General features: G+C 43.2%; 2 protein-coding genes across 6 annotated transcripts; one reads left to right on the forward strand and one right to left on the reverse strand.

The window, feature by feature from the left end:
- Positions 1-1,007: 1,007 nt before the first annotated feature.
- On the reverse strand, positions 1,008-85,350 carry NSD3 (nuclear receptor binding SET domain protein 3). Of its 4 annotated transcripts, none has more exons than XM_079954920.1 (24): positions 84,980-85,350; positions 72,612-73,333; positions 63,723-63,794; positions 62,601-62,760; positions 59,325-59,476; positions 57,869-58,381; positions 55,183-55,309; positions 48,501-48,601; positions 46,068-46,113; positions 43,854-43,984; positions 43,107-43,235; positions 38,799-38,925; positions 38,125-38,322; positions 35,538-35,711; positions 25,953-25,976; positions 22,704-22,860; positions 20,327-20,529; positions 19,629-19,741; positions 14,500-14,769; positions 13,035-13,151; positions 10,650-10,791; positions 8,752-8,858; positions 8,183-8,387; positions 1,008-7,544 (listed from the first exon to the last, which is right to left on the reverse strand). In XM_079954920.1, exons 2-24 carry the CDS (start codon positions 73,287-73,289, stop codon positions 7,303-7,305), a joined length of 4,188 nt encoding a protein of 1,395 aa, XP_079811046.1. In that variant the 5' UTR covers positions 73,290-73,333; positions 84,980-85,350; the 3' UTR covers positions 1,008-7,302. The 4 variants fall into 4 exon arrangements, with proteins under 4 accessions (XP_079811046.1, XP_079811045.1, XP_079811048.1 ...); XM_079954919.1 differs by having other exon boundaries at positions 25,953-26,102; XM_079954922.1 differs by lacking the exon at positions 35,538-35,711 and having other exon boundaries at positions 25,953-26,102.
- Positions 85,351-96,454: 11,104 nt separating this feature from the next.
- LETM2 (leucine zipper and EF-hand containing transmembrane protein 2) lies at positions 96,455-114,867 on the forward strand. 2 transcript variants are annotated; one of them, XM_079955117.1, is made up of 11 exons: positions 96,455-96,514; positions 98,273-98,352; positions 99,126-99,573; positions 101,786-101,929; positions 103,205-103,342; positions 104,006-104,209; positions 108,084-108,203; positions 109,666-109,773; positions 110,672-110,758; positions 110,994-111,068; positions 114,513-114,867. In XM_079955117.1, exons 2-11 carry the CDS (start codon positions 98,306-98,308, stop codon positions 114,561-114,563), a joined length of 1,422 nt encoding a protein of 473 aa, XP_079811243.1. In that variant the 5' UTR covers positions 96,455-96,514; positions 98,273-98,305; the 3' UTR covers positions 114,564-114,867. The 2 variants fall into 2 exon arrangements, with proteins under 2 accessions (XP_079811243.1, XP_079811244.1); XM_079955118.1 differs by lacking the exon at positions 96,455-96,514 and adding an exon at positions 96,767-96,830.
- Positions 114,868-144,179: the final 29,312 nt, after the last annotated feature.

Raw genomic sequence — 144,179 nt, forward strand, 5'->3', positions numbered from 1 at the left:
TACGGGCCAGTCGTGTCCGACTCTGGGGTTGCGCGCCAATCTCGCTTAAGAGGCCGGGGGCCAGCGCTGTCCGCAGACACTTCTGGGTCACGTGGCCAGCGTGACAAGCTGCATCTGGCGAGCCAGCGCAGCACACGGAAACGCCGTTTACCTTCCCGCTAGTAAGCGGTCCCTATTTATCTACTTGCACCCGGGGGTGCTTTCGAACTGCTAGGTTGGCAGGCGCTGGGACCGAGCAACGGGAGCGCACCCCGCCGCGGGGATTCGAACCGCCGACCTAACGATTGGCAAGTCCTAGGCGCTGAGGTTTTACCCACAGCGCCACCCGCATCCCAATTACTCACATACTTAGCAACAAATCACCATTCTCCATTTTTCTCCCTAAGAGACAGACTACCTCAATACAATCCTTTCTGTGCTTCAGCCCTCCATTATTCTCCTCTGAACATTCCTTTGGGAAACCCCATTCCTATTTTTATTTTGACACTTTCTCCTTGATACTCTCCCTCAGTTCCTCCACAAACCCCAAAACAGCCAGTTCCATTTATGACTCCCCCAAGGCTTCTACTCCTTCCTCCCTACAGGAGCTCCACTTCTCTCTTTTCCCCTGCAACCACTTCCCAAAGTCAATTCCAAGGGGGAAGAGGGGGAAAACTTCAACAGGGCATCGCCATCTTTTCCTTTCACATGTTGGAAATTGTTCTCTTCTCAACCCCCCTGGAACTCGTCCCTGTTTAACATCTCCTCCCACAAAACAAAGCAGACTAGGCAGCTAATCTAAACCTTCAATTCTTTCAGAAAATTATACACATTTTTGACCATTATTGTATGTGGCACTCTTAACAGTTTGCTTGGTATTTTATCCCCAGGCATTTCTCCATTTGTTACCTGCAATATACTTAACAGAAGAGTAACAGATATTTAGTTCTAGTCAATTCAAAAATGCTACTCTCAAAATAACCCTTTATGCTTGAAGAGGCAGTGAGAAAAATAATATAGTCAAATACTTAATTGGAACATTCAGAACAATTTATTGAAGTCAACCTCAAGCAAAGATTTAATCAGTGGAATGTCATTTTAAAAACCTTTCCAAATTAATTTTCACAGAAGCAAAACCACATCTGAATTCCAAAGTATTTGTAAAATAAAAAAGGCAACATCTCCGTTAATATAATGTACAAAAATTATATGTTCCTACCATCACTCACATTCAGTAAGAAGCTAAAATATTACAGGCAATCCTAGATACACTATGACTAATAAACAATGAGCTATCTATATACAGGTTAACCAAGCTCCATAGATTTCACACTATGCAAGAGAACATAGGCCAAACAACAAAACCCTCCAAAATGTTGTTTAAGTTTCAAAATCTACGCAGCAACATCAAGTCATAATACAGTAATGTCCCCATGGAACATCCCCAGGGAAAAAATAACACGACTTTTAAAGTGTTGAGAGCTTCTATTTGGGTTTGAGAAACTCCTCTAATATATTGACTTTAAAGTGAATAACAATGATTTTGCTATTAAAGACTCTGGTGATTTTTGTTAAAATAACATTTCACAGAATCTACAAAGGTTGGTACGTAGTAACAAGGTCTACAGAAATAACAATTCTACAAATTCATTGTTACAGATAGAGTACACAGGAATGGAGACAAATTGTTGGTACTGGAGCCCATTGTGCAATATCACATGTGTGGGTACAAATGGATTTTTGTCTTTTCATATAGCAATGTCAGAATAAGCACATACCCTTATAAACAATAAAAAGACACAGTCTTGTTACTAGCCAGTCATAATAGCTATTTTACCATCATGGTTTTCAACGGCAACACAAATTATTTGTTGTTGTTTTTAAAATGGGGAGGGGTGATGACACAGGCTAGACACAGATCAATATGAATGAATAAACAAATATAATATTTTCTCCAGTTCTTATTGAAAAATAATTCCTTCGGATGTCCACTTGGGGGGAGAGGACAGGTGTTTGGGAGAGGATTCAACACACTGATTTTATTAATTTCCAAAAGCAGACTTCCAAAACCACCACTACACTGGTTCCTCTGCACAACTGCCAAGAGCATCGCTAACGGGAAGCTGTGAATGGAGGAACAGCTTTGGCAAAGTGGCAGTGTTTTTCTTTTAACTGAAATGAAGTTAAGATGTGGGGGGAAAGGATGTAACCCACCAAGCTCTGCTCCTGGGCATTCTGCACTCGTCTCCATGAAGCTTGTATGGTTTCTGCACCAATCCCACTGGCAGATATGGCAAGCCCACAGCAACAGAGCTTGCCACCCCTGGACTTCTGCATGAAAACACAGTTGCAAAGAGCATTCACTTCATTTCTTTCTCACCAAAGTCCAGGGAGGGGACCCCTCACCCAATTGCATCTGCACCGCAGCTTGTCACACAACAAAATGCTGATTTGCCCAATTCGACCCGCTAAAGCAATCTAAAGCACACCCAGGAGTGTTTTGATAAGTGCAAATATCTTTCCTGAAATGCATGAAGGGGGCAAGAGAAAGGAGACAACTGATTGTGGAAAAGTAAACATTTTTTAAAGTCATAATGCTGATGTCTTGTACAACTGTCCTTTTTTCTTAAGAGCACAGGAAAAGGAGACACTTTTCAAGTCCTTTCTGTTTGCCTCGTGACCAAGGAACTGAAGCAGAAGTCAGTTTCAGTTTCAGTGTTAAGGTGGGAAAAAGAGAGACTTTCACAATACCATATAAAATACATAAATATAACACAAGCTGTAAAGTAAGAATGGGAACAGCTTCAAGTACATTAAACCCTGAATTCAATGAGGCAGAAGTTCCAATGTTAAAGTGACTAAATTCGTACCAGCGGCAGACCCCCCCCCCCAAAAAACACCCAACCCATAACGTCTCAGTATATACAGTCAACTATGGTTAGAAGGTCATTGTCAATGATACTCTAGTAATTACATCTTCCCAACACCACCTGTATATGTTGGAGGCAAAGAGTCCAAGCAAAAAAGACCAATGAAATACCCAATTCCCTTTTTACTTCATGTTAATACAAGTTCTAAAGGGCTGTTTCTCACATAGCAATCTATGTAACACAGATGCACACCTGAGGGCTGCTAAAACACAATGTGAGAAGTGCATACTTGTATGTAAAAACAAACCAAAAGCACCCCTCTATAGTACGTACAAACACTTGTCCGTGAACAGCAGCAGACATGTATGTCTGTATGTCTGCATAATGCAGCTGCAAATCACACCCACCTGAGAGATAAATGGAAAAGTATTGCAAAGATGATAGGGCAGGTGGACGTTCCCAAGAGAAGACGCTTTGCCTTTCCTTAAAATGTAACCCAAATTATTCGTGTAGTTTTGAAGTGCTACCTCGCATGGTGTTCCCTATCTGTCCATTGCTTGCATGTGCCGTGAGCACAGTGACATCTGATGCAGGGAAAATGCAGGGGGCATCCCAGTCGACTGCATTTCCCTAGTAGGTGTCCACAGACAGGACTCCACTTTGGACAGGAGAATCTGCATCATGCCACATCTGGCTGACCTCTGGGGAACAGCATCAAAACGGCGGCCTTTATTGTGTACTGGTCTTTTTGGAGATGGAATCACATATTGCTATAGCTTTTGATGTGCCTGCAGACAAAAAAAAGTGTTTCTTGTGGCAGTGCACCTGTGTTATTAAGACTGTGATGTGAAAAGCAACCCTGAATCTCTGGTGAATGCCATGGTGACAATTCAACCAGAATACTTCCTTACTCTACAGGCAGCGTTCCTGAGCTGAATGTGTCCATTCTTTCATTCCAATGGGCAAGGTAAAAAGAACAGAAACCTACAGTATTCTAGTGGAGCAAGCCAGCAAATACTCCAATCTATGGAGTAAAGCAAACCCTAACATGTTCTACACACAGCCAGATCAACATTTGTGCAAACAGAGTCTAAAGCAATTACACACAAAATTGAATTCCACTGAATTCACAGAACAAGCCTAAGCAAGTTTACTCAGAAGTAGGTCCCACTGTGCTCAATAGGGGTTTACTCTCAGATAAGTGCGTATAAGATTGCAACCGAAATGAGGCAGGACCACCGTGGCCTGCTCCATTGGCCAGGCATTGTTCTAGCCCTTTCCACTAACTGCCTGAGGAAAATCTTCAAGCCTTCATTTTAAGTCGTTAGGCAGAAGCGGGGAAAAGCAGGGCAAGAGATAAAGGAGGAGTGCTTAGTCCACCTCTCTGCTTAAGGCAAGCATGCACAGGGGAGACGATTGCCTGTTTACCACGTGGACAATCCAAATAAAGGCTGTCAACTGGTGCAACCCCACCTTCCAATAAATGGCACTGCTTAAACTGCTCATTTTACAGTGACAAGGTGACAAAATATTTAGAAAGCAAGAAAAATAAAGTCCACAAGGATATTAAGACTGACTTGCTTATATGGAAACACTTATTAGTCCATGATTAGTATTTGTTATAAAACTTGTTTAAAATGTCACATTATTGTAGCTCTGCATTTTTAAAAGAAGGCTCCTTGCTGTTTTTCAGTATTATTTTTTAAAAAACAAGTGCTAAAAAGTTAAATAATGATGTATAATAAAAAATTAAAAGACCACTCATAGTCTCCCCTGCTTAGATGTGAAACATTTTAACCTTATGAAGAACCTGTGGGATTAAAAAGCCACTTTTCCAGCACACCAAAAGGTTCCATCCAAATACAATGCCTTTTCCTCTTCTATACGCATTTCAGTGCATACAATAATTTAAGCTGCTAAGTGACCTGGCAATGGAATTCCTATTTATTCCACAGAGAGGGTTGGTTCAATGAGATACTTTCCTTGGGTGCTGACCTTGTAGGGCAGGGTGGCTAAAAGCCAACACTGTCCACGGTTAACTTAGTAGCTATGTACATTTCAAAACCCATCACTACCTGAACGGCATCTGTTGCCAGGAATAGTTAAGCCTTTGGGGACTGGCTATTTGCTCTATCCAAACTCTGCCACAGGAGAACTGAGCACCATCTAGCGCCTCCCACTCCACCAAGTGACAAAGGAGTGTAGGGAAGAGAAGATACAGCAGTCTGAGCGGAGAGTGCTTGCACCATTCTGTGCCCACCAGCTTTGTGCAGTGGGCAGGCAGAGCAGCTCTACCATCTTGTGGGAAGGCAAGCTCTGAGCCTGCAATTTTAGATGGGGACAAAATTCTCCCCCAAAGGATTTCTTCCCACTCCTCCTTCAAAATACCAACATGTTGCCAAACAACATATTCAGAAAACTAAAATCTAGTACACAAAAACAAAGTGTAGTGTTTTAAATTTTGCCTTTAACATTGCCCCTTAGTTTGGTGAAGTGTGTGACAACTTCCTTTAGAGCTCTATACCACTCAGCTGGCCCACAAGCAGAGCAGAAAGAGGCAATGGAACCTGTTCTGCAATGGGAGTTGCAGAAAGACTCTGCAAAATACTGAAGCTAAAGTACAATTCATACGCTTTGCAGAAATGTAGTGTGTTTGCCTGTACAAAAGGAGGAAAGTAAGCTGCATTTTCTCTTAAATTAGAAGCATTTTAAAAGCAGCGGGGGGTGGCCGGTGGGAGGAAGCCTATTGAAAAAGCTGAGCCAGGAAACCTTGATATTACCAGAAACAGCCTATTGTCTTCTTTTCTGGTACTGACCAGTCTATATCTGAAGTTGAACTTTTCCACATAAATCAATGCACGGTTATAATTACAGTAAGTGTCTCTGGACACATTTAGAAAGCACTCATTGGGAGAAAGTTGGTAAAACTGGCTCCTTCAGTGCTGTACTGTTGCTTTGCAAAGAGCTATTAACAAACATGATCCCTTCTGGGATACAAACATTGCTTTTGTTAGGCTGATGGTATCACCACGGGCCATTTTATACCCTGTACAGTTAAAGAACGTACTTTTAAAGACATTCAGGTTTTTATTTAATAAAGAGATTTCGTACGACCAAGCCACACACCAAAATCAGCTATAGAGCCCCAGAACAAATAACCAAAACTCACAGTATCCTATGTCCTCAGAAAGTAGGAGGAGCCTGGACCAAGGAAATGAACCTATCAGATATTGGCAAGCATGCCACAGAGCAAGCATGGATTGGACATTAAAGATGCACACTGAAGGCCAAATTCTGCCTCTCAAATTTGACAGGGAAAGCATAATCAGGGGCTAAACCAGCAGAGACCTTGGAGGGCCAGGTGGCAAATCCTGCACAACACATGGCCCATAAAACAAGAGTTTAGTGGAGCCCAGTTAGGGCAGAACCTGGGAGTGCAAACTCTGAAGGCAGTAGATTTTTACTTTGCACCCTGCACCATGGGCAAGACTTACAACAAGCAAGGAAAGCACTGTTTAATCGTTCTTTTCACGGTAGAAAAGTGACTTATGCTTAATTAAACTGAATGGTGGACAAGACACCAGATGCCCCCAGGTACCTCCAGCTATTTCCCATTATCTAAAGTGAATTATTGTGGACGCAATCTTTCAGAAGCACCTGCTCCCCAAGCACTTTCAAAATGAAGTGGGGTTTCAAACACGGCATGTAAGAAGTCTACAGTTTCACCATTTTCTGAAAATGTAGTTTCAAACTGAATGCACTTCAAGAGTAAGCAGATCACAACTAGTTTGCTGCGGGGGAACCTCTAGTATGATCACTCTTCACTCAGTTAAAGTGACATAAACCAACCCTCATCTCAAAACTTTTTGTCATGGTGAACGTACTGGAATGAGGCCATGTCACTTGCCAGCTGCCACGATAGGCTCTTGCTCCAGCCCCTAATAAGATTTATCTAAAAGGCTATTGGTGTGCAGAGGCTTTTTCTCATGTTTCTAAAACTAGACAGGGAAATAACCCTACAGATACATACATAGATACCAGGCTGGTGTTGCTACTCCTTTTAGACACACTGACCGTAGTAGGACGCAAAATCCTCAAAGTCCATTAAAATTTAAATAAATAAATATTTTGCTATGTTTGGTTTCCACACTCAGAGAAGATACTTTAAACATGATGCCTCTCCCCCCACAAAAATGTCGGAAAGGCTTCCTCTTCTAACAACAAAAGGTTGCCAAGACACTTCTTCCCGTTTCTCAAGGGCAAATGGATCGGAGCGCAGATGCTGCAGGCTGCCAAGGGCCACACAGACTCAGGTGGCCCCTGTCAGAGTTCCAGGGAAGCCACTCCAAAGACAAAAAGAGAGGATGCCATGGCACTTTATCCAAATTCACAATAATGTGCCACTCAGTGGGGCGGGGGGCAAGGTGGGTTGTTGTTTTAAGGAAAGGAAAGTTTATTCCTTCGAATCTTCCTCAGGATTCTGCTGTTCCAATCGGCGTTTGATCTTGCTCCAATACTCTGGTGCCACAGGAGCCTTGGGGTTGTGTTCAGAGCAGCACGGACGCCCATCCAAACCAGAGGCCACAAGGGCCCCTTTTTCATGATCCTTGCAATAAGAGTGGGGGCAGAACTCACAGAACGAAGAGGCAGGGCTGCTGCAGATGTCACACTGGTGCCACGGACATTCCCATTTTCCTGAAAACAGAGCAGGGTGTGGGGAGATATTAGTGCAGGCACTAGGAAGCAAATATCCTGTTACCAGATTGCCAAGGCCCACATAGTTCCAGCTCACACATAATGCCAAGCCACATTTTATCTCAGGTACTTCTGCTCTCCTCTTGTACACTCCAGGTTTTTAATTACTTTCTCTGCAGCATACACCACAGTTTGATGTCCTATCCAGCAAACACTGGTTTGAAGCTGTCTAAGAATCCTGGGTGAGATTTAAAGCATAAACCAATGTTTGAAATGGCAAACTATTGCGTGCTCTAAACAAGGGGATTCTGCAATCCGAATCTGACGACCCAGAAAAACTGTCTGCAGACAAACGCCAGCTTCCTGGCTTGGAAGCGGAGATGAGCCCCTCACCCCATGGTTGATTTTGACTGGACTTAACCGTCCAGGGGTCCTTTAGCTTCACCTTTACTTGGTCCCATTATTATTAACCATCACATATGCCAGGGATGGAGAACTTGTACCCCCTGTTGGAATATCAAACTGTTTCCTAGGTGTCACAAAGTTAAACAGGTGAACTCTGCCTGCTCTTAATAATTCCACACAGAGGTTCATGGCTACCAAGAAAAACCTGCAAAGTCAAGTCAGGAAGCACCTACCAAAGGGTGGCTGTGTCAAGTTAAGGCAGAGGAGGTGGTATGCTTTGGGACAGTCTTTTTTGTCACACATGACCAATTCACCCCCATCTCCACACTGGAAACAGTTGTCCTCATGCATCTGCTTCTGCTCTGTTTTTATCTTCCGCTTCTTCTGCTTTAATTTTGCATTCTTTGCTTTCTCTTCATTTGCTGTTGCACACGCCGTCTAGCAGTTGGAGGAAAGAGTCACCGAGTCACTGGATTAGACAACTTTAACTGTCAGAGGTCCTTTACCTTTTACCATTAAAAAGAAGAGCCAACCCCCCCCCCCTTCCTTCTGTTTCTCAGGCTCTGGCACTGACACCTGAAGACACCAGCAGCCAGTAACAAAAAGTAGTACATCACCCAAATAGATCCAAGCAGGCACCAGATGTTTTGTACATGCTGTGTTTGTTTATAACAAGAAAGAACAGGGACGGATGGTCCCGTTTTTCTCCCACAATGAGCTTTACTACCGTGTGACATTAAGCATGAAGGTTTCTATTTGCCGATTCTGTCCGAGAGGGCTTTACTCCGCTTGCACAACTAACCTTTGGCCGCACTCCTAGGAATCCACTGCAGTTATCTGCTCCACAGTGGCATTCTGTCCTGCCATTCCCCAGGCAATCCAAATTATAGTTAAATGTTAATTCCATCCCTAGAAGTTCAAAAGAAGCATTTTACACACTAGCTGTTTGTGAAACAATGTCAGCATGAAGTGTATTTCAGAAAATTATGATGCGCCAGCACATGTCAAATCTTAAAAGAGGTTGGACAAGCAAGCAACATATTTTTAAAAATGTGACTGCCCCTCTTGCCCATCAAGGTCAGAGCATTTCAGCCAAGAAATTTCTTCTAAACTGACCTGGTGTTATGGCTTTCAGGATCCAGATCCCTTGCCTGCCCTATTTCTATATGGTATGCACATGTGAATTCCACACTTATTCTTCTACACTTACCCTTAAAACATTAAAAACAGTTCAGAATGAATTACCATGACAACTAAAGTGGATCCGTATCACACATGTATGTCAAGGGTAAAGAGGTGCATCTGCAGCATTTGGCAAAAACTGTGCAATGAATTTCCCAGAGAGGGAATCCACAATAGCAGCCACCCAAATGTCAATGGGAAGCCCACAAGTATGACATGAACAGAAGAGCACTCTCCCCCCGCAACTGAGACGAAGGAGCACCACAACCAATATTGGAGTACAAAGCCATCATGACGAGAAGAGCTGGGCAATATATTGGGAAATTGTCTGAAACCAGTATGGCGTTCAGATCGTGATACCAGTTTCAGACATTTTGAGCTGGCAATACATCACACCAGCTCAAATTGCCTGCAGACAGCCAAGGCGCAGGCAGATGGAGCCTGAGAGGGTTCTGGGAGAGCACCTTCTTGGGCTCTGCCTGCCTGTGCCTTTGAGGAATCCGCCTGCCTCTCCGGCTCACGCGAGTCAGAGCAATATGGAGGCTCACTCAGCTAAGGGGTAGGAGACTTCCCATTCCCAGTGGAGCAGTTTAAGGAAGTTCTTGCAGCCTTCCAGCTCACATGAGCTGGAGAGGCATCAGGGCTTGCTCAGCAGAGCTGGGCATGTCTCTCGGCTGCGTCTTCCTCCCCTAAGGTGGAAAAGGAAGAAGCAACCAAGACAACATTCAAGACATTGTAATATATTGGTATATTGTGATATTTAGATCTTGAAAACCAGATGTTGCCCAGCCCGAACGACTAGCAGCTATTGAAAGTGCTATCCTCCATGGATTTGTCAAATTCCCATTTAAAGCCATCCAAGTTTGTGGTCATTACTCTATTTCATAGCAGCAAATTCTATAGTTTAAACATGCATTGTGCAAAAAAGTACTTTTTTGTCTGTCCTGAGTCTTCCAACATTCAGCTATATTGGAGAACTCAGGTTCTAGTATTATGGGAGAGTAAGGAAAACTTCTCTTACTCCACACCACACATAGTTTATACACCTCTTTCATGCTGCACCTTACTCACCTTGTTTACTCAGAGTAGACCAGCTAAAATCAATGATCCTTATTTAGTCTTGTTTATTACATTCAGTGGGTCTATTCCAAATAGGATGCTGTATCCTCCCTTTTTGTCTAAAGCAAAAGGCCTTGAATCATGGCAGTGACAGGCCTTCTGTGCCAATTCAGTGCTCATGTGATAAAAAGTGTGAGAATGGTCTCAACCACTGCAGACCCTTCCTGATGTGCACAGCTGCCTTAGAAGGCCTGATTCCACTGCAGAACGTGGCTGTTGTGCTGCCACTTCTCTATCCCCTACCTGAGGATCAGGACCATCACCCAATTATATTAGCAACAGAGCAACAATTTACAGTATTACAGATCCTCAAGAAAAAAGGCAAGAAAAGCCTGCAAGGCAGGCGAGGAAGACAGAGTAACATTAAAAGGAAATGGAGCAACGCCAAAGCACTCTTACCTGCAGGAATATCACAGAGAGCGAAGAGCCCAACTCGGACATCTCCACTCACTGTCCATTTCTGAGTTTCACAGTTGGGGTTGCAGCTGTGGTTCATAAAGCGAGAGTAATTTCCCTTGGGGCCAGCATCTATTATACGGTCCTTCAAAAAGACCAAAGAACAGAGACACAATCATATACAAAATGTCTAAGACTTAAGTTTGAATCCATCCCGTTGTAGCAAAAAGCAACACACTTTCTTGCGCCAGATATTAAGTTACCTCAAGACTCTTCAAAGTTTCAACAAAACTATCTGCAAATAACATTCACTGAGACAGGAAAGAATTTAGGCACAAACCAATGTGGAACTGTGTTTGTAGAGAAGTAACTGGCCCAGAAATACGAAATGCTTCTACCACATGAAAGCCCTGAATGGCAAATGCTAAGCACTGCCAGAGGGGAGATCGTGACTGCACAGGTCCAACTTGCAGGTTTCCCATTTGCAACCCACCTAAGAACAGAATGCTGCACAAGGTGGGTCTTCCACCTGATACTGCAGGGTCTGTCTCCCAGCACCAACTTTACCTCAGTTCGTACTAGATGTGTGAACTCCATATATTCAGAAGGTTTGTGGCTCATGGCTCATATCAAGATGAACCAGCGGGGGGGGGGAGGGCTAGGGCAATGGGTTGGTCCTTACTATTGGGATGAACAAGCGAAAAACGAAGAAAAACCCCTGTCGCCTCTCCCTGCAAAGCAGTTGGGACCAACAGATCATGCACACACCAACATGCTGCCTTGAGCACACTATACGTAGCAGAGTAAGCAGCACAACAGAAGAGGCTTGAGGCTGGGGATACATACTAAACCTACGGATTTATTATACATAAATCAGAACAAAGAAACATGTCATCTCTCCTTGCCGTCTTCTCAGAGAGAGGCTCAAAACCAAAAGCAATACACAGAGCAGAAGTTCCACTCACGAGACCCAGCAGTCTGTGCTGGACTGCAAACAGACATGTGACACGCAGCAATCTCATGTCTGCAACAAAAGGTGGAATGGAATCTCCCAACACATGCTGCTACCAAATGCTGACCGCAGCACAGAAGCACAAGGCCTCCCTCCGCTGAGTGTGAGGCTGAAGGGCAACAAGCAGATTAGCATGAGACCTCAACCAAGTGGGGAGTGCGTGCTTGCAGGGGTGACTTCTTAGGGTGAGGTGGCCTTGGGGGGTACATTCTCTGAGGCCAATTATGCCTAGTATTAGAGGCAGAGCGTGATGGCAGCTTCATACAGAGGATGAAGCTGATGCCTCTCCCAAGTCCCTTTGCTGCCAGTGCTGCTTCCAACATTGGGCTGCTGGTAGCAGAGGGACTCGAGAGCAGTGGTGGCTTCATCCAAGGTATACTTCCAGGTGAAGCCGCCACCGCGCTCTGCCCCTCATACCACAGAGGGAGGAGCAAACTGTATCACCAGAGCGATTCAGCTTGTTTCTCCCTCAGCTTCTTTCAAGTGCTCCACAAAGGCTTGGGCAGCAATGTGCTCCTGAGCAGAGCAGTTTGAAGAAGCCCCCACCCCGTCTCCAGCTCACATGAGCCAGAGGCAAGGAGGCAGCTCCATTACACAGCTGAGTGAGCCCCAATGCCTTGCACACAAGCCAGGGAGACATCAGGGTTCCCTCAGCTGGGGAGCAGGAGCCTTTGCACCCCCCAGCTGAGCAGTGCAAGGAAGCCCCAGTGAGGAGCCGAGGTTGAGGCAGCCTGCTCCCTCTGCACGCTGAGGATGGATTCCCTCCACCCCCAGTGCCTGGCGCTGGGAACAAGCTGCGTTGTCCCTGGCCCTGCGAAGTGCTGCGGGAAGAGTGGTGGCAGTCACCCCAGGCCTCGCAGGGCTGGGGCCAACACAGCTTGTTGTTTCAACATTGCGGTGTACCCCCAGATTGTGATCTTAGGCTGGTGACAAATTGTGATTTTGAAAAGCTGACATCACCCAGCCCTAAGGACAATTCCTAGCTATAACTTTTTTTTTTTTTACACAGTTTGCCACTCGCTGAATTTCAGACTCAACAGGCAAGTAGTTGCCCTTGTAATTCCACCTGAATGAGTGGCCTCATGGTTTATGAAGGCTTCATGGATATCTCAACCCAGTTTTTAATTGCCTGATTCCCACATACCCTTGCAGTAGCATCACCACACTCCCTGCAAGGATATGGTGGAGCAGCCAGCCAGCCAGCCAGCCAGGCTAAATAGGCTCATTTCAAGCCTTTTGCAATGTCACTCATTGTGGTAATCCATGCAGTGGATGTCACTTACTGGGATTTCAGTGGCATTTAAAGTGTAACCCATTTGAAACTGAGATGGCATTACATGAACCAGTCCCACATAGAGAGAATGTCTTCTTTTTACCTTTGTAACAGTTAACATATAAAAATTGGTCACACTGTTCTCATGTGCTCGTTTGATTCGCAATCTGCATTCTTCCTCATCAATTAGCTCACCAACATACTCGTTGACAAATTCACCCTGAAAAGATTAAAAAGAAATGCATGCTGGCAATTTGTGATGCTACTGCAAGGAATAAACTCCCTTGTTAGGAGACAAGCAGTGTGGTACAGCAGAAAAAGAGACTGAAACTTGAATCATGCACCACTAAAATAAGCTGCGTGGCCTTTGGTAAGACAATCTAAATACAGTCATTTGCAAAAAGGTTACAGTGCCCTCACAGAATAACGATGAAGAGGTTCATTCAATAAAAATCATTAAGCATTTTGGATTCACACATCTGTGAATTAGCAAGCAATGGGACCACGGAAACCTTTGCAGCGGCTTAAGGCACATATACTCCGTTCCGCGAGTCTCTTCGTCTAGCGGTTTCTTCGTCTTGCGAAGCAAGCCCATTGACGGCTTAGCGGATTAGCGCTATTAGCGGCTTTTAGCGGCTTATCGGATAAGCGGCTTAGGAAAAGGGGGGGGGGGAACCCGCAGGTTTTTCGTCTTGCTTAGCAAGCCCATAGGAAATTCGTTTTGCGAAGCACCTCCAAAACGGAAAACTCTTTTGTCTAGCGAGTTTTCCGTCTTGCGAGGCATTCGTCTTGCGGGGCACCACTGTATTAAAGACAGAAGTAGAACTACATTTCCTTCTAACATAATTTTTATGATCCCTCCCAATTCTGTCTGGCTTCAGGCCTTCTAAAACCCAAAGAAATATGCTTCTACTAAATATGCTTAATCAATTTAAAACATTTCTCCCTTTATCAAAAGATTAACAGGAAGTGTACAAAGTGTGAAGAAAAATGAATTCATAGACAAGATATAAATGCAATTTAAAACCAGTAAATAAACAAAATTAAGCAGAATGAGGCAAAAAACTGTTACAATCTAAACCACTAAAGAGCAAATGAGAACAAAAATCCAACCACAACCTAAAAATTCCTGGGCAAATAGGAAAGCCTTCAAGAAGCTGGCAGTGTCAGCTCCAAGAACAACTGCTTGAGAAAGAAATCCCAAACTTGGGGTGTGACAGCAGAAAGGGCCCTCTTCCAACGATCGAAGCTCCCGTTGTTCCAGGCGCATTTTGCAACAAGGAATTTCATTAACGCGAGCAGTTTCTGAGCTCTGGTGCAGTACAGCGCCTAAGATTTCAGATTAAAACTGCATAGTGGAAGGCGAGGAGGACCTTTTTCTCCCTCCCCACTTCCAGCTACTCTCTGAGTTGTACATTTAAAACCAATCTGACCAACAAGAATTATTTTCACCTACTCTGTCTCAAAGTTTATTTGTATGGGCTACAATGCAAGGGAAGACACCCCCCAAAGCAGCCATCTATTTAAACATTCTACAATAGTTCAAAAGCATTCATCCTATATGTTACCTTCTTAATGCTGCGTTTTGTCCTCAGACCCCAGCCGCGCCGGTCCGTTTTTATAATTTCTGCTTCTGGGTAGAGTCTTTTGGTGAAGCACTGGTTCTGGCAGCGCTCTCCTGCAGGGCAAACCTGGGGGTGGCATTCATACTGCAGCATTCGATTCAGACACTCTGACTCCAAGCCACAAGGGTTTTCGTCAGTTGGCTTACAGTTACATCGAGGGATTTCTGACAAGTCTGCAACTTGGATCTGAACTTTCCCTACTAATTTGTTGGACTGTGAAACAGAAAAAGAAGAAAAGATAAAATGTGTAATTCTAACACTTGCATGCAAGCACACACAAAGATTTGGTTCATATATGCATGTACATCATTTGCACTCTCAGAATTTCGTAAACCATGAACCCCCCCCCCCCGAAATGTACCAAGTTTAAAATTGCATTTGTGGTTTTTGTATGGCTACTTTTGGGGACAGACTACAGCACAGTGTCAGAGTGCATGCTTTGTATTGAGAAGGTTAAATTCTTGACATTTCCTGTTAAAAATTCAGATAGCTGGTGATGGAAAACCTTTGCCTGTCAAGGGACTTCTGGTTTGCCATGACTCATATCAGGGCGCATGTTCGTTCTCTCCAGGGGCAAACCTGGGGGGCAACGCGGCCCCCAAAGGCTCAGGTGGGTGTCCTGAGACCCTAGAAGCCTCTGTGGTGCCAAAAAGAAAGATTCCCGGTCCACGCGTGAGAAGCAAGGCGAGGGGACTAATGTTTTATAAACTAATGTTGGTAGACAAGGAAAAAGCATTTGATAACATCTTCTGGTGCTTCATGAAAAGATTAATTAACCAAATGGGTTTTGAAGAAACTTTCTGCAAAGGAATTGGGGCGATATACTTGGAGCAGCAGGGGCGTGGGTGGCACTGTGGGTTCAACCACATCGAGCTAAACTTATCATAAATAGCAGTATTACATATAGTTGCAATACAAGGAAATGGACATGGCAGGGGTGCCCTCTGTCCCCGCTAATATTTATTTTGATTTTGGAAATATTGAATAGGAAAATAAGAAGTGATGAAAATACAAGAGGAATTGTAGTAGGGGGGAAATCATTTAAATTGAAAGCCTTCACTGACAATTTGATAATTATGACTGAAAATCCAAAAGAATGCTTACCAAAAGTGCTGGAAATGATTAAAGAATTTGGACAGGTGGTGGGTTTTAAACTCAATAGTAAAAAACCAAAACTGCTGATTAAAAATATGGAAACCCAAGAAAAAGAGGAACTAGAAAGGATTTCCAGATTGACAATTAGTAAGAAAGTAAAATATCTAGGAATATAGCTAAGGCAAAAAAACCCCAAAAAACTTATTTTAAGATATTAAGACCTGGAAAGAGATTTTTTAAAAACATGGAGGCCTGGAATAGACTTAACTTATCATTATGGGGGGAAATATCCACTATAAAGATGAATGTGCTTCCAAGGATGCTTTTATTCTTTCAATCAATTCCTGTGATCGGGGGAATGGGCTATTTCAAGGAATGGCAGAAGGATTTCTCTAGATTTATATGGCGGGGACAATGACCCAGGATTAAACACAAATTGCTAATAGATATAGGGGGGGGGGGTTCCCTGCCAGACTTGAAATTATATCACGAAACTGCCAGTCTCTCCTGGATCCAGGAATGGATGATGTTACAAAATACCGATCTGCTCGACTTGGAAGGATTTTATAATCGATACGGATGGCACACCTACTTAGGGTATGATAAAGTCCATAAAGGTTTCTTGGACCATGCCATAAGAAAATCTTTATATTTGGTGTGGTCTAAATATAAAGATCTGCTAGAGCCTAAAAAGCCATGGTGGTTATCACCGGTAGAAGCATTCTCTGTTAAAAAAAATAATATAAAAGGAAACTGGGCAACTTACGAAGTATTACTGGAGGAGGTAGGAAACCGACTCAAATTAAAAATTTGTTTTGAAGAAATCCAAACACATTTATCTGACTGGTTACAATATCATCAGCTTAATGAGACATTTAAAATAGATAAAAGGAAAGGTTTTTCTACAGAACCATGTAGACTCGAGAAAGAACTACAGTGGTACCTCGGGTTAAGAACTGAATTCGTTCTGGAGGTCCGTTCTTAACCTGAAACACCACTTTAGCTAATGGGGCCTCCTGCCGCCGCCGCTGCGCTGCTGCTGCGCGATTTCTGTTCTCATCCTGAAGCAAAGTTCTTAACCCGAACTACTATTTCTGGGTTACTGGAGCCTGTAACCTGAAGCGTCTGTAACCCAAGGTACCACTGTAATTCAAAACAAAGACAAATCACTCTCTAAAATGTATAGACTCCTCCTAGACTGTGAAGTCAAAGAGGAGGAAGTTAAATCGGTAATGATCCAATGGGCCAGAGATTTTGGTTATAACATTCTAATGGAAGCCTGGGAAAGATTATGGAGGGAAGACTTGAAGTTTACTGCATGTTATACCCTGAAAGAGAACTTTATGAAAATGCTATACTGGTGGTATTTAACACCATCAAAATTTAACACCATCAAAATTGGTTAAAATGTATAGAACCAGGTCAAGCATTTGTTGCAGATGTAGAGGGGCAGAGGGTATGATGATTCACATGTGGTGGAATATAACGAGCTCAAAAATATGTTTAAAATCTCCTTTGAATAAAACCCCGAATGTACATATAGACGTTCCAAAAAAATTGAGGAAAATCTTCCTGAATGCAACAGTGGCAGCAAGAATCTTAATAGCCAAAAAATGGAAAGGAGATTCCATTCCGACCAAAATGGACTGTCAGATGAAATTATTGGAATACACAGAATTAGCAAGGATGACAGGAAGAATTAGAGATAATACAGAACAATCATTTACTAGAGAGTGGGATATTTACAGAGAATATCTTAGAATCATAGAATCATAGAGTTGGAAGAGACCACAAGGGCTATCGAGTCCAACCCCCTGTCAAGCAGGAAACACCATCAGAGCACTCCTGACATATGGTCGTCAAGCCTCTGCTTAACGACCTCCAAAGAAGGAGACTCCACCACACTCCTTGGCAGCAAATTCCACTGTCGAACAGCTCTTACTGTCAGGAAGTTCTTCCTAATGTTTAGGTGGAATCTTCTTTCTTGTAGTTTGGAGCCATTGCTACGTGTCCGGTTCTCTGGAGCAGCAGAAAACAACCTTTCTCTCTCCTCTATGTGACATCCTTTTATATATTTGAACATGGCTTTCATATCACCCCTTAACCTCCTCTTCTCCAGGCTAAACATGCCCAGCTCCCTTAGCCGATCCTCATAAGGCATCGTTTCCAGGCCTTTGACCATTTTGGTTGCCCTCCTCTGGACACGTGTACTCTCCATGCACAAGAAATTAGTTATAAGTCTTCCCTACTTTATTGCCAAGCAGAAAGTGAGAAGGATGGGGCTGAGCATGCATTAGAATCATAGAATCATAGAGTTGGAAGAGACCACAAGGGCCATTGAGTCCAACCCCCTGCCAAGCAGGAAACACCATCAGAGCACTCCTGACATATGGTTGTCAAGCCTCTGCTTAACGACCTCCAAAGAAGGAGACTCCACCACACTCCTTGGCAGCAAATTCCACTGTCGAACAGCTCTTACTGTCTTCCTAATGTTTAGGTGGAATCTTCTTTCTTGTAGTTTGGAACCATTGCTCCGTGTCCGCTTCTCTGGAGCAGCAGAAAACAACCTTTCTCTCTCCTCTATGTGACATCCTTTTATATATTTGAACATGGCTATCATATCACCCCTTAACCTCCTCTTCTCCAGGCTAAACATGCCCAGCTCCCTTAGCCGTTCCTCATAAGGCATCGTTTCCAGGCCTTTGACCATTTTGGTTGCCCTCCTCTGGACACGTTCCAGTTTGTCAGTGTCCTTCTTGAACTGTGGTGCCCAGAACTGGACACAGTACTCCAGGTGAGGTCTGACCAGAGCAGAATACAGTGGCACTATTACTTCCCTTGATCTAGATGCTATACTCCTATTGATGCAGCCCAGAATTGCATTGGCTTTTTTAGCTGCCGCGTCACACTGTTGGCTCATGTCAAGTTTGTGGTCAAGCAAGACTCCTAGATCCTTTACACATGTACTGCTCTCAAGCCAGGTGTCACCCATCTTGTATTTGTGCCTCTCATTTTTTTTGCCCAAGTGCAATACTTTACATTTCTCCCTATTAAAATTCATCTTGTTTGTTTTGGCCCAGTTCTCTAATCTGTCAAGGTCGTTTTGAAGTGTGATCCTGTCCTCTGGGGTGTTAGCCACCCCTCCCAGTTTGGTGTCATCTGCAAATTTGATCAGGATGCCCTTGAGTCCATCATCCAAGTCGTTGATAAAGATGTTGAATAAGACCGGGCCCAAGACAGAACCCTGTGGCACCCCACTAGTCACTCTTCTCCAGGATGAAGAGGAACCATTGATGAGCACCCTTTGGGTTCGGTCAGTCAGCCAGTTACAAATCTTAAAAGAGCATTGTAAAAATATGAATTCTCTGGCTAGCCTAGAATGATCCCAGTATGAACATAGAAAACTTATTAAAACAAAAATTTGGGAGAAGTTTGGAATGATAATGAAAAGTACGCTACTTAAAAGAAACCTGGGACTCTTGATGGGGTGACTGGAAGTCATAAAAATAAGTTGTATTGTAAGAAGTTAATTTAATTTTTTTTAATTTGTATCATCCTTTGGTTCTTTTCTTTGTTGCCTTTTTTCTTTTTTTACAATCAATAAAGCAATTAATAATAATAAAAAAATGAAAACCTCTGCTTGTCAGCTGCTGCCTGTCTGAATAGACAATCCTGGGCTAGATGGACAAATAGTCTGATTTGATATAATGTCACTTTCTATGTCCTTATGGCACCTCTTTTGCAAGCCTCTTTAAATCTGTACAGGGAACATGTGCTCAGAGAGGCTGGTTACCTGATGTCATCGTAACATTGGGTGATTGACAGTGGGTAGCCCTGCTCACATGTCAAGTCTGGCCCATGAGGAGTAGGGCAGATGCAGACCTGGCTGGCCGGGAGAAAAAGGTTTCTCACTGTGGATGTAAAGTGCTCATGTGCTCAACACATCCAACACAAAAAGAGCAAGAAAAGGGGCTCACCTTAATATGTTTGTATGGAGGTGGTTTTCTTGAGTTCCTTTCAATTTCAAGTGCTTCTTTGCTTTCCCTTTGTGCTTTCAGTTCCTGGAAGCGTTTTGCTGCTTCTTCAAGTGCTGTGTGAAGGAGCCCAAAATGGAGGAAGGAGTTAGTATTTGCCAGAACAAAACGGTTTTAAGCCATCAGAGAATATTTAGACCTGTTACTCCAACTTACAAATTTTAAAATCTATTATTTCATTTAATTGATTAACTGCATAAAGGGGTGTGGGGAAGCATACTCTTGTTGCTTATGCCCCATTCACAAGATGGCACAAAGAACCAGCCCCCACCATGTATTTAAGGGAAAGAAACTGCTGCCCAATAATCAGGAACATTTTTTTCATCAAAGATTTTTTAACCAGATTTTAAAAAATCAATTAACAGACTAATAAACTAAATGTTGCAGCACTAATATTAATGTTTTATCATTTTACCAAATATGCACAGGGATTGCTACCTTCTAGATGGAAAACAATTCCAGAACTGTTGTCGCATATAGTTACAAACATTTAAACCAGTTCTCAGTAGAGTTCAGCTGGAGTTTCACACAGGACACAAAACACAACAACCACAATTTCCATGTGATTAAGTAGTGATGGAGACACAAAAAATGTGGAACATTTTGTCATTAAACCACTAAAAACTGTCTTTTGATTTTACCTTTCTTGAAGGTCTTGTTAATATTAGTTTGCCCCTCAGCAAAGCTTTTGTCTCCTTCAACATAAGGGAATACTCTGCCCTGATGTACCCAATAGTAGTCATGTGAACCAAAGAAAAATACTGGAAAGTCCCCGATATCATGTTTGAGGCCCTGAATGTTGAGAGGAACAGACCTGGGATTGCAGATCTCAGCTGGCCACCACCTAGAAATAATGGAGTGAGAAAAAAGGAGGGGGTTTTAAGAAAGAAATTCATTAAATAAAAGGCATACTGTCTGTCTTACAGCTCTCAAACCATCTCTCTGCTAGTAAATTATGTTCTGCAGGATTATTCCTAGTGTAGGTAACAATCTTAGAAAATTCCTTATACAAGTGAACTCCTCATCACTTAAGAGCTAACCACCCAGCAGTCCAGCTGCACAAGGTCCATTCATTTCAATGAGTTTTTGCAAAAGTGGTATATCCTGGAAGAGAATATGAGCTCTGTAAGCAGAAAACAGACAACAATAATTCAATTTTAAAAATGTCAATCATCAGTACTAGTCCATAAGACATTTTACTAATCAATTCACATAACTAGGTCAGAAAAATATGACAACTAGTCAAAAGACAGAGAGAGAGCACTACTGAATACTGTTAAAAGTTGCAAAAAGTTTTATTAATCCACAAACATATTCAATATCTCAGCACATTTTAAGCCATGCAATTACTTAGAAGAATATTATTTTTAAATGATTGTCTGGAGAACTGGAACTTGGCGACATCAAGTTATGAATGATACATCTTTCTTGCTCTATTCCCATCTCAGGTTTAGGAAGACTCTGGAGATCCTGAACTGTAGCCCAAGATCAATAATGGTAAGGCAGTGCACAACATAAGGTACCATAAAACAACACAAACCTTTCTTCAATACATCTTTCCTCCTGGATTGTGGCCAAGAGTGCCACTGCACAGCTGAGGCCAAGGCAACAATGACACTCTTTCCAGGAGTCACAACTGGTTTATTTATATCCAACTGAATAATTATAACGGACTCTAAGTGAAGCTGCTCCAAAGACTGTTCAGAAGCTTCAGGTGGTACAAAGAGCAGCAGCAGAGCTGCTGACTAGAACCAGCTACATGGAGTATGTGAGGTCTCTAAATCACCTTCACTGGCTACTGGTTCATTTTGTAGCACAATTCAAAGTCCTAAATGGTTCGGAACCAGGCGGAATCAAGGGTTATTTCCTCTCATACAATTCTGCCTCTTCTTTAAGGATAGCTGGAGACAAAGTTGTCCATCCTGCCACTGTCTGGAGGGTGGCTGGCAGAACCTTAAGAAAGGAACTTGACCCGAATTCAGACTGCCAGACATCATGAAGCTCCTTGAATTCTCTTGGGCCAGGTCTCATTCTCTGAACATAACCTATCTTTCACTCTTACTGTGAAAATAAAAAGAGGGAATGCCGCCTTCCCCCAGCTGCACTAAGCTCCGGAGAAGAGGGGAGCTTAGTATTTTGTACAGGTATTTTGTACAAAGTATTTTGTACAGGTAACTCACATCTTTTGCTAATTTCACTTATGGGATTGCAGCTTTGCACGCTTGGCCGGAAAATAATGAATTAAATACAAAGTGCTTGGAGTAGGCAGAGAGAAGGGCCAGTGGGTGGCCCAAGCAGAACAGCAAGCCCCCTACACCCCCCTTCCTTTCTGCAAGGCTGGCTCGGAAACAGTGACTCACACAAATCCTGTCCCTCGGGCTGGGCTCCTCTGCATGGGGTAACCAGAGCCCAGCAGCCCCAGGAAGGAGCCCAGCAGCAGCATGGAGAACGGGGTGTGGAGAAAGCTGCTAAGAGACCCGCTACTGTAAGCTAGCTGGAGGGCTTAACAGCTTTCTCCATGCTGGGCTTCCCAGATACAAAGAGAACAGGAAAAACCAGAAAGCAGAGCCAGGGTGGGGTAAAGATGTTCTTTTTTACAAGAAAGTTTGCGGGTTTGCAGGGATAGAACAGAAAGAGCAGCAGCAGTCAAGGAAGGAGAGGCGGCGGCAGCAGCAGCAGCTAGAAGATGACTGAGGAACGCTGCTGAGGGAAGGAGAAGCGAAGCTGCAAGGAGGCTGCATGAGTACAAGTGGTGTTTCCTGAGACCCCAGTAAGAAAGCTGGAGGGCTTAACAGCCAGATCTCAGGAGGTGGGAGCAGTTCTAGGGGTTGTTGAGGCTTTGAGCAATTTAGAAACATAAACCCTGCATAAGATGTGAGTTACCTGTATAGTTTTAAAAAAGAAATCATGATAGAGTAGTAGTAGTAGTAGTAATAATAATAATAATAATAATAATAATAATAATAGTAATGGGATAACCACAAAGTAACAAAGTATTTTGAGTTGGGCTTCACTTGCCTGTAGTTTCCCAGCTTGACCCAAACAATCTGCTTGTACCGTAGCTTCTTGCCCACTTTGCAGTCATTGCAGTTCCAGGAGCCCTCTGGCATCTCGATGTTGAGACATTCCGGGTGGAAGGACGCTGGACATGATTCACAGCACATCAGTTTCCCACCTTTAAACAAACAACATTGCTCAGTTTATAGTTAAAGGCGTCAGGCGGGATTCACCGTCTCTCAAGTGCAATATGCCCAGGATTACCAACCCATACAATACAAATGGCAAAACAAAAGGATCAAGTCAAATTTGCAATGCTGGATTTAAAAACACATATTCTGTATGTACAAGACTAATAAAAAAAACCTCTCAAGCCATGTGATTTGCTAAAGCACATCAACTTTTTATGTTACACAGCCAAATCAGACCTACTTTTGAATATAAAAAAACTATGTGGAAGTTTCCTTTTCTCAGGCAGTCTTAATATTAAGAGATGCCAATATTTCAGATAAATGACTGGTTGTAATATGTTTTAAACCAGCATTGCCATGACTGAATCCCTTAGCAATCAGTTAGTGCATAAAAGTTAGCCTATAGGTTGATCAATTTTTTTCTGCTTCAAAAACGATACAAAAGAAAAATAAATTCTATTATCTCTAAATTGCAAATCTTTGCTGACTCTCCAAAACAAAGGTTTCCTGCACTACATGGCTTGTGCAGATGTAACAATTCCCTTCTCTAAAGTGCACAGCAGGCTAAACTCACTTGCGCATCCCTCCCTCCCTCCCTCCAAACACTTTCCCTACTTTTCTGCTTTTGGAGCAAACCACACAGTAGCCTGACATCTGCACCAAGGTTGGCTCTTACTATGGGAAGCTTCAAACCAGTGTGATCAGGGACATCACATCTGCACGAGCTACCTGTATTTTGAAGTAGTTAAATATTTATACTAACGGATGGGGATATTTGCAAGTGGGGACTTGATTTTTGTTCAAATATGTTGTTGATAGCAAACAAGCACTCTTGCAAAGCGGGGGGGGGGGGGCTCAAAATTTAGGACACAGCATTAAGCTGCTTTTGTGGGACTTTTTAGTATCTAGAGAAATTTGGATTCATGTTTTCCAAAAGGCTGTCAGAAAATCTTGTCCACCTATAGACTTTCAAAGCTGTGATTGCACTGGTTGTTACAGAGCTCAAAAAAGAGTTTGTTAAAACAACAACAAAATAATTACTATATTTCCTCTGCTGTGGATGCAATAAAGCCTAAAATGCTTGATTTCCCTTTCATTTCAAAATCCCACAATTAATTCTAAAAGCGTAAACACCATTTCAGAGGAAATACAGCTCCAATCATTGAAAAAAATGCCCAAACAAGGTAAAATGTCAAAAAGATGTGAAAACCAAAGCAAACAACCAACAAAACACACACACACACACACAAAATTTTCCAATGCTAAGCAGGAAATTGGCTCTTACAATGCATTAGTAAGATTTGCTGAAGCTAAGCATAAAGAGGGCTCAAAATAATTCTCAAGTCTCAAGTGTCTCAAGTCTCTCAGTGATGGAGACTAGCTTAAGAACAGCAACAAGGTGAGTGAGCTATTAGCAAGGGGAACCAGGTCAACACTCTTTTGGAGAGTTCAAGCACTCAGAAACAATAGAAGCTGTTTTCCAAACTTCACAGACAAAAGCCCTAGTTTGGACAAGGCTTCAACTGTGTACAGCTCACATGCAGTTGAGGAGGCAGGCCCAACCAAAGTCTTCATAGTGAACATTATGGGTTCTTATCCAACTAGCATCTACTTGGAATAGACCCACTGAAATTAACAGACCTCAATTAGCCGTGTTTATTAATTTCAGTGGATCTACTTTGAGTTTGTCTTATGTTGGATGCAATCTCATGTTTTCCTAAGAGCTGTATGTGCCAAGTGGAAGTGAAGGCAGGGAACCTCTCCAAATTCCTTCAAAACTGGTGTCCTACTCTTGTTCTCATTTGAACTGAAGGACTGTTGCAGAGTTGTCACCTGGCTGGTCTTCTGTCTTGTCTGAGTCTCAAAATTAAACAGCAATTTTGAATCTTCAGAAATTTAAAGAACGATTACAACTGTGCAAGAGTCATTTCTACATGTGAAGCCCTTAAGAGAATTATTCAGTAGCATCAGGTGACCACATTTTTAAAGCCATCCTTCCTATTCCCAACTGTCTCTTGATGGAAGTACTAAATTTGCTCTCTTCAAATGTAGTTTCTTAGGAACCCCATGAGAAGTATGGTTCCAGGGAGAGGTAGAGAAACAAATCAGCTGTGTGTAATATGTGCATTCTGTTATACCACATTAATGAAAATGGATGAGGGGATAAGAACATAAGAACAGCTTTGCTGGATCAGGTCAAAGGTGTGGGTATTATTTATCTCCAGCAGTCCAGCATTCTGTTCTCATGCGGCTAGTGAGATATCTATGAGAATCCCACAAGCAGGACACGAGCACAACAACCCTCTCCTACTCAGGTGTTCAGAGGGCACACTGCCTGTGATGCTGGAGGCAATAAATAGTCATTGACAGCCTTATCCTCCTTAAGTGGCAACAACTGGTCAGAAGGAATCTTCTGGGAATTAAAACAGCAAAAGCTATCCAGCTGCCTAAGGAAATAATCAACAAGCAATTAAAAGGCTGCCTTCTTCCTCATGGAGACTGAATAAGTCGAGCAAAGGCTTCTCAACAGAAAAATGGCAGTTGAGAAATGTGAAAGCCATCCAGGCAGGAATGGCAAGGATTGGTTCAAATACATGGCAGCCCCATACGATCGATGGCTTGAAAAGGGGTCTTGGTGATCTTACAAATCACAGCACCAAAAATCTTCTCCTGGAATCACTGGCTAACATACTTGCAACCTCTAGGCAATCCCATTCTGGCTGTGAAACAGGTCTGAACGAGGCTCAAATGGGCATTTATCTCATTTAGTGTGGTTAACATGCAACACAAAGACACAACAGATTCTGTCTCACGGCTTTCAGGAAAGTCTATTAGATTTGGTTGGTAAAGTGCAGCTCAGTAACAGAGCAGAATTTAGCAATTATTTTAAGCCCCTTTGTAATATTTTTGCCAACATGAATGCACACTCACAATAAGCAATGAGTGAAGTTTATCAAGCGCAACAAGAAGGTGCTGGATGAGCATAGAGAGCTTGATTTGTTTTTAAAAGCAAACAAAAAGAAAGGAAAAGCAGGAAAGTGAAAGAAAATTAAAAAGAGAAAGAAGCTATTTTGGTTACCTTTCTCACATTTCTTTTTGGAAGCTGACGAAGAAGGAGGAATCATAGGTAATTTCATCAACTCAGCACGATTTGATTCATTCAGTAGGTAGTGGGACTTATTGGCATATGAACTGAACAGGGGGTCTGAATGATCCTGCACTATCAGCCCTATACGAAACAAACAGAAAGAAATGAGTTGCAATGAAGCTACCCATGATTCCATAAGGAGAAAAATAAAATAAAACCAAATTAAACACCTAATATGCATATTTTACTTATGTTTTAAGTATGGAAAGAAAAGTGATGTGATGAGGAAAAAGAAAAAGTGAGAGAGAAAAAGGTTCTATGTCTACAGAGAGGTTGTTATGTTGAATAAGATAGCATCTATGTGCCTAAGTATATAGTATTAAAGATAAGATATAGGTCCAAAATTGTTTTTCACCTGTGCTCTATTTAACCTGCACACTTGAGAAAACACATCTGTGACTTTCCCTATAACCGATCTACCCTCAAAAAGGAAAGGCAGCTAATTGGGAAACATGTTGCTAATCCCATCAACAGGGGCTAAGAACTTAAGACCACACGTAAGCCACAGCCATGTTAAGAATTACCTAGAGAGGATTCAGAGCTTGGCTGCAACTTCTGCTGCACAATGCAGTCCTGAATCAATGCCCTTCTTAGATGTTGCTTCACGGGAGCAATTTCAGCCTGGTGAAATTGTTAGACTCAACAACATCTGATTGATGTGCCATGTTTATTTGAGTATTCCTTTCCCCAAATCATCATTGGGAAGAATGAGTAGGGGGGTTGGATGGTTGTGGTGTAAGGGAGGCATCATGATCAAATAAATGCAGTAAAATGGGGATCAGACATTTCACCTGTCATGGTAAACCATCGTGAGCGGTTTGCCATGGAACATGCAGGTGGCTCCTGCTTCACGTCTGCCCTGGCAGGAACGGGAACAGCATTATGTCCAAACCAGGGCTCTAGCAAACCACCCCTGCAGAGACATGAACAAACCTCAGCCTCAGATCATAGCTTGTCTGGAGTGAAATAAAGGACGTTCCCAGGTTGAAGGGATTGTGATTTGTTGTAGCCACTAGTGAAGCAGCAAAGCACAAGTCATCTGCACATACATAGCAAACCATTCATGTGAAAATGCAGCCACTACTCCCCCCCCCTCACAGTACCCCCACACGGATATATTTTAGAGAGTCTCACCAGATTGAGTGAGTTAACACTGGAGCATAGTTTCTTTTAATTTTTACCAGTCTCCAGTGACTAAGGAAAGACCCCAATATACAAAAGGGATGGAAAATAATAAAATGACTTTTCCAGAAACAACTGCAGGACACAAATCATGATTTAACCAAAAGCCTCCTCAACCAAAGCATCCTAGGTTTGGCAACTCTCATGGCAAAGGGGACAATTTCTCCTGACTTCCAGCTTCAACAGAACTTTTTCTTTCTTTACTTCTTCCTCCTTACACAAATTAAAAGTGTAAAACATACATACTTATCAGTGCACATCTATGTTGCATGGAATCTACATGCTAGAGAGCACAATCTTTCAAGGAAAAGGGGCCATATATAACTAATTCACTTAGAGCATACCCACTGAAATTAATGGACCTAAGTTACTGAGTAAGAAAAACACTGGATACAGCCCCAAGATTCTTGTGCAAATGCTTCATAGGAAGAACCTGAAGTCTATTCCTCTGATGACTACGGCAAGGGAGGCAAGCCACGCTAAGTTAATCATTCCACGCATGCCAGTCCCATTTAAAAAGCTTATGTTATGAAGTGCATACTGCAGTCTCAACATTAAATGTTGGTTTCCTACACAAAAATGCACGTATGTTGAGGAGAAACGCACAAAGAGTTATCATGAGATGTCTGAATTGTATTTGTTCTCAGGGACCCCAGTATTTACTAGAACTGTTATCAGCCAAGCTAGGAGGCAAATCCAGAGAAAGATCAGGAAAAAAACATTATAAACTTGATTATAAACCATGCAACAAAATCAACACTGTAGGCTACTAAAATTCTGGTTAGCTTTACTCCTCCTTTTTGCTAGCAGCAAAGCACCCCAGAATTTTGGGGTTAGCATTACATGGAAATGTGGCCAGCATAAACTTTTGTCTTCAAACTACAGAAGGCACACATGATAATCAACAGAACACTTTGGGAATCTTAAAATTTTATTACAAAAGCTAAGAATTCATCCATTTTACTCAGATTTGGGACAAGTCTCCATTTTATACCCTCGCATGGCAAGACTACACCATACTCTCTCAAAGCCTTGCTACACTTCCAAAGTTGTTGTCTCTGAAACACGTGTTCCTAACAGTGATCAATACTTCTCAAAAGTAAATGCAGGATATAGCTGCAATGTACTGAAAGCTATTCTTCAATGCATTTTTTAAAAAAAAAATCCTAAACATGCCTACTTAGAAGTAAGCCCTCTTGACTTCAAGGTAACTGTGTCTTGGATTACAGCCTTCATTACAGAACCCTCAAGAAATACATCTCTGTGAAAACCAGATCAACAAGTCAACGTACAATAAAGTCCTTGTTCTTATTATTCAATGTATTACTATTCCACCTTTCTCTCATGTTGGGATTCAAGGCGGCTTCCAACATTAAAAAATAGCATCACAAAATATACAGTAATAAAAATTAACTAGTAAACCCAATAGTTTAAATATATCAAAACACATTTAGAAGTAGCAATTGAAATCCGATGTGCCCTTACATCAGCCCAGTGACCAGCATCGTCTGCAAGGATAGCAAAGAGGGAGCCAGTCTAGCCTCTCCTGAGAGGGAATTCCACAATATGGGACCAGCCACAGATGAAGCTCTATCTCTGGTGCACCCCCCACGTGCTTGTGAGGTTGATGGGACTGACAGAATGTCATTAGTCAGGGAGCAGGCAGGGTATTAATGTGCCATCCTGTGTGCCTTTGGATCACACAAGAGCCCATTTAGCCCGCTGTGCTAGTTGGAGCTGATGGGAGTCCCATTATTATGTTCACTAAAACACAATACAAAAGGAACATTGGACACTTACCATGAAGGTTCCTTCTGGTTTGGAGTGAAGAAAAACCCAATCAGGTGGGCTGACTCTTACCACCCAGAAAATTAGAGAACTTGTGAGCAAACCTTTGCAGTTCAGCCTGGTCATGTAGACTCCTTCTCTGTTCTGCCCTATGGCCAAGCCTGAGGAAGAGTTTGCTGAGAAGTGTAAAGAACTGGAGCTGTAGGGGACCTGATGCCATCCAGAGGCCTCAGCAGATGTAACTGTTCAGGAGTGTCTAATAAGTGCTAGAGGTTGGCTGTGGTAGAGTGAGCCTTGGATGCCTTGTTCACCCCAAAAGAAGATAAATGCCCCAAGTTCCTTTCTCAGTTTAGAGTAAAGGAGCATCCGATAGTGTGATGCGTGCAAAAGCTGCCCTGATCACCAGGGAGGGAAACAGAAAATGAACAGTGGCTGAAGTTCAAGCAGAGGGAGAACACGCTAGAGCACTCTCTCCCCCAAAGCCAACTCAGTGGAGGTAAAAATGTTTGGTGAACATGAAGGATTTCCATATGGCTCCCCTGCAAATCTCTATGAGAGGAGCACTGCTAGAAAAAAGCAGTGGTCTGATGTTTGCAAGAAAGTTCTGGTTTCTCTCCTGCGAAAAGCACATTAAATTCTTTTTTCTGGGTCTAGAACTGCTCCCATGTGCCATAACTTTCTGGGTGGGTAGAGATGGCTTTTGTGCTTGTTTATAATGAAGCCAAAGTTTTCTGTAAGTCGTGTCATGCTCTGTTCCTGGATAAAGACCCAAAGAGCAGGAAGTGAAAGGATGCTACCGATATCAGTGTCTACCTGTCTGCTGGTATACAAAGCTCAGGAGTTGCCCAAACAGAGAGGATACGGGGATATGAAGGCATGGCCCTGTTAAATCTATGGAGTCCACTTTGTGAATTGCCTCCCTGGTGGTCCTGAGGGACTCCATCCTGAACTTGCAATAAATCCTGACACTGTTTACATATTCCAAGTCCAATATGGACATCCAGTTCCCTCTTTCCTTTGAGTCAACAAAGATGACTGACTAAAGCAGAGAATTATTCCTCTGAGGGAACTGGCTCAATGACCCCTATATCTAACAGATTCTGGATGATGTTATCACCTGTTTCACCTCCAACCAGAAGGCTGGCCATGGTCAAAAACAGTCTTTTGGTCTGGACTAAAATTCTGTGACTGGGTTTAACACCCATTTGACCAATTAGGGTTCCTAGGTGAGGAGAAACAACTTCAATCTTCTTCCCACTGGAGGAAGGCTGGCAGCTCAGCAGGTCTGCCCTAGAACCTGGAATCATAGAACTGGAATTCTATGATTCCAGTTCTGGGCACCACAGTTCAAGAAGGACACTGACAAACTGGAACGTGTCCAGAGGAGGGCAACCAAAATAGTCAAAGGCCTGGAAACGATGCCTTATGAGGAACGGCTAAGGGAGCTGGGCATGTTTAGCCTGCAGAAGAGGAGGTTAATGGGTGATATGATAGCCATGTTCAAATATATAAAAGGATGTCACATAGAGGAGGGAGAAAGGTTGTTTTCTGCTGCTCCAGAGAAGTGGACACGGAGCAATGGCTCCAAACTACAAGAAAAAAGATTCCACCTAAACATTAGGAAGAACTTCCTGACAGTAAGAGCTGTTCGACAGTGGAATTTGCTGCCAAGGAGTGTGGTGGAGTCTCCTTCTTTGGAGGTCTTTAAGCAGAGGCTTGACAACCATATGTCAGGAGTGCTCTGATGGTGTTTCCTGCTTGGCAGGGAGTTGGACTCGATGGCCCTTGTGGTCTCTTCCAACTCTATGATTCTATGATTCTAGAATATGTGTCACCATGTGGGCTTCAGTTTCTATAATCCCTGTGGTGAAATGAGCTTTTACTGAGGTGAAATGAGTAATAAGTATATCTAGGCTGTCCCTCCCCTGTTGGGATGCATTTGTCCTTTGTTTCTACAAGGGGTTGCTTGAGTATACATCACCAAAGAGACAAATCCTGTTAAAGGGCACTGATTAAAATGGGAGGTGGGTGGTGAACTCCTACCAGAGTAGCAGTGATCGCCTGGTGAAAAATGGCAAAGCATTCAGGGTGGGATCTACAATGAATGCCAAGGCCTTGGCCAGCCTTCTCAATGCTCTATGGAGGATTCTATCATCCAAATCCTTGTTTTGAAGGTTTGCAAGTCAGAGAAATAAAATGATAATTAAAGAATGAAAGTAGAAGTGGCTCTTAAAGCCAGGGCTTAGTCCGAATGATATTTCTTGACTGCCAAATTGGATTTCTTTTCAATAGGCTCTTAATGCAACATTCATTATCCATAGGTAAGAGAGCACATGACAACAAGACTGTCCCCCAGGGAATCTACTACTGGGATTTCTAGTTTTTCCATTGGTTGGGAAGAAAGACTGTAGAACCTGTGAGCTAGTTTAGCAGCCTTTTTGCTCTGTAAGGAGCTAGCCCATTCCAAGTCTACCATCTGAAGAGGAGGAGGAGGAAGAGCACTTCCTTGGAGGCTGACCAGAACTCAGAAAACACCAGTACACCTCTGGAACTCATTTGAGATGGCTGAGGAGCCAAGGTTGTAAACCAAGTGACAATAAGGCTTTTGCTAATAAAGGCAAAATATCATAATTATGAGTAAGTCTGGTAGTGGATTACCCATCAGTTCTGCTGCCAAGTGACCCTTCTCTAGCTCCCTTCTCAAACTACTCTGTTGTTGGAAGTCCCCTTGATTAAGAGGGGAGAATGAGGTGCCTGTATGGGAAGCCCTGAGAGGCAACGTTCTGCAGGAGGATAGAAAGCCAGCAGATGTGAGTTCAGGCGAATACTGATTAGGTTCCTCTGATAAACAGTGAACAAGCAGCATGAACATGTTTAGCTGGGGGCTTTTGTCTGGCTTCTAGCTATCCCTCCTGTCTGGGGACTGGGGGAGACAGAAAACTCTGAATGTGCTGATGCCATTCTAAAGTGTTTTTGAAATCTATCTTCTATCTATCTTCTTTGTTTTGTTTTAACATTTAATTGGTGAAATCATCAATAACAGCCCATAAATTCTATGAATAAATTGTTCCTCAGTTAAAAAAAAAAGGCTGGAGGTGAAGGACTTAGTAGCCATGGAGGAGGGAGACCCCAAAGAAGACATGGGGTGTTGCATTTGAGCAGTTGTGGTGCATTTTTGAAAAGGCACTGCATTCTGCTAAAGTCAGCTGCAGGCAGCTATGTGAGTTAGCTGCTTGATGCCCTGCCATCCTCTGAAAAGGGACTGCCATATAAATCTTTTTTCCCCATCTGCAGATGACACCTGGTACAAAGATGCAGAGGCTGAGATAATGGTGCTGAGAGCACCCTCCTCCTGCTTTGCTATCCCTTTGCATCAGCTGAGCTGGAGGGCAGGTCAGTACTCCTCAGACTCCTCTGTTGTTGTTGTTGGCTGGCCTTGAAACTTTGTAGTGACAGCCTCAGGCATGACAGGACCCCAGCAGTTGGCTGCACAAAAGCAGGAAGCAAGCAGAGGAGGAATCTACAAGGCTAGGATGAAAAGTTTGATCACATGTCCTCTGCCTTCCTGGGTGGTAGAAGGAATCAACCCACTCTGCATGCTTCCTTTCCCCCAAACTAAAAATGTCAACTGTAACAATTTTTTGGGCAAAAACCACACTTTCCCCTTTTTTCATTTGCCTTACACTTCAACGATTAATAGCACACCTAATGTTTTTACCTATAGACTAGACTGTCCTAGCAGACAGAGCAATTTGAAACACAACAGACATCACTGTGCTTTTGAAGAATACTGCTCAACATCAAAACCAGTAAATTTGGGAAGGGAAACAACTTTTACGAAAGAGAGAACAAAATGTACCAGCATCCCCATTCACCCCATGAAAGTTTCCAAGGACAACTGAAACCATGAACCTGAGAAGGCAACGGCCTAGAAAGAACAGTAATCAGAGGTAGGCAACTAGGTACAAAGCAAAGTGTTTGAAGGTCAGAACCCATTCATGGCTGTTGTGCATATCTAATAAATACACTGTTGTTTGCATCAGCACTCTATTACTGTAGCAACCACAACTCACCCTGCAAACCTTGTCAATAGCCTTCTATCCAACAAAGCTTTTCAGAAATAGTGTGTATATATCTTAAAACGTGCAAAGAATTTTCAATTAGGAATTAGAAATCTACAAGCTATTCCTTCACTGCACAAGTACTGCAACAGAGCAAATTTCACCATTCTGAAGGCCAACTGTAATTTCTCAGAGAAAATGTTTATGTCACCATCTCCAAGACAGAAACTGCTCAAAAAGTGTTGGCATGGTGCCTTGCCTTGGGCACTGGCTCAACCGCGTAGACAGTCTCCACATCAGGAGGTTGGCAAATGGTTCTCCAGTGAACTGGGGCAACCCATGAAGATTATGAGCCCCCATGTGAAAGCTTCTCGATGCAACAGCATGTGCAGCATCTTCCCATATGAAGAGGGAAACCTGAGCACTGCAGCGGCTGAGGCACCAAGTCCTATTCTAATGTGGCTGTCTATGCCTTTTAGCTGCTTGAATTCATATGTTTTGTTTTCTTTATTTATAGATTTATTTACATACCACCCCCTTGCAAAATATCAGGGCATAAAATCTTTTGAAAGCAATACAGAACAGTAATTAAAATGACTAGCTACTTAAGAGCATTTAAATTACCAGCTAATTCTCCTTTTGATATAAGAACAAAAGAGCTGCTCCCTCTGTCTGTCCTAAAGTAGAAGTTCAGGAGAATTTACCCAACCCAGACCAGAGAGGTAGGCAGAAATCATAGTGTGATGTAATTAACTTAGGACTGGAGTGTAGGAAGACCAAAGTGGCCACCTGCCTTTCTGAACACTAAAAGAGCTGGAATCTAAAAACTACAAGTTTTGGAAAAGCTAGCAACAGCCAACCCATTTAAGAAGTTTTGATCTTGTATATTAGATATTTCTAGCTATTTTAAATTTGATCGCCTATCAGATGTATTTTTTTTAAAATCATGCTTGTAAATATGAAAGTGAAGTCAATCTTAAAGTTGGAGGGAAAGGTAGCTAAGAAGTAACCCCCAACCCCAACAGGTAAAAGGAAACTGAAGCAAACAACGCTAGAGGTATGTAAATAGTTTGTGCCCACAACTGTGACTCCATTGGCATGAAGACTGCTTAGGACAGTCACAACATGCTGAAAAGGAGTTAGAGCCATTCACTCCAGATGTTGGAAATTATTTGGTTTTCTTACTGCTCCAAGGACCCCTGCTCAAGCTCAACACTCTAAAACTTACTGTTTCCCTCTGAGCCTTCAGGCGCCATTCCTCTGGAAAAAATTAAATTTATTTAAAGGGACATGAACTTTGTCTCCTGTTTACCTCCATGCCCTGTGTCAGCATCATTGCCTCTCCTGTATGTAATATATCCCAAGGAGGAAATGAAATAGTTATTTCCACCACATCTGTTTATGTTCTCTGTCTCTGTATGTCTCTCTCTCTCCCCTTCACCTGCCTTTACAAACAACATTCAGAAAAATAATTTTAATTGACATCTATTGATGAAACTTTGGGGAATCAAGCAGAAAGGGGTGCATTCTACCAGGCAATGCAGGTATATTCTTCTCATTTCAACAGGGCAAAGGTAGTTGCTGTCAGTACCTGTTAGATTCTAGTCCAGGCTTCCTCAACCTCGGCCCTCCAGATGTTTTTGGCCTACAACGTCCATTATCCCTAGCTAGCAGGACCAGTGGTCAGGGATGATGGGAATTGTAGCCTCAAAACATCTGGAGGGCCGAGGCTGAGGAAGCCTGTTCTAGTCTAAATCACTGCCTGTATCCACTGAATACAATTTAAGAGTCACAGCTCAGTTATTCCCTCTTCCTAGAACTGACTTCCATAACAGCTCATGTGAAATTTACTACCACATTGCTGGTATACTACAATGCACTATACGTAAGCTCATTTTACATCTATACAGATAATCTTGCTAGGGTTATCATTGACTAAAACAAGTAAATGACAAAGAATTTACTGTGCAATCCTAGCCATGTTTACTCCCAGCAAAGTGTATGCAATTCTAGTCTCCATGCTTTGTAAAATTTGTAAAGGAGGATTCAGAACTACTAGAATTAGAGAACAGAAGTCTCTTCCTACTTATATTTAGCTTAAAAAGTGGTGTTTCCTCTAACTCATATTTAAAAGTATTTCATGGTTGAAAATGGACCTTTTTCTAATCTATGAATAACCCACCCACCTGCAGGATCAGCTTTGATTTACATGATGAACTGAACACATTCCTGGCTGCCAAAAGTGACTGAAAAAGGCTCCCCCACCCCACCTGGAAGCAGAAGGCACCACCTTGGTATCCTTCCTAACGTGTCTAAGAATGGGCACTAGCAGCTAAAAGCCTGTAGAAAATTAATATGCTACATCCAAAAATAATTCCCCCAGAGCAGAAGGGGTGGGAGTGGGGGTTCACAGTTCAGTTTTTAACAAAATCAAGGACTGAATACCAAAGATATAAACAGAGGAAGACAAAAAAACAGAGCTCACCTCTTGCACAAACGAAACAAAAGCCTACATTTACAGCTGATGAAGAGTGATTGCTCCTTTTGGAATGGTTACTACAGATGAGAATGTGGGATGACACAAACAAACTTCCTGCAGCAATACAGCCATCTCCCGAGTGATAGGCAATGGGGCATCTCAAACATCTCACCATGCGACCTGTTTAATATAAAATGGACCATAGGACAGTATGTTTAGAACATGGCTACAGACTTCAAAGTCTGCAACGAAGTTTTGATTTTCATTTGATATACCTAATAATGATGTAACAGTTTTCAAAAAGCAATGACATTTTGCATCCCTGGGGTGCAACTCCACCCACACCCTGGGGAGAACCTGTTTTGGATAATCCTAACATGAGCCGTAAATGGGCACAGCCAAATTCATATTGGGATTATTCCATAGGAGAGCAGAAAAGATCTAGCACATCATATCATGCTCAGAGGTCAGGTTCCCAAGAACCTCAGCTTCCATAAATAAATAAATAAATAAATAAATAAATAAATAAAGACATTTTTAGTGCTCATGTCTATGAAGACAGCTTGAAACACCTGCTGCAAACTCAGAATCAGAGTAGATTTACTTACACACTTACACACACACACACACACACACACACACCCCTGCAAAGTGAGGCTTTCGTGCCCTGAATCTGGCCTTCCCCTCTCCCACATCTAGAAAAACTAGATGGCTGGGTTGTCAACACAGGGAGCAGTGAATACCACCAGTATTTCCCAAAGAATCTCTCTTTCACCTGCACATCAAAAGCACGATAAAGACCCTTTCTGTCCACATGGCTCCACCGCTGCAAGAGTGAGGGCCATTAGCAGAAGAGTCAACCTTTTCTTTGCTTTGACTAATCTTGATGAGGCTGAGATCCCCCCCCCCCTTTCAACCTAAAAGAGCCTCAGTACACCAAAGTCTTGAGAGTTCCTATCTGACGTGCCTTTTTGTGGCTGAGAATTCATATGCTCTACAACAAGGGTGAGGAACAGAACCTGGCTGATGGGCTGGATCCTTATCTCTATGCCCCCCTCCCCAATGTAAAGTATGACAGGTGGGCACACAGACAATCAGCTGACTGCTGGGACTTACACAGCCGTGTGGCACTTACCAAATCCTGGCAATCAGGTGATCATCTCTTGCAAAGGGCTGTGCAGTTGCTGCTGATTAACAGTGCGTGCAAACCCCCTTTGGTGCAGCTGTGCCTTCTCCTGTCCCACACCTGATGACATGTGTAGGATTGGGGTCATGGCTTGGCCAAGATGGCCTGGTGGGCCTCATTAGGCCCATGAGCTGCAGGTTCCCCAGCCCTGCTCTATAGCTTATCTCAAATGTATTCTAGCTAACTCAGGCCTAATTCAATAAAGGCTGCTAAGAACGCTAATGGATGTTTGTTAGGCAGGTGTGTTTCTGTACCTCAACCCAATTGAGCAATCCTCCAGCTATCCCTTCTTCTTTAAGTGACAGCTCCACTTTTCTGCACACACAGGATACACAGATTGTTTTACACAAAAGATATCAATAACCAAGCAAAATATAACGTCACTTCTTTTCACATCCTACTGTACAGGTTTTATATCTGCTGTACCAAAAGGTCTCTGCGAATTCTGTTAAGTAACTGAAAATAAAATGAAACAAGCTCTGCTATACTTGTTGATGGCCGGCCTAATATTTGGTTTCTCTTGTTCACTGCCAACAGCAATGAAAAACAGCCAGAGGCCATCAAGACAGGTTAATACAGTAACTACTTCTCACTCCTTGGATAGAACCAGAACAGAAATATGGCCACCCGTATTAAGTGCCTGGCTGAGTTTCTTGCTGATATGATAACAATCTGAGACTAGCTTAGCATACCAGCATGTCTGGTGCACGAGCAGGAAAACATACAGATATTTTAAGTTGCATCAAACATTCTCCATCCACTAGTGTAAGGAGTCTTACACTGGTGGACGGGTGTTTGAATGTTGCACAAGAATCCAACACAACAGCTGGGATAGTGAAAACTTGTTACACAACAAGAAAACATTTCACCAGTGAAACAAATATGCTGCTAAGTGGCTTTGTGTGGTACTCAACTAAGTTTTACTCAAAACAGACCCACTGAAGTTAATGAGTATGACTAATATGTGCTGATCCACTTTCAGATCTTGGCAATGGGTTCCTCCATCACAAGCCAACTACAGGAATTGGTAGCCTCAATTCAAGGCCACCAACACCATTTTTTAATTATATAAAAGATTTCTGACCTGCCCTTCATCACAGCATGAACGTCAAGGTATGATACACCAGGCTGCCCTTGTGCCATGGGAGAATAAAACAGCACATTCTCCAAGGGAATTCAATGACCACAGGGAAGCCTTGTATCAGGATACCTGGGCCAGCGTTATCAGGTTGCCTTAATGGCAGCTATGAAGAGTATCCCTGATGCTGCTCTTCCTATTTCCAGGGTCAAGCTAAACAGGCTGAGTGGTAACTGCAGCAGTCTAAGCGCCTTGGGGTTGTTGCTGCAACACATCAGAGAGTCTGCAGTTTCCTGCTCTTCTCCAAAGACAACAAGTAAGAATCTTACCTTTGCTCGCTTTATGAATATCCTTCTCCATGGAGCAGGCAGTACAGCAGTGTTGGGGGCAACGGAATCCTCGGGACTCAAAAACAGCCGTAGCAAACTTGCGGATGCAGACCTCGTGATAAAATTTGCCACAGGCATTGACAGAGCAGCGTTTCACGTCTTTGCCAGGCAGCTTGCAGGAAAAGCACGTATGCTGTCCTTTAGAAAAGAGAAATAAAGAGGACCAGCCTAGGGTAAAACATTCTGAGAATATAAAACAAAGCAGCCATGACAGGTAGTAGCTGCCCTAGGTCTCTGTAGACTTCTTCAGACAGAGTGGACGGGAAAGAAAGACAACTGTATATTCCTGCCAGCTTTCTGAGGCTGAGAAAGCTGACCATCAAGGCGATTTCCCCCAGTTACTCAGTACAAATAGAAAGTGAGTGGCAAGGGGGGAAGCTGAGTTAATGGACGGTGGCTAGAAAAGAAGGAGCAAATTAGCCAAGATAGTGCCACAGAGCAAGATCCAGGCTGGGAAACCTGAATAGTTTAATGTGCTTTGACACACACACACACACAGCCAATATATTTGCTAGTGAACCCTCCAGGACAGGAACACAACAGCCAAGCTGAACAAGAGCCTCCAGAACTCCTACCAGGAGAATTCACAAGGTGGAAATCATTCCCTCATTTACCATTTTTGCACTCCAGGCAGATGAACTTCCCATCAGGCTGTGAGCTCAATCCTAGGCATTCTGTATGGAAGACCCTGCAGCATTCTCCTTCACAGGACACCAGAGATTCACCAGAACTTTCACAAATCTTAAGAGAAAATAATGAATATGTGATCATAATGACCAGAGGTTTTAAATATTCAATGTAAGCAATCAGAGCTAAAGCTAAAAGAGGGGGACACCACACAACCCTGCAAGGTTCCATCACTGTCTAGCACAGGACTCTTCTACAGGTCGTATTTTTTTGGCATGTCAAGAAGCACTGGTTGAAAAGTACTGGGCTGGTGTGACCAAGTGGCTGGGCTAGCCAGATGGGGGGAGGCTTGAAGACCAACTCTGTTGGGGCCACCAGAAACAGGGAGCAGAGTAAGCCCATTTCAAGGCCCTGCATTTGAAAAAAACTAGTCCTGCATTGCTGGAATAAGGCAGCCCCACGCTCAGGAGCTTGCAAGACATGAGGAGCACAGCAAGGCAGAGGGCAACCCTCACAGATCCTTGCGACACCGTTGGTGACCCTGGGTACTTTGCCCAAGGACAAATGGCAGACTCCAGAGCAGTAATGATGTCAAGAACCTGGTAACACTACTCTGCTTCAGCTCTACTCCTATCATTGGGTGAATGTGATCAAACCAATATTTTCTTCACTCTTTTAACAAACATTTATAAGGTGAAGTATGGTTTCTACTTGAGTACAGAGTCAGTGGCTGGGAATTCTTCCAGACTGACCCAATGCAGAGTCCAACACTGAGGGCTGTAGCCAACACTAGCTTTACTCAGAGTAAACTCACTGGAATTAGGACAGGACTTTAGGTTCAGTGGGTCTACTGTGAGTAGAACTTAGTTGGTTAAACCCCTGTGATGCTGCTACATATGCAGTGCAGATGTCATTACCTCAGTTAAGTTTGAATCTTTTTTCCAATCCTTACATTCCCTCCTATTTCTAGAGGCCACACTTTCCACTTTATAAAATTTGCACAACTTCAAATGCCTCCTCTCAGATGGAATGTCAGCATATGACCTGTTTTGCAGCCCATCAACCTCTGATGGGCTGCCACAATACTAACTAAAATAATGCTAACCAGCCTTATAGGACTATTGTAAGGATTACTAAACTAAAGTAATTTGATCCCTTGAAGTTCACCATTAAAATGGTCTTTAAATACTGATTACTAGGGTAGCCGTCAATGTCAATGTAATGTGAGGATTCTGGTCTTCAACCCAGTTCTGTTTGATTCAAGCCTGCTGCTTTGCAGATTATGCACAGGGCCCTTCAGGTAAGGTTGCAATATCATGTTTTCTAAATGTCCAGTCTTCTAAAAAGTAGTGCCTGGCTAAGACCATTACCAATCTGAGATATATTAGGTTTATAGGCGAATCCCTTGACACCCTGCCATAACCTGCTTAGTCCTGGAGTCTTGCCTAATATTTCTACCCCTTCTACTGCCATTCACTCCCCATATTTTCCTTTCAGTGCACTGAATCCACCACAGTCTTCTTCATTTCTTCTTCATCTCTTCTCACTGCCCCCACTTCTCAGCACCTGATTGTATTCTAAATGAGGGGTGGATGGGACAGTCTATTTCCAGACCATGTCTATCCTGCATGTGTTCATTTGTAAGTCCTGTTTAGAATCCACAGGAAAATGCATATTTATATTTATTTTAAAATATACATCATTCTAAACATTTTATTCTAAGATACATATTTTTAACACATTTTAACACCTTTTTTGAGCAAAGAACATATCACAAAATTCAAAGAAGTGCTAAATTTGAAGGCTAATTATATTCCAATCCACCTATTAGTGTAGGAAATGTGTATCAGTTTGCATCCAAATTCACAAAAACTAAATTCCTCAAACATCCCTACTCTAGATATGACCTATCAGAGGTTATTCTCCCAATTCATGACTTTGAGGCTGCAAGCCTATACTCACTTACCTGGGAGTAAGCATCATTGAACTCAGTAGGACACTTAGTTCTGAGAGGGCACATGTAGGCATGTGCTTGAAAACTATCACAAATCTGTATTATACGTTGTAATAGGTGCAACCCCTAGTGACCTTTGGACAGAGCATTTAAAGGATAGTTTTGTCTCTGTCTAAGATACAACTATAGTGGTGCCCCGCAAGACGAAAATAATCCGTTCCACGAGTCTCTTCGTCTAGCGGTTTTTTCGTCTTGCGAAGCATCCCTATTAGTGGCTTAGCGGCTATTAGCGGCTTAGAAAAAGGGGGGGGGAGGGGAAAACTCGCAAGACGTTTTCATCTTGCGAAGCAAGCCCATAGGGAAATTCGTCTTGCGAAGCTCCTCGAAAAACGGAAAACCCTTTCGTCTAGCGGGTTTTCCATCTTGCGAGGCATTCGTCTTGCGGGGCACCACTGTACCAGGATCAAGGAAACTTAAGAATCTTAGACTGTGTTCACATTATATTGTATCCTGCGGTTGCTGTTCCCAAAGATGCCTATTGTGCTTGCCTCTTGGAATTTGCCAGCCTCCCTCAAGACAACCAGTGTTGGACTTGGGAGACCTGGAAGATTCAAATTTGAATCACCACTCAACCCTAGAGCTCACTGGGTGACCCTGGCCAGTTGCTGCTTCTCAGGCTCACAGAGAATAAAGAGAGAAAGAGGAGAACCACATGTGTCACCTTGAGCTCCTTGCAGGAAAGGTGGGGTATTTTATAGTCTCTCATTGATTCAGAGGACAATCTGATGACATGCGAGTGGGAATTGCTTTAGATTGTTAAGGTGTTTTTATCACTGTTATAACAACAGCTACTTTTTTATCATTAGCAGAGTACCTGGATTTTTCAATGAGGTGAGCATTTTGACCTGTTTCCATTCTGTTAAAAATTGTTATGGTTGCTTAATTTTTTTTTCAGCATATGGTTATAACAACTAAATGTTCCCCCCCTAAAAAGGATGTGGATGATGATTACGATAATAATAGCAATAATGTGGAATTTCAGAGTCAGTGCCCTCAAGCTTTCTGGATCTATAGAGATCTAAAATAAATGGGAATTCATTATGCACTGAACAGCTGTAATTCAGTTGCATTTTGGCCAGCACTAATGCAAAGTAGCCACTTTCTGCTTAATTTGCAAGCGAAAAAAGCAGGAAAGAACTTATCCTGGGCACTCAGAGTTACATAGTATCAGAAGCAAGGCTAATCCTTAATTTTGCCAGAGGTACAAATGCAGAGAAAATTAGCTAGAGGTATATTATGGGAAATGCAGTCAAAGGTATGTAACAAGGTTGAGAAGCACAGTGGTACCTCGGGTTACATACGCTTCAGGTTACATACGCTTCAGGTTGCAGACTCCGCTAAACCAGAAATAGTGCCTCGGGTTAAGAACTTTGCTTCAGGATGAGAACAAAAATCGTGCTCCGGTGGCACGGAGGCAGCGGGAGGCCCCATTAGCTGAAGTGGTGCTTCAGGTTAAGAACAGTTTCAGGTTAAGAACGGACCTCCGGAACGAATTAAGTACTTAACCCGAGGTACCACTGTATTTCTTAACGAAGGCTTGAATCAGCTAAATAGCTTTCAAGTCCATGCTGGGATTTAAACATCATGTAGGCGTTTCCGTGCGCTGCTCTGGTTCGCCAGAAGCGGCTTAGTCCTGCTGGCCACATGACCCGGAAGCTGTACGCCGGCTCCCTCAGCCAATAAAGCAAGATGAGCGCCGCAACCCCAGAGTCGGTCACGACTGGACCTAATGGTCAGGGGTCCCTTTACCTTTACCTAGCATGGTGCTGACCTTGTGTTGTCCAAAAGGTTTTAGCTGAAAGCAGTGCAGCTCAATCCTGTGCATTTTACTCTGAAGTAAGTCTCTTGCTAAGGGACGCAGGTGGCGCTGTGGGTTAAAGCTTCAGCGCCTAGGGCTTGCCGATCGAAAGGTTGGCGGTTCGAATCCCTGCGGCGGGGTGCGCTCCCGCTGCTTGGTCCCAGCGCCTGCCAACCTAGCAGTTCGAAAGCACCTCCGGGTGCAAGTAGATAAATAGGGACCGCTTACCAGCGGGAAGGTAAACGGCGTTTCCGTGTGCGGCTCTGGCTCGCCAGAGCAGCGATGTCACGCTGGCCACGTGACCCGGAAGTGTCTCTGGACAGCGCTGGCCCCTGGCCTCTTAAGTGAGATGGGCGCACAACCCCAGAGTCTGTCAAGACTGGCCCGTACGGGCAGGGGTACCTTTACCTTTACCTAAGTCTCTTGCTCCTATGAGTGCATGTATAGGATTGCAGCCTTGACCCTGCCACACTTTTTATTTACCTGACATATTGTGTCTCTCTTACTTGTCCCAGAACCTCTTCTTGATAAACTTGAGTCCACGGATTGTACATCAGAAGCATCAGCATCTGCTGCAGCTGAAGGGCTGTCTGACTGTTTTCCAAAGCTACCCTAAAAGAAAAAGCCCACAGCCATTTATATTGCCAACTTTTTAAAAGGAATGCTACAAAAGATAAATGCCACTGATTGAAAGAGAAAACCATAATAATATGATAGACATTGAAATTTTCTGAAATCTTCTCTCTTATTTTAGATCAACTCTATAGTATGTTCTGCCATTTCCAAATTCGTATCAATACAATGTGTAAATGAGGAAAACCTCACAGCCTTGGTGGGGGGGGGGGGGGGACTGCACCAAAATCTGAAATAAGAAAAGCTGAATTGTGTGGTATGGAACTTAGCATCTTATTTTCAATAATTTAGTCTGCCAGTTGGAGGAAGCAAAAGGAGCAAAACTGAGTATTTTCACAACCATAGGACCTTGCTAAATGAATTAAGAGAGAGGGAGGAAAGGAGCAGTAGCTGAGATTCTGAGTAAGTTAATTGTTGTAGCTAGGATGTATTCTGAATCTTTGAAATATGCAACTCTGTCCATAACACCAATCTACTTCCTACATTTCCCATTTTCAATGTAAAATGCTCTGACTAATCAAGGAGAAATTATGCACAGTTCACTATCACCAGTTATTTGCCCATTTCAAAGCACATCAAGAAATACAAAACATGTACCTGTGGATCATTAAGACCTCTCGAATCAGAGTCAGATGTATCTCTGTATGCTGAGCTAGTCAGTTCTACATCTGTTGAGGCACGACTCCTTTTCTTTAGAGGCTTACAAGAATCTGAAATCTCACTGGCACCTTGAATACAACATACTGGAATTAATCTTAAAAGATCTCTTAAATGTATTAAACACTGAAGGAGAAACTAAGGGGCTGGGTAGACACATGCGGAGATGGAACTGACAAGACACTTAGTTTAAAAGCTTTTAAAATTGCAACTAGTCCACTAAGATAACTCCAATTCTTTGAAAGATTGTCACTCCAACCCATAGATCAGAGGTAGCCCCCAGGGTGCTCTGCAGGACTACATCTCCCCTCATTCCTGACCACTGGTCATGCTGGTTGGACTGGATGAGAGTAGGGAATCCACAACATCTGGGAGGCACCACGGAGAAGAAGGGAGTAGCAGGGGGTGAGGGTGCTTTGTATAGTGTTTATTTCATTCATCCATAACCTGTCTTTAAATATGAATTATTTTCAAGGCTGCTTACAGTATAAGCACTAAAACAGTAATAAAAACAACTGAAGTTGAATGCTATACAGTACGTAAAGGTCAGGGAAGAGGCAATGATGCTCAACCCTACAAAGCTAAACCCCACAAAACTAAAATTCAAAGCATGCTTAAAAAGGCAGCAAGAAAGGGGGGTTGAATAGTGTTATTTATAGAATTTTTTACCCTATTCTTCAGTAGGCTTTGGGGCAGTTTACACATATCAAAGGCATATTGCTGTTATTATAATGATTATTTGTCACCTAGTACAAAATGTCTCAATGACTTGCATGATTTTTTTAAAGTGCATCAAATTTAAGAATAAAATAATACCATCCTCCCCTCCAAATAATATTTGCACAGAAACAGCAGTAAGAGTGGTAATCACATTCCCTCAAATGCTTGGAGAAGACAGGCATCTTAACCTGGCACTGAAAGGATGTTCATGTTGGCATCAGAGGCCCTTGCCAGGAGAGAGCATTCCTTAAATGGTGGGGAGGGAGACAACAGAAAGAAGTATTCTGCCTTCTCACCACCCTCCGAACCTCTCTCAGAGGGGCCAGGGAAATGTTGGAACAGACCTGTAGCTGTCACAGTGAGCCACCCTGGCAAGGATACTTTTTACACTTTCTGCAAATTGTCTGCTCTTATACACAAAAGGCTGCACCAGAAGCAATTATCACCACACACATTTTCCAGCTTATATTGAATTGACATCCTTTTGTTCATACGTAGTGTGATAGAGAAGACCAAGGTCATAACTATTTCAATGACAGTTATTGGGGACAGAGGAGCTGGAAATAATAAGTCTCGTCCCTGCCTTGCCACCAGTGACAAAGGCTAAAATCCATCACACTACTTAAGAAAGCCTAAAGAATTTTTAAAAACTCTCTCACCCACCCCATTCCTCTGAAACAAGACCTCCGCACCAAATCAGCTTTCCATGTGACATGCAAGATGAGTGTTTGAGAAACACAAGCCCAAAGGCTTCTGAGGCTCATGGAACCAACGACAAAGCTCTTTTGATTTGATTTAGTTCTTTTGATCCCTACCTGCCTGCCAAACTTTTCCTAGCTCTTGTAGGTCAGTGCAACAGAGGTAGGATGTCTCTGAATATCAGTTGCTGTGGGAATTTTAGATGGGCTTCTGGTCTTATCCAGGTGGGATCTTATGTTCACTGCATTAACTGTTAATGCAAGAGATTAAGAAGGAGTGTCCCTGCTTTTTGCAAGCTTTTAAAAAGAACTTTAAAAGCATGCTGTTGTCCCTATGCTCAGGGACCTGGTTCATTCCCTTTTTATTTGATCTGGCTACCACTGGGCAGTAGGTGAATGAGCCAGTTGGCAAGCAAACTCTTATTCTGGCAAGCAATGACTTCAGACCAGGGCAAAGTCTGTGAATCCCAGTCCTATTTTCCTAGTAAGCGCTCCAATAATCTATAAAGTAGCATGGAAAAGGGGGACAAGAAGGACTTGAGGCAATGAAGTACAGTCCTACACTCCATTCAGATGTGCACATTGAAATATGCAAGAGGTGGTTAGGTAGGTGGTTGTTAGATGTGGGACTACAATGCCTACAGGGATTACTTACATACACAACATGGAAGGCATAGATGAGTAAAAATGAAATAGGCTGTATACCAAGTTTTGGGTTATAAGCAGCACTACTCACCTTTCTGTAATCCAGTCTTCAGTGTTGTCTGCGGGACTGTTTCCACCTGTTTGGACAGGAAAACAAGCAATTAATAGAGGAATTTCCTGTTCCCTAGTATAACAGAGGAAATGAAACTTCAATGCAAGCAATTAGCAAAAGGGAAACTCATGTTGCCATCTCCACCCCCACCCCATCCCAGCAAGTCGTTTCTGATCCACCTCTTATGGAGATAAGTGACGCTGCCTTCTCTGAACTGGGTGATGAGGTGCCTCCCCTGAACTGTGTTTACTTCAAATCATTCACTTTGTGTACTTAGTGATGGAATGGCTTTATCTTTGGTCCAGGAATCAGGAGAGGGGGTTTAGCAGCCACTCCTTGGGCTACAGAAACCCCTACAATGGCTAAGAAAAATAAAGAGAAACAGGACCCTCTAGTTCCATGTGACGCTTAACTTACTGCCCCATTTTTTTAAAAAAAGGCACTTCCACTCAGCAAGCACTTGAGCTTCTGAGGCCATGGGCTGCTCCTCTGTATAGAGTGCTGCAAAGGCAGAGCGGAGCAGGAGGCATTGCAGGCCTCTATACAGCAACAGCAGCACAGTGCTTGGGCAGGCAAGTTGGCGACCTTGTGAGAGCACTTCATGGCCTCAAGGATCAGTGTCTTGGATCCTACATTGGAAGGCAAGCTTTCTTCCAGAGTACACCCAAGTTGTGAATTTGGTAGTTGCAAGCAGCTGCTTTTGCTAAGATCTTGCTTTTAGGCTAAAAATTGCCACTTGAAATAAATAAATAAATAAATAAATAAATAAATAAATAAATAAATAAATAAATCTACACAGGTTGGTTATATGTGCATGTAAGAAACACGTCTCATAGATATTTATTAAGGATTATTCTATAATTTTTTAAAAATATTTTATTTCGTTGTACAATGGATAAAAACATACAATAGAAGGATTTGTATAGGATACAATTGATAATACAAATATAAAATCTAAACAATCACTTGTATTTCACTACCACTCACTGCAACAGAATTAACATTGCATCTCTCATTTGTAATTAAAATTCCAGTTATAATTTTAAAACCGAAAGGATGCAGAAAAAATTTGGAAATTCACTGCAACAAAGCTCGACCCTGGGAAACAAATATGGTTGCAGAATCCTAAGGTATCAGGACGCCTTTCTCAACATATATCACATCCAAGCTTATGCATTACAGTGCATCTCTGACCATTAAGTTTTGCTGGCCATATGCTCTTCCTGAAAAACATGAGTACAATATACTATGTTGTCTTAATTAGCTACATAGTATAAAGCAAGCAAGACTACTTGGGGAACAATGGCATGTGGTTCTTGTACCATGGTTAATTAAAAATATATAAATTACTACAGCTTCATATTTAAAAAGGGAAACTGCAACAATTGATGCCAAGAGTTATATATGCTATTTCCCAATATTTAATATTCACTTTAGGAAAAAAGTTGCACTGAAGTCATAGTCCTTTAACTTCCACCATTTTGGAAATCCAACAAGAGAAATGTTGAACAGGGCAGCAACAGAGTGGATATTTAAATAGAACGGTGATGATGTATTTTCAAGACTTTCAGCTAACCAAGAAATCATGTGCAACACGCTTAAAGTTTATTAGAATTGTAATTGCAAGAAATGTTCCCCCCCAACATTACTTGGCCCTTGCAATAATCGTGTTAGAGAATCTTTATTACATAGTGTATATGGTTCAAGGTGGGTTGCCCTTAAATTTAAAATGAGAGCATACTGAAACAGTTGAAACAGTGACAATAACCTTCTTGAAACCTGCAAAATCCATATATCGCATGGGTGGTATGCAACTTGCCTATTCCTCTTCACTTACAACTGGCTAGTTTCAAAAGCAGTATCCTTAAAAAGGAATGCCCTGTACATGTTGGTTCTACTTAAAGGACAAAACGAAATCAACCCATCATGATGCTCTTCCCCTTCTGCTAACATAAAAGGCTATAGCCTTTAAATAATGATTATGCTAATAGTAAATTTTCAAGAGTAACCAAACAAATCCATCTAGCTTTTCTTTGAAAACAAACTAAAACCTCAGTACAAACCAGCAGCTAAACCAAGGGTAAGACAAGAAAGAAGCTGGTAGCATTTCCAGAGAAAACACTGAAACATAAAATCACTATGCTTGTAACAGAAACAGCCAAAGTAAACGTATCAGCTCATGAAGATGTCACTGTGTTCCCATTTATCCAAAGTGTGATTGATGCTGAAAAGGGATATCAGTTAACAGCAATATTTACTGAGGGAGGGGATCTCAGGAGGGGAAGTCCAAAAGCAAACCCAATGGGGGATATAGAGGGGCAGGTGGGTAGGTAGAAATAAAAAGGCATCAATATTAAGCCACAGAAAGTATGTATACAGTATATTTTAACTCTCTACATGGAGGAAGCCAACCTGCTCCTTTTTGATCTTCTTCTTTGGCACAACTTCAGTGGATTTCTCAGACTCTGAGCGAGTTCGTATTGATCTTCTCTGTTGCTTCTTTTCTACAGAACCTGAGGGAACAGAATGGTTTCCATTACAGGAGTCTCTCTCTCTCTCTCTGCTCTCTTTCCTCAATGAGGGATGACGTTCAATAGCAAAGTCCTGATTTCTCTACATTCTTCTTTGAGTGCATAGACTTTAATCTGCCAGCTGGCGTTCTGGCTGCAGGCAATACATCTCAGTGCTTCAGGGAGAGTCCTGAGTTCGGGAAAAGACCAGCTTTAATATGAAGATAAAGGGGAAGTCTAGAATTCAAAGTATTAAGAAGGGGTGACTTTTCATGTTCAGAACCTTTAAAATCAACCAGGAACTTGCTTAAATGTCATAGGTTACCAACCACACCAAGGACACAAATATGTTCTGAATTTTATTTTCAAAGTATTTGCCTATGTAGGCAATATTTTGCATGTCTTTAAATGAACATCTTATTCCTCTCTCTGCCTGAATCTAAGAAGGGGATGGAACCCTAAAGCCTCCATATGTTGCTGGACAACAACTTCCCTCTTCCCTGAATGTTGGCCATCAGAAGTGGCTGGTGAGATGCGATGTTCAGCAAAACATGGAACCCACAACTTCCCCAATTCCTGTCCTGCCAGGTTTAGTCATTGTACAACATATAATATTCTAGTGCAATATTTTGGGCACTTCAGAGTAAGTCAAAGATGAGAAACAAAGAACTTTTATGCATTCTCCAAGCATGGGGCTGTTCATTCAAGACATGGAACCCAAGCTCAGTATCAATAAGGGCAATTAGGGTACTCAAAGCCATCAAAGAACCTGTGCTGCTCAGCAAATGAAAACCCCAATTCACTCAAAAGGGCTTAAAAATCATTGAGAGCAAAAGTTACATTTAAGAATCCTGGGGAAAACTTTAACAGGCAACAACTTTTGATACCCATCAAGGGGCTGAAATAGACAGACTCAAAAGAGATTTATTGTCAGTGCCCAATTTCTAGAAGGAGCTATGCTAGAAGACCAATTGCCTGAAAGTCATGTGGCCCCCAATCAATGATACACAAGAATGGCATCCTGAACCTGCTCAGATGCATCAATTACTTCACATACTCTGGAAAGTTCTGTGTCTTCATAAGCCAGTTTGTTTTAAAACATGGGTTAGTAGTGAACATGGCTGCCATGGCATGCCCTGCATGGCTTGCTTCTGTGGGTGCTGCGAGAAACAAAAACAAGGCATGGCATAACTTCTTGTGTCATGTGAGTGCAACTCTGATTTGTTTGTTTCAAGCATGCCATGAATGTTAAGCCAGAAACAAGTGAAAAACAAAATTTTAGCTTATTTCTGGCTTAACACTTGTGTTTCTTTTTAAAAAAACTACCGTATTTTTCGCTCTATAACACGCATCTGACCATAACACGCACGTAGTTTTTAGAGGAGGAAAACAAGAAAAAAATATTCTGAATGAAACAGTGGGTGCATGATTTTTATGGTTCATGCTGTGGCCACAAACATGTGATCTGATGGTGAGTTTGGGGTAGCCCAATGCAAAAATCCTGAGGATCCATGTGGATCCGTGCTTTGTAACCACGTTTTAAGTGGGGAGGGAAGGAAAAGCACTCAAGGGACAAGGAGCACGCGTGGAGAAGGAGCTTTTCGGCGAGCTGAGCGGGGAGGAGGGAGGGAAAGAGCACTGTTGCTTTAAAGGTATACTTAAGGTACTTGCCCTGTGCCTGGGTTTTTTTTTCCATTTAACAGTTTGCAGCCTTTTCCTTCCGCTCCTTGTTTTGAGGCAGAATAGATTTGAGCAAGTGAGGAGGACTTGGATTGCAGGGGATTCACCATTAGCTGTGTAAAAGCGCTCCTCCTTGTAGCCTGAGTGATAAGCATCCACCAGCAGCAATAGAATGGAGCACAAAAAAGTGGTAGGGGCACTAGGACCCAGACAATGCTCGAATCTATCCTGCCTGAAAACAAGCTGCTCGCTCCCAGCGGATCAGGATCAGCTGAGACATCAGGATCAGCTGAGACGCGGGGATTTGCGAAGTTTTCCCCTCTCCCTCATCCCCAGCCTTTTTTTTTTAACTTCCTGGTTTTCACTGCGTGGCTCAGAGCTCGAGGTTGGTTTTATTTTGCTGCTGGTTGCTTAAATTTTATCTTTCCTGCCGTCCCTCTGCAGCCTCATTGCTCTGTTTAGAGAGCGCACGGACCTTTGCTAGCGTCTGTCCCTCCTCCCGTGTAAGCGGCTGCTGCCCGCTTTGCTGCCATGGCTCTCCTTCCCTCCCTCCTCCCCGGCTCCAGGTCGCTTTAAAGCAAGCAAAGCGAGAGCCTCGTAGAGTGTGTAAGCGGCTCCCGCTTTGCTTGACTGACGGCAGCCATGGCTCCGATCCGTGCATTCGCTCCTTAACACGCACAGGCATTTTCCCTTACTTTCTAGGAGCAAAAAAGTGCGTGTTTTGGAGCAAAAACTACGGTATGATTCAGGTTTGCAGAACACAAGAAGCCACACTATCTGAAGGAGGCTATGCTGCAGGATTAATCCATGGTTTAAAACAAATTATCGTTTAGCATGGCATGTAAATCAGCTGTATGAATATGAGGAGACAGGCAGAGCCTCATTTCTAAGCATTTTAAAAGACACATGTGAAAACTTTGAATGTGCTTATCTGTGGATTATCCTCATACTTGTTCACCAGGCAGTGGTCCATGGCCATTGGGTGCAGAGGCAGCAGAAAGACTGGCTCTGGGGAGGAGCCTCTTAGTCCAAACCCCACAGAGTCTTTCTTCTAGAAGAACCTGCCTCCTAGTGGACAGAGATCACCCCAAGGTCTGGACCAATGAATGGTGACAAATAGGGAAAATAAAGCATCTTGGAAATGAGTGATATTCAAATACTATAGAATTCTGTTGGTGCTGTGACCCTCACAGAATATACCAAAGGGCTCCCCCCCCCATAAACAAACACAGTTGTGTCATATAAGTAAAGAAAAATCCACTGGGAGCATCATTTGTTTGCACAATGCAAGTAAAAATGACTAGAAGCATTGTGAGAATACAACTGCACTCCTGCACAACTCCCATTCATTTCAAAGAGTTGTTGAGTGTACTGAAAATGATTAAGGCCTTATTCAAACGCATCTAAAATACTGAAAATGATTAAGGCCTTATTCAAACTCATCTAAAATACTGAAAATGATTAAGGCCTTCTTCAAACTCATCTAAAATTCAAGCTCATCTAAAATACCAGATTCAGATCTGATGTGCTTCACTGACAAATGCTTAAGACATGACATTAAACATATGATCACATTGGAGTCTGAGTAGGAGTAGGTTGGAGGTTTTTTTCCATTTGTAAAAGGTCAGCCTATGTCTGGTTTACCCATCAGTCCATCTGTTTATGTGGTACACCACTATTTCCTCTTCTGGCTGGATATGCAGAGGCACTGAGAAACATTTCTTCCCACATAAAGGAACACATACCAGTAGCAGCAAACAAAATGTTTCACATGCATGAGGCCTAAAGTTCAATCACCAATACTTCCAGTTAAAAGTTTTGGCCAGGAGTGTGCACAGGATAAGAACTCTGACCTAGTCAGGGTTGGACTTTACAGAGATAACCAGGTCATTGGTCTGCCTCTGTATTAGGCAATTCCTTGTAAGTGCTCCCAGAGCCTTCCAAGTAGTATTAGCCTATATCAAACTCTGAGATGTGTTTTGAAAATGCAAGATATTGGCTAAAATTCCTTTCCTGTGTTAAGGTAATAATGGGAACATTAAACCAAAATCCGTAAACCCCTCTAACTGTATGACTCTAGCCTTTTAAAGATAAGTCACAAATACTACTTAAAATTCAAGACCAAATTAAACACAGTAGATTTTCTATTGTGCTAACAGAATTAGACAGAATTAATGGCTAAGAGGAATTTACCCTATTTTTCACCCTATAGGACGCACTTTTTCCCCTCCAACAATGAAGGGGAAATCTTTGTGCGTCCTATGGGGCGAATACAGGCTTTCGCTGAAGCTTGGAGAGCGAGAGGGGTCGGTGCACACCGACCCCTCTCGCTCTCCAGGCTTCAGGAAGCTATCAGCAAGCCTGGGGAGCCCGCGGGAGTTCCCGCAGGGCTCCCTAGGCTGCGGGTAGCAGCTTGCCGCCCGGTGCACAGGGCGCCCTGAAGCAGAGCGCGCCGGGCAGATATCCGCAGCCTGGGGAGCCCAGCGGGAGTCCTCACAGGGCTCCCTAGGCTGCGGATAGCAGCCTGCCGTCCAGTGCGTGGGCACCCTGAAGCAGAGCGCCGCCATACCACTGAGCGCCGCCATACCGCTGTTCCCCGACCTGCTTTGGTTTCCCCGACCTGGTTTTGGGGGGGAAATAAAGGGAATTTTTTTTCCTTTATTTCCCCCCCAAAAAAACTAGGTGCGTGCTATGGGACGGAGCGTCCTATGGGACGAAAAATACAGTATACAGTGGTGCCTCGCAAGACGAACGCCTCGCAAAACGAAAAACTCGCAAGACGAAAGAGTTTTCTGTTTTTGAGTCGTTCCGCAAGACGAATTTCCCTATGGACTTGCTTCGCAAGAAGAAAGCCCATAGGGAAATCTCCGGGGACCTCTTTTAAAGGCTTCGCTGCCGACCGCCAGCATTTTAAAAGCCCCCGGGACAGCGGAGGTCTTCTGAAGGCAGGCGGTGGGCGAAAGTCTTTGCTCCCCACCCCCCGCCTGCCTTCAAAAGCAGTCCGGGATAGCGGAGAAACGCGCTGCGCTTCTCCGCTGTCCCGGGAAGGCAGGCGGGGGGGAGCAAAGACTTTCGCCCACCGCCGGCCTTCTTGGACCTCTTCTGAAGGCCGGCGGGGGGCAAAAGTCTTTGCTCCCCCCCGCCTGCCTTCCCGGGATAGCGGAGAAGCGCAGCGCGTTTCTCCGCTATCCCGGACGGCTTTTGAAGGCAGGCGGGGGGGAGCAAAGACTTTCACCCACCGCCTGCCTTCAGAAGACCTCCGCTGTCCCGGGGGCTTTTAAAATGCTGGCGGTCGGCAGTGAAGCCCTCCTGTCCCCGGAGCTTGCGGGGCGGGAGGTGGGGAGAAGGGCTTTTCTTTCTACCACCAGCCTTCAGAACAGCCTTCTGAAAGCTGGCGGTGGGAAGAAAAGCCCTTACCCCCCCCCCCCCACCAGCCTTCAGAAGAGGTTGGGGGACAGACTGTCCCTGGACCTGGTCTGAAGGCGGTTTCCATAGGAACGCATTGATTGATTGATGGGAAACCGTGCTTCGCAAGACAAAAAACTCGCAAGAAGAAAAAACTTGCGGAACGAATTAATTTCGTCTTGCGAGGCACCACTGTATATGAATCTGCACCTGCTCCTACAAATAATGTACTAAATAAAAAATGAGATTTTAAACGCACAACTGCCGTCCTGTGAAACAGTTTTAGGATCCAGAATGTGCTATGACATCTAGGAAGTTTGGGGTGGGGAATTCATGGTACCAATCAGTACCAGAGTGCAAGATGAGCCTAAAAGGAGAAGCATCATGCAATGAAGTGCTGGGGTAGCTGACTTGGTGTCTCCACATCTTGTTGGACTACAACTCCCATCATACCTGGCCCTGTTGTCTGGGGTTGATGGGAGTTGTAGTCCAACAATGTCTGAAGAGCATCACCTTAGCTACCCCTAGAATGGTGGATAGTGTGTTAGATTTGGACTGGGGAGGCCAAAGTTCAAATCCCCATAAAGTCAAAGTGTGAGCCTTGGGTCACTGAGCATCTTTTAACTTAACGAACCTCACAGGGAAAACAAACAGTTTTGCAGCATTGTTTAAAAGACTAACAGATTTATGTCATAAGTGTTTGTGGACTGGAGTACAGTGGTACCTTGGGTTACGAATACGGCAAACACGGAAGTGTATATTTCCAGGTTTCGCCGCGTACGCATGTACAGAAATGCTCTGTGTGCTTCGCGCATGCACAGAAATGCTCTATCGCACCGTGCGCAGAAGCGCTGTATCGTGCCGTGCGCATGCACAGAAGCGGCGCCTCTTGTTGTGGACTTTTCAGGTTGTGCACGGACTCCTGGAACGAATTAAGTTTGTATCCGGAGGGTCCACTGTACCCAGAAATCAGTTTGTATTTAAGATGCTGCAAGACACATTGCTGTCGTAACAACAACAAAAACTTATTTATAGCCTGCCCATCTGGTTGGGTTTCTCCAGCCACTCTGGGCGGCTCCCAACAGAATTAAAAGCACAATAAAACATCAAAACAACTACAACAAAATACTATGGCTTCCCCCTCTGAATTCCCCTGCTACCTCACGGGGATGTTGTGTATGTAAAAATGGGGAAGTCTTGAGTAAGATTATCAGTCTCTAAGAGACAAAGATGTAACAAAATGTTTCCGTCAGTTTTCTGTGTTCTGTAAGTTTAAGAGTTTATGACTAAAATGAGAATTCCTGCATTGCTTAAACTGCTGCAGCATAACGACCTCACAGCCCACCACCCCAAAATAATTTTTCAATGAAGCTTTGCATAATGCATTAGCCAGTTTTACATAGTAAAGTGATACTTCTGACTGCTGTATTCTGAAGACTACCCCAATGGAGGTGGTTTGATTTACTGGATATAACCCAGGAGTTGCAAACTTTACCTACTTGCCAACCCAGAAGATGTTTCGGGAGACGGTGCACTTTGTGAGGAGGCTCTTTCATTTCGCTGGTTTGAGCCAGAAGTGAGTTTGTCCTGCCCCTTGATGATTATTTCAGGTTTGTTTCCTATACCCTGTTATGAATAGAAAAGATCGAGTTAGTAACTACTGAATTAGTCCTTTGGGTTAACTGCTGCATCTATGAAAAAAACACTTTCAACTGCTCAGTTATAAACTTTCTATTTATACTGAATGCCTGAAGTGGGAGAATAATCCTATATGCCGCAGAACTGTGCTAAGGGCAGAGAATGCCAAGGCTTTTCCAAAAAATAGTGAGGGAAGTGGGATGTCCAGCAACTCTGCTTTCTCAAATAGCCAACAGCTAGACAGTTTGTGCAAGATTCTAATCCTCAGAATAGTTTCAGTCCCAGAAGCTGGCACTGCACACAAACTAAGTGGGGGGGGGGTAATGCATGCTACTGGTGCTGCCAAGTGTCTCACAGACTTCACAGTTTCCCTGACCTGACTTTTAGCATTCATCCTAGGAGGCTAGGCTGGGAGTATGAACAGGAAACATCAGAAAGTGTGATGATGTGAAGTGAGAAGGGTTTTTTGTTTTGTTTTTTTAAAGGAGACTGGGCAGAGTACCCCCACAAGTTTACTTTCTCATCTGCTGCTTATGAGAGCTAGGCCCATTAATAACTGCCTTGCAATAAGAGACCAAATATATTATTTCCAGTATATGTTCAATGCCAATCAAATTCCTCTGGAAAACACACACACACACACACACACACACACACAGGGTTCGGTTCTTAGCACCCAATATTCAAGGGATGCCTTTGTGCAGAGGAAGTCAAGAGCCAAACATGCTACATTTTTAAGCAATGTCGTGAACATCCACTTTGCCACACAGGCCCAGTTCAGATGTCATAAACGTAGGGATCAATTATGAACTATAGCTTCATGCACTCCCCTTTCCTCTCGCATGCAAGTTCCTCCTCCACTTCCCTAACCAAAGCTCCCTGTGATGTCAAAATTGGTACATATAGTTAACACCTTGCTTCCAAACCACTGTTTAAAATTATGGTTTGAAGTGAATGTGCAAGTCATAATATGTAAAGCAAGTTGCTAACCATACTTGGCCACTTCAGATGCCATGGCAAACTATGATAAAAGAAGGAAAGCAAGTGAAAGAGAAAAATACTAGCATGTTCATCAGTCTCTAAAACCATGGCTTGGCTGATTTGAATTAATGATGTCTGAAGTGGGCCACTGTTTACCAACACCTAATGACAACCTGCAGTCCCAGAATGGCAGAATCATAGAGCTGGAAGGGACCACAACGGTAATCTAGTCCAACCCCCTGCAATGCAAGAATCTTTTTGCTCAACATGGGGCTCAAACCCATGACCCTTAGACTAAGAGTCACAAGCTTTACCAATGGAGCTATCCTTCACACAAATCGAATGAAATCAAATGAAATGAAATTAAGAAAATCTATTGCTATGCCGTCTCTCTCTAACTAATCATCAGGAGTCAACAAATTCACTTTATTAGCTTGACAGCAGTGAATAAACTTTCTAATCCGACAAAACAAAATTAGCACAATTTCAGGGATAAAATCCTGCTGCTTTCGAAGTTGGGAGGAGGGAAGTCAGAGAAAAGTACAATCTTTGCCGAGCTAGCAAGATCATCTATAATTTGTGAACACCTACTTGTTAGGGACGCAGGTGGCGCTGTGGGTTAAAGCCTCAGCGCCTAGGACTTGCCGATCGAAAGGTCGGCGGTTCGAATCCCTGCGGCGGGGTGCGCTCCCGCTGCTCAGTCCCAGCGCCTGCCAACCTAGCAGTTCGAAAGCACCTCCGGGTGCAAGTAGATAAATAGGGACCGCTTACCAGCGGGAAGGTAAACGGCGTTTCCGTGTGCGGCTCTGGCTTGCCAGAGCAGCGATGTCACGCTGGCCACGTGACCCGGAAGTGTCTCCGGACAGCGCTGGCCCCTGGCCTCTTAAGTGAGATGGGCGCACAACCCCAGAGTCTGTCAAGACTGGCCCGTACGGGCAGGGGTACCTTTACCTTTACCTTTACTTGTTAGTTACAAAGCAAAGACACAAGCTAACCCAAAGCAGTCTAAACTCTTGTTTGATTTAAGACTGTAATATAACAGTAAACAAGCAATTTAAATATCATTACAGAAAATTAATTTAAATTATCTTGATTTTCTGAAACTAGGAAGGATTGGGTCACAGACTTCTTGTTTTGCTGAAGACCACAAGCATATACTGCTTTGGGGTTTTTTGTTTTTGTGCGCTGCTGGCAGTGTTTCACAGGGACTGATAGCAGTAGAATACTGCACATGTATAAGAGATGATGACAATGATGATGTTATTTTGATTAACATTTACAATTGGGTGTGGAAGAAGAGCTGCTGATTTTCTGGGCATCACCTGCTAGCTCAAACTGAACAACTCTCACAAAAGGTACCTGATTTCACATTACATTTCAGTCCAGAAATCAGGCTTAGCAAGCATGGGATAATGAAACTCCCAACATTTTAAGACTAAAGAATTCACCCAAATATTTTACACAAGCTTGCAAAGACCACATTCTGAGACAAAAGTGAGCAGACAAGAATAAACCTTTTAATTCATTGCACATTTATGCCCTTTCAATAAATATTTATGCCGTTACCTTGGTAGAGTAAACAAACTGATCAATGAACTTTCCATTCCCAGCAGCATTCTGTAGAGCAAACACTTGTTCAATTTTAACAACTGGAGACATATTACATTTCTGAAGGTCCAAAGTTCCCTGGTGCATGGTGATGGATGCTGGCAAGGATTTTCTGGCTGCAGCCGTTTTCCATGCTATTTTAACAGGAGGGGGCTCTTCATCCACACTTGACTGCCTTCTCTGACTATTCCTCTGGACTTCAGTATTGGATGGAGAGGACACGGCCAACACCTCACTGGTGTGTTCTGGCTGTGCATTAGGTGATGGTTTAGACCTACGGGTTTTCTTCACCTCTGTCTTCGGCGCACCAGTCCTCTTGGCTTTCGACAAAGCCTCTTCTGGCTCTTTATCTATATAGATGAAGGTATATTGCTCCGTCCTCTCTTCTCGAGTCATTTTCAGTGCTTCCTCAGCATGAGCAATGCCAATATCCCATTGTGCACGTTCTCTCTGTGGCCTTGGTTTCCGAATCTTTAAAATAAAGGAGATAGGGTTATTGCATTTACTCATTTTCACCAACAAAGCATGCCTAATTGCTGTTGTTTTGTTTGTTACAACTGAATCCGTCAGTGCTAACAGGATAGCACGAAGTGGGAAACATTAGAAGGAAATGTTCAAAATGCACTACAAGCATCTAAAGTATTCAGACCTCAAAATACCCATTGTGCCCCTCTCATACTAGTGGACTGACCCAAGTACCCAGAACTCCCTATACTTTTGATAACATCCCTGATTGGAAACATATGCACATCAATATATTAGATAAAACTATAAGTCAGTGTTGCTGCTGAATAGGGTAGGCAGCATGAGTTTTCAAAACTTAAGTTTAAGGAATAGTCTAGGAAGGCTGAATCTAGGCTGTACCTACAATGAGGTACAAAGGCTGTACCTTTAAACCATCCCCACACCATCCTGCTAAATCTCCTCCCTGACATACCCAAATCACAACTGCCTTCATTAAATTATTATGAAATTACTCAAGCAGACAGATGGAAGGTGCATCCGAATGGCTTTTAATTTTTAAAAAGCTACATATGGAATGTGCACCAGTAAAATTAACTTTAAAGGAAACAGCAGATGTTGTAGATTTTTTAATGGTATTTTGTATGTAATACAATACAAATGGCAAACTATGTATGTTGAGCCACAGCTGATGTAGGGCTTGAGACCAGGTGAGCCAGGGCTGACCATCACCATATCCATGTCTTCCTATTTCCTTTGCCTTAAGGGCTGCTGGCACTATTCCTGGCTCTTCTTCCCTGAGACAGCAAGGCCATGGAGCAATTTGCAAGCCCTGTAAAAAACTGGCTGCCAAGGCATAAACAGGAAAACAACATCAATCTGAATCTGTCCCAACAATTATCCTCTCACTCCGCTGGTAAAATAAACTGTTGTCATTTCAGACTGTACACACCTTCTGTTTTTCAGAGTGGTTGGCTTGCTTAGCAGCCTCTGCCACCAACTGATCGTACTGCTTACGTCCTTTGTACTCTCGCACCCGCTTCTCATGCACCCATGCTCTCTCAGGCTGGTTGCTAAAGAACTGGACATGATATTCCCGTGCACCTGAAATTGAAAGAAAGCATTCTGCTGAGAAATTCCATCAACACAAATCTCCCATCACTTTCTAGAAAAATATCCTCCACACCATTTTTTAAGCTGCACAGAAAATAATGGATAGTTGGTGAGAGGCCAAGCTGGAAGTATACCCCCAGCATGACTCAACAGCAGCCCACTCTCTCAGACACTGCATCAGGTGAACTCCAGCAACAACCAAGGCCAGTGTGTTGCGGGGCTATGGGAGGGGCCAGGTGGAAGCCCTCAGCTCTTGCTTTCCTGGCATCCTGGCAAATGTCCAGACAGCACTTCACCAGAGAAGAGACCTTGGCAGTACATCGCTTATCAGCCTGTGGGCCAATCAGCCTGATAAGGGCCAGCTGTTTTCAGCCTTCTCCACCTCCTGCTTCTCATGGGATTTGCAGAAGGTAAAACCCAGCAACAGCCAAGGAAAGTCAAGGCCGATAAGTTGCTGGGCAACAAGGGGTGGGCAGGGAGAAGCTACCAAACACCCCATCCCCTCTTCCTCTCCTTAACTCCTGACAAAATGTCTTGACAGAATTTCTCTTGTGGGCCGAACTTGACACAACATTAATTATGGTATGTGAATGTTATCAACGTGTATTTTCATTGTGTGGACAGCCACAGAAAAATCTTACGTCTTGGGACATGAGGTTGGTGGTAGGGAAGGGATGTTGAAACTGCTTTTTTACTTCAAAGGAATATCACATCAGTGCCAAAGGGGTCCATCCTTGAAATGCAAATAGCTGCTTCAGAGAGGTTAATTTTAGAAGCTTCTTAGGCTTCCCCACGACTGTTAAGAACATGTAAGAATACCTTGCTGGATCAGGCCAATAGCCCATCTAGTCCAGCATCCTGTTCTCACAGTAGCTGAGCAGTTTGCCTGTAGGAAACCAGCAAGCAGAATTAAAGCACAAGAGCCCTTTCCCCCTCCCGTGGTATCCAGAAACTAGTATGATTTACATAACCAACATGTCCATTAAAAAGTGAGCCTTCAGGGAATGATCTATGAGATCCTTCAACTCCCCTGGATCCAAGGAAAAATGTGAGACCATCCCCCAAAACTGTTTACAAAGCTATGCAAGGAGCAAAAAGGCTCTACAGTCAGATACAATTCACTAAGGACTCTTAAGCAAACCACTTACTTTCAGTCACAGGTCTTCAGTCTACAATTTGTGAAAAATAATACTGATCCAACTTTGAGTTGTGGCAAGAAAGGTAAGTATATTTGGGCTTTTAAAATGCAATAGCCAGGCCATAGCATGCCTAAAACTGGAATATGCTTTAAGTCAGATATCATCAAATCAATCCCCTCGCAAATAGGCCAGGGTCCATAACAAAGTTGGCACCTCCTGGCTTTAAGAGCTTCACAGTTATGTAGCTCAGGAAGAAAATTGCACAGTAGTAATCAGTTGCATATGAAATCTAAGAAAGCTACAATAAAGTACAGAATATTTGTCAATTCCACCCTCCTACCCCTCTCCTAATGGAATGGGGTGCAATCCTTCTATCATCTAAAATTTGGAAAGACCTCAGGAGCCACAGCTTCAGAGGCTACAAGTTGCCCATCCCCACTTTGTGCAGTTGTCTTTACTGTGCTACATGCAAAAACTAGTCCTGCGTGGTCTGAAAACTCATGAAGCAGCCACCTTGCTGAAGCTAAGCAGCTTAGAGTGCAGCTGACGCCTGGATAGGAGACTTCCTGAATTCACCAGGTTGGGGGCAACCACAGGTGCAAAGGGGCCACTTCATGAGACCTTGTTTATGGCCCTCAGCCATAGGAGACTGTGGAAGGAAATTTATGGGGAACTGTGAGGGGTGAGAGCCCACAATAATGGGTGGGCAAAATGCCCTTCTGAATGAGAGCCTGGCTGGGAATGCCAGCACTAGCCCAGGTGTGAGATGTGATGGAGACCTTCGGGGTTTGAAAATTGAGTCTGGGAAGCAAACCACTGGATACAAAGGCACCATCTGAAATATGGGATACTTTATATGCTACTATTCGATTTTTGTTCTGTTTAAGATTGTTCTGTTAAGTTTAAGTTATTTAATTAGGCTTGCTTTTTTTGTTTGTTTTATGCAATTTTTTAGTTCAAGCTTTTAAATTGGTGAGGTTCTTTTAAATTGGATTAGCCTATTTGTGTTGCTTTTATATATTGTTATAGGGACTGACTTTTTGTACTTACTATGATAAATCTGAATTGTTTCTAATATGTTTCTGAATTGTTGTATTGTTCATTTGATATGCTACAAGCACAATTTTGTGGAGAAGTAGCAAATAAACAGATGGTGATTAAGCCCCACATATGCCACCCTGAGTTCCATAAATGGAAGAAATGTAGGCTATAAATATACAGTGGTACCTCGGGTTACATACGCTTCAGGTTACAGACTCTGCTAACCCAGAAATAGTACCTTGGGTTAAGAACTTTGCTTCAGGATGAGAACACAAATCTTGTGGCAGTGGGAGGCCCCATTAGATAAAGTGGTGCTTCAGGTTAAGAACAGTTTCAGGTTAAGAACGGACCTCCAGAACGAATTAAGTTCTTAACCTGAGGTACCACTGTACTTAAATACTAAGACAATATATATAAAGTGATCTCAGCAATATACTACAGGCATGCATGTCTAATTAATAATTATCACTAACGTATTATCATATTCTTTGCATCATCTGCAGCCAATCTCATTCCTATACAGCCAATAGAATCATCAAATTGTAGAGCTGGAAGGGACCTTGAGGGTCATCTAGTCCAGCCCCCTGCAATGCAAGAATCTCAGCCCATCTGAGGTCCCCCATCCAATTTGAAAGCATACAGGACCCTGCATAGCTTTGAACATGGGCTAGCAGTTTTATTGCAGTACCACTAGAACAATAAGGCAATCATTCAGATATGCTACTCAAATCCTCCTGGGTTTGTGTAACACTAACTTCCACTCAGAGAAGCCCCATGTGTGTAAATTTCAACATGTCTACTCTGAGTAGGACTAGCACTGAAAACAACCTATACATTTTTAAATCTGAGTTTAAGAGAAGCCCTAACGAAGTAATCAAGTGCATTAGCAATTCCAAACAAGTTTCTAACAAACCTACTAAGTTTTAGCTACTTACCTCTTGTGTTAATTTTGGTATGAACCTCAAGTTGTGGATCACTTGAAACCATGCAAGGCCACCAAGGATATGTTCCCACTTTGGACCAGACCAGATCTCCAACCTCAAACTTGATATCGCTTGCTACTTGTGTTGGAAGAGGAGGAGAGATTTGCTGGACCTGCACAAAAAAGGAAAAGTTGTGTACCAGATATTCTGTACATATATCAAATACTACCAAACATGTGAATGAACAGACCTTTTACAAGAACAGCCCAGCAAAAATATACATGACAATCTCTCTTCCTGCCCCCACTGGTGTAGGTGCAAGAAAAGCAGAGTATATCAAACTCTGTGGAGTTGCCCTCATTCTCCTTTAGTAGAGCTACAGTCTTTAAACAATTCTTCCGTTAGATTCATCATTCTAAAGCCACTGAAAGTAACTTATACTGCAAAACTCACCATGTCTACACTGAAGTCCTACTGAATTAGGACTGAAGCTAAAAAGGTACCCACACTTATTTGACCACTGTGTGCAGTGAAGAGAGACAACCTCTTCTAAGATGGTGCAGAAGTGATATATACATGTACCATATAAGAACACATGTTGGTCTTCCATTCTTTCTCCTGCCTTGCACCCTTGCATCCATTTTCACCCAGGCTTACCTGTTCCACACCCTACCCAAATACTTCTGTGTCCTGCAGGCTACCCATGCATCTGGCAATGAAGCCCTTTATCTGAAAGCAGATTTATTTTTTTATTACAATTTATATACCACCTTTTCTTTCAAGAAGCTCAAGATGGTGTACTTGGTTCTTCTCTGCCACCCATGTTATCCTCACAACAACCCTGTGAGGTAGGTTAGGCTGAGAAATGGTATTTAGCTCAAGGTCACCCAGTGAGCTTCACAGCTGAGTGGGGTCTCCCAGGTCACAGTCCAACACTCTAACCCAGGCTTCCACAATCTCCAGATATTGTTGGACTACAACTCCCATAATCCATAGCCGTCAGGGGTGATGGGAGTGGCAATCCAACAACACCTGGGAACCCAAGGTTGAGAAAGGCTACTCCAACCCCTACATCATACTGGATCAGCTTGAAAATTCTGCAGCCAGAACTCCAGAGGATTTGACTCTACTCACCAGGGTTTCATCCGTCAGCTTAGTTTCTTCCCTTGGTCTTTCAGACAGTGTGCTCAGCCTTTCATTTGGTCTCTGTGAACAAAGGCAAACAAAAAGATAAGCGTCAAAATGGAACAACAATGAAGAAGATGGAAAGGGGGGGAAATACAGGAGAAACAAAATCAGAAGAGTCTGGGTCACATCCTCAGTAGTGATGTACCAGTTTATTTTAGAATTCAGTTTGAGCCACAGACTCCTAACTGCTCTGGAGATCTACATTAATAAGACACAGGTCAGAGAAGTACAGGAAAAGAGAGGCAGGACAACTGATATGCCATTTATATTTTTGAACTGTTATATGCAAGTTTGTTGACAATTAAAACAAAAAAGGTTCTTTTGGAGAACACACTTTTATACATACTAACCTCGAAGAGAGATTATTTCACTGTCAGTGGCAATGAAGTCCATTGAAGCACACAGAGAAGTGAACGGCATGCATGATGTAAGCCAACCACGAGGGGAGGGGGACTGAGGTTGTAGCAGGAACCCCCCACCCCAATCATTCTGTTTGTACAAACTTCACACACACTCACACTCACACACTACATACGCTATGCTTCTGTGATAAATTCATAGAAAATCAACCATACATTGGATTTGCACTGTTCCACTTTTATTTTACTCCATGAAGGAAGGACTACAAAATGGGGCAGGTTTGATACAGGGCAGCCATAATCCCTTCAGCATCCCAGCACATACACAGGTGCCCTGCCCAGTTGTTATGCCAACCCTGATGGTCCCAGACAGAAGACAATCAAGATCACAAAGAACTTGCATATGGGAGTGGATTCAGCATGGACTGAAACAAAGGACACTGATCAGATCTTCCCTCAGGGGGCAGGAAACTGCAAACTCCCCTTTGTCTCCTGGAAGTGACTCATGGGGAGGGGGAAAGGAGGAACCAGCCAGGTGACAAGACACTCAGGTTACCACCAACTCCTCCCTCAACCCCTCCTTTCTGTAATGTATGCATGATGTTTCTGGGGGTGGGCTAGACCTAGAGGAGGGGAATTTCAAAAGTTTTTATAAGACCTTGCACACTATTCTTCTGGGTCTTTCCTCTCACCTGCAAGTGAGGGGAGCACCCTGTCGCGACATTCTTTCTTCAATAAAGACCAAGCCTACAGGCTGCTGATTTGCTCCAATTTACTCTGGTTGGTGTCTTTACTTTTTGTCCAAGGGAGCCCTCAGATTTTTCCGGTAACAAGGTAAATTCAAAATTTCCTAAGGCAGTTACCTTCTAAACAAGGTTGCTAACTGTATTTGGATTTAAATTAAGTACGTTCAGTCTTTAGAACTATCACATCTTGAACCAGAAATAAGTCTTTAGAACTATCACATCTTGAACCAGAAATCCAATTTAATGTGGCCAGACTTGACAACCTTCTTACAAGTTCAGCAAACAATTACTTGAACTTAAGAGATAGGAAAGCATCCTTACAATTCAACATATCCATATTTCATTTTCTGTTGCAAATGAAAAACTTGTTGGCAGAGAGGCAGTTCAGCTAAAATTTTAAGAACGATTTTGCCAATGGGAAGTTTACTATGATTGTGATACAGCTTCTCGTTTATGTTTTCAGCTACGTTTGGCAGCACTGTACAAATTGCACACACAATTACAGCATTCAACCCAAGTGTATTTTGAAGCACTCTATGTACAATCAATTTTCTTCCTGATGCTACAGAGGAATAGGCCCACAGAGGAACAGGCCCCCTTTACCTTTCTCTTCCCAATAAAAACACAACATACAACCAACTGCAATATCAGCTTCATCTAAACTCACAGCCTGTTTCCAGGCTGAAAGGCCATTGTGATTAGATATGAAGAGGTCCTATGAAACCCCACAGAACCCCTTTAAAGTTATTTGTAGAGTACAATGGAGTATCAATAAACATGGATTAGTTGTAGCAGCAGAGCAGGACATAAATTTAGAAACATGAATAGGGAAAGAGGCAATTGAGGCCAACTCAGTCTAATGTTACTGGAGATGGAAAGGTAAATTGCAAACTTTTGAAAATTTATTTTTCTGGCTAAATTTCTCTCTCTACACTGTGTTGAAATGTATTGTCACCTTGTTTCCATGGGGTTGTGTAATCTCAGGCAGGCCAAATTGCTTGCCCAAGGATCACAGTGCCTGTATAAACCTTTGTTCTTGTTACTAAATTAAGAAAACTTGGTGAGGCTTAGTTACCACTAGCTTGGGTTCATGCAAATGATAATAATAAAGTCAGCAGAAGAGATTATTCACCATCAGTAATAATACTGTTCCGTATTTACACAGAACAAATTGCTTAAAATCTACGATCTACTTTGACAACGTCTTAGAATTCTACCGTAGCTTGGCAAGAGCCATATGCCAAGCTGAGCTAAGCTATGAACATATAATTCTCAGTTTATACCAATACTCACTTTTATTTCATAGTAAACAATTTTTAGAGCACCTTAACAAAAATAAAGCTTGATGTTTCTCTAACTCAAACAGGAATGGGAACCCTTAAGCCTGGCAGCTTCTCTTTCTGGCCTTTCAGAGTCTATCCCGCCACACTTCCATCCTAGGAACAGCCCCGCTCGCTGGGCCATGCCTCTCACCCGCTTGGTTCTGCACCCTTCATGAATGCCTTGGATTGGCTGGAATGTGTCCTTGTGCTCCGATAATGTCTCTAGGCTACCTGGATGGAGGATAGAGGGGTGTGTGAGAGTGTGAGCAGAAACTAGTCTGCTGTAGAAAGGTAAAATTTACATTCACTGCTCCACCAATTTTGGCCCCACCCAGCACTGAAAAATGGCCCCAGAAAAAGTAGCCCTTGAGTTGAAAAAGGTTCCCCACTCATGAACCCAGGTTCTCTTCCCCATGAGTTGCCTTAGTCTTGATCTTCTTTAAAAACAAAAAACTTTCCAGCTTTCCCTGAAGAAGCAACACTTTAGCAGTGAACATATTAAGACTGAAGGGAAGGAACTAAGTGACTCAGATATCCTGCTGGAGAAGAAGTGAACCTTATAAAGGAGCTATGAGAATGTCTTCTCTCTACAGACTGCAGGGCTAACTAAGCTGTTAATTTAATTGTCCTGAAACTGGCTTGACTGCCACAGCCCAATTCTGTATACTTTGAATTTGCAAAAAAACTCTGTAATTTAATTATCATTTTGTTCTACTATGGGCTCCAAAGAAATGTGATGCTGAGGAGACTTTAGATGTGGTTTTCTCCAAACAGCAACCACCCAAGTCAAATTACTTCTAAAACGCAGGGGATTTCAAGTTTTGCTTTGTACCATGGCACTGTGGGGTGTCTGTGTTTGTCAATGGTTTGAAAAGGAAAAAGCAAGGATTACACTGGGCCAGTATAGGCAGCTCTTTGGAGCCTACTGCGGTTTTCTTTAATTGACAGAGAACCAAGGCTGAGAGCAAACTGATGAAGGTCACAAAACAAGATCATGGCACAGGCAGAACTCTTAACATGGCTTTCCCAAATGGAAGGAGGAGAGCTTAAAAGTGCTTTTTGTGCACAGTTTTCCTGGTGCAGAAAGACTTTAAGCTCTCCAGTTTGCTTACTGGGTTGTGGGATGTTCTCGCAGGAACAGCCCCATGAAAGCATCCATGTACCAGGTAAGCAAGGTGGAGAGCTTAAACGTGCTCTGCCTTGCTTGGGGGCGAGGGAGGGGACTAGGCCCACTTAGCGGACAGCTCTGGAAAAGTACTGATGATCACGCGGGGGGGGGGAGTTCTAAGTGGGTGGTCCAAGTACACATGCTTTTGCATATAAGGTAAAAGGTGCAGGTAAAGGTCCCTTGGACAGTTAAGTCCAGTCAAAGGAACACAGCTGGACCATACCGCTCACACATGATGCAATTGTACTATATATACATTTTTCCTCTCAAGAAGCTAGGAGAAAATTTATCCATATCTGCACTGAAGTCAGAAAAAATCAGGCAACCTGCTCAGTAATATGGGAAGAAACTTCCCTTAAGCAGAACAACACCAAATCTTGAGGTATTCCTAGAAGAATTCTTAGTAGAGAAAGAATCAACTTCTCTCTACACTCACTAAACACATTACAATGCAAAAGAACAGGATCAACAGATTCTCTCACTCCAGCTCCACACAAAGAGGATGGTTCATTAACTGTCAATTGTCCACTTAACAGTGCAAAAGGCAGCACATTAAAACAAGTCAGGATAAATGTTCCCCTAAACGTTGAGGCAGTTAATGTATACAAGTATGAAGCTGTGGTGATTCCAAAATTTAAAGGGTTATTTAAAGAGTAACAAAGAACAGATTTTGCTACCTGTTTGTGAAGCTATGCTGAACTGGCTGTTTTCCTATAAGCATGAGATACCATACAAAATGTTTGTTGTGTGTTCTCCTAAATGTGGCAAAGAACAGTCGTGTGTAAGAATGCAAAATGGAGCCTGGAGTACCTCTCAAAGCAAGTTCCACTGTATCAACTTTCCAAGTTGCCCTTTCAACACCCACAATCAAAACAACCTCATCTGGAGCTTTAGCAATGCCACATGGAACAATCATGCTGTGCTCAATGCAAAAAGCACGCAGAAAGCATGCATATGTGTAACTGTTGTTTAAGGTGTTGTTTAAGGTCAGGTTTAAGGTGCTGGTTTTAACCTTTAAAGCCCTATATGGCCTAGGACCCTCATACCTAAGGGACCGCCTCTCCTGGTATGTCCCACGGAGGACAAACAAAAAGCATCTTGGAGGTCCCGGGCCACAGGGAGGTTAGGCTGGCTCTGACCAGAGCCAGGGCTTTTTTGGCCGTGGCCCCAATCTGGTGGAATGCTCTGTCACAAGAGACTAGGGCCCTGCAGGACTTGACATCTTTCCGCAGGGCCTGCAAGACAGAGTTGTTCCACCAGGCCTTTGGCCAAAGCACAGCCTGACTCCCTCCTTTGGAAATCTTCACAGAACTCTAGCCCAATGGTTGCCATCAATTTGATTTGAATTAGAATCATAGAGTTGGAAGAGACCACAAGGGCCATCGTGTCCAACCCCCTGCCAAGCAGGAAACACCATCAGAGCACTCCTGACATATGGTTGTCAAGCCTCTGCTTAAAGACCTCCAAAGAAGGAGACTCCACCACACTCCTTGGCAGCAAATTCCACTGTCGAACAGCTCTTACTGTCAGGAAGTTCTTCCTAATGTTTAGGTGGAATCTTCTTTCTTGTAGTTTGGAACCATTGCTCCGTGTCCGCTTCTCTGGAGCAGCAGAAAACAACCTTTCTCCCTCCTCTATGTGACATCCTTTTACATATTTGAACATGAATTAATTTTATAATGAAATGTTTTATCATTTTACTGTTGTTAGCCGCACTGAGCCCGGCCCTGGCTGGGGAGGGCGGGATATAAATAAAAATTTATTATTATTATTGGCATCTGTCTGTCTCAAGAGACAATGGAATGCGCCTTTGGAGGGGGGAGTCAACCTGCTGTATTAGCAGCACTGAAATGACCTTCTGTGGTGCAGTGTGTATGGCCTTGGCTGGGTGTCTGGGGGTCCTGGGCTTCCCAGACGTCAAGACCCCCCTCTCAGCCTCGCCGATGTGGTCCAAAGGAAGCAGAGCAGTATGACTGGGACCAACTTGTCTACAGTAAATGTAAAAGTAAAGGAACCCTGGAAAGTTAAGTTCAGTTGAATTCAACTTTGAGGTGCAGCACCAATATCTGCTTTCAGGCTGAGGGAGTTGCCGTTTGTCCACAGACAGCTTTCCGGGTCATGTGGCCAGCATGACTAAACCACTTCTGGCCCATGGAACACCGTGACGAGTGCCAGAGGGCACAGAAATGCCACTTATCTTCCTACCACAGCAGTACATATTTATCTACTCACATTGGTATGCTTTTGAACTGCCAGGTTGGCAGGAGCTAGGACAAAGCAACAGGAGCTCACTCTACTGCGCAAATTCGAACTCCTGGCTTTACGACTGGCAAGCCCAAGAGGCTCAGTGGTTTAGACCACAGTGCCACCCGTGTCTTGGGCTACAGTACTTGCCAGAAGGAGGCATACAAGACGCCACCCAACCATCTAAGGGGCTCCACTCTGGATTTCTTTAGGGTTTACTCCTTAGCTTTTTATTCTCCTGAAGATACTCTGCAAGGCAGCAGAGGTTTGGAATCAGAGTGTTCCTTCTCCTAGAAGGGCTACCTTTCCAGGCTCATGAGCTCCCGAACTTCCCTTTATAGAATGGGCAGAAACTGCCTTCTTGACTGTTGGGCCCACTACTGGTCTCATCTGCTGAATTCGCCAGAGACTGTCTTCACATGCAGAGGAAGCCCCTAACTCACTGAGGGTTTGAGACACATTGGCTACCCTCACCTGGTTTAGCTGGCCAGTTGAAGCCATTATTGCAGTGTGGCCGCTATTGTATGCTGACAGCTTCTAGGAGCCACTGGTGGGAGCTGAGTGCAGAGTGTGGAGCAAAGGTGGACCCACTACCCTGGAAGGAGCACAATGTGCCCCCCCCCCAGGTACAATCCCTTCCCTAACCCCACCATAAACCATATCAGGGGTTGGCAACCTAAGGCCCATGGGCCACAAGAGGCCCACGGGGGTCATTTAACTGGCCCATGAGCCGCCCCTGAACCAAGCCGCCCACTCGGTGAGTCCCCGTGTGCTGTGATGAAACTGGCACAGCATGGCGCGGGGACTCGCTTCCGCAGCGCCGGAAATTGCGTCTGCGCAGATGCCGGAAATTGCAGGCGTGTGCACGCTATCCAGTCCAACGAGGGATCTCAGCAGGACTGAACTGGCCCAGGCAAGGTAAACCTTGCCGACCCCTGCTCTATATTATCATTATTAATTACATTTCTATCCTGCCCTTCCACCCAAAGGAGTCCAGGGTGGCAAACTTCAAAAAGTTAAAACAATACAATTTAAAATAATAAAAAAAACTTATTTAAAACATTTCACAACAATTTAAAAACCATCTAAAAGCAGTTACATACCCTCATAATTACGAATTTCAAAGTTGTAATGGCCAATATCTTTCAGCCATCAATTACCTGGGTGTTTTTAAATTTCTCCTTAAAGTCAATAAATATTACAGACACTTCTCACCAGGAAGGGCATTCCACAAATGGGGAATGAACATTGAGAAGGTCCTATCACAGGTCAACACTAACTGGGCAACAGCTGGAGGTGGCAAACATGGTTCACCTACTATGTGTACCACAAGTCCATTTTACAGTACAGTGGTCCCTTGGTTTACAAACTTAAACCATTCCGAAAGTCTGTTTTTAAACCGAAACCATTCTTAAACCAAGGCGTGCTTTCCCTAATGAGGCCTGCCACCCACCCACCATTCAGATTCTGTTCTTAGACCGAGGTAAAGTTCTCAAACCAGGAGACTATTTCCGGCCTAGCGGAATTTGTAAACCGAATTGTTCTTAAACCGGACTGTTCTTAAACCGAGGTACCACTGTCCAAACTACAGCTCCTATACAGCTCAGCCCCTCCCCACCCATGCCTTAGGCCGGTTTTTCCTTTCATCTTCTGAGCTAAGGAGCAGGCATCTGCCTGACTATGGGAAAGCCAGAAGTGCACCTGCTTCAGTCTAGAGGTGCCAGACTTATGGCTTTGGTGCTTCAGGTTGGCCATTCATGGATTTGTGCATCAAAATGAAAAGCTGGAGCCCTGAAGTCAAGCCCACCAAACAAGTAGCTTAGCTGCAAAACTCTATACAGTGGTGCCCCGCAAGACGAATGCCTCGCAAGACGGAAAACCCGCTAGACGAAAGGGTTTTCCGTTTTGGAGGCGCTTCGCAAAACGAATTTCCCTATGGGCTTGCTTCGCAAGACGAAAATGTCTTGCGAGTTCCTGCGGGTTTTTTTCCCTTTTCCCCCCCTTTTCCTAAGCCGCTTATCAGCTGATCCGCTGATAAGCCGCTTAACAGCTGATCGCTAAAAGCCGCTAAACCACTAATAGCGCTAATCCGCTAAGCTGTCAATGGTCTTGCTTCGCAAGACGAAAAAACCGCTATACGAAGAGCCTCATGGAATGGATTAATTTCGTCTTGCGAGGCACCACTGTACATACTCACCTGAGAACATGTCACAATAAATACAATAGGAGTTGTGAGTAAACATGCATGGCATCACACAACAGAATAGAAAAAAAAGCTTTGAATTGCTCCAAAATCCCCCTTGCCTTCTGCTTTGCTCCACTGAATCTTACAGAATATTATTCTAAAGCCCTTGGCACAGAAGATTATATTTACTACTTCCAGCAATTCCTATCACATGCAACAAGTACAAATTAACTGTGTTATCTTCTGTTAATTATACAGAAGGAAATAAATTTACAATATTAAAAGAGGCTTCCTTTATACAGAGCTACCCCATGTATGTACAGTTAAGAAATTAATTAACACAAGAAGAAAGAGAAGGCGAGGAATGGTTGTTAAGAGACAGAAAGCTTGAAGTGATTTATACTGAATCTAAAAATACCAAACTTTTCTTAAAGAAAAAGTTTGATGCAGCTTTAGGAGAGTCATTCCCTCAGTAACAATAAAATCACTGAAAGAAAAATTATGTCATTGATCAGGATAATTTTACTCTGTCAGGATGTCAAGCTTCTGACAGATCATTATGGGAATTTGCATACTTTACGCAAAGAAAATCCAAATTCTGTTTTTGCAATAAAGAGCAATCCACCAAGATAAAAAAGAATTTAAAAATGAGAGATCCATAATGGTGAACCGTTCAGGAAAGAAAACCACTAATCAATCTTAACTGTGCTGCCTAACTGTAGATGCTTTGATAATCTTTCAACATGTAAACAAAAACAAAGAAAATAAAAGCAGTGTTGGAGGAAAAAGCTAAAATTCAGTTTTCACTTACATTTTGTTCCTCTGGCTCCAGTTTTGGAATTTTATGTGATTTGCGCTCTTCTGAGTGGGAAGAGTCATGCTTGCTACTTTTTTTCCTTTTCTCTTTTCTCCCTTCATGTTTTGACTTCGCATACTCACTTCCTTGTACTTCATTTAAAAGATCCCCACACAGAGAGGACTCAAACAATTCCCTGCCGTTCTGGATAGTTTTGGTTATTTTTAATTTGATTTCTGGTGAACCAGTCTTCTTTGGAATCACCGTTTGGGATACTGAAGGAGGTGGCTGCTGTGGAGGAGATGGTTTTTCCAGATTTTCATGTGGCCTTATGCTAGAGTTCTCCATGTGGTAATACTCTGGTGGACTAAAGTTTCTAACAGTGCCAAAGCCATTGGCTGAACCATTAGGATACTGACTATATGGCTGATATTTGGCTTGGGGTTCATACATGCCAATTGGTGGAAATCCATTAATGAGGGGTGGAAGATCCTCCGTTGTTGGCGTAGGGTACTGAAAACCTTGCTGCAAGGCAAGAGCAGCTTCATATGGTGTCTGACTACCATCTTCAGTGATGTCACTGCTGGCATCAAAAGCATCCTCTTGGCGGTTGTTAGCCGAGTCAATGAGTTGAGGTGGTTGCTGAATTGTGTTTCCCATGATCCCTTGCATGAAAGAGAAGGAGAAATCCATTGTTCTGCTCCAGCATCCTTAGCTTTCCCTTTTTCTCATAGGGCCTAAAAAAAGAAACAAGTGAAAAGATAAAGCAGTTGATGGTGCAAGTTCTTTAGTAAAGTTTAAGAAGCCAAGACAAATGCCTGGAAGTGGGCTGGGTGAGAATTTCCCTCCATGCTAACACAATGAGTCTTAGGGCACTTCAAAGGCTAACAGATGTTTTATGGCATAAGCTTTAGTGTGCACTTCATCTGATGCATGAAGTGCTACCTTCAGTTAGAAAAGTATATATAAGATCCTAAGAAGAGTGCTTCTGGACTCCTCTAGTCCAACATCCTGTTCTCACAGTGGCAGGTCAGATGCCTGTGAGAAGCCTGCAAGCAAACAGCACTTTCTCCACTTGTGATTCCCAGCCCCTGGCATTCAGAGACATACTGCCTCCAATAACAGAGTTAATACATAGCCATGATGGTTGCGTTCTACACACACCACACACAGAAGGGGAAAAAATACATGTCTAGAATCTCTTGCATTTCACAGCCTTTCCCCTCACTGCTTATTTTCCCTCGTCTGTACCCATGTGTGGAGGCCTGGGAGACATGTCGAAACGTCATCCAAAACCAATTAGAAGTCCAGATCACAATAATGGTTTCAGAATTTTTGACCTGGCAATATATCATGAATTCCCACTCACTTCCTGGCAGAGGGAGCTCGAGAAATTTCCCGCCCGGCGCCCGCCTGCTTGTATCCTAGCAAGTGGGCTGCCTCCTTCCTCCTGGTCACTCCTCCTGCCCACTCCCTCCTTATGTGCAACAGAAGTAGAGATTCGTGCCATGTAGCTGCCTGACTCTTTCATGGCCGATATGCAGAGACCAGATTACAACACAAGGACTGGGTGATGTATCGTCCAAAACCAGTTTGAAGTCCATATCCAGGAATCAACTCTTGGTTGCTTCTTCTTCCCCACCTTATTTCCTCCTTCCTCCTTATTCCAGACATCATGATATATTGGTATATCGTGATGATTAGCTGGTAATATCTCAAGATGTTGAAAACCAGATCTCACCCAGCCCTATTTGTGTAAAATATATTAAAAATCTCTAAGCCATTAAAGGTGCCAAAAGCACCATGAACAATATGACTATAGTGGACCCTCTGGTTAAGAACTTAATTCGTTCCAGAGGTCCACTCTTAACCTAAGGTACCACTTTAGCTAATGGGGTCTCCAGCTGACGCCACACGATTTCTGTTCTCATTCTGCAGTAAAGTTCTTAACCCGAGGTACTATTTCTGGGTTAGCGGAGTCTGTAACCTGAAGCATTTGTAACCCAAAGTGTTTGTTACCTGAGGTACCACTGTAACTCTCTGGAGCTAAGGGCACTGGCTTAACTATTTTTTTAGTCAAAAGTTATCTACCTATACATTGCCCTGTATACCCCAGTTTTTATCTTTTGGGATTATCTTGCATAAAAAATGTATCTATTAGACAAGAGCAACTACATTAGTATATATATGCTACATGTTCTTCCAAAAACTGAGTTTTCTTACATACTGATGTGAGCAACTCCATTTGTGTGGTGGCCATGACAAGGAAGCAGCAAATTATTTTACAATATCACTGATATGGAAGTAAAAACATAATCTTGCTATTCATACATATATAATAAAGGTAAATTAAGTGGAGGAATCTCACAGCAAAAACATCCTAGGGCCTATTCAAAAGTTAAAACGGTAAAGGACCCCTGACAGTTAAGTCCAGTTGCAAACGACCCTGGGGTTGCAGTGCTCTGGCCGAGGGAGCCGACGAGGGAGTTTGTCCGCAGAGTTTTTCCGGGTCATGTGGCCAGTATAACTAAGCCACTTCTGGCGACCCAGAGAAGCGCACGGAAATGCCGTTTACTTTCCCACCGGAGCGGTACCTATTTATCTACTTGACTTTGACGTGTTTTCGAACTGCTAGGAGGGCAGGAGCTGGGACTGAGCAACAGGAGCTCACCCCGTCGTGGGAATTCGAACCGCTGACCTTCTGATCGGCAAGCCCTAGGCACAGTGGTTTAGACCACAGAGCCACCCGCGTCCCTTATTCAAACGTTACTTATATCCCACTTTGGACTGTACACAAGGGAGAGAACAGAAGCATGCTGGCAGCTCATGCACTCCCTCCCTTTCTATTCTCAATGGGGAGAGAGCAGAACATCTAACTTAGGAGGTCTTAATTATCTGAATGTACGTCAAAGTGCAAGTAGATAAATAGGTACTGCTCCGGCGGGAAGGTAAAAGGCGTTTCCGTGCACTGCTCTGGTTCGCCAGAAGCAGCTTAGTCATGCGGGCCACATGGCCCGGAAGCTGTACGCCGGCTCCCTCAGCCAATAAAGCGAGATGAGTGCCACAACCCCAGAGTCGGCCACGACTGGACCTAAAGGTCAGGGGTTTCTTTACCCTTTACCTTTTTACATCTTCCTTATTCTGGGAGACCAAGCACTGTTAAAGAGTGCTTATCTGCCTGGAATCAGGGAAGATTCTACATTGCAATAACCACAGGACCTTTTTGTTCAGGCAGCCATGTCTCCTGCAGTGAGAAAAACAGGTGCACTTGATAGGGAGCACAAGCCCGAGGCTCAGTCTTGCTCTCTCCCTAGTAAGAATCCAGGCTAGGAAGGTGGTATCTTTTGAACGGCTACGTACAGAAAACGTTTAAAGACCTCCTCAGGCGGCATGCAGATGAAGATAGCAAAAGAAATCTAGGTTATTTTGAAGAACACTCCTTTAAATTTGACACACATTGTGATGGTTTTATGAACAAACTGTTCAGCTGAACTACTTGCTGGCAAATTTGGCCCTCCATATCAACAACCAGCTTGCATTAGCACTCTACACTCCAGATCCAAGAATAAGCTTTTACAGTACTGTATTGCTGATCCCAGGCCAATGAGACATATAGCACAGAATAAGCATAATGGCTCTCCCTCCTCTCCCCGCAAAAAAACATTTTTAATACACACAATATATCCACTATCCCAATGCTTCCTTCCTAGCTGGTGTTCTGAATTCAACAATATACCAAGTCCTAAACGTTTTGCACTCAGACTTATTATGACGGTTGAGAAAATGAACCCCAAAATGCAACTATGCACACAGCTTATAACTTCATGTTTGATCAGCAATGCCTGTTTTATATATTTGAATAAACAAACAATTACTTTGCTATTTTGCTAAGTACAAAACATTTCTAAAGGGACATAAGTTTTTAAAGTGGCAAATTTAGGAAACTTGACTTCACTTTCTTAAAATCTGGTCTACAGTACAGTGGCACCTCAGGTTACATATGCTTCAGGTTACAGACTCCGCTAACCCAGAAATAGTGCTTCAGGTTAAGAACTTTGCTTCAGGATGAGAACAGAAATCGTGCTCCGGCGGCGAGGCAGCAGCAGGAGGCCCCATTAGCTAAAGTGGTGCTTCAGGTTAAGAACAATTTCAGGTTAAGTATGGACCTCCGGAACGAATTAAGTACTTAACCTGAGGTACCACAGTATGAACATTCTTTCTCTTCCATCATCTTGCAATTTAACATACAGTATTCCATTTACTAATGACACAAATTCAAAAATATAAATCCAGCACAGTTGGGATCAGGGAAAGTACAGAATGAAAAAACACAGATGCACTCTCTCTCTCTCACACACACACACACAACTTTTTAAAAATGGGAAAATTGCTCAAAACAGAGAGCAACAGCTATGGCAAATTACATCTACAACTAAAATGAAAGTCATTCTGGGAACCTGGTTGTAAGGGTGACATAAATACTAAAAGGAAGGAAGAAGCAGCTCAAGATTCTTAAGACAGATCCCTGGTTTGAAGATCAGGCCACAGGAGTTCATGCTTTTGTTGGTTTTACTGTCATTTATAGTCTTGGAAATGGCTTCAATTCTTGATTTAAATCCTAGTAAAGAGCAAACCTTTAAGAATGGAATGTAAGGAACTGGGTTATTCAATTCCATGTCCCTGAGAATCCTAGCATACATAATTGGCACCATTTAAGAGTCAAAGAGAGAAATAATGCCTCCCCCATTTTCAGAACTGCTCTACAATAGAGAAAAGTTGGAGGAGGGAAAGGAGCTGCTGTGCTTAGAAAGGAGAAGCCACAGCTGCTGACAGCTTGGTTTTCCTCTGCCAAAGCAGTTTTGGCAGAGCAGCAGCAGAGGGGGAGTTGTACTGCTATCTGTTCGTAGAACAAAGGAAGAGAGGAGGGAACTTTTTATCACAATCTACAGCCGACACTCAACATCCTGGCCTGTTTGTCCACCCTTAAAAGTCATCCTCCAGCATTCAAAGAGTTCTCTTTCCAGGATACTTTCTGCAGGTTGAGATGTGAAATACTTTAACACCACACTGTGCTGGTCCTAAATGTTAAAGTGATCTCTGGTGTATATTAAAATTACTTTTTAGAAATGTGATGGGTTTTGCTACAAGGCAAGGAAAAGAACTACATATTGCAATCAGGGTAGCTGAGCATTTCCTGATATGCCTGGCTTCCAGAGTAACACACTTTCTTGCTCCGACAACTAATCATTTATTTTTATTTTTGCTTTATGCAGAAGACATTACAATGCAGTGCAGCTGCATTGATAAACACTCAGCTAAAATCAAAATTCCACGAACAAGTAATTTTACCAAAGTTCATTGGGAATGTTAGGAGTGGGCGGATGCTAGCATCATACACACAGGATCCTCTCCAGAAGCCCTCCTTCAGGTCCCCAAGAGGTGAGAAGAGATGGCTCATCTGTCACAGAGCTCAATGCCTTTGGTGCTGGATGGAGAGTTTTTATTCACCCAGGCCTTTTAGATGTTGGGTTTTATGAAATTTTTAAATATGGCTTATTGATCATCGTTCTGCTACTGTTATAGGATGCATTTTCTGTATCTATTACTTTTTTAGTATTTCAGCTGCATTAGCAACTCAGAAATCACCTGAAAAGCAAGATATTAATGCTCTAAAGTAATTAAATAAACATTATTACAAAATACAGTGGTACCTCTAGATGCGAACGGGATCCATTCCGGAGTCCCGTTTGCATCTAGAAGCAAATGTAACCAGTGATGGCACGTCTGTGCATGCGCACATTGGTTTTCATCGCTTCTGCGCATGACGTCATTTTGAGCATCTGTGCATGCGGCAAAACCCGGAAGTAACACGCTCTGTTACTTCCGGGTTGCCGCGGAGCGCAACTCAAACGCGCTCATCCCGAAGCACATTCAACCCGAGGTATGACTATATAGCAATAAGCAAACTTCATGACAACTATAACCAACATGAAAAATTTAAGCACTTTTTTACATTATTGGTATTTATTAATTTGTATCCCACTCTTCCTTTCAAGGCAGCAAACATCAAAATGTTACATTTTATATTTAATGTTCCTGAAAAAGAACATGATGCAATACCCAAGGAACAGGCTGCAAAAAGCAGAGTCAACAAATGGTCAAACTAGGACAAAGAGTCTGACCCCCTGCAACACCATTATATTGCATTAACTCCAGCAAATAGCCAGCATTTCACTGATGGAACATAACCCTTTCATTAGTAATGAGACACGGTTAGACTGAGAGAAACAGAATATCAGAAAGTCAGCACAAAGCTTTACATCCTCCTTCATCAATACAGTTGTACTTTGGATCCCGAATGCCTTGCAACTTGAACGTTTTGGCTCCCGAACGCCGCAAACCCGGAAGTGAATTTTCCAGTTTGCAACCATTCTTTGGAAGCCGACTGAAGTGCAGGAAGCTCCTGCAGCCAATGGGAAACCGCACCTTGGTTGTCGAACGTTTTCAGCAGTCAAACGGACTTCTGGAATGGATTCCATTCAACAATCAAGGTAAGACTGTAATTACAATTCTGCATTTTTCTAGAATGTACACAAATGATGTAATTCATTATTAGAGTAGTATTTTTCCCAATCTGATAAACACAATGCTACTCAATTGCAATTCTAGACACACACAAAAGGTTAGGTTTAACCTCAAAAGTAAGCCCAGGCTTAACTTGTAGGTTATCTATCATATGGCATTATTCAGCCCATTAGGCACTTTTGTCCCAGCAAGTGCTTAGCTGTCCGACAATAAAAATAAATGGGAATTTAGAATTGCTTAAATTTGATCATGTGCATTGTTCCGAGTACAGGCACTGCAACCTTCTGGGGGTCACATGGCAGTGGTGGGTAGCCCAAGGGACATGACATGTAGCTTTGTACTGGAAGCGTTCAACACGGCAACCTCCCTGCACACTTTCCATCAGCAGATGAAACACTGCCTGGGTACTGGTCAGCTTATTTATTTTACTCTGATTATGACACTGCTGTTTATGGCTTTTGTGGCATTCTGTTTTTATGGTAGCATATTACAGACTTTTTTCCACATCTTGTTAAGAGTATGAGAGAGAGCAGCTACTAAATTATATACAAATAATGATATATACACTACAATAATTAGCAACTGGACAACACAATCTGCAATCTTAACCCCACTGAATTCCACAGAACTTAATTCTGAGTAGACATGGTTAGGATTCCATTAGGAGGCTTCAATAGTAAATCAATGACACCCTCTTTCAAAAGAGGTGTGTCTGGGCTAAGGTGTCAGCTGTCTAACACTATCAAACTTGCATACAGGCAGCCATACAGAGAAGAAAATCAAGGCCTTCATGCTGCCTACCATTTTTATATGTATGTATATAGTCTTTCAAGTATACAAAATCTTCCATTTGCAAAATAAAATAAAAATTTTGCCTTCTTTATGTAACAAGAAACACAGGATGCTATTTTCACTAGATCAAGTAGGTTTTCAAAATAAGCTCAGTTCGAGTATTTTACAGCCTAGCTGGTCCAACAAAGGCATCATCTCATGGGTCTGGGGTTTCTCATTCCCACATAAATTGCCAACACTCTGGTTGTTTTGTATATTTATATTATAGAAAGCATAGTCTAAACAGTTTTATGAAGAGCAAAGCAGTTCATCCACCTAGCCATCATACAAAATGTTATGAGTCATTTCCAACTTTACATACACATAGCACTGAAGTAAAAAAGTAATCAATTTAAAGTGAAAAAAATTATTCCTTGAAAGCATTTTGTTACAAACTTCCCCTTTGCCAACGTACTTGTCCTCTCTACTGGAGCCAAACATTACTACTTTAACCGATTCAATAGCACCTGGTGTCATCCACTGATCATCTTTTACTAAGACTTGCTTAGAGAAAATAGTAACAAGAAAGAACAGCACTAGAGTGGCAGACATTGCCTAGTGTTACACAGAACACGGTGCAGTTATGAAAATGTTAATGAAATATTGTTATTCTGCATATAACTGCAGAATTGCAGCCAATCATAGTAATAAATTATATCTTGCCCCCACAGTATTAGGGTTTTTAAGGGCAAAAACAGGAACACTGAGAAGCAGATGTGTAAAAATGAAGCAAGCATATCAAAATATGATACTTTGATTTTAAAACAAACCGACACAGGATTTATCCAAACATGCAAAGATTGTGGCTGATTGACAAGACATTCACATTTATACTTCCGTCCAATCAACAAAGAAAAACAAAATGAACAAACTACAAACATTAGAGATACAATCAGAATATGGAGCCTCTCTCCACTGCAGAAAAAACCCTCGGATGCTATCAATTCAAAAAAAATTATCAAAGCATCACACAAATATACCTGCTTCCCACTAATCAGATACCTGAACAGCAATTTGTCTCAAATCTCTGTTGTCTGCTGTACATGAAATACAAACAACAGCATCTGCACAGTTCAATGGCAGTTAAAATAAAGGAACACTTAGCTATCTGTACAGGAATAGAGTCAAGAAAAAGCATTAAGAAAAATGTAGGAGGAAATCCCTTCGTGTATAATATTTAAAACACAATCAGTAAGTAAGTTTCATTTTGCTGTTCACAAACAAGTGTGCCTTTTGTCGACAGCCTTGGCAATGTCATTTCCTTGTTTACTTAAAGAAATTGCTGAAGACGGTTCAGCCTTCTGCCATTTACAACAGAGACAGCCCCCCTACCTATTTAATTCTTCATGAAAATGGAGAGAAAAATGTCTGTGTAATCCCGCTGCAGATTTGTATTGAAAAGGGTTAATTTCTGCACCACAGTCCCCTAGCAGTACTGGCTGCAGAAAGGAATGAGAAGGAGGAAAGATGTTCCTTTCTCAGCCTGCTTATGATAAATTTCAGAATGGTATGATTTTAAGATAGAGAATAAGGAACAAGGAGAAGGATCTTAAAGATCATTTGATAACCCAAAGCAAGTCTTGTTTCTTTTGGGGAGTAGGGGGTCTAAAGAGATTTACACTGCAGTATATGGAAGCAAACATGGCTGCCTCTGCCCCTTTAAATCCAAATGGCCCTACTCCATCACATTAAGCTATTATCTGATCTATCCTCAATTATTCCTCAACCCTTCTTTGAAAAACAAAGAGGGTGCCTCTCCCTTTAGCAACAAGAGATCACTTTCTAGAACTCTAGGTTCAAGCCTTAATAGGGCATTCATGCAAATTTATACGTGTAGGCAGGCACTGTATATACATACACAAAAGGTTGTGTTATTAACAGTCCCAGATTAGACTTCTCCAACTCCAAGGCCAATTCCAACACTACCCATGACTATTTATGGCTTTCTAAACAAAAAAAATTCCTTCCAGTAGCACCTTAAAGACCAACTAAGTTAGTTCTTGGTATGAGCTTTCGTGTGCATGCACACTTCTTCAGATACCTGAAGATTACGCAGCGGGATTACACAGACATTTTTCTCTCCATTTTCATGAAGAATTAAATAGGTAGGGGGGCTGTCTCTGTTGTAAGTTAGTTCTTGGTATGAGCTTTCGTGTGCATGCACACTTCTTCAGGTATCTGAAGAAGTGTGCATGCACACGAAAGCTCATACCAAGAACTAACTTAGTTGGTCTTTAAGGTGCTACTGGAAGGAATTTTTTTTGTTTTGACTATGGCAGACCAACACGGCTACCTATCTGTAACTATGGCTTTCTAGTTAGAATGTCATGCAAAACAGCAACCCCATGGCAAGCGACATAACCAATTCCACATCCACAGTCCATATTCTCACACTTATATATGACACTACATTAAGGCCATCTCGCCAGACTCCAACACAGTTATTCTATTATTGTACTGGTCACAACACACAACCCATAGCAACACTTTGTGTATAAATTATTTCATAATGTATTTTCCTATATTGTTTCTCATATCCTTTAAGCCAACAGTCTTGAAGAGTCTAACACTCCAAACCACCTAAAATGCCTCAGCAACTGTGTTTCCATTGTCATGTTCACAACATCAACCACAACTATAGGACTATAGTTGAGGTTATAGGACTATAACCTCCTTGCATACCAGCTGACTTTATTATTTATCACCAAATCATCAATCCCATTTTATTTTATTTATTAAATTTGTACATCTCCCTTCATCTGCAGATCTCAGATGAAGTACAAAATACATGATAAAAACAACCATAACCCCACCTCCCACAAACAAATTTAAAAGGCATATACAGTGGTACCTCAGCTTACATACGCTTCAGGTTACAGACTCGGCTAACCCAGAAATATTACCTCGGGTTAAGAACTTTGCTTCAGGATGAGAACAGAAATCGCGTGGCAGCAGCAGGAGGCCCCATTAGCTAACGTGGTGCTTCAGGTTAATAACAGTTTCAGGTTAAGTACGGACCTCCGGAACGAATTAAGTACTTAACCTGAGGTACCACTGTACTGTAAGATGTTAATCAGTCAAAGGACTGATTGAAGAGGAACATTTTTGTCTGGAACCTAAAGGTGTATAATCATAATGCCTCAACCCGCCTCCAGCCTTCGTCCCAATTCTGGCATCCTCACAATCCCATTGCTCTATGTGAGATCTAGCCTCCAGTCATCATCCCACTTCCACTCCATCTCTTTCAGAGTCCTGTAGCACCCATACATCCTCACATTCCTAGGTCTCCCCAAACCCCCATTCCCCCAGAATATATATGCTGCCCATACCTCCCCTCTGCACTATCTACCACATACAGTGGCACCTCGGTTTAAGAACAGCCCTGTTTACAAACGATTCAGTTTACGAACTCTGCAAAACTGGAAGTATTGTCCTGGTTTGCGAACTTTACCTCAGTCTAAGAACGGAACATCATTAGGGAAAGTGCACCTCAGTTTAAGAACAGTTTCGGTTTAAGAACGGCCTTCTGGAACGGATTAAGTTCGGAAACCGAGGTACCACTACTGACAGGGATTAAGCTGCTGTGGAATAGTTTTTATGTATTTTAATAAAGTGTTTGATGTTTTGATGATACTTTGTTGGTGTACTTTCGCTACAAGTTCTTGGTGCTGCTACTGCTAAATGTCTACCAAACAGATAAATACTATGGTACTCAGAGCCAAATCCACTATGAAAAGTCCTTACTTCCACATCTAATGACCCCCAGACTCTTTAGAGCTCTCCCTCAACTGGTGGTATATTAACCAATTCACTACTACTGTATACATATCTCCTCAAGAGGCCCACTAAGCTCAACGGGGCTCACTCCAAGAGCTAAGGGACTATTAGGTCCAAATTTGGAAACTTACACACAGTACTTTAAATCTCACTTTGCCATGAATTCATTATGTGGTCTTCAGCAACCCACTGTCTCTCAGATCAAATTCTGATATAATAATAGCTACAGGTTATTTGTCATGATTTTATATTGCCCTTTCTCCAAAGAATTCAGGGCAGCACACATAGTGTTAGGCTGAGAAATACTGAATGGCCTAAGGTCACAAAGTGAGTTTAACAGCTGAATGATGATTTGAACCCACTGATCCTAATGCACACCACATTTCAGATTACAGTGGTACCTCGGGTTAAGAACTTAATTTGTTCTGGAGGTCCGTTCTTAACCGGAAACTGTTCTTAACCTGAAGCACCACTTTAGCTAATTGGGCCTCCCGCTGCCACCACCGATGCGCGTGATTTCTGTTCTCATCCTGAAGCAAAGGTCTTAACCTGAAGTACGACTTCTGGGTGATTGGAGTCTGTGACCTCAAGTGTCTGTAACCTGAAGCGTCTGTAACCTGAAGTACCACTGTACTGAAGGCTACTTTGGATTACAGATATACCCTAAAGCACTGGGGGGGGGGACCTTGAAAATGCCCACTTGTGCTTGTCTGTGCCAAGTAAGGTTTGCTTCTTGGAAACTGGGAAGGGAAAGCTTTTGCTTCCTGCGCTGGGTTCCCACCTCATCTCTCCTTAGGTCCCCAAACTGCTACATAAATATGTCTGTCCAAGCCAATACCAAAGGGAGGGAGGTCACCCATGCAGGAGCAAAGGAGGAAGACCAGGTGGGGATGACTCCGGCTCTCGGGGTCGTGGGTTTGAGCCCCGCATCGGGCAAAAGATTCCTGCATTGCAGCGGGTTGGGCTAGATGACCCTCGCGCCCCTTCCCTCTCTACCGTTCTACCATGAGAAGCCTCGTTTTCATCAAGGGTCCTGTAGATGAAAAACGAAAGGAAAAATGGAGGGCCCTAGGGCTCTCCAAAAGGTAAATATTGGACACGGAGGAATGCTGAGGACTAGCAACTTGGGGAGGCTCGTTCGCAAGGCGACGTCTCCGCCCCCTGCCCCCCCTGCCTCCGTGGCGCCTCACCGTCAGTCTCTTCCATTCTAACTTCCCCGCCGTATCGGACCGATCGCCGCCGGGACGCGTAAGGGAGGAAGCGCGGCGGAAAGGGCCTCGCCGGGCCGGGCTCGGCAAAGGGGGCGGGCCAGGCCCCGCCGTAGGCCGCGCTCGATCCCCGGCCTCAATTGACGCGGCGCTCCCGCCGCCGCCGCCTCCTCTGCCTCGGCCTCCTTCTCCTCCGTCGCGGGCGGCGCAGGAGCCTCCTCGGGGGCTGCGGGCGAGGAGTCCGGGGAAGAGAGGGGGCGCTGGCGCTCCGCTCTCGCTCTCTCGCGCTCTCGCTCGCTGGCTCTCAGGCCCCGGCCTCGGCCCTGCCCGCCGCCGCCTTCGCCTTCGCCGCCGCCGCCGCCTTTCTTCTCGCGCAGCACAAAGCTCCCTTAGAGGCAGCGCCGGAAGAAAGCGGCGCCTCATTGGCTGCCCGCGCTGCGCCAGGCGCCGGGCATGCTGGGAGTTGCAGTTTCCCGCCTGGACGGGTCGGGCGGAGGGCGCGCGCGCTTGTCCCGGGGCAGCAGCGCCAGGCGGCGGCGGCGGCGGCGGCGGCGGCGCTCCAGTTCCCTCCAGCCCAGCAGGCAGGGCGCTGCCTTGGGGAACGGGGAAGCCGTGGCTCTGACGGGCTCCCCACTAGGGAAGGCGGAGACCCGCTCTTGGCGCTCGGGGAAGAGGCCCAGCTGTGGCAGGGACACTTCGGCACCAGCATGCAGGCCCGATTTGTGGGTTTTAATTCACATATTCCTTGGAATGGCTAGACTGGGCTTCCCCACAATTCTACAGAATGCCGACTTCAAAACAAATAAGCATAATCTGTCACCTCTCCTCAAGTCTTCTTTGGACAAGAATGAGCAGTCTTGTGATTTCAGGACTCTGGAAACTGGGCAGAGAAATTTAAATGACATAGATGAGATTCAGAACTTAGAAAGAAGGCTAATATAATAAAGAATTGCTATGTACATACAGCCATGTCTGTAACTTGAGGCATACTTGTTGGGTGGGTGGGCATGTAAACCATACAGCCCAACCTCCTGCTGAGGGCAGAACATCCAAACCTAGAGCAGACCCAACAGATGGTTGGCCAGCTCCTACTAAGTAATGTTAGAGTCTGGGGTTCAGGCCAAAGACACAACTTGTCCAGCATCTTGTGGCCAAGCTAGTGCCTGATGGCAAGCGTCAAAGCAGGACGTGCGCACAACAGTCTTCGCCTTCTCCCGGTGGGTGTTTCCCAGCAACTGGCATTCCGAGGCGTCATTGGAGGTGGAACAAAGACATAAGGCTAGTAAGCCCAAGTGTTGGTGGCTTAACCTCCACTGAGGGAGTCTTCCACATCCCTGGGTAACGGATTCCATTATCAAACTGCTCTTACTGTCTAAAGGTTTCACCTAATGTTTTGCTAAAATAGTATATCATCGTATAACTTAATCCCATTTGGTTTAGTCCTTCCCATTCTGAGGCAGCAATAAAACTGCTAGCAATTTGCAAAGCTAAGCCGTGTCTGGTATGGTTTCAGATTGGATACGGACCTTAAATGGGTTGAGGTTCCTGCACTGCAGGGCAATAGGACCCTTGGGGTTTTTTCCAACTCTATGATTCTAGGGGAAAAGCCTTTGCCTGCCTCTATATAGCAGCCCTTCAGATTCTGGAGTAGTGCTCTGATGTCTCCCCTCAGTCATCTCTTCTCCATCAACCTTTCCTCAGGACTTATTTTCTGTACCAATGGCCATCTTCATGGCCTTCCTCTGAACCTGCTCTAATCCATCTACATCCTCAAAATGCAAGTCCAGAAACTGGGCACAGTCCACTGGATGTATTCAGAATAGTGCTGAATGATGTGGAAGTAGGCCTTCTCATTTGCATTCTCTCTAGCCACTTTACACTTCTAACTTCATGTTCAGCTTGTGGCTGACTACAGTCCCAAGCTCATTTTCACATGTGTTACTGCCATATCAGATCTCCCCCATCTTATACATCTGGTTCATGTGCCTAAATAGATAACTTTGCATTTTCATTCTGCTGAATATCATTTTATTAATATTTATTCCTGTCTCCTGAGATGTTAGCAATACCTCCTGGTTTTTGTTTTTGTTTTAAATAATTTTTATTAATTTCCAAATTTTTAACATACACAAAAACAACATAAAAACAAACACAAAAAATCATATTTTCTTTACCTTATTTCCATAAACCTCTTTTCCCGGACTTCCCCATACCTTCCCCTTTTTGCATCCTTAATTTTAAACAATTGTTCAGCAACCCTTTTTAGCCAATTAAATATAAGTTCATTCTCCTTTTCAATTCCACCCTAAAATCAAACACAAATTGCCGCTGCAATTCTACGTCTTCCTTTCCCTCAGCATTTTAGCACTCCTCAATTTTATAATAGTTCTTAAGATACGTCTTAAACTTCTTCCAATCTTCTTCCACAGTCTCTTTCTCTTGGTCGCGGATTCTGCCGGTCATTTCTGCCAGTCCCATAAAATCGATCACTTTCGCCTGCCATTCCTCCAGCGTGGGTAGCTCTTGTGTCTTCCAATACTTTGCTAGAAGAATCCTTGCTGCCGTAGTAGCGTACAAAAAGAAATTCCTATCCTTCTTCGGCACCAACTGGCCGACCATACCCAAGAGAAATGCCTCTGGTTTCTTGTTAAAGGTGCACTTAAGCACTTTCTTAATCTCATTATAAATCATTTCCCAGAAGGCCTTAATCTTTGGGCAGGTCCACCAAAGGTGGAAAAAGGTACCTTCAGTCTCTCTACATTTCCAACATTTGTTATTGGGCAAATGGTAAATCTTCGCAAGCTTGACTGGGGTCATGTACCACCTGTAAATCATTTTCATAATGTTTTCTCGTAAGGCATTACATGCCGTAAATTTAATACCTGTGGTCCATAACTGCTCCCAGTCAGCAAACATAATGTCATGACCTATGTCCTGTGCCCATTTAACCATAGCTGATTTCACTGTCTCATCTATTGTATTCCACTTCAACAGCAAGTTATACATTCTTGATAAATTCTTAGTATTGGGTTCTAACAGTTCTGTTTCTAGTTTCGATTTCTCCACCTGGAAACCAATTTTCCTGTCTTGTTTGTAAGCCTCCATTATTTGAAAATAATGGAGCCAATCTCGTACCTTGGACTTTATTTTCTCATAACTTTGTAATTTAAATTCACCACCTTCTTGTTCTAAAATTTCAGAATATTTCGGCCAATTTGTTCTCATGTTAAGTTTCTTTACTTCCTTGGCCTCCATAGGTGAAAGCCACCTGGGAGTTTTATTTTCCAATAAATCTTTGTACCGAATCCACACGTTATATAGTGCTTTCCTAACAATATGATTTTTAAAACCCTTATACACTTTAACCTTGTCATACCAAATATATGCATGCCAACCGAAGTTATTATCAAATCCTTCCAAGTCTAAAATGTCTGCATTTTCAAGAAGTAGCCAATCTTTTAACCAGCAGAAAGCTGCCGATTCATAGTAGAGTCTTAAGTCCGGCAGGGCAAACCCCCCTCTTTCTTTAGAATCAGTAAGTATCTTGAACTTAATTCTGGGCTTTTTGCCCTGCCAGACAAATTTAGATATATCTTTCTGCCACTTCTTGAAACAGTCCAGTTTATCAATAATTTGTAATGTCTGAAACAAAAATAACATTCTAAGCAATACATTCATTTTAATTACTGCAATTCGACCTAACAAGGAAAGCTTCAGGTTTGACCATGTTTCTAAATCTTTCTTTATCTCAGTCCAGCACTTATCATAATTGTCCTTAAATAAATTTACATTCTTAGATGTCATGTTAATCCCCAGGTATTTTACACTCTTTGCCACCACTAACCCAGTTTCCTCTTGGAATCTCTCTCTTTCAACATTTGTTAAGTTTTTTTCCAGTACCTTGGTTTTTTGTTTGTTCAACTTAAATCCTGCGACCTGGCCAAATACTTGAATTAGTTCTAGAGCTCTTTTGGTACTAGTGTCTGGCTCTTGCAGGGTCAATACTAAGTCATCTGCAAAGGCCTTCAATTTGTAGTGTCTGGCTCCGACCTGAATCCCTTTTACCAGCTGGTCCCCCCTAATCATATTTAACAGAACCTCCAGGACCGATATAAAAAGTAATGGGGATATTGGGCACCCCTGACGTGTCTCTTTTTCTATAGGTAGTTCATCCATAACCACATTATTTACAATTAGCTTTGCCTTTTGCTCAGAATAAATTGCACTTATACCATTTTCAAACTTTTGGCCTACCCCCATCCCATGGAAATACCTCCTGGTTTTGTGTCATTTCCAAAGTGATAAGTGTTCACTCTATCCTTTAATCTAAGTCATTGATAAAACTTTGCCTGTTGTTTAAGTATGCTGCTGATCAAAATATCAGGGGGGACTTTACCCCATGCTTTGCTGAAATCCAAATAAAGTATGTCCACAGCATTCCCACTATTGACTATGCTAGTAACCCAGTTTTAAAAAAATCTATAAAGTTAGTTTGGCAGGGTTTGTTTTTGACAGTCCACGCTGGCCCTGACTAATCACTGCATAGTTATTTACAGTACTTGAAAAAAATTACCTTGATCTTCAGTCCCCAAAAGACTCCCAGAATAGCTTACAGACCAACAGACATAATAGAGTTCCTGCCCTCAGACTTACAATCTAAAATGACACAAAAGGAAAATTGATTGTGAGGCTGGAGGAAATAAGCAACTTGTGCACTCCATATCAATTCTAGTACCTTTCCCAGTCAGACTGATTCTGTGGTTTTCTCAAACTTTCTTACCTAAACCCACTTTTTAATATAGAAGATTAGGACAACATTTGCCAGTCTCCAGCCCATCTGGCTCAACAGCGTCTAGATTATTTAGCAGTAGTTTTCAGACAGAATACATTTGCGGTCCTACCTAGAAACATCCAGGATTGAACCTGGAATTGTCTGCATGCAAAGCCCATGTTCCACTCCTGAGCTCCAGCCCGTCCCTTACAAAGGTAAATTTGTCTGATGATTTCTCAGCCCCCTCTTCCACCAAAAGACTTTAAGAGGTAAAAATGTTGCACTAAACTTTTTATTTTATTTTTTAAAAATACTTCTATACTGCCTTTTACTCCAGAGAGTATCAAAGCATAGATTGTAAAACATATCTGGAAAATATTCATAAGAATTATAGTAGGGTGCTAAATTCTTGACATTAAAGGTCAGGAAATATCTGAGCATGCCAGAAGCAACTGACAGTTGGTAGCGTGTATTCGACTGCAAAAAACAATCTGAAGTGTAATGCATAATGTAAATTATGATAGGCCTGGAGATTGGCCTTCCACTGCATGTGCTTTTAGTGGGGTTCAAAAGAGGTATTGTGGGAGAAATGACCATGTGGAATATGCATAGACTTGATAGGCTTCCCTTCTGGACAGAGTAGGCTGGGGTAGAGACTTGAGGGCCAAATGCAGCCCTCCAAACTTCTCTATCTGACCCTCAGGACTCTCCCCATACCAGAAGCCCTCCCCAGGCCTCACCTCTCACTGGTACCTGGGCTGCCACTCCTGGAATATTTCTGGCTGGCTGGAAGGCATCCTTGACCTCTGGGGATGATGCCTCTTGCTTGCCTTGCCTTGACAGGGAGGCAGGAGTGAGTGTGCATTAGAAGCAAAGATAAAGCATATATTCAAAAGGTTGTCCAGAAGGCTGAAAAGGGTTCCCCAGGCCTGCATTGGAGTCTGAAAGAGGAGAAAGTGGTCTGGAGTTGGAGGGAGTTGCAGCCTTAAGGATTCAGAGGGTGACTGGTGGACTGCTAGGCTGCCACAACCTATAAAGGGAGATGGAAGCCATGAAGAAGAAAAACCTGGCTGTTTGTTCAAATCAGCTTTCAGAGGCCCTCCTCCTGCACCCATGAGAATGCATACTTGGGTTTGAAACCACAAGTGATAGGGCCTTCTCGGTGGTGGCTCCATGGTTATGGAATTCCCTTTCATACAGAACCTGGAAAGTCCCTTCATATATTCTTATTTGCCTTTCTTAAACAATGTTATTTCTGTCAAAGATTCCTGAGACTTGATGCTTCCTTACTATTCTGGAGTCTTCAGTTTTCAACTGTACACACATCTCTCTCAGATGGATTTCCCCCAATTATACACTGCTTTGTAAGGCAGATTATAAAATGCTTTCGATAAACAAAGCTAGGGAACAGGTTGTGTTCTTTCTTTTGGAGGCTTTGGCTACATCTGATGCTTCTTGATTTGGAGGGAGGTACAGGTAGACAGAAGCACCAAGGGCAGGGCAGGGGGCTTTAAATTGCTTCAGTGTGTTAGCATGTCCTTACTCATTACAAGATGAAGTAGTCACAGCCTGGGTAGGAGTGATGTAGCCAAGAAATTCTACAGACTCATTTTGTAATATACAGAAGGCAGTTCCAGATTCCAGTGAATCAATTTGCATTACAGCATCTTGTTGAGTTCCTAGCTCTACCTGTTGGATGGTTGCCATCTGGGCAGGAGACTGAAACTGTAGGTGGGGTGTCATTCTGAATGCTCACAGACATGTACACAGATCCCTGCATGTAGACAACTAGCACATCACGCCGAAAGTTTGCATATCATGCTCTCCCCGCAGTGGAGACTTTTATGTCAGGGGTTGCAATAATGCGGGAAAGAACTGTGTTGCTGCGGTTAACATGTCCCCGAGCATAGCATGAGAAGGGGGGGTTCTTCATTACTGGGAATGACAGCAATAGGGGGACTGATGTGCTATTTTGTCCTGGGTTCAGAGCAAGGAGAGATCTTCCACACAAGCCTGGAAAAGAAGACAAGATGAAGGCTTTTCAGTGTTTTCCTTTTCTTAAATTTTTGAAGCTGATTTCTGGTGAGTCAAGGTTAAAATGGTATAACTTGCTCAGGTGTGAAAAAGGCTAAAATCTTAAATGTTTGCTTAGGCTGAGCAAAGTAGTCACTGGTAATGTCAAACCCTTACCATATGGAAACAGAAATTAAGATATAACTGAATTAATAAATGCACACCTGTCACTGGATATAGAAAAGACAGCAAGTCAGGGTGTAGAATGGCTAATCAGTGGCACAACCATTTACATCCTCTTTAAATGAAAATACATGAGCGCGCACACCACACTGAGAGATGGAGGATGCTGTTAATTACTAATAGATTGCATTTAATTACTAATGCATTGCATAAAGACAGGGAGCATGCAAGATTCTGGAGGATCAATATAGCATCAGTCTCAGGTTCTGCTTTTAGCTGCTGGGGTTTGACATCTGGGCAAGAGACTGGGAATAAATACCATCATTTTCTGTTGTAGTCATGAATGCAAGATGCAGAGGAAATCATTTGCAATTCATTCCACTCTTGCCCAAATCTGAAACATCCAAAGTAAATACATTGGGAATGAAATCTACTGTTACTAAGCCAAAAGGAAAGCAGAACAGGTGTGTGGAGGGGGAAGAAACGTTACATCCAGCAACAGTAAAAGGGAAAGAAGGGGGGGGGGAAAACAATGTTGGTTTTGAGGGGAGACATGAAAAGAGTGATGCCTGTTTCCAGAATACCATAATCAGAAAAAAACTCAAGTACCAGGGAAAACGAGATACATGTTCTTATGAGAAGTGAAAGGTTTTTATCATTTTCTTAACAGAGGCTGGATGCGGATCTCCACATTTCCCTTATTTCTCACAACCACAAGCAAATAAACAATATATTTGGCTTGTATGTGTTCTTGGGTAATCCAGACTATATGAATATGCATTTTAAAGCAAATATTCTATTTTAAAATCGTAGGTTGGGGTGTCTTAGGAATGACTTCCCTTCATCATCCTGCTGTTCTTACATTACCAAAATATACAATTTTTACCCCAAAATAGGACCATGGAGGACATTAACTGCATAGGCTGCATGGGCGTGGGGAACCTTTTTCAGCCCACATTCACTTCAGGTTGAGTAGGGCCACGGATGCGACTCTTACCTTTAAATCAACCCCACAAGTTGGAGGCTTCTACCCACACTCCGCTCCATCCAAGCAAGAGTTAAAGGACATGCTCCAGCCAGGTGGCTTTTTAATCTTTGAACCAGAATTGAACCCGATAGCCCTTCAAATAGAGGATTGCCTTCTGTTCTCCCTCTGGAAGGGTCTCCTTGCAGAGCTAGGTTGACATAGAAGATACACGATTGCTTAGCATTTCCCTACTCTCATTTATCTCCTTTTGCACACTTTCTTAGGTGTGAAATCCATAGAATTCAGTGGGATTATTTTCAGCAAACATGCATCTGCTTGAGCTACATGCAACATAATGGGATGTTTTTCTACTGCTGTATTTTTGCATGAAAAGCTTTTCATTTACAAAAATGCACTCTTTAAATTTTTTTGCAACATGTACCAGTCAAACTGGACAGTTTCAAAGCTTTCATTATTTTTCTAGGAAAGTATCCCTAGAAAGTGTGCATGGATAAATAATAGATAAAAATGCATAGCTCTTTAGCAATGTCCAGAATTAACATACTAATAGTTTTCAATGCCTTCATGTTTCAATCCCTTGATAGCAATCAATCAATCAATCAATCAATCAATCAATCAGGGAGTGTATGTTATTGGGTTGTCAAGGCCACCCAGGCTTAAGCATCATACTTATGGTCATTGTATCATTTTGCCACCACCTTTGACCATCCAGGAATACTATCTCTCCTTGTGTAGGATATCTACTGTCTTCAACAGTTCCTAATTTTCCTAAAAGTGTTGTTCTCCTTTCCCTTTTAGATCCTAGTCTGAATTATCTAATTTCTTTAACTTGGCATTGGGCCTTGGAGTGAGCCCAAGCTCGAGGGATTGTTTCCCACGCGATCTAAGGCTCTAAACAGCTTTGAGTTACACGACATAATTGCCCCTAGGGCTAAATGCAAGGAAAGCAAGCTGCCCAATCCTGTGGAGATATGAAGGATGTAGCTGGCTGCTGTCTTGCCCAGGCAAGCATCTGGCTCACGACACTGGCATTCTTTCATGGTTAGAGTTAAGAGGAAAAGGAGGTGGCCAAAACATACTAAAAATATAAGTTGTACATACAACTGGCCCACCTCACAATGCAGTTGTGGGCATGGCTTTGTCACAAGGGTGTCCTTGAAAGATACGGTTTATTTACGAGTGGACAAGCAGAATCTATTGGAAGCATGTGGACTCATTCAAGGCATCAGATGCCCAGATAGGATCTGATTCTATTCATATAATCTGTATATGAGTCCAGTACTGAATTTCTTGGATGCTTTGGAGTCTTTAACTGCTTATGGTAAAGTACTTTGAGATATTTTATACATTAGAAGCAGTCTATAAATTGACCAAGTAAGTATTATGCTCAACTTAGTCTTCCCTTGGCCTTTCAGACCAGTCTTCTTCATGTTGGGGAAACCCTGAAATTCAGGAAGTTGTAGGAGCAGTGGAACATGGACTTCAGCTTTCACACATGCTTTTATTTGGGTTCGGTCAGGGGTGGTCAATCTCAAGCGTGAGGGCTGTGTGCAGCCCTTCAGGTCTTTGTATCCGGCCCCAGGGACACTCTCCTGGCCAGGCCACTCACCAGCCTTGCTGCATGCCCTCCTGGAGTGTTTTTGCCTGGCTGGGATGCATCATTGAACTCTTACAATATCTCTGGCTTCCCTCACTGGAATTTAAAGAGGATATCTGAGTGCATGTGGAAACCGTACAGAGGTAAAATGTACATTCAATGCTCTGCCCGCTTTCGCATCTGTCTCCACCCACCAGCAGGTTGCCCAGAAAGAAATGTGGCTCTTGGGACGCAAAAAGAATTCCCAACCCTGGTTTAGATTAGTAAGCCAAGTAGCCATGTTGTGAAACAAGCTCTGCAGTTGCTTCACTGTGTGTCTGGCTCACAATTCAACCCAAAATTATGTGAAAGTCTGCTGAACGTCCTGAAACACATTCAGCCGGGGTGAAAACATCACACCACCACTTTGCCGCTTGCTGGAGTCACCCCGTCAGTCATGCCTTCCAACTGGCTATCTAATGGCTGCTTCACGCATCACAAATTTCCCGTGTACATGTCAGAAGCCACCTCTGTGCAGACATGAACACCTGAACGGGTGGGACAACTACAAAACATGGGATCACCCTCAGTTGTTTCTAAAATATGTCTACAACTGGCTTGGATTGAGGGTTGGCAAGCAGCAAGCCTCTTACTGGCCTGGCTAGAGCTCCCTCCTTGGCTCACTTCTTCACCCTCCTGCTAGTCTCCATGATAATTTACAATATGTCATGCAAAGCAAGGAGGTGAATGGGAGTGTTGTAAAGTGAAATGACATCACACATTCCCTTGTTAGAGGAAAATGTCACCATCCATCACACACAGGCATGAAAACGGCCAAATAACCTGGTTCGTACAATTGAGGGGTAGCTGTGTTAAGTCAGTTGCAGAAAAAACAACAGAGAGTCACACAGCATCAAAAGTAACACATTTATTATAGCATATGCTTTCCCAGACGAAAATCTTTTTCCTCAAATGCCAACTTGCATGTGACCTTAAATGTGTATTTGTGCCAATGGAGGGCTTCCTGCTTGTGCCAAGAATAGCAACTTGTGGGAAGCCATCACTGTCAGCATCACAGCAAGGAAGGAAAGACCTCAAGCTGCCCATCCCTGACCACGACCATCCTGCGAGTTCTCAGCCCCTTCCACAGTGGATGCCCTTGCATGCAAACTGCAAAGAGACGTTAAAGGCACATCTAGCTTGGCCCTCCAAAGTTGGCAGCTGCATCTCCCACAAAAGGGTGTAACAGAAAAGAGGGGAAACCGTAAACAGTGGGATTAAATGGCGATTAAATGCAAAAAGCACAATCTGCAACCATCGAATTAAGTAACCATTTGCAGCAGTAACTGATTTACAGTGTATTGTTTATTTAAATAAATTCTATCTCGCACTTCACCTTGTTAGTCTCAAAGCAGCTTACAACAATGAAATTCTACAAAACTTAAGATATACATGTTAAAGCTGCAAAATTTAAAAATCTCGATGATTTAAAAGCCCCAGAACGAAGCAAATGGCGACAACACAATTGTAGCAGCGCAAAGCGAGAGGAAAAGTTCCGCTTCCGCGCTGGAAGTCAGAAATCTCTTTTCCTGCAATGCCACGGGCTGCGTGCAGGCAGGGCTGTCGCAAGCGGCTCTCTCCCCGCGCGGCCTGAGCCGGGCCAAGAAGAGGAGGAGCCGCCGCCGCCCCCCCTCGCCCCCTGCAGGAAGCCGGGCTCGCCGCCAGGGGGCAGCAGCAGAGCTCGCCCTCCGCCCTTGGCTCCTCCTCCGAAACGCCGGGCGAAGGACCCGGAAGTGGGCTGGGGCGCGTCACCCGCCCGCCCGCCCGCCCCCTCCCTGGCCCCGCATCCCTATTGGCGGGCATCCGCTCGCGAGAGAACAAGAGGATCCGGGGCGCGCGCGCGCGCGGGGGCCGCTGGGGCCGAAAGCGGCCGGTGGCAGAGCGGGGGAGGGGAGCCCGTGGCGGGGCGCTCCCTGGAGAAGCAGGGTACGTGGGGATGCGGCGTCACGTGTACGGGCCGGGGAGAGAGGGGCCGGGGGCGCCGCGGGAGTTGGGCAGCGGCTTCTCCGCGCCCTGCTTCCCTCCCGGCCCCGGGGTCCGGGCGGGAGGCGAGAGGGGGGCCCGAGGGACCGGGCTGGGCAGCCCCGCTGTCCCCGGAGAAGACGAGAGCGGGGCAGGAAGAAAACTGAGCAGCGGGTCTCAGGCACATCCCGTCAGCATCCTGGGCTTTAGGTTGTTGCGCAATATTAAAAAGTTTTGATTTTGAACTTGACCTTAAAACTCAGTCCTGTTCTTGTCTCTGGTGCGTTCCATCTTTTGGGGTGGTTTTTAAAATAATTTTATTATTAATTAAAACACTACTTTCTCAGTCCCAAGGCAGCATGCAACAACATTATTGATTAAATTTGCAGGCGACCCTTCATCCATACATCTCAGAGCAGTTCACAACATAAAAATATAGCAGCCACTTTAAAATCAATACAGATAAAAAAGAGAATGCAGCTCATAACCCAGGGCAAAATTAAAGCAGTGTTACAAACTCAGATATACAAGCTAGATGCCAAATGGCTCCTTAAACCAGGGTTTCAGTTGCCAAAAAGGAATGCCTAGTTACCATTTTTCAGCCAGAAGGCTCCGAAGTCGTATTTTTCAATAAGATTTTTTGATTCCTGAAATTCATTCTTGTTGTGCAGATAAAATATAACAGATAGAATTCTACAGGGTGTGTTGCTAGTGTGTGAAAGCAGTCCAGATCCAGGCATGGACCTCCAGAGGGTGGAGATGTCAGGTGCCATCCTGGTGCTCAGGCAGCTTCACTTGGTCGCAAGTGGCTGATAGCCAGGTGCAAAATGTGCCTGGCAAATTTTGAACGCTGAGTTAAAGCATAACAAACTGCTGGAATGAAGCACCAATGAAGGCCGATTCATTTTTGAATCATGACATTTTTGTTTTTGACCACTGCGCAGCATGCCAATACAGATCAGGGGCAGCCAACACGGTGCTCTCCAGATATTGTTGGGCTACAGCTCCCATCAGTGCTGACCCTGCTGAGATTCGGCTGATCAGATTTTGAGACCAAAACATTTGAAGAGCCAAAGAGTTTCTGCCTCTCCTATATTACAGTACGATCACATGTTATGTGCATTTAACTCGTGTGATTTCAACCATACATAGTTGAAGGCCGGCTGGTTGAAATTCAACATGTTAAATGAAAGCAAGGCAGACAGCTTAAAAGCTTTTTTTTTGTGCCAGTGAAACCTGGTGCAAAAAGAGCTTTTAAGCTCTCTGCTTCGCTAAGGGGCAAGGTCCTCTCCGCGCACCAGTTTTGGGATGCTCTTGCAAGATCTCGCAGGGCTTTTTGAGTTCCAACAAAATCTTATGTGAGCATCCCTAGCAAGCAAGGCTAGGGAAAAGAGCTTTTCATGCTGGGAGAATCAAAGAACATGGGTTAGTAATGGCTTCCCACCTTATGACTAAGTCAAGGAAAACACATTTCTTGATGTGCAATGAGCGAAACAGCCCTGATCCTATATATTGGCTGAAAATACCATTTCAGATGGAAGCTGTGTCTGTGACAAACAGAATGCTTACTAACCTGTTGTAGTATCTTCTGTTGAAGACTATGTAAAGGAATAGTTTGTTTAATGAACTTCCATTTTAAGTTGTTTACTGCTACATTAGTTGAGTGAATTCCCTTTTTAAGAGGCAGATGTTAGCTTAAAATGTTGTTTTTCATTCTGCCAGGCCATAGACCAAACAGACTGACTCCAGGTGAACATGGCCTTCTACAGCTGTAACATATTCCTTGCAGTAGCTAGGTCCAGGTAAGAAATTAATTATTGACATTATTTTGTGGACTATAATACATCACTGTTTCAGTTGCCTAAAGCTTGGAAGAAGTGTGTCGTCATTGTAGTGAGAAACAGCGCCACTCATTAAACACATTGGGTTGCAGGAATGATTAATGGAATACTCAGGGGCCAATGAAGGTATTTGCCCGTTCACCAATACTGCTCATACCTGATCTTGTGCTGAACTTCAAGGGTTTGTAGATGCAGTAAGGAGTCTTTCTGCTTCTGTGTACCTCTGAACCCCAATATCATTATAGAGGATTCCAGATAAGGGCAGGATCTTGTCTTTGCTGTTGCACTGGACTTCAGAGATGCACAGAAGGAGCAAAGACTACTCTGCTTCCAAGTACCTCGGAAGCCCAGCATGGGCAAGACCCAATTTCCTTCTTAAGCTGAGGAGAGGGGTGAGTACTGATCACAATATTTTAAAGATGTGTTCTTGTATTTCTGCTATGCCCTTTCTTCCATAAAGGTACAATGCAGACAAAACTACAATTACAAAACAGTTAAAACATTTAAAAACAGCTGTACAGAATAAACTCTCTCACACACACCCCTACACACAAAATTGCACAGTACAGCAGGTGAGGAATACTGCTCCATCAGATTCCAGTCACCCTTCTCTACAGGCATGGACAAACTAGTGCATCTTTAGTTGACGCCAAAGGCCTGCAAAAATTTGGGCAGTACCAGTATTTTTGGTATTTTGTTACAGCAATTATTGTTTTGTCTCTTACCCCTCACAGGGGACCTCATCTTCTTGTACACTCCATCTGCTCCCCGTTCTCCCCATCGGTTGTATTTGCCCAGCTGTTGGATTCCCACCTTAACCGAACATACCTGAAGGACTCTGAGAGCCAGCAGTTGCTCCTCAGTGCGCAGCAGGGCATCAGGTTACCTCAGTTGCTAACTAAGCCCATGCGAATGCTTCACACATCAGCTTCCTGGCACCAAGAGCTTCAGGACAAAACTCAGCCTAGCCAAAGTACTGTAACAAAGGACACGGAGCTGGCCAAAGTTCCAGTGGACCAAGCGACAGAGACTGCCAAGATACCTTTACGCCAGAGGATCATAGATGAACTAAAACATTATTACAATGGATTCCATCTGCTTTGGATTGACACAAAAGTTGCTGCTAGGATGGTGTGGAGGCTGTTACACGGGCAAGTTCTCACTCGGAGGGAAAGGCGAAGGGTGAGCATTGAATGGAAAGCACTCAGCAGTGGAGTCCCGTCCACTGGACCAAGCAATCAAATGAATATTTGGAGCTGACTGGCCCCTACCATCAGATTTTTGGGTTGGTTCCAAATTTTTGTTCACTAGTCTGATAAGGTTGCCAAACTTTTTGGCTCAGTGGACACATTTCAGATTTGGGGGTGCCACTCACAAAGTGGCTGCCATATGGCATAACACAGAAATTAGAGAGGCAGTCATTCCTGGCAACCTTATGTGTACCATAGGATGTCAGCTATGTCCTGATTGTGGAAATCACATAATATGGATTACACACGCACACACACACATGCACACACACACACAGATGCCTCTCTGAGTTCACGTGCAGGACGTGATGATGACTTCTCTCCCTGTCTTGTTTCCAGTATTTGAGGCCAGGTCATAGGCATCCCTTTCTCCTTGGGGGAAACTCAGGATTGCTGCTGCAAGAGGGGAGACTATCACCCTTCCCTCCCACGCTCCTCTGAGCAAACCGTCTGACACAGCATGGCCTAGGAGAGATGGTCTCTGATCAGCTGCTTTCTCAAATACTCAGCTGAAAGGTTGATGCTACTTTTGCTGGGGGAGCAGGGAAAGGCACAATTACGTAAACAATCCTCAATTAATGTTATCTCTCCCCACACAACGAAATAAGCCCATTGGGGTGGTGCTTTTCAGGCCTGAGAGTTTTTAACTTGTGCGGGAAAAAAGCACATATTGAAATCATTGTGCTAATTTATAGCACAGTTCAATTTGTGATTTCTTGTCATGCATAAAATTGCGCATTTGGCTTGCTGCGACAAAATACTAGTTTCAAAAAATATTGTGTACTATCAAAGTTAATCCCTGCAGGACAGAGTAAAGAACCTTTGGTCCTCCGGATGTTGTTGGACACCCCCTCCCATCAGCCCCAGCGACCACGGCCAGTGATCAAGGATAGACATAGACAAAAAATCTTAGAGTTGGAAGGGACCATGATGGCCCTCTAGTCCAACCTCCTACAATGCAGGAATAGGCAGCTGTCCCTTACGGGGATCGAACCTGCAACCTTGGTGTTAACAGCACCAAGCTCTAAGCAACTGAGCTTGCTTTTTAAAATATATTTTAAGATGTAGAAGGGGAAATTCTGTTTCAATGTGGCTCTTAAGGTTGCTAATTTAAAGTGAATAAAAGATAAATCCCCTTCTTCAGGGCTAAATACATGTTATTGTCCTATTTTTAACTGGCAGAACTTTCATTATTTATTCAGCTCCTAAAAGTGTATGTTGCTTAGGAATTGCAATGATGTACCTACCTTTGATGGCTTATTCTTTGAAGCCCAGTTCTATAATTCTTGAAGGAACCTTTTCACAGAAGTCAAATCTTAACAGTTTAGTACTGGTTTTGAAGCATAGCATTTAAGCAAATCAAACATTGTTTGACAAGCATGCAATACTGAAATAAAAAGCATTTTAAAGCTGCTATATGTCAGTTTAGTATATTGATTTGTACGAACCAGGAAAACTTAGTTATAAAACATAAATTTCAGTTTTTATTGAAAAACAATAGTGGATTTACCTCAATTTAGAAATGTGCAGCTACATTTCTTTCAACAAAAGTGAATTACTATGTTGCATTAATGTCAACAAGCATCAGACATGATGAGAGTTCTAGTTCTTCAGCCTTTGGAGAGCCACAGGGTCCTCTCTTCTAGATAACTCAGTTTAACTGCTTCTGTACATCTAAGTCTGCAAAAGAGAGACTCTCCTTTTTCCATTTCATGCTTTCAAGATTTTGTGCAATCTTATATTTATATGAAGATGCTCTTTGAGGCACCATTTTCTTCTCAGATTGCTTAGTCATGCCTTAAAGAAATAAATCTGAAAGAAGTGTAGCTTATAACTTTAAAATCATATCAGCATAGCTTTAGCAAAATGAAAGATAGTGTCATAAACAAGAAAATGGGAGCTAGCTTAACATTTCTCCAGCCATATAGGAGACTAAAATCCTGCCTCAACAAAATTATTTGAAAGACATCTTAAAAACAAGTAGGGAAGTGCATTGCAAAGCTTCTCTGAAATTCCAGAGCAACAAAAAGGCACTTAGCCTTGCTGATGTCACCTACCTGGTTCTTTTGAGCAGGGCCTCTGCTGACAAGTTGAATGCATAGGAAGAGACTCTGTTGTTCTGCTTTGTGTCTTAACCTCTGCAGCTGATGAGAACATCTGCTGATCTTTTCCGGCTGGTTCCCTTTTTGGTGTTCATCATTGTGCCCTTCATGGAATTCCTCTTACCTGTATTTCTGAAACTGTTTCCTGAAATGCTGCCTTCAACCTTTGAAACCGAATCTAAGAAGGTCAGTATGAAAAGCAGCTCAGCCTTCGCCTCAACCACAGTGTATCATAGCATGATGTGGCGCCACTGTGTCAGGAATTGTCTGCCTCCAACTCTGCTGCATCTGTTTGCTGTATGGGAATCAATGTCTCCATAAGCTGTATGAAGGGGGATAGAGAGGCCCAAGTTCAAATCCTCTTGGCCTTGGGCTGAACACTCTCTTGGGCACGTACACTCTCTTAACCCACAAGGTTATTCTTAGGATAAAATGGACAAGTGGGAGATCCTATACACTACTCTGAGCTTCTTGAAAGAAGGATAGAATAAAAGGATAATAAGTCAGATATGGGTAAGTGCCAGGCATTATGCTTTCACAAGTGGGGATGAGAATCCTAGGCATAACTTGATACCTGCAACACCTAGCAATCTAGGTGTGCAATCTACATCTCAGAATAGAGTCCCAAATGGAACTGAGTCTTCATGGCGTCAAGATCCAGCCCCCTGCCTCCTTTTGTAGCATCTTGCTGATGAAGAGTTTGGGAAAATGCAAAAGCTTGTTCACTCCTAACAAAATTATTGCCCAACAGTGGATTTGGGAATGAAATAATAGAATAAAATATAGGCAGCAACCATTTTGGTACGTTCAGTTGATGCACACCCACCAATGCACAGCTCCCTTTGGACACAGAAGAAGGTGGAATGGGATGAGGTGTGTTTATGCGTGCTCCACCAATGCGCGTGGGGGCCAGGAACAGAACCTGCGCACAAAATGGTTGCCACCTATAGAGAGGAACAGGCACATTGATGCAGTTAAAGCAGCAGTCAGGAAAACTGTACTTCTGTATCTCACAGGCAATTTTAGCATTCATTCTCATTAAGAACCTACAGTAGTACCTCTAGCAAGTCTTTGATCTCTTGTTATCTCCTATAAATTTGAGCCATGAAAAATAACAGTGGAACAGAAACTGACTAGCTGTGAGCAAAAGGATAATATTGGCATATCTTACAGCACAGAAGGCTCACCTGTGGCCTTGCAGATGTTACTAGACTATAATTCCCATCGTCCCTGACCATTGGGCCATGCTGGCTGAGGCTGATGGGAACTAGAGTCCAACAGCAACTTTAGGGCCCCAGGTTATTTCTTGTCCCATGACCCTGCCTTATAGGGTTCTCAGCCACGACTGGACCTAATGGTCAGGGGTCCTTTTACCTTTACCTTTTTAAGAAGTACTGAAAAAGCTTTTGAATATTTGAAATCGTTAGATAACTGCAAATGTTTATTATTATTTGTATTAAGGAAGAAAAGCAGAGAAAGAAACTGAGTGCAAAGTTGGAACTAGCCAAATTCCTGCAGGAGACCATCGCAGAGCTGGCCAGAAGAAACAAAGCCAGTACTGGAGAAGCCACGAAGCAATTCTCTTCTTACGTTCAGCAGGTACAGACTTCTACTGCCCATCAGCTGATGGCTGGCTGGCAGCATGCCTTGCTCCAGCAAAGGAAGGAACCGTCAGACGCCCCACGCTTACACCCCCACCCCCACCTGACATCACGGGTGACATCGGCTGAGGGCGGCTGGGCATGGCTTCCCAAAATTGGTCTTGTGGGCCAAATTTGGCCTGCAGGCTGGAGATTCCTCAGCCTTGTTCTAGCGGAAAGTATTTGAATCCCCTCGCCACAATAATGTAGGTAGGTTTTGGAGACCACATAGAAGCTATGTCTTCCTATTTAGGCATAGGAAACTCTTCCCAACATTGTTTTCTTGTTTTTGTTTTTACTCATTACTTGAGGGTTTAGTGCAATATATCAGTTGCACTCAAAGTCAGTACTGTACATAGATTCCACATCAAGCGTCTGTCTGTAGCAGCACGTTCCTCAGCTTATACTTCCAACAATGTTTCGAGATTGAGTAATTCCAAGGCCTCCATAGAACGTATCTGTTGGTTTTGCCAAATTTCAGGACCTTTTGAGAAGAGATTCTCCATGTCCTGAACATTATATGTGCACTAAGGAAAGAACTTCCAATTGTTTGTGGAGCATGTATGGGAGGAGAAGGAGGAGGACACATTCTTGCTGGAATCTTATTCATTGCTTTGTACAGGTTCGGCATAGTGGCCAGCAGCCCAGCACCCAGGAGATCGTGCGGTTTTCAAAGCTATTTGAGGATGAGCTGACCCTGGAACACTTGGAGCGGCCACAGCTGGTGGTCCTCTGCAAATTGCTTGAACTGCAGCCCATTGGCACTAATAACCTCCTCCGCTTCCAGCTTTTGATGAAGCTCAGGTCTATCAAAACAGATGATGAAGTAAGAGACCAAAAAAAAAAAAAAAAAGAAAATGTTAACAGCTCTCTGCCAGTCATTTCTCTCTTCTGATACCTGAGTCTGAAAGGTGCAATCATGCCCAAGTCTCAGTGCTTTGGGCTGACAGATTATGTTTTCCACAGTCTGTGAAGGTAAACACAAAGTGCTGTGTCTGAACTCCCAATTACTTTCATGTAGTGGAAGCAGCATGTGCTGCCTATTTTCTTTCTCGCCATCCTAAGACTCCAGAATATTTCAGTTGGTCTACATAACAAGCTTTCATTTAAAAACCTATAGTGTTCAGAGAAAGTTGATAAAGTTAAGCTTTGTACAAGTTGCCCATGGATGCTGGAATTTAATACAGATGTCTGCAAGGTCACCCTCTAATGGATATGGCAATGTGGTTCTGTGCCATAACATCAGATTCCTGCACTGAAAGGGGTTGGACTAGATTACCCTCGGGGTCCCTTCCAACTCTACCATTCTGTGATTCTATCATCTCTGCCACCAAGGTATATTTAAGCAGTTTGCTGCCCCGCTAATACTGAAACAGTTCAACCAATGACAGTGACAGGAGACTTGAAGCCACCTCATTCCCACCCATATGCAGTCTTAATGTGAGGTCGGAGCAGCTCAGCCAACGGCAGGAAGAGGCAAGGCAGGCGCAGAGATTCAAGATGTAGGCAGATATTGCAGGTGTGAATAAGTTAGATGGCGAGGAAGGTTTTTACAGGAGAATTGAAAAGACAGGCCGTGTAACAACAACAACAACAACAACAACAACAATATAAAAAAATATTTATACCCCACCCATCTGACTGGGTTTCCCCATCCACTCTGGGCTGCTCCCAACAGAATTAATGATGATGATGATATGATAAAACATGAGACATTAAAAACTTCCCTAAACAGGGCTGCCTTCAGAGGTCTTCTAAAGTGAAATAGTTGCAAACCGATAGTACTACCCCCCACTCTAAGAAAATCACATCTGACATCACATGTGTGATAAACCAAATGGAGCTCCTGTTTAGAAAAAAAAAAAAAACAGAATGGTTAATAAAGGCATTAGAACACACATTACCAATATCATCATAACAGTTACACTTTTAACCCAACATGGTAAAAGCTTATTCCCAATCCATTAAGGTTTCTTCAGGTCTCCTGCTTCCTTCTTGGTGCATACTCCAGCCCAGGGGTCGGCAAACTAAGGTCCATGGGCCGGATCAGGCCCAATTGCCATCAGGATCTGGCCCACAGACTGACCGAGGATGGGCGTGGGGATTCTGTTCATTCGGGCTGCACCACTTTTATTCCTGTGCCATTCCATCCCCCCCCCCCCGTGATGCTGGTGCCTCCTGGCTTCTCCCCGCCCTGCCTAGAGGAGGAAGGGGGCTGGGGTGAGCTGGCTGAGCGCCATTTTAAGCAGCCCCCTCTCCAGAGCCAGCCCTTTTGCGCCACTCATCTTCCCTCCACCATTGCTGCCCTGGTGCTGCTGTGGGCCAGAGAGCGGAGCAGACGAGCTCACCCCGCCTCCCCATGAGAAGAAGCTGCGGCAGCAGCCCCTGGAAAGGTATGCGCAGCAGGTGGGGAGGAGGACTTCTTGCCCCCCATGCCTCTTCTTCTAGCCCCCCCCCCCCCCGGTGCCGCTTCTCCGGTCCGCCACAAGGTCTGAGGAAAAGTGGACCGGCCCGCGGCTGAATTTCCCCCCCAACCCCTGCTCCAGCCTGATCTGCATTACAAAAATAGCTTTCAAACACATAAACAGAGTAATTCTAAAAATGTTAAACAGTCAAAAATAATAAACATGCAAAAAAACCCCCTGTGTTTCAAAATCTGTTGCAAAGACGACTTCGGCCCAGTATACCTGAAGGAGCATCTCCACCCCCATCATTCAGCCCCAACACTGAGGTCCAGCGCCGAGGGCCTTCTGGCGGTTCCCTCCCTGCAAGAAGCGAAGTTACAGGGAAGCAGGCAGAGGGCCTTCTCGGTGGTGGCACCTGCCCTGTGGAACGCCCTCCCATCAGATGTCAAGGAGATAAAGAACTATCTGACTTTTAGAAGACATCTGAAGGCAGCCCTGTTTAGGAAAATTTTAATATTTGATGAATTATTGTATTTTTAAGATTTTCCTGGAAGCTGCCCAGAGTGGCTGGAGAAACCCAGCCAGATGGGCAGGATATAAAAAAATTATTATTATTATTATTATTATTATTATTATTATTGCTGCTACTACTACTTGCAAGAAGAATTCCTGCAGCAAAAGTGAACAAACCCAAACCCCTGTCCCTTGCCCTCCCCCCCCATCAGGTAGCTGGCTGCATGGCCCTTTGCCTTGGGGTTTCTTAGAGTTTTCCGGCTTGAGTGACTCACACTGCTACATAGAGTTCCTTATGGCATTTTCACAAAGTTCTCATTTCAAGCAAGTTAAACAACTACTTTGGTGCCAAACTCACAGGTTCTGCTTCTCTGGTTGTGAGTCAGAAACATTAAACTCACACCCCAGTCCCAAAATAGTTCCTGTATGGTCTTTTAGGTTAGTTAATCAGGGGCACCCATTGTTTATCTGAAAGTGATTGAGTGCTGGCTAGACTGAATCAGCTAAAGTGTCCCCATAATGCTGCTTCTCTCACTTTCTATGGTCACAAATTTTCAAACTTGCATAACCACAGCTGTGCATAACTACAGCTTTCAGTTACTAAGACTAGGACTCGTAACCAAATAGGGATTTTGATTTTTAATCAGTAGGCTGATTTTAAACTTGCACATTGCTAAAACTTGGATAGAGGTGACTTTTGATGTATTGACAGAAGCACGATAACCTAATAAACCCAAAGCTATGATTTGTTGTTGGAATGAAAGGCCACGTGTAATTTTTTAATTTTTTAATTTTTTTAAAAAAATATTTGATTTTCAAGAATATAAACATATAACAAAACCAATTCCGAATCCAAATATTGAGATTTCTCTAAATCTCCTGACTTCCCCCCATCTCTTTCCCCATCCTATTTTCAACTGCATATCAATACCTCTCCAAATATTTTTATCTTTCTAAGTTATCCATATATTCTGTTACATTACAAGTGTGTTTAAAATCCTGCTAATGTTTTAACCTGCTTACAATAATCTTGTATATACATTACAAATATTCCATCAACTTGGTTTGCCTTTCTTCTCTGGTTAGGGTTGTCTCTTCCTTCTATCTCTGGGCTAGTAACGTCCGTGCGGCTATTGTCACGTACATGAACAGTTTTTTCTGGTCCTTTGGAATTTTGGTACCTATAATTCCTAATAAAAAGGCTTCTGGTTTTTTAACAAAAGTTATTTTAAACTTTTTTTTCATTTCATTATATATAATTTCCCAGAAAGTTTTAACTACAAGTCCACCACATATGATAAAAGGTACCTTAATTTTCTTTACATTTCCAGCATATGTTTGTACTTGTTCTATACATTTTTGCTAATTTTACTGGGATCAAATACCACCAGTACATCATTTTAATATAGTTTTCTTTCAGTGAAGAACATGTCGTAAATTTCAGATCTGTTTTCTATAGCCTCTCCTCTATAGTCTATCATTTGTATATTATGTCCCAAGTCTTCCGCCCAGTGTATTTGACCTGTTCATCTTTTGTATGCCATTCCATTCCATGGCATATGAATGGAATGGTGTAATATTTTTTTTCTTTTCAAAAATAGTTTAACCCTCTGCATTGCCAGGAAAAGGCTCTGTTTTACTCTTAGTGCTTCAGTTTGTTTCTATAGTATGTGTCAGTGAGAGAGTGTTACCTTCTGAGTTCACCACTTGCTGAAAGGGATGGTGGCCTGATTTCCAAAAGAAGAAGGTGGTGCTAATTTGATCTCTCTTTGCTATGTGCAGATGATTGCCAAGGAAGGTGTTAATGGCTTGAGCGTGTCTGAGCTGCAAAGTGCCTGCAGAGCCAGAGGAATGAGGTCCTTGGGCCTCACGGAGGAGCAGCTGAAAGAGCAACTCAACCAGGCAGGTTGGGGATGAGGGAGGGTGGGGGGAATCAGCTCTGAGAAGAGAATTACTCTTTTGGATTAAATTTATATTCTACCCTTCCTCCCAAAGGAGCCCAGGGCAGCAAGCAACAAAGGAGCAAAAGAATTAAAATAAAGCAAAACATTAAGAAAGCTAAAAACATTTAAAAACAGTCAGCTACCCCTCACAACTAATAATTTCAAGGTTGCCAGGAACAGCATTCATTATTCTGAATAATTTCCCCCCTGCATGTCCTAGATGTGCACAAAATATACTACAAGCTTAAGCCCAAGTTTATCCCATAGATTCGTGGAAGAGGAGAGATCTACTCATGGATATCTGCAGCATCCAGAATCAGGAGAGGAGCTGGCCCTGTGGGCAGTGAGGGGGTGGCAGGGAATGGAGAGGGGCGGGGAGAGCACGGCTGCTTGCAGGCTTCCCATAGCATCTCGTTGGTCCCTGTTAGAAGATGCTGTGTTCAATGGCCTGGTCCAGCAGCTAGGTTCTTCTTCTATTCTTATGTCACAACAGAGTACATCATCTGATATAACAGGACCCTTAGGGTCTCTAACAGAAAGTAGTGCTGCTTTTATGGCTAAATCCCAATTGGATCAACTTAGTTTTCCCAGTGCTATTCCCCATTATCAGACTTTAGTCTTACATATTTAAGAATTATGTGAGAGCCCAAATGAGCTGAATTGGGTACCATCTCACATGAGTCAGCAGTTATTGGTAGGAGATTCCGCATACCAGGATTAGATCCTGTGCTGAAGGATCTGAGTTTATTGAGCAAGACAGATACGGCTTCAACATCTGTGCAGCTAATCAGCAAATTCCACCACTTAGCTGAAAGCTAGCTTAAGCTGCCTTGTAATTTTGCACTCCAGCATCCCTAGGTGGCCTTCACATGTCCCCACTGCCTTTTCTGCTGGGAGCTAGCAGGAAAGTGTGGGGCCTCAGGTGGATGCTGAAATGGTGGAGCCCCATATTTTCATGTCGTTGAGGAACCTCTGGCATCTTTAGGTCTCCCCTTCCCCTGGGTGAACTGCTGTGTGCTCTCCGTTGGACTTGACCTCAGGCCAGCATGAGTCCTCTGGGGCAAACTCCAGCAGCCCCATCTCTGCAGAGGCCTGCTTTGCCTTGAACTCTTACTCTAAAGCATTGTGGGAAAGGAACACAGGAATGTTGCAGGATTTGCTTTTCAGTTTAAACAACTTAAGAATGATATGGATCAGGCAGAAGATAAAGCAAGCATGGGCAGGCTGCCTAATGTTAGTTGAGATGCCAGCCTCTATCTGAACAACTGTGTAAAGGCAGGTTGCTTATCCATGTGGGAAGGTGGCCCATGCTCCAACACCTGTGCATGGATTTTTCAGGCTCACTAAAATGCAATTCCCCACCACAGTTTAAATCAAAATTCTCTGACACCGTCTTTCTCTTGTTTCTTTCTGCTACACAGTGGCTAGATCTACATCTTAGAGAAAACGTTCCCCCTTCTCTGCTGCTACTTTCTCGTGCCTTATATTTGACAGAGGTGAAGCCCAAGCCTCTTGTGAATCCAGCTGAGGTGAGCAGGATCGACGGCAGCAGTGTTCAAGAAATGGACCTGATGGCTTCCTGAGGAGGAGTGGGTTTGTGAGGCTGACAGGGATGATCTAGAACCACTGCAGCAGAGTTTTTACAAGAGGGGCAGACCCACCAATAGGTGTGGGGAACTGTTCCTTCCCCAGTTTTAGACTACACATGATTATTTCGCAGGAGCACTTATGGCTAAAAGGTATAAAGAAGTAAATATAACAAATGCTCTTAATACACACCTTGTTAGGTCCAGTCTAAGTTAGTTGAATTTGGGTCCTGATGAAACCAATCAGTTTTGTCATGACTTTTTAGTTCCTGTTGATGTCATTGGAACCAAAGTCCAGCTAACTTGCAGCTGAATCCTGTACCTGTTGGCCCATAATCTCATTAAGTCTAAGTAAGATTTATTCCCAAGAGTGTATAGCATTGCAGCTTTAATCCTGAACGTGTCTGTGAAGTTCGAAAGCTGGCTCTTGAACTCTCATCTCTCTCCTCCCTCCCCTGCACCTGAAAACTGAAATGGCACCTCCTGAGTGAGGTTAATTAGACAGTTTGGGAAACCCCGTGTTTTGTCCTGCATCAATAATGTCCTCCTCCATGTGGGTATCTGCTGCTTCCTTCAAGGCGAGTCCCAAGAATGCAGATCTCAGGAGGCATAAAATCTTTCACAGACTTCTTCCTTCCTGACGGCATCTGCACACAATTCCCAAGCGACACACTTTGTTTCTTGTGGGTCCAAGTCTCAGAGACGGGTGCTGTAATCCCAAATTAGCACTGCAGGAAAGCCTTAACATTTTCCCTCTGTAGATAATTAGGGTGAAGGCAGTCTTGCTTCACTGAGATCTAGAAAGCAAATGGTGACACCAAGCTTTCTGTTCTTGCTTTAGCCTCTGAAGACCGAGGGTGATGCAGACACAGATGATGAGGATCATGAGACCTTGTTGGATTCTGCCCCCAAAGTACAGGAAAGAAAGGTGAGAAATGGTGTGTGCTCTTTGGGTGTTTTCTCAAAGCTTCTCCAATAATTAGGCTCATAAGTAACTAAAAGGGTGTTCACCAGTTGCCCTCATGGTGTAGTAGCATTTCTTTCTTGAAGAACACCAGGGCTCTTGCAACAAAATTGCTTGGGTTCATCGTTCTGTTTTTTCCTTCTGAATCTTGGCCTACAAACCAGTTCTCTGACCTTATTTCTCTCTCTCCCTCTTGAAGAGTGAAGAATTTATATTGCAGCCAAGAGAGAAATTACCAGTTCCTGAGGTGTCAGTCAAGCCTTCTGCAGGAGAGGTGAGTTTTACCTCTTTGCCTCTTGCACTACAGCTTGTAAATAAACAATGACAAAGCTGACAGTATTTAAGACTATGTACCACACGAATAGATTTTTGTTTTATCATCTTAACCAAACAAAATAGTTATTAAAATTACTGATAAAATAGAGAGTCCGGGGAAGATGGCGCCGGGTCAAGTCTCAGCTGAGTCTCTGCTGCGTGAGTAGGAGCTCTAATGATCACATTACCCTGATAAAAAGGCTCAACCTTTGAAAATATCTGCCAGCTTTTATCAGTAAAGGACTCCGGGAGCTGCCCTGACAGCCGAAAATTCTGTCAGACATCAAGCCTATCTTGCTGTCCGTGCCCTAAAAAAAGAGTATAAAGACCTAATACTCCACCAAAAGAATGCCTATACCAGAAAATGTTGGCTAGAATTAATTAGTGCGGCAAAAGCAAAAGATCAGACACTATTCTAGAAACTGGTAGCTTCTGGCACCCATAAAGCTATTTCCCCCGTACCCTCACAAATTCCCCCTAGCCTGTGGGTCTCATTCTTCCAATCTTTGTATGAGGACGCTGAACCTCCACTACAGAATTATAATACAGAACAACTGGCTAAATGGCCGCCTGTTTCAGTAACTGAAGTGAAATCATGTATAAACCAACTGAAAACGGCCAAAGCCCCAGGCTCAGACGGCATTACGCCAAAAATGATAAAAGCACAGGCGGATTGGTGGGCACGTTTCTTAGCCACCCTCTTCACCTACATAGATGACACCGGCCGCATCCCAAGGGAATGGGGAACAGCCATAATAGTTCCAATCTATAAAAAGGGCAACAGGGGACCCAGCGAATTGTAGGCCGATTAGCTTATTAAGTTTGATCAGTAAACTCTACGCAAAGCACCTCCTTAATAAGTTTACAGACTGGCTAGAGAACGAAGATATCCTGGCAATAGAACAAGCGGGCTTCAGACCCAGAAGGTCCACGACAGATCACTGCCTAACGCTACAACATCTCATCAACAAATACAACTCAGGAGGACAGGCCTCACTATACGCAGCCTTCATTGACCTAAAAGCAGCTTTTGATACATCCAGAACCAGACTCTGGGACAGACTACAGGGTACCAATATAGATAGAAGGTTCCTGCTCTTAATCCAGGCACTGCACGCAAACACGGCCCTTAGAGTCAGGTGCAGCTGCCTAGGACACCTAACGGACCCAATTAAAACCTTCAAAGGAGTCAGGCAAGGGTGCCTATTGGCCCCTCTACTATTTAATTTCTATCTAAATAACTTAGTATCTGCACTCAATGACTCAGAACTCCACCCGCCGAAGCTCGCAAATCGGCATATTTCGGTCCTGCTATATGCCGATGATGCGGTAATTCTATCTAGAACCCCCATTGGACTCCAAAGAGCACTAAGAAAGCTCGCAGCATACTGTGAATCTGAATGTCTCGAAATCAACTATCAAAAGACCAAGATACTCGCTTTTGGGGAAAAACCAAAGCTTAGAAGCTGGGAACTCCAAGGCCATAAATTAGAACAAGTCACAACTATAAGTATCTAGGAATGGTGGTACAGGCCTCAGGAACCAACAAACTACACATAAACTTCATCAGGAGTTCAGCGGAAAAAACCGCAAATTGTATTCTTAAATTCTTCAGAGCACAAGGGGGCTTCTTTGTCCCCGCAGCTCTAAAATTATACAAGGCCAAAACTTTGGCACAACTCCTGTATGGTTCCTTTTTGGGTCCGCCTTCCTCTGCTTTCTCCCCCCTTGAGAGAGTTCAATCTAGACTTCTTAGAGCTCTCCTCCAAGTCCCCAGATGTGTCTCAAATGCATGGGTTAGATTGGAAACAGGGATGATGAGAGTGGAGGCTAGCATTTGCTTAACATCAGTATACAAATGGCTGACATTGAATCTGCTCCCCCGAGGGATAGCCCCACTGATCCTCTGTGACCAATTCCAGTCAGGCTGGCAGACTGCAGTTCTGAACACCCTCCCGAAACTGGGTTTTGCCCCTCAGGCCCTTCTAAGTCTGGGCTTGGGCCAGGCAAAAGCCACGGTCAGGCAAAGAATATTAGACACCGCGAGACAACAGGACTGCGCAAGGTGCCCCGACCATAAAATTGGAGAAATCGAGAAATATATAGCCGAACCGGCAGCATATCTCTTCTTTCTTGTATCTAGAAATGCAAGAAGGGCATTTACACTCGCCAGTCCTGGATGGAGCCTTTAGAAAAGTCCCCTATGCCCAGAGACTTTGCACCTGTCCATTGGGAGAGATAGGAAGCCCAGAACACTTGTTCTTTAAATGTCCCTTTTATGAAGAAGCACGCAGTAAGTTCATTGATCCCCTACTGGTGAGGCTCGCCAACCTCCCGCAAAAGCAAAAATTTGACCTTTTGCTGTTAGGCAAAGACCAGAAGAAGACCTGGATGGTCGCCAGATTCTGTGTGCAAATCTGTAGACGCAGACCATCACCCAACTCAAAATAGTCCGGCATGAAAATCCCCAAACTCGGTTCCATTGGTGACTCTGAGTCAACTCCCTGGGATAGTTTATTGTTGCACATTGTGTCTAAATTTATTGTTGTACATTGTTTTAATTGTCTGTTTTAACCATATTTGCACACCAGTTTCTAATGCTGTGAGTGTCCTCTATTTCAGAGGCTTCTACTCTGCAGCCTCTTATCTTTGTTTTAACTGCGAGTCTTTTAGTTCTTACGCTCTTACAGTTGTTTTAACTGCATGTTTTTATTTGTTTTTAGTTTTTATCTGTTTTAATTATCAGTTTTTATCCATCCATTATCCGTGTTTAATCTTGTATTTTATTCAGATGTTTTATCCTATGCTTGTTTCCTTGGCCTTATTTGCTCCAACATTTATCAGTTTAAAAAATCCTAACTGCTATTTTATTTATATGTTTGTTTGTTTTTTATCCTGGTCTGTGAACGTAATAAAGTTCATTCATACTGATAAAATATACACATGAATTACCGAGACCTCAATATGGTGGTTTTTTTCTTTTCTTGACCTGTTGAAACATATATAACATGGTGATTTAACATTTTATAAACAAATCACCACTCATACAAGTTGATTAGAAAGTGCAGTTAGGAGCAAATGACTAAGATGAGAGAGGTGATGCGAGAAAGCTCTTCCGATGAGAGAAGTGCATTTTCAGGTGCCAAAGACTGAACCACCATGAAATCAGTGGAATGCAGTGCTATGGCTGGACTGCAAAAGAACTGCTGCTGTATTAGGCCCGTGTTGCTATAAAACTCCCTCTCTCCTCCCTGAGGACACTTATTTGGAAGCAAGGCCTCTGGAACTGATCTCCAAGTGCATTGTGTTTTGTATCAGAAGGTTTATTGATATTGAGTATTCCAAAACTGTACACCAGCAGCATCTCCTTTGTTACTCAGGTTTGCCTCTTGTTCTTTTCCAGACGAAAATAGAAGCCTCTCGGAGCAGCAAAGCCAGTGCTAATGGAGTCTAGCTGTTCTACCAGCAAATATTTGGGCACTCCAGGATTAAAAGCTCCATTCTCTGAAGTTGTAGACTAGCCCCTTTCCCACTCCTTAGATCTGATATGGATGCTTTTTCTTTGCATCTAAGCCAGGCTGAAGAGCCTGTTGTATACAGTGCCACTCTCTCCTTTTATCTTATTCTGTGTCGTTTAACTTATTTTTTTGTAAATATGTACATAGGCTATGATTGGGAGAAGGTGTAACTTATGCAATCTTGTCAGATGTTAAGATTTGTATTTCTAAATTTTTTAGTAAAGCAGTGGTTTATTATTACTTGGGTGGTGTTTTTGTGTGTGCGTGCAAACAACTGACAAGCATCAATACTATAACAAGTACTTTTCTGTGTGGACATGATATAATTTTGGGCTTCCCAACTTTGAGGCTGACACACTTGGAATTTAAACTGATTTACAGGCTAATCCTAAACAGATGCATTTAAGCCAGAGCCACAATCACATGGATTCTTTTGGGGAAGCCATGCACTTTAAATGTATGGTGTGGAAATGACCTTAGAAGGAAGCTCTGGATGACTCTCTTCCAAATAAGCATGCATAGGATTGCAGCTTTACCATAACTATTTTATTTTACAAAGGTGGGGTAGAATGAATGAAAATAATAACTAATTCCCATCCCTCTCTAAGCAACAACATCTGATTACTCACTGGAGGAAATTCAAAATGCTATTTGAACAGTTATTCCTATTTAGTATCACCAGAGAGCAGCAGAGTACAACATTTCTTGGAGCAGTCATCCTTGCAGATCACTGGGAAAAGATACTATTTCCTAAGGAGAAAAACGGCAACTGTCAATGAAGGCAGTGAAAACAAACATCCAGTCCTGAGTCACTCGATGCAAGAGAGAAGTTCTGGTGATGTATATGGAATAGTCTGCTGCTTCCCACGCCTTAACTGGGAGCTTAATGCATCCATTGCCTGTCTGCTTTTCAACCTGCCTTGCATGCAGAATCTTCTCTATCCTCAGCATTCCAAGGACAACCACTTTGGCTTGTAAAGCTGTTTGGAAACCTAATTTTTCCATGTTGCTGAGGAAGGTAAAACACAAACATCTTCACTACTTTTAAGTTTCTTTTGCCAGTTTCTTTGGACCACACCAAAGGCCCATCTGGGCCAGCATCATCTTCTCAAACTGCTTGTAAGCAGGATATGAGCCCAGCATCCCACTCCTTGGCTCCTTGGCTGACTAGCAACTGGTATTCAGAGCTATACCACCTCCAGTACTCCACCAAGCACCCTGCTCACCCATCTTGGCTCAGAGACTTCTATCGTCAGCATGTCAACACCTAGATACTGTGTTTCTCTCCAAATCTTGTGGCATCCATCTGTCACGAGAGACAATGGAGTGTGCCTTGGGGGTCAAGTTAGCAGCACTGAGGTGACCTCCACAGGATGCAGGCCTGGGCAGGTTGTATGACACATAGGCGCTTTACAGCACATTAGCCTCTTAGGGTTGCTGTTATGTCCCCCAGCACTTTTCTTACCTGGCTCTACCTGCTCCCATTTGGGCTTTCCGAAATGGTTCACTCTCCTCCCTTAGGGAAGATTCATTCTGAACCAGACACTTTGCAGCTCCTGTCAGCTTTCCCAAAGACACCAGTTTGAAAACAGAGGGGCAGAGCCCTCCAGCCCCCTCCGGGTGGCGCTGTGGTCTAAACCACTGAGCCTCTTGGGCTTGCTGATTAGAAGATTGGCAGTTTGAATCCCCTACGGAGTGAATCCGCTACGGAGTGAGCTCTCATTGCTTTGTCCCAGCTCCTGCCAACCTAGCAGTTCAAAAGCACACAAGCGCAAGTAGATAAATAGGTACCGCTGTGGTGGGAAGGTAAATGGTGTTTCCGTGCACTCTGGTTTCTGTCACGGTGTTCCATTGCACCAGAAGCGGTTTAGTCATGCTGGTCACATGACCCGGAAAGATGTCTGTGGACAAACCTGCCTTGCATGCAGACTGAAAGCGAGATGAGCTCCCTCAGACTGAAAGCGAGATGAGTGCCAAACCCCATAGTTGCCTTTGACTGGACTTAACCGTCCAGGGGACCTTTTTCACACCTGGCTGGAGTGGGTGTTAAATTGTCCCTCCTCCCAGTTCTCCTGTCCAAACTTACCTCCCCCTTTTGCCCTCCAAATGTGCAGGCGGGAAGGAAACCCTGGAACTGGGTGTTCTGATCGGAGGGCTGAGCTGGCCTGGGATTCACGGGCTCTTGAGCCAGTATCACTGCCATAAGAGCATAAGAGCATGAGGCCCAATCCAGGACCGGTTTGTTTCCCTCCACCCCTTCTACCGTGAGCAGCAGGGCTGTGGATGCAGTAGTAACTCTGCCACTCCACAAAGCTGCTTCACTTGTGTGTGTGTGTGAAATTTAATATTGTTCCTTTAACCTATTGGTATTACAACTGCATCTTGCAAAGGAATCAAAGCTCATCCGAATGAAGCATTATTGATTGTTTTTCAGATAATATGATAAAAGAAAAAATCAATCTATTTGTCGAAAACTAACCCAAGCCATGGGGACGCAGGTGGCGCTGTGGGTTAAAGCCTCAGCGCCTAGGGCTTGCCGATCGAAAGGTCGGCGGTTCGAATCCCTGCGGCGGGGTGCGCTCCCGCTGCTCGGTCCCAGCGCCTGCCAACCTAGCAGTTCGAAAGCACCTCCGGGTGCAAGTAGATAAATAGGGACCGCTTACCAGCGGGAAGGTAAACGGCGTTTCCGTGTGCGGCTCTGGCTCGCCAGAGCAGCGATGTCACGCTGGCCACGTGACCCGGAAGTGTCTCCGGACAGCGCTGGCCCCTGGCCTCTTGAGTGAGATGGGCGCACAACCCCAGAGTCTGTCAAGACTGGCCCGTACGGGCAGGGGTACCTTTACCTTTACCTTTAACCCAAGCCATAACAAGACAATTTTATACACACTGCATAAATAAAGCAAACAGGAATAGACAATAAACAAATAAATCATTGAACCAACTCTAAATAAAATGGTTTTGGCAATTGTTTCAGAGAAGAAGTCGGAGGAAGCTCCTTTCTGGCATAGAGCCTGTCTACTTTCCTGGGCCCTTTCAGTAAACATTTGCAGCACTATCCCTATGCCTCTCTTGAGCAGATCATGAGTTACAGTATTTCTCGCTCCATAAGGGGCACCTACTTTTTTGGAGGGGAATTCAAGAAAAAAAATATGCGGCTCTTGGGGGCTTTTGCGGGGGGTGGGGGAAGTGAGAGAGCCTCATTCTGTCCCTTCCCCCACCTCCCGCAAAAGCCAGGGATAGCCACGCGAAGCCTCCTCAGGCCAGCGGGATGAAGGCTCCCCACTGCCCTGCAGAGGCTTTGCGGGCTACCCAGAGCTGCTCAGCAGCTTGTGGGGCTGGTGGGGGAAGCCCGGGTCCCCCCCCCCCAGCCCCAGGGATCACACATTTGCTCCATAAGACACACAGACATTTTCCCTTAGATTTTAAGAGGGGGAAAAGTGTGTCTTACGGAGCAAAAAATACGGTATCTTATAATCTTACCCAGGAGAGGTTTTAACAAGGGATGCCATCCTGTATGCATATATTGTTACAAGACTTGCCAACTCATTGCTGTGGAGAGGAATATCACTTGACATGTTTACCAATAAGCAGTGCTGGGACACCTTTGGGATTCCTCCACGGAATGCTCGTGGTTCATGCTGGCTAGGAAATAGTAGGAGACATACCTGGCATATTTTGAATGGAAAATGTGATTTTCCCCACCCCGGCTAAAGGGAGGGAGCAAAGGTGTGTGTGTGGATGCACACGCACGCTTAACTGAGAAAGAGAAGTGTGACAAAGGCAGTAGCTGTGCAAGAAAGAAAGGGTTTGGGTTTGGGTTTGTTTGTTTGTGTTGCAATATTTTTGATTGTTATGAGATAATAATAATAATTCACAACTACAAACAAACAATCCAGGCACAGATAATAAGCTATTATCATTGTATATTGATTTCCATACTTTAACAAGTACATTTAACAATATTCCACAGATTTCTGAGCTGTAATATACCTCCATTCACACTGGCTCTTGAGTGCTGGGAGGAAAGAAAAAACTTTACACACGCTTTATATATATGTAAAGAAGAGAAAGCAGATTCCATCGAACCTTCTATCTTGGATAGTTCAGCTGGTTAGAGCTTGGTGCAGATAACGCCAAGGTTGCAGGTTCCATCCCCACAAGGGACAGCTGCCTGTTTCTGCATTGCAGGGGGTGGTGATCCTCCGGGCCTCTTCAAACTTGACAATTCTATGATTCTCTCTTGGAATGCCTGCTGTTACTCTCCCATGTTGCTTAAGGGGTGCTCCAACAAAGCCACGGCCCATACATTTTTGCCCAACATCTCCAAAGACAGGGCAAAGAAACTGCAGATTTTAGGGGATGAGACAGAGAGAGAGGACTAAGATTGCTGGGGGTGCCACTCCCCCTTCCCTGGCAGTCTTGCCCTCTGGTAGTTTCCTGGATGGGCCACCCCCCCCCCTTTGATCATGGTCCATCCGGCTAGCCCTACCAAGCATAACTAAATCCAGTGGGTTTTGTTTGGCAAAGTTTAATCAAACCTTGATTAATTCTAACATTTACTAAATCCAGGAATTATGGAGAAGATCTAGGGGAATCTGTTCCCTGCCCCCACAAGCCCACAGGATGTTGCTCTAATGCAATTGCCTGCCTTCAATTAGGGATGAAGGAGGAATTCAATTTAGTTTGCATTTAAAGCCAAACCTACCTAATTCACACTTTCTGAAATAATACTGAACTGAAAACATCCTTCAAAATCCACTCTTCTTTGGATTTTGCAATGCAGTAACTTGTAAAAAAAATTTGTATATTAGTGGAACGTGTGCATAAAATGCACATATAAGTTACAGCAACATATGAAAATGCATTATGGTATATTCGGGAGAATTGCTTTGCAAAAAGAGTGCCTATTAGGCAAAGTTATGTACAAACATGTATATTAAAAGAAATTCACACTAAAATGTGGAAAATTCTCATGAGGACTTTTTTGGGGGGAGAATTCACAAACTGAGGTAGAAATGTGGAGAACTGAACTGAAAAATGAGAAACTGGGAGAAACCAAAATTGACAAATTTACATGCACTGGATCCCGCTGTTCCTTTTCTTCTCTTCGGTGAGCAGGAACAAACAATAAACAACATAAGATAGAATAATAGAATCTTGGAAGGGACCCCCAAAGGTCATCCAGTCCAGCCCCCTGCAATGTGAGAATCTCAGCTCAAGCATCCATGACAGATGGCCCTCCAAGCTCTGCTTAAAACCTCCCAAGAAGAAAAGTCCACCAACTTCTGAGGGAAACCATTCCACTGTCAAACAGCTCTTGCAGAAAAGTTCTTCCTGATATTGAGTCGGAATCTCATTTCTTGTAACTTGAAGCCACTGGTTTGAGTTCTACCCTCCAGAGCAGGAAAAACCCAGCTTGCTTCCTCTTCCATGCGCTGGCAGAGGGGGGGGGGAGCGCACCGCCCCCCTGTGCCAGAGCATGAAGCTCCGCCACTGCTTCCATGTGACAGACCCTGAGTATTTGATTTTTTTTTTTATAATAATTTTATTACATTTTCCACAAAAAAGAACAAAAAAGCATATTTTCACAAACATTACAAAAAGAAAAATTTTCACAAACATTACACAAAAAAGCAAAAAAAAGCAAAACATAGACAGAAAATAAGAAAAAAAAAGAAAAAAGAGATTTTGACATAAAAATAAACTCACTTTCCAATTATACCCTTCAAAACCTTATTTTCCTTACTTCCACCCGCCTCCCGATCTTGTATTCTATGTAATAATTAGTTCAGCAAGCTCAATTTTGTTCATTTTGATTCTTGGTCCCTCCCTTTGTGCTCTTATTTAACTCAGTCACTAGAACCCCTTCTTTTCCTTTTCAATGTCCTCAACATTCAAAGATTTTACAGTGTTTTTGTAAATAGACTTTAAACTTCTTCCAGTCCTCTTCCACCTGCTCTTCTCCTTGATCTCGAATTCTGCCGGTCATTTCAGCCAGTTCCATATAGTCTATTACTTGCATCTGCCATTCTTCCAGAGTGGGTAGATCTTGTGTCTTCCAATACTTTGCGATGAGTATTCTTGCTGAGACCCTGAGTATTTGAAGATGGCTATCATATCTCCTCTCTTCCCCCCCTTTTTATAAAGGTTTTTATTAATTTTCAATACAATATACATATAATACCATATCTAAAGTTTATCACAAATTATATATTATGGACTTCCTTCAGCTTATCTGCCAATCATCCATAATTAAATTTTAGTTACACATTTCCTAAATTTAATACTGCCTTTTTATATACCTTCCCAATCTTATTTTCTTTTTTACAATACTCCTCAACCTTTCACAGAGCTTCTTGAAATCCCACAAACTTTGTTTGTTCATCACATATATTTTTCAGATACTCTACAAATTTTCCCCAGTCCTCGATGAACTTATGGTCTCGTTGATATCTAATCTTCCCAGTTAATTTGTCCAGTTCTGCATAGTCCATCATTTTCATTCTCCATATCTCCTCTCAGTCTCCTCTTTTCCAGGCTAAACAAACCCAGCGCTCCTCATAAAGCTTACTTTGCAGACCCTTGACCATCTTGGTTGCCCTCCTCTGCACACCTTCCAGCTTGTCAACATCCTTCTTAAACTGTGGTGCCCAGAATTGGACACAGTATCCCATGTGTGTTTTGACCAAGGCAGAATAGAGTAGTACTATGACTTCCCATGATCTGGACACTATGCTTCTGTTGATGCAGCCTAGAATAGCATTAGCTTTTTTTGCTGCTGCATCACAGTGTTGACTCATGTTAAGCTTGACCCCTAGATATATTTTAGCACAGATAAAATCAGCCAAATATAACCATGAACACAAAATTATATATCTGGGTAGGTTTGTTGATATTTATTTATGCATTATTTGTACCGATAGCCTCACCCTTTGCCAAATCATCCCAGGGTAGGTTGCCACAACATTAGAGTGGAGAACATGGGGTTCTGCCTCCCACTCAGTCCATCTGCCTCAGTGCTGCTGGCATTCGCTGGCAGTGAGTCCTCAGGGTTTCAGACTGAATCTCTCCCAGCCCTTCCTGAAGATCACAGAACAAAAGGAATGAAGACATCCACTCCATCAAATACCTGAGAGGCATCTTGACCAGGCATTTAGCAGGCATCTAAACTGCTATAGTGGAGGTGCCTGCCTCAGGATAATAGGTTGCCACCTATTTTGTCAGCTGAACATGCACTTCTTAAGTTTTTCTTCTTCTATGCCCTCCCTTGCCTCCCCATTGGAGTCTCTTCTCAACCATCTTAACGGCAAAGTTTTAAGGGACAGAGACCTTGAATACAGAAAGGGGGGGGAGCTGCAACAAGCTCTGCACATCTGTCCACCTTCCCCTCCCTTCACAACCTCTGCAATGCTCCGAGCCTCACGGCACCTTGAAGATAACATAAGAAGAGCTGGATCATCTAGTGCAGCATCCTCTTCTCTGACCAACCTGCACAGTGCAGGTCAAACCTAGCAGATGGTGGGGCCTTGGCCGCCCACTCTCAGCAAGCACAGGAACAGGTGGGCAACCTGTGGTCTGAGGGGGCTTGGTTCCACTTCAGACATCCTCTGCAAGCAATCAGTTCGGACCACGGGCAAGAGTTATATAACTCCCATGAGAGAGAACCTGGTGGCAGAGAGGGGGGTGGGCACTTTCTCTCTGGCCACTGCCAGCTTTGGCCCTGTCCAACTGGCCACCCTGCGTTACAAGAAAATGCCAGGGCAACTGGTGTGGGTTAAAGAAAAAGAAAATGCATTTGGCTGAGCAATCATTTCAGTTCACAGGCATAATTAAGAACTGGAGTACAAAACCTTACGCAGATGAACACTCTTCCTTGACAGGGGCATTAAAAAAATTGGAAGGGAACCATTCTCAGGAATTCAAATCTGCAAAATAAGCCGATCATTAGTGGGCGGCATAATGAAACGTTTTCTGTCCAGTCAAAACTTCAAAAGGTTCTGCCTGCTCTGTGCCGGCAGCCGTAGTCTGAAGCATCAAAGCTTGAAGCCCTGTGCCTGCCCCTTCCAGGCGGTTCCAGCCAAGTAGAAATGAACAACATGGGCTTGAACTTCCGAACTCTTCCAGGCCAATGTGAATTTTTAGCCCCTGACAGAGAACAATTCAGCAGGAAGGGTGAAAGGGCACATATCTGAACACCCCCCCCCCCACAAAAGTTCCCTGCACATAGAAAACAACCCCTTCGTTTCCCTGATTCAGAAATACCATGGAGCAGGGAGCCTGGAAATCCCGTGGAGCAGGGAGGGAGCTGTGGGTCCAGCAGTGGAGCAGCTCAGGCAGAGAGCTTCCACAGCAGGCTCCACATCTTCCAGGTCTCAGTCAGTCCCTGATCCTTGCAGGTGCTTCCCTCTCCTCCAATCTTCCCTGGCAGCTAAGCAGGTACTCCAGGGGCAGCCAGAACTTCTGACTTGGTCTGCCAGCCCCTCTGCTCCTGTGCCCTGAGCATGATGGCGGGGGGCGGGGGGGCGGGTTGGTTGGTCTGAGAGTCAGCCAGGAATCCACTGGCCCAGAGATGGAAAGAAGACAAAGTCCCTTCCAGAGAGGAATGGCAAACCAAGCTGTTGGACTACGCTGAAATGGCAAAACTGACCGGAAAGCTCAGGAACCAAGATGACAAAAACTTCAAGAAAGAATAGGAAAATTTTGTAGTTTATTTATGAGACCACTGTAAGCAGATGAAAACATTAGCAGGATTTTAACAACATTTGTAATGTAAGAAACATTATGGACAATATGGAGGGATACAAAAGATGGATTATGAAATAATACACACTTGAAAATGTTGACAATAGAACCCATGGAGGAGATGGTGGGAAGTTTGGAGATTCAGAGAAATCTCTAAATATGGTTACCGGTATGTATTTGGTACTGTTATAACTTTACACTTGTAAAATCAAATAAAAATTATTTCAAAAAGAAGAAGAGAGAATCAGCCAGGAATCTGTGGGTGGTGTGGAGACATCTGCTCCTCAGCTGCAGAAGTCTAATCCAGCAGCTCCTCTGAGCCCCTGGCAGTGTGGGCGTGCAGGGATGGCAACAGCAGGTGGTGAAGGGGTGTCCCTGGGGCCCCCACTCTCTTCACTCACTCACAGCCAGGACTCCTCTCCCCACTTTCCCATGGTGGCAGCAGACCTGGGTCTCCTTCACTTGGCGGAGCGGAAGAGCAAAGGTGGTCCAGGACAGAGCAAGGGAGGGAGGCAAGGGGGCGGAGGGCTGCTAGGGGACACAGTGAAGCCATAAAAGGGAGGGAAAGGAGCGACTGGGAAGAGGCTCCAGAGTGGCTCACCTCAGGCTGCGCCAGGCCGAGCACCCGCTTTGGAGAACTCCTACTCTTCTTCTGAGGAGGCCCCAGGGCCAAGGTTTGAGCAGGGCTGAATGCCGGCGACGAGAATTCAGCCTAATCTCCCTCGCAGGCCAGTTGTCTCTGCCATTTGTCTGGGCCCAGCCTCCCGTCTCCCTCCCAAGTGGAATAATCTGCACACAGAACCCAGCCTGAAATGGAATGTGTGTGGCTTTCAGGCTGGGGTTCTTCCAAATGTTCCTAATCTGACTGAGCATTCATCCTGATTTGTGGGTAGATTAGATGGCATTGACTATTTAAGGAGCACTTAGCTTGATGTTTTTGTGGGGAGGTTAGAAGACCTTGCATCAAAGCAAGCATGATCTCATACTTCTCAGCACATTTTCCCTATCACTCTCCTTATTGCAAACATCCCAAACTTTGGGGGAAGTGGGTTTGTTGCGCAAGACCTCCCAGTCAACTATAATTTACTATTATGAGATTAAATGGCACCTGGCAATAGCAATGGTCTGGCAGTGCCTTAGCTCAGTGGCAGAGAATCCAGGTACTTGATCCCATCCCTGGCATCTCCAGGGAGAGCTGCTGCCGGCCAGAGCAGACTATACTGAACAAGATAGGCGATTGGTCTGACCTGGTATAAGACAGCGTCCAATGTTCCTAAGCAGCCTGAGCCCCTGCTCTAGTTTTAACTCCTACATCTTATTTTACTGCTTGTGTTTTCCACATTTCTATAGAACATTTGCAAGTAAATAGTATTTCCGCAGCTAGCAGACTTTATTTTCTCAGTCAAGCTTTTTGTTTCCCTACTGAAACTTTTGCTAAAGAGCCCAACAACCCAGACAATTGTCTGTAGAGATTCATCTCCTTCCTCCTCCCATGAACAGGAGTGGAGGCATCAACATTTCCAACATGTGGGCATAAACTGTGTAGGCAGCTCCTGCTTTTTATTTCCTTTGCCACCCTCTCTTTGATTTATTTTACATTCACATCTTAACATTCCCAGCCCACGGGCAAAGGATTTAATGGCTATTTGTTGACACTGGAAAGGCAACATTTTTGTCTCTGTCTGGAAGCTCAGTTTCTCCTGATGTTGAATTCTTAGAAACCTAAGAATTACAAACACAGGGTGGAACATTGATGGACAAGAACTCAGAAAGTTTCTCAAAACTTTGGCATCCTCCCTAAGCCAAACTCTAAGGCCACATCCACTCTATAAATTGAAAGCACTCTCAGTCCACTTTAAGAGTCACATCTTCCTCCACAAAGAATCCTGCAAACTGTCCTTCATTAAGGCTCTCCTAACAACTCTTGGCATCCAAGAGTTTCCAGGAACCGTTGTGGGGTGGGGAATGATTCCTAGGGTAGAATAAGAGTGCTTTAAATGCATGGTATGGGTGTGAAATGTGACTCAGGCACAGGACCTTTCACTTATTTATTCTGAAAATCTACCCCACACAAGATTCTCAAGGCAGCCTATAAAACTCACAAATGGACTCATAACCAACATCTCCCTGTCCTCTGGCTGATGGTTAGGGCTAGATCTTGAGTGCCTCTGGGGCTGCAGTCCCAAGGCAACTGGTGGTTGGAGCAGAGTGTTATTTCTTTATATATATATATATATATATATATATATATATATATATATAATATTTATTCAAATTTTGAAAGTTACAAAAAGGAATAATAAAAAAGAAAAATAACAAAGACATAAAAAATACACACAAACAATTAAAAAAACACACAGATCAGACCTTTACATAGCTTTCTTTCCTTTACTTATTTCCTTGACCTCCTCACACCTCCCTTTTTTGTATTCTATTTTTTTAAATAATATTTATTAAATTTTTAACAAAAAAAGTTACAGAATAATGACACACACACAAAAAAACAAAAAGTACAAAAATACAAAAACCAAAATTCAACATAAAAAGAAAAAATAAAATCTAAAAAATCCCTCTTTTATAATAACTTACATTCATTTACTTATTTTCGTGACTTCCTCACACCTCCCTTTTTTGTATTCCATTCAAAGATTTATTCAGCAAATTCATAGCCTCATTTTTTACCCTTAATTATTTATCATCACATATTTTAACTTCAAATTTTCATCTAAAATCCATCCCTTCTTGCCTATTCTTATTTTACCCTATTACTAGAACCACTTCATTTCATTCCAACGTCATTAACATTCAATAGTTTTGCAGTGTTTCTGTAGGTAGATTTTGAATTTCTTCCAATCTTCTATCACCGACTCTTCTCCCTGGTCTCGGATTCTGCCAGTCATTTCAGCCAATTCCATATAGTCCATTACTTGCATCTGCCATTCTTCCAAGGTGGGTAGGTCTTGTGTCTTCCAATGCTTTGCGATGAGTATTCTTGCTGCTGCTGTAGCATACATAAAAAAAGTTCTGTCCTTCTTTAACACCCCTTGGCCGACCATACCCAAGAGAAAGGCCTCTGGTTTCTTCAAGAAGGTATATTAAAATACCTTTTTCAATTCACTATAGATCATTTCCCAGAAAGTCTTAATCTTTGGGCACGTCCACCAGAGGTGAAAGAATGTACCTTCAGTCTCTTTACATTTCCAACATTTATTATCGGGCAGATGATAGATTTTTGCGAGCTTGACTGGGGTCATGTACCACCTGTATATCATTTTCTTTCTTTTTTTTTCCCATATAATTTTTATTAATCAACATCAGCAAACAAAACAAAAAAAAATACATTAATTTCACATCGTTTTCATAACTTATTTCTCTTTTGGACTTCCCTCAGCTGTTCCGTAAATCATCCATAGTCATAATTTTAATTACACATTTCTCAAATTTATATTGACATTATTTATCTCTTTTTTCCTATTCCCTTTAGACAATATTTCTTACTTTTTTACAGTGCTTCTTTAAATCCCTTAAGCGTCATCTGTCCTTCACTTAAATATTCCAGATATTCCACAAATTTCCCCCAGTCCTCGATGAACTTTTGGTCTCTTAAGTATCTAATCTTCCCTGTCAATTTATCTAGCTCTGCGTAATCTAACAATTTCATTCTCCACTCTTCCACGGTCGGTATTTCTTGCTGTTTCCATTTCTGGGCCAGTAACACTCTTGCGGCTGTGATTGCATATCGAAAGAATTTGCAGTCTTTCCTTTTTATCTCATTTCCTACTATTCCCAACAAAAAGACTTCTGGCTTCTTTATAAATGTGTATTTTAAGATCTTCTTTAACTCATTGTATATTTTCTCCCAGAAGTCTTTCACTTTCTTACATTCCCACCACATGTGGTAGAAAGTACCCTCTTTATCCCTACATTTCCAACACCTATTGCATGTCTTGTACATTTTTGCCAGTTTTACCGGTGTCATATACCATCTATAGAACATCTTCATCATATTTTCTTTTAACGTCATACAAGCAGTGAATTTTAGACCCTCCTTCCATAGTTTCTCCCAGTCCTCAAATTGTATATTATGACCCATTCAGTGGTAGAATTCTCGCCTACCACCTGTATATCATTTTCATAATATTCTCTCTTAAGGCATTACATGCCGTGAATTTCATACCTGTGGTCCACAACTGTTCCCAGTCAGCAAACATAATGTTATAACCGATATCTTGTGCCCATTTTATCATAGCAGATTTTACCGTTTCATCTTCAGTGTTCCATTTCAGCAGCAGAATATACATTTTTGATAGTGTCTTAGCTTTGGATTCTAACAATTCTGTTTCCAATTTTGATTTTTCCACCTGGAAACCAATTTTTTTATCTAGATTGTAAGCCTCCCTTATTTGAAAATAATGAAGTCAATCTCACACTTTATCCTTTAATTTCTCAAAACTCTGCAATTTCAATTTGTCACCTTCCTGTTCCAAAATCTCCCAATATTTTGGCCAATTGGCCTCCATATTGAGTTTTTTCAGAGCTTTCGCTTCCATAGGTGATAACCACCTTGGGGTTTTATTTTCAAGTAAGTCTTTATATCTTGTCCAGACATTAAACAATGTTCTTCTGACAATATGATTTTTAAAAGCCTTATGCACTTTAACCTTGTCATACCACAGATATGCATGCCACCCAAAAGCATTGTCAAAACCTTCTAGGTCCAAAATGTCTGTGTTCTCAAGAAGCAGCCATTCTTTCAGCCAGCAAAAAGCTGCTGATTCATAATACAGCTTTAAGTCCGGCAGGGCAAATCCATCTCTGTCCTTTACATCAGTAAGTATTTTAAATTTTATTCTGGGCTTCTTGCCCTGCCAGACAAATCTAGAAATATCTCTCTGCCACTTCTTGAAACAGTCCATCTTGTCTATTATTTGCAATGATTGAAACAAAAATAACATTCTTGGTAATACATTCATTTTGATAACGGCAATTCTGCCTAACAAGGAAAGTTTCAGGTTTGACCATATTTCAAGATCTTTTTTCACTTCTGACCAGCATTTCTCATAGTTATCTTTAAACAAAATCACATTCTTAGCAGTCATGTTCACCCCTAGATATTTTACTTTTTTTGCCAATGTTAGACCTGTCTCCTTCTGAAACCTCTCTTTCTCACTTGGTGTTAAGTTTTTCTCCAAAACCTTGGTTTTTAATTTATTCAACTTAAAACCAGCCACCTGGCCAAATTCCTGGATTAATTCCAAAACCCTTTTAGTACTAGATTCTGGCTTCTGTAATGTCAATACTAAGTCATCTGCAAAAGCTTTAAGTTTGTATTGTTTGGCTCCGACCTGGATACCTTTAATCAAGTGGTCCCTTCTAATCATATTTAGCAGGACCTCCAGGACTGAAATAAAAAGCAATGGGGAAATTGGGCAGCCTTGTGTCCCTTTCTCCATCTTAAATTCTTCTGTCACCATATTATTAACTATCTACTTAGCCTTTTGTTCTAAATAAATTGCACCTATACCATTTTCAAAACCTTGACCAACCCCCATCCCCTGAAGATTTTTCTTCATGAAACTCCAGGAAATATTATCAAAAGCTTTCTCCGCATCCACAAATATCAAAACTGCTTTAGTATTAATATTTGTTTGAAGCATTTCTAAAATGTTAATTATATTCCTCGTATTGTCAGACAAATGTCTACCCGGGAGAAAGCCAGCTTGATCTTTATGTATCTCTTCCATTAATTTTTTTTTCAATCTTTTAGCCAAAATATCAGCAAAAATTTTGCAATCCACATTAAGCAGAGATATGGGGCGGTAATTCTTGAGTTGTGTCTTTTCAGACACAGTTTTCGGTAATAAGTGTAATTTCCACGACTCTGGCGCTTTTTTCCCCTCCAAAATTTCATTGCAAACCTCCTTTAGTGGTTGAATTAACCAATCTTTCAAGGATCTATAGTACTTAGAGGTTAAACCGTCCGGCCCTGGAGATTTACCCAGCTGCATGTTCTGGATGGCACCTTCCACCTCCTGTTCAGATATTTTATAATTCAGAAATAGCTTGTTTTCTTGAGAAATTTTTTGTAATCCATTAATTTTCAAAAATTGGTCTATATCAATCTCTTTCTGTGGCCCTTGTGTGTAAAGTTGTTTGAAATATCTCTGGAAACCGTTTCTAATCTCTTGTGGGTTCTGTATGTTCTTACTTTCCACTTCGAGGTTTGTAACAGTATTTAACTTTTGTCTTTTCTTCAACTGCCACGCTAGCAGTTTCCCACATTTATTAGCCGATTCAAAAGTCTTTTGTCTCATCTGTTTAATTTTCCATTCTATGTCCTGGTTTATCATTTTCATGTATTGTACTTGATATAACTTTATTTCTCTCAGAATCTCTTGTGACTTTGGTTTCACTCTAAGTTTCTTCTCACCTTCTCTTATTTTCTCCAATATCTTTTCTTTTTTCTCATTTTGGGCTCTCTTTTTTATTGCATTCTGTTGAATCAGGAACCCTCTCATTACGGCTTTACTCGCGTCCCAGATTACTCTTTTCTCAACTGTAGTTTTCATATTTATCTCAAAATAGTCTTTCATAATTTTTTGGGCCTTCTTTTTTTTTTTAATATTTTTATTAAGTTTTGCATAACTATATTTCACAGACATACAACAGACAAAAATAAATGAAATAAACATAAAAAGAAAAGAAAAAAAAAGAAAAGAAAAAGAACATAACATATGTACAACATAAACAACACAACTTACATTAATTTTACAACAACATTGATCGACTTCCCTTTATCTCGATTTCGGATAATGTTATCTTAATTATCTTTCTGCTGTATCTATTCCAAAATAAAATTTATAACGTAGTAAGCGTTATCTCATGCCTACTGTGATTTTTTTTTTTTTTGATACATCTATATTTCTGATTGGAACGCAGGTGGCGCTGTGGGTTAAAGCCTCAGCGCCTAGGGCTTGTTGATCAAAAGGTCGGCGGTTCGAATCCCTGCGGCGGGGTGCGCTCCCGCTGCTCGGTCCCAGCGCCTGCCAACCTAGCAGTTCGAAAGCACCTCCGGGTGCAAGTAGATAAATAGGGACCGCTTACCAGTGGGAAGGTAAACGGCGTTTCCGTGTGCGGCTCTGGCTCACCAGAGCAGCGATGTCACGCTGGCCACGTGACCCGGAAGTGTCTCCGGACAGCGCTGGCCCCTGGCCTCTTAAGTGAGATGGGCGCACAACCCCAGAGTCTGTCAAGACTGGCCCGTACGGGCAGGGGTACCTTTACCTTTACCTTTACCTTATATTTCTGATTAACATTTTGATTTCCCCCTTGTCTCTATTTCCATATATATTCTAAATTTATCCCATTCATTACTAAATTTTGTACGTTTTTGATTTCTTATTTTCTGAGTCAATTTTGCCAATTCTAAGTAATCCATTAATTTAAATTGCCACTCCTTTAATGTTGGGGTTTTTGCTCTTTTCCAGTACTGTGCTATGAGGGTTCTAGCGGCCGCTGTTGCGTATTGAAGAAGGGTTCTATCTTCTTCTTTAATATCTTTGCCAATTATCCCCAGCAGGAAGGTTTCAGGTTTTTTAACAAACGTATATTTGAGAATTTTTTTTAATTCATTATAGATAGATTCCCAGAATTTTTTGAGAATCTCGCACGTCCACCACATGTGAAAAAATTCGCCCTCTTTACTCTTACATTTCCAACACAGTTTGTCACCTGTTCTATAAATTTTATGCAATTTTATCGGCGTTATGTACCATCTGTACATCATCTTGTACATATTTTCCTTAAGTGTCGTGCATGCTGAAAAGTTCATATCTTTACACCATAAAGCCTTCCATTTATCAAACTCTATATTATACCCTAGATCTACCGCCCACCTCACCATCACCTCCTTTACTTCCTCATCCTTGGTGTCCCACTCAAGCAACTGGTTATACATTTTTGATAATAATTTTATTTTACTTTCTATTATTTCAATCTGGAATCTAGATTTTTTCTCATTTATTCCAATCTTTTTGTCTTCCGTCCACATTGAATTTATTTGATGATACTGAATCCAACCAGTCAACTTATTTTTTATTTCTTCGTATGGTCTAATCCTCCACCCGGATTCTGTTTTGTTTAGTAAGTCCTCATACGTCCATCGTTCCCCCTCAATGTTTAATTTTTTAATTGTTAAAATATCAATTGGTGATAGCCACCAGGGTGTCTTCTGCTCCAGCAATTTTTTATTCCTTTCCCAGACTTCCAGTAGTGGCCCTCTGAAAATATGGTTAGAAAAACCTTTATGAACCCTTCCCTTATCTCGCCATAGATAAGCGTGCCAACCGAATCTTAAGTTAAACCCCTCTAGATCTAACATCTCTCTATTTTTAATGACGATCCAGTCTTTTACCCAACAAAGACATGCGGCCTCATAATATAACCTCAGATTTGGGACCGCAAGACCCCCCCTATCTCTTTGGTCTGTAAGCAATTTAAATTTAATTCTGGGTCTTTTTCCCTGCCAAATAAATTTGGAAAGTAGTCTCTGCCATTCTTTAAATATTGCAATTCCCCTAATTATTGGGATGTTCTGGAATAAGAAGAGTAATTTGGGTAATAAACTCATTTTAATTGCCGCCATTCTGCCTATCCACGAGAGATGTAATCTGTTCCATATATCCAAGTCCTTCATTATCTCTTTCCATGTTTTCTTATAATTATTTTCCATCAAATTTATATTTTTCATAGTTATCCAAATTCCAAGGTATTTTACTTTTTTGGTTATTTTAATTCCAGTTTGTCTTTCAAGCTCATTTATGATGTCTTCTTTCATATTTTTAGTCATTATTTTGGTTTTTTCTTTGTTCAATTTAAATCCCGATAGTTTTCCAAATTCTTCTAGTAATTTTATAACTTTGCCGATGCTCTCCTTTGGTTCTTCCAATGACAACATAAGGTCATCTGCATATGTTTTCAATTTATGTTCATTCGCGCCGATTTTTATACCACGGATCTCTGGGGCCTTCTTGGTAATTTCTGCATCTCTAAGTAAGGTGTAATTCATCCTCCATCTGAAGGAACCAGTCTGTGTTACTTTCATCTCCATTCTCACAGGATTATGGTCGGAGCAAGTTTTAGGGGAAATTTCCACTTTCCGTATCTTAGGAGCCATTCCTCTGGTTATCCAGATTTGGTCAATTCTTGTCCATGTCATTTTGGCTTTAGAAAAGAAGGTCCCCTCTCTTCCTAGGGGGTTCTTGGTTCTCCAGGTATCAATTAAGTCCATATTGTCTGTCATCTCAAAAAAAAGTTTTTGGTAGTCTTCCGTCTTTCGTAACTACCTGTCTTAGTGACTTATCCATATTTGTAGACACCACTCCGTTCATATCTCCCATCAAAATGATATTACAGTCCATATAGTCCAACAATGTCTCATGCAGTTTCTTAAAAAATTCAGATTTCCCCTCATTTGGTGCATAAACTCCTACTATCAAAAATTTCTCTCCTTGAAATTGGATTTCAATTGCCACAAATCTTCCTTGTTCATCTTTAAATATAAATTTTGGTAATAAACTCTCTTTTGCATAAATCACAACTCCTCTCTTCTTGACCTTATCTGATGAAATAAATTCTTGTCCAAATCTTTTGTTAATCAGTACTTTCCTGTGTAGTCTAGTTACATGGGTCTCTTGTAAACATATCAAGTCCAATTGTTCCTTTTTCAGCAGATGAAAATTTTTTTCCCTCTTATCCGGGGAATTGAGACCACAAATATTCCAACTTAGTATCTGCAGAGACATGGTGTAATTATTTTGCTTTCCCTCCAACTGCTCCTAGTAATTGTTCTTGTTCTGTCGGTGGTGTCACTTTCTCTGATTTGTCCAGTCCCAAGGGTGGTCTTGCTAGGTCTAATATTCCTGGTTTTGGTGCCTTTGGCTCTTCTTCTTTCTCAGCCTCTTTTTGTAGATTTTCTCTGTGATCCCTCAAAAATCTCTCTTTGTCCTCCACTGATCTTATTTTGATCTTTCTCCCTTTATAGGTAAAAGATAGGCCTTGGGGAAACTCCCACCTGAATAAGATTCTGTTAGTTCTAAACAGGGCCACTAAGTCTCCGTAGTTAACCCTAAGGTCTAATAAGTATTTTGGAATGTCCTTAAAAATTTCTATTCTTGAGTCCTCTATTTCCAAAGATTTCTGGTAACAGAGACTCAGTATTTTATCTCTCTCTTCTTTTGTTCGAAGAGTGATTAAACAGTCTCTCACCCTGTTCTCCCCCCCCCCTTTCCAAGTCTAAATGCACTCACTATCTTAAAATCTTGTTTATCTGAGTCAAGGCCCCAGAAGTTTTCAAATTCCTGTGTAAGATAACCTCTTAAATCGTCTTTCTCAAGTTCTGGTATGGCCCTGATCCTCAGATTGGTCTGTTTTTCCCTAAGTTCAAACATAGACAATTGCGACCTATGGTCCTCCAGCTGTTTGTTTATTGGCGGTAACTTTTCCTCTACCGTCAATGCCCTCTCTTTTGCTTCTTCTGCTATTTTTTTATTTAAAGTCGATTCTTGCAGTAACTTGTTAATGGCCTCTGTATTAGAATTCACCTTCTGCCCCAGATTATTGATGCTTGTAGTGTTTTGATCAATTTTAGTTGACAAATTTCCCAAAGATTCAAATATTTTATTTAGTGCTAAAGACAGTCCCTCTTCAGATACCGTCCCTTTTGATCCTGCCTGTACAGGATCTTCCCTTTCTGGGGCAGAGGGGCCAGAAGCTGATGGTCTCCGTTGCTGCTGCCTAGTTTTTATCCTTGTTGTTTTTTCCGGATCTGTCATTGTCTTGTATCAGAGGATCAAGGTCACTCTCACAGCCCAGACTTGTTTTTGTAATGTGAGTTTCCCTGGCCAGCTGGAGTGGAAAATTCCCAGTTGTAACAATTTCAAAGTTCCTCTAGGGGGACAAAGTAGCAACAAAACTTATCTCAACAATATTTGTTTCAAAAGAGTGTCTTTCCTAAATTTTTAAATCCCCTTTCAATGGTAGGCAACAGTCTCAAATTTGATAAAAACTTTCACTTGCAGAGTATCTATACAAAGTTACATTGTCCATAAGCAGTGCGACTCTCAACACGGCAATTCTGTTTCCCTTGGCAGTCCGATACCAAGGATTAAGTGGTGGTCTCCTCTCCTTTTCCCTTTTTTTTTTTTTTTTTGCAGGTTAAAGCAATGTCTTTCCTCTCCTCCCTCCCCTCTCCTGCAGCTCAAGGAGGGAGTCTTTTTACTTGGCGTCAAAATTTAAGTCTTTTCAACACAATTTTTCCAGTTCTAAGTTTAGAAGGTCTTTGCTTTCAATCTATTTACAAAAAGCGGAAGGAGGACTTCCTGTTTACACCTTCCCGCTTCAGTGCCAAATTCAAGTTTATTGCTTCGATCAAAGGGACGATTCCCTTGATCTCCCGATCTTTCAAATATCCTACTCACGGGTTGTTGTTTTTTAAAGCCGAAATTTCACAGGAAAAAGGACAGCGCTCTCCGGCATCAGCTGTGCAGCTTCGCTCCACAGAAGTAGCGATTGACTCTCAGCACCGTGCTGATCACCCGTCCCGCTTCGGAGCCCTTTACGGGGTTCCTTTGCAAGTCGGGGGGGGTGTGCAAAAGGTGCCCGCCGAGTCCCACGGTCGCAGGCTTCACCCGCCTGCGGTTTTCGAAGGGGTCCCCGCTTCGCTGCAGCGGTAGGACCCGATTTCTGCGGGGCTTCTCCCTCTAAGTTAGAGGGAATCCGCCATTGCCGATGGCGCCGCCTCTGGAAGTCCCCTTTTTTGTATTCTAGTTCAATTAGATGTTTCAGCAAATCCTTTCCAGCTTTGTTTTTATCCTAATAATTTATCTTAATATACTGTAATTCTTGTCTTTCATCAATTAATAAATCAATTTTAACCTAATCCTTTATATCATTTCTGCTAAAACCACATTACTTCATTCCAACAGCCTTCTAACATTCCTTAATTTTACAATGTTTCTGTAAATAAACTTTGAATTTTTTCCAATCTTCTTCCACCAACTCTTCACCTTGGTCTCAGATTCTGCCAGTCATTTCCGCCAGTCCATATAGTCCATCACTTTCATCTGCCATTCTTCCCGGGTGGGTAAATCTTGTGTCTTCCAATACTTCGCGATGAGTATTCTTGCTGCTGTTGTTGCATAGATAAAAAAAGTTCTGTCCTTCTTTGGCACCAATTGGCCGACCATGCCCAGGAGAAAGTCCTCTGGTTTCTTCTGAAATGTATATTTAAATACCTTTTTTCATTTCATTATAGATCATCTCCCAGAAAGTCTTAATCCTTGGGCATGTCCACCAAAGGTGAAAGAATGTACCTTCAGTCTCTTTACATTTCCAACATTTATTATCGGGCAAATAATAGATTTTTGGAAGCTTGACTAGTGTCATGTACCACCTGTATATCATTTTCATAATATTCTCTCTTAAGGCATTGCATGCCATAAACTTCATACCTGTGGTCCATAACTGTTCCCAGTCAGCCATCATGATATTATGTCCAACATCTTGTGCCCATTTAATCATTGCAGATTTAACCGTTTCATCCTGAGTATTCCATTTCAACAGCAAGTTATACATTCTTGACAATTCTTAGTTTTGGGTTCTAACAATTCTATTTCCAGGAGCAGAGTGTTATTTCAGGCAGGAAGTGAAAGATCTATTACAGGGGTCAGCAAACTTTTTCTGCAGTGGGCCGGTCCACTGTCCCTCAGATCTTGTGGGGGGCCGGACTATATTTTGAAAAAAAATATGAACAAATTCCTATGCCCCACAAATAACGCAGAGATGCATTTTAAATAAAAGCACACATTCTACTCACGTAAAAACACACTGATTCCTGGACCATCCGCGGGCTGGATTTAGAAGGTGATTGGGCCAGATCTGGCCCCCAGGCTTTAGTTTGACTACCCATGATCTATTATATCAGGGGTCCTCAAACTACAGCCCTTGGGCCAAATCCGGCCCGCCAGGGTTCTGAACCCAGCCTGCCTGGTGAGGGACAGGGTGAGCAGGCAGGGGGTGGGCTGCGTGTCTCCAGGTTCTCATAATAGAGGCACTGCGCTTCCTCCGCGGTTGCGTGTGGGCGCCTGGCTGGGTGGTGTTTGCGGGGCTCCTGCCTGCCTCTCTAATTGCCAGCGCTGCCACCACCATCCTGATTTCCTGATGCTCCCAACCTGGTGCAAGGGAAGCTCTTGGGTGCCTGCGCTGCCTCCTGCGTGCCAAGGAGCCATGCGCACCCCACACCTCCACATAGTAAGTTGCACCTTGCCCAGCAGGGGTAGGGGGTGGCAGGGGATCAGGAGGAGATCCACGCGAGGAAAGTTCAGGATGATGCAGGATTGTCCCACATTTCAGTGTGGTCCTAATAAAGGCATGGCCCAGATATTGGGATCCTAACTATGTCTACTCTGAAGTAAGTTCCATTGCTGAGTAAGTGCCTGTAGGATTGCAGCCTTCAAATGAGACTCTTTGTGCACTACAAATAAAAATGAGACTCTTTGTGCACTACAAATAAAATATGTGCAGTGTGCATAGGAATTCGTTCATTTCCCCCAAAAAACTATAGTCCGGCCCTCAACAGTGTCTGAGGGACAGTGAACTGGCCCCCTGTTTAAAAGGTTTGAGGACCCCTGTATTCGATAGACATCTGACAATGGCAAAACCAGCCAAGCATCAATATGCACCTCTGGGAGACTTCTAACATATATAAAAACACAATAAAACATTTTAAAAAACCTTCCCTAAACAGGGCTGCCTTCAAATGTCTTCTAAAGTTGGTATTGTTACTTATCTCCTTGGCTCGGGGGCTGCATAACTCCAGACCCTCCAACATTTATCCTAAGGAAAAGTGGGACATTCCGGGCTCAAACCAGAAACCAGGACGGCTTTCAGTAAATCTGGGAATGTCCCTGGAAAACAGGCACACTTGGAGAGTCTGCAGTTGGGGTGCAGTTGAATAGAATATTGTGGGGGCCCAGGTAAGCCCCGCCCTGCAGAATTGATCACATGACACAGTGCACACACACCATTTGAATGGGAATGCCCATCAACATTGTGGGGGCCTGGCCCCCTCAAATATTTTATTGTGGGGGCCGAAGCTCCCACAGCCCCCAAGAACTGGCTCTTATGTGGGGTGGGCAATACTGAGCTCTAAGGACCAAGGGTTTGACTAGGGTGAGGCAGCTTCCTATGTTCCTGGGTTATACTTTTCAAACATCAAGAGCTGCGGGACACCAAGTCAGACCCTCTTGAAGGCATCAGGTCTGGCGATTAACTCTCCAAATGCTCTTCTTCTCCAGCCGTGCGCTGCTCTGTTTCTTCTCCTCCCGTTGTGGATTTCCCCGAGTTCAAACTGAGGTCTCTGTGTGTTTTCCTTCTCTTTCTCTTGAGAGCTGCACTGGGAAGGAAGGGAGGGATGGAGGGAAGGGAGGGAGGAAGTCTTTGAGGCCTGGCCTGGCTGTGTGTTCTCTGGAGTGAGATGATTCAGCAGCTGCCTTTGGGAACAAGCTAAGTAAGGAGAGGAGCCAGAACCAGATTGCTAAGCGGACCTGAAGGAGATGCCCTTCCTCAAGGCCAGCTCCTACTATTGGGCAGAGTGAGGCAGCCAATTCAGGCAGTGGATGTCAGGGTGGGCAGCACACCAACAATGAATCCTCCTTAAGCTGGCCTGCTACATCCAGGCTGGGGTCTAAACCACTGAGCCTCTTGGGCTTGCCAATTGGAAGGTTGGCAGTTCAAATCCCTGTGACGCGGTGAGCTCCAGTTGCTCTGTCCCAGCAGACTAGCACCCCCCCCCCAATTCCTGCTCCCCAGAAACTGGTATTTAGAGGTGCACCACCTCCAACTCTGTATGTGGCGCACAGCCACTGAGAGTCTTATTTGCCATGCATTTGTCTAAAGCGATTCAAGTTGGTGGTCATCACCAATACTTGTGATATGAATTCCAGAGTTTTAAGCATGCAATGTAAGAAAAATACTTCCTTTTCCGAATCTTCCATTATTCAGAGTCATTGGATGGTCCCAGGTTCTAACATTATGAGATGGGGGGGGGGGGCTTCTCTCTATCCACTTTCTCTGCACCAGGCATAACTATGGCCCCCTCTATCATGCCCCTCCCACCTTTTTTCTACATTGGAACATAGGAAGCCACCTTGTTGACCATTGAGCCACACAGCCCAGCATTGCCTACTCTGACTGGACTGCAGGCAGGAGTCTCTCCCAGCTCAACCTGGAGATCCACAGGAGCTTGCGCTGGGGACCTCCTGCATGCCAAGCAGCTGCTCTATCCCGGAGTTTTGGCGTTCCCCTAAAACCCCAATCCGTGTAACTATTGCACATAAGGGACTTGCTCTAGCCCCTTGGTTAAATGGCCAGTAATGAAGCTCTCCTGACTAAAGGCTTTGCTACCTTTGGCTGATATTCCAAGTGAGGGTTCAGGTCTGCATTTAGACCATCAGTGTTTTGCAGGAGGAATTAAAACGTGCCCTGGAAATTAAAGTATGCACCAATAAAGTGCATTAAGGTGCTCTGTTGCCCTGGTAGAACAAATCCACCTTAAAAAACCACAGACTTTTTGCAGTTAAGAAAGTGAAAGTGAAATGCACCGGAAACTGTGGGATAAACAAACCATAGACATAATAACCGCCCTCTAAACAGTTGAAACTTCTGCACAAGGAGATCAGGATAAATGCTGGATACAGAGGCTGCACTGAGGAACCCCTGGTGCCCTTCCAAGGATGGCTGTAAGTTGCAAGGCAGAGTTGCTCACTTTTGCAGGCACAGAACGTGAGGCTGATAGTGATCAACAGGCTAATGCACATCTGCACAGGAAAATAAAGGGAACCACAAGAACACGATAAGTGGTAGAGTCTTTGCTCATAAATGGGGACAATGTTTAACTCCAGTGCTTTTTTTTTTCTAAATGTTTACGGGTACTCTCATTTTGACTCAAGAAAATCACAATTTTATCGTTCAAATTGGGAAAAATAAATACAGTAAATGGAAAAAGTACAAAGATTCACAAAATGTTTAGGGGTATGCATCCCCCCAGAAAAAAGCACTGTTTAACTCTCGCAATGTGAATTACTATAATCTTAGCTATAAAGCTAGGGACGCAGGTGGCGCTGTGGGTAAAAGCCTCAGTGCCTAGGGCTTGCCGATCGAAAGGTTGGCGGTTCGAATCCCTGCGGTGGGGTGCGCTCCCGTCGTTCGGTCCCAGCGCCTGCCAACCTAGCAGTTCGAAAGCACCCCCGGGTGCAAGTAGATAAATAGGGACCGCTTACAAGCGGGAAGGTAAACGGCGTTTCCGTGTGCGGCTCTGGCTCTGGCTCTGGCTCTGGCCAGAGCAGCGATGTCACGCTGGCCACGTGACCCGGAAGTGTCTCCGGACAGCGCTGGCCCCCGGCCTCTTGAGTGAGATGGGCGCACCAACTCCAGAGTCTGGCAAGACTGGCCCTTACGGGCAGGGGTACCTTTACCTTTTAGCTATAAAGCTATAAAGCAAAAAAGTACAAGCCAAGGCAGTTCCCCACACACCAGTGTTGCATATAAAATGAAACAGCGCTCAGGCGTTGCTTTCAGCTAGGACTTGATTTTTTTGGTTTGGATATGACTGTGATTAAAACACGCTATTCTGGATCTGCCAAATGCTGAAAGAGCAATGATTTGGTTGTTTTTTTCTACAGCTTAAAGCAAGCCAATTGCCCGACATGCTTAGGAAAAAGCATCTCAAGTTCATTTGAGAGACCAAAGCAGACAAACTCCTGAATGCTGTTGAAGAGATTCTGTCCTTTTCCATTATCCTGTATTAAATGGGATAAGATGTCCTCTTAAGATACATTTAAAGGCTCTCTGAGAGAGCAGCTTTCAAGGAAACTTTATCCCTTTGCAGGAAATTAAGGATATTATCTCAGTAATTTTCTGCTCTTTTTCTTGGAGGAAAACCAGAAAAAATGGACCAACAAACTGAAACTTAAATCCCAGTTCTTTGGTATTCTGAAAATATTATAATTTTATATGCAAATAGCATTGGCCTTGTTCAACAGAGGCACAAAGACCAAGAAGTGGGTCTCTCAGAGCTGGAAACTATAAGGAGCCGGTTCACACATAAAGCTAAGCCACATAGTGTATAAGTGTGAACTCATGAGTGTGCGGCTACTCTGTAAAAATCGCAGCTGCTGTGCTCCTCCCTTGGACATCTTGCTGCTGCATTTACAGGAGCAAAACCATGGTTAGGTTTAGCACTATGCTGAAACCCGGACTTGTGGTTTGCCTCCCTCCCTCCAATAAAAACCACAAGTGGAAAGCTATGGGTTGACTGTGTGAACTGGCCCTCAGAATAGAAGAGAATGAAACTGCATCTAGCAGAGAGAGTCTTTCCCAGTTTGGCTGAGGTTCTTCTGAGAGATGCCAAGGATGGAAACTGGGATCTTGTGTGTGCAGCTGGGACTGGACCTCCGGACTAAGGTTCAGGCCCCACCCAGCCCAGGGCCTCCCCACCAACTGACCAGCCAGAGAGTGGCAGATGATGGGGGCAGCATCACTTAGGCCTCCTGTTGGCTGAAGGTCCATCCTGGCAGACCACGCTGGGGCTGATGCTGGTCGTAGCAGCAGCTGTGTTTTCTTCTTGTTTATAAAAAACGATTTATAGTTAGGATATAGCTGGCCAGGTATGCATCTGGTTACAGGTGCTCATTGTATTATTTTTACTTTTAAAATATATTAACTTTTTCTATGACAAAATGGTGCTTAATCCCAATTCAGTGTTTTTGGTACTGGGGCAACAGAAGCAAACTCCATTTTGTTTCTGTAGCCAGAATGGTGCAAGGATTTAAAGTGAGTTTTACATGCAAAACTGCACGTGCTCAGAGTAGTTCTTAAAAATAATAATCAGGGCTGGCGAACTGTTTTATTTGGGTTTTTGTTCTAACCTATCAGGAATGTGAAGGCAGTTGTAAAGCATGAAATGGCAGCAGAGGGAGGCGTAAGAGAAATGTGAATTCTCTGCTTCTCACCTGATGTAATGTATGTGGCTCTTGCCTGAAATACCATGAAATCCAGGGTTGAAATTACCCAGCTGCACTACTGTAGGGGAACAGCCATATCTCAGGAGCCAAATGCATGCTTTGCATGCAGAAGGTCCCTGCTTCAAGCCCTGGCGTCTCCAGACTTCTGGAATTATCCCCACCTGGAATCCTGGAGAGCCACTGCCAATCCGGGGGTGGAGAACCTCAGGCTGCGGGTCAGATATGGCCCTTCAGCTTCCCTATTCACCCTCAGGGCTGTCCCAGGGCCACACCTCTCTCCTAACGGGCCTACTCTGCACCCTCAAGTTCTCTAGCCAGGTTGGAGTGTGTCTGCGAACTCTGGTAATGTCTCTTTTTTGCACAAAGGAGAATGGAGACACGTGTGTGAGTGTGAATACTGCCTTTAGCATAGCTGCAAGGTAGCCTACTGTGTGAAGGAGAGAGATGCACCTGTTGCTTCTCCCACTGTTGCTTCTGGCCTCACCAGCCACTTGCCTGTGGCCCCTGGAAGATTACCCACAAGGGAACGAAGTCCTTGGGCTGAAAAATATTCCTCCCCTTTGCTGCAGACAATGCTGAGCTAGAGGGACAAATGGTCTGAGCTGGTACAGAGCAGATGTCAAGGCTTCTGCCTGCCTGCACAACATGTAGTGTCTCCAGGAAGCTGTGGCCCCCTGGTCTCCCCCAGGATTGGGTGTGCTGGCTGACAGTGCCTCTCCAAGAGCTCCCAGGCAGGGGCCAAGGCAGCCCTGCAAAGGATTCTGGGGGACTTTGTGCAGGCCAGCGTACCATCATCCCTGGCTTCATTTCTGCCTGCAAAGAGCTGCACTTGGGGGTGAACAGATGGGTCAGCTTCAGGTTCTCTTAGTTTCTAATTTTTCCAATCTTAAATTCATTTTGCCACATTTCTGAATCAGTTTCCTTTTTTAAAAGCCCTTGTGGAAATCTCACAATTATAGCGCACATTTCTCCTCATACAAACATTTTTTAATACCATTTTGCCCAATAAAACATTTTAAAAGCAATCTTCTGTATCATAATGCATTTTTGCATGCTGTTTTTGCTAACATATGCATCCTTATGCACAGTTTCCCCTAATATACACATATGCAACTGGAAAACATCATCCAAAGATTGCAAAAGTGCAAATTTTGAGGAATTGCTGTGTTTACATGGAGATTGTTTCAGGAAGTGTGAATTATGTTGTTGTTGTTTAGTCATTTAGTCGTGTCTGACTCTTTGTGACCCCATGGACCAGAGCATGCCAGGCACTCCTGTCTTCCACTGCCTCCTGCAGTTTGGTCAAACTCACGTTAGTAGCTTCGAGAACACTGTCCAACCATCTCGTCCTCTGTCGTCCCCTTCTTCTTGTGCCCTCAACCTTTCCCAACATCAGGGTCTTTTCCAGGGAGTCTTCTCTTCTCATGAGGTGGGCAAATTCTTGGAGCCTCAGCTTCAGGATCTGTCCTTCCAGTGAGCACTCAGGGCTGATTTCCTTCAGAATGGAGAGGTTTGATCTTCTTGCAGTCCATGGGACTCTCAAGAGTCTCCTCCAGCACCATACAGTGGTACCTCGGGTTAAGTACTTAATTCGTTCCGGAGGTCTGTTCTTAACCTGAAACTGTTCTTAACCTGAAGCACCACTTTAGCTAATGGGGCCTCCTGCTGCTGCCGCGCCACCGGAGCAGAATTTCTGTTCTCATCCTGAAGCAAAGTTCTTAACCTGAGGTACTACTTCTGGGTTAGCGGAGTCTGTAACCTGAAGCGTCTGTAACCTGAAGCATATGTAACCTGAGGTACCACTGTAATTCAAAAGCATCAATTCTTCAGCAATCAGCCTTCTTTATGTCCCGGCTCTCACTTCCATACATATATGGAAGTGAATTATGTAGGCTTCCATTAAAATACAAACCAAACCTATTTTCTTCTGTACCTCTAGTTGTACCTGGGCTTACTTTTATTATCTGAAAACTCATCTGCTTTCTGTGCAAGCCTTTGGACAGTTGCTTCAGACCTCACCACACTGCCAACAATGCCATTGGACTTCACCCTTGGACAGAACCACAGAGCAGTTGGCAACAGCTGCCTTGACCAGGCATAGGCAAACTCAGCCCTCCAGATGTTTTGGGACTACAACTCCCATCATCCCTAGCTAACAGGACCAGTGGTCAGGGATGATGGGAATTGTCGTCTTAAAACATCTGGAGTGCCGAGTTTGCTTATGCCTGGCCTTGACAGCCCTCAGAACCCTGTTTCAGCTTGCTCCTCCACAAAAGCTTTAAATGAACAATAGGAGACAGTATAATGCCAGCAAGAAGTACATACTGTATTTCAATATCAATGGAAGGCCAAGTCCAGGTTTTTATCTGGGGGCATTGTGCAATCCAAACCTCCTTTGAGTCTCCCTCTCTCCACAAGAAAAAGCACCAAAATCTTCAAAAATTACATGGAAATTTACACGCATTCTGATTTTATTTTATTGCTCTTTCAGATCTAATAATAATTAAATACCCTTTAGTACAGCCAGTGGCGTAGCGTGGGTTGTCAGCACCTGGGGCAAGGCAAGTAATTTGCACCCCTGCCAGGTAGGGGCAGAGAGCTGCGCGTGCGAGCGCACCTCCCCCAGATGTTGCGCCCGGTGCGGCCGGCCCCCCCTGCACCCCCCACGCTACGCCACTGAGTACAGCATTACTAGTATAGCATTTGAAATCGCCTTTTTTGATCCATTTC

Source organism: Podarcis cretensis, assembly GCF_951804945.1.
Source record: "Podarcis cretensis genome assembly, chromosome: 15".
NCBI classification, from domain to species: domain Eukaryota; kingdom Metazoa; phylum Chordata; class Lepidosauria; order Squamata; family Lacertidae; genus Podarcis; species Podarcis cretensis.

Coding starts and splice junctions, on each gene's coding strand:
- LETM2 (XM_079955117.1), top strand. CDS start 98,306: ATGGCCTTCTACAGCTGTAACATATTCCTTGCAGTAGCTAGGTCCAG. Junction 108,204..109,665: donor TGAAAGAGCAACTCAACCAG/GCAGGTTGGGGA, acceptor TCTGCTACACAG/TGGCTAGATCTACATCTTAG. Junction 109,774..110,671: donor CTCTTGTGAATCCAGCTGAG/GTGAGCAGGATC, acceptor TTCTTGCTTTAG/CCTCTGAAGACCGAGGGTGA.
- NSD3 (XM_079954919.1), bottom strand. CDS start 73,289: ATGGATTTCTCCTTCTCTTTCATGCAAGGGATCATGGGAAACACAATT. Junction 48,602..55,182: donor AACATCTTCTGGGTTGGCAA/GTAGGTAAAGTT, acceptor CTGTTCCCTCAG/GTTCTGTAGAAAAGAAGCAA. Junction 46,114..48,500: donor AGAAGATCAAAAAGGAGCAG/GTTGGCTTCCTC, acceptor CTGTCCAAACAG/GTGGAAACAGTCCCGCAGAC.